Below are 106,592 nucleotides of genomic sequence, written 5' to 3'. Positions count from 1 at the left end.
CTTTCTTTGGGTAAGTACCCAGTAGTGGAATAACTGGACTATAGGGTAGTTCTGTTTTTAACATTCTGAGGAACCTTCACACTGTTTCCCACATTGGCTGCACCAGTGTGCATTCCCACCGAAGTGCACCAGGGTTCCTTTCTCTCTACATCCTCAACTTGTTATTTCTTGCCTTTTTGATTCTGGGCATTCTGCCAGGTGTAAAGTCATATCTTATTATGGTTCTGATTTGCATTTTTCTGATAATTAACAATACTGAGCATCTTTTCACATGTCTGTTGTCCATTTATATTTCTCCTTTAGAAAAATGTCTACTCAGGTCCTCTGGCCATTTATTAATCAGATTATTGGGTTTTTGGTATTGGCTTATATAAATTCTTTATATATTTAGGATATTAACCCCTTACCAGATATATCATTTGCAAGTGTCTTCTGTCATTCAACAGGTTGCCTTTTGTTTTGTTGATGATTTCCTTCACCATCCAGAAGCTTTTGATTTTGGTGTAATCACAGTAATTTAGTTTTGCTTTTGTTTTTTCTTGCCCCAGGAGATACATCTATAAAAATTTTTCTATGGCTGGTATCAAAGACATTACTATCTGAACTCTCTTCTTTTTATTTTTCATGAACATATAATGTAATTATATTTGCTTCGGGGTACAGGTCTGTGAATCATCAGTCTTACACAATTCACAACACTGTCCCCCCGAGGGCTCCAACCCCCCAACCTCCAACGCCACCGCTTAGTCTCTGAACTGATGTCCCTCAGTGGAGCAGACTTATAAAGTTCCAATTTTGTGCTCCACTGCTCTACTGCTTGCTGGGAGCCGGCCCCACCCCTGTGGTCTCTCTTCCAGTATATTGCCTTGGATTCACTTCTCTGCACATCCTTCCAGAAAATGGTCACTTTTCTGTTCCTAGAATTACTGCTCTTCTTCTCCGATCTCCTTTTGAGTTTGTGGGTGTTCAGAATGGTTTGATATCTAGCCGAATTTCTGGGAACCTAAGATATTTAGGTCCCCTACTCCTTTGCCATCTTGCTCTTCTCTTGATGTGTGACATTTTTGTAAGCTTGCCAGTTGTGGACAATGGTTACAACTTTGAAGAAATCGGTGTTCTGTGTAAATAAATAGGAGGTTGATGTGTTTAGGGCAGGGCACAGTCCATTTAAGGCACTGTCCTTACCATCTGTACCAAGATCAGGACCACTGTTGGAAGAACAAGCAGAGACTTGGGGCCCAGGATCTCCTCCAACACCCACAATGACACTGTGTACTTGCAATAGAAAAAAAGGGACAAATGACAAATCAGAAGTAAGACAATGGCTGATGCCAGGAAATCCTGTGAGAAGGGATGGGGAAAGAGAATGTCCGCGGAACATCATTCTGAGACTGTAAAAAAAAATGTGGACAATTAGACAACCTTATTCCACCCAACAGAGCCACCTGAGACTGGGTTTTGCTTTGCTGAAACAAGTAACACTGAGATTAAGATTTAACCGATATTTATACAAATTGACCCAAAGATTCCTTCTCTTTTAAGGGTCACAATGGTGTTCCACATTGGGTAATTCGGAACTCAGCCCCACATCAGGGCCTTGTGTGATGAGGGATGGAACAGCTGTGCAGGGTGATGTCCCAGGCAAAACTGTGGTTTCCGGTGGGGGGAGGATCTGTGGTGTGGAGCAGGGCTCCTGCCAATGCTTTGATGTACATGACCCCACCAGCTCTCCACTGCTGCTGGGCCATCCTGCCCAGGCCACACACTAGACCAGCTTCTGAGTGCATATCCATGTACATGTCCTTACTGGTGAGATGACCTCATGGCTCACCAGACTTCATACCCTTTCCTAAAGACCACCACAGGCCAGGACCCTTCCCTCACAATATACTGTCCCATCCATTTTTCCTCCCCAACTCAAGTGACAGATTGATCAACAGAGTTATGACCACCTGGGCCATTCAGTGTCCCCCAGCCCAGCCCATGTAGGGCCTGAGTTCTTACTCCCATTGTGGTCAAATCCCAATCCAGGATTCTCATTGAGCTAATTGCCTGATCTCATTGGCCACTCTGGCAAGGCATGGTCAACCACCAGACGACGCATAAGACAAAGAGGGAAGAAAGGTTTCTCACAGAAAACTCTGCCTCTCTCTGTGTGAGATGACTTTTTCTTCTGACCTCCTCCAAACCTAAGAGTCTGATCTGACAAAAATTAGGTGAGAAAAGGAAAATAACTGATTTTTTTTCATGGTTCATAATTGTAAGCCTATCTCTATTTGTTATAACCACATGGTTCTGGTAAATAATTCAAATTGTTTAGAAGACTTACACAAATGAAAAATAAAATCCTTCCCTCCCTGAATAGTTCTTAAACACAAGTACTTTCTGGGTCCTCCCTCCTTGCCCTGGTGCTTGCCTTGAGAAGCCAAGCACTTCATGGTTGAGTTCCCAAGGCTCTAAGCCTGTTTTGCCCAGGGTTCTACTTCCTGGGTGTTGAAAGCAAGCCCTCGGTCTGATGCCAACCTGGCACATTTTCTGAGCACACCCTAAAAGCACCTGACAGAGGGACAGCCAGCCAGGGCCAAAGCAGGTTTCGTCATCTAATAACCCCATACATACAACTTGCTGTCTTTCTTGTAATCGTTTTTACACCTTCGTTCTTCCTGATAGTTCTCTTTGGGCCTATTGCCTAGCTACCCAAACTTAGTAGAAATAACTCTGGGTGCCCAAAGAAGGGAGCCTCAGAGAGCCCAAGAGCATCCAGCAACATTCAAGTTCTCTCCCACCACCAGAGAGTCATAGCTTTGGACCGAAAAAACAAGGGCAAGTGAAGACGGTCAGCTCAATATACCCATAGAAGCGGTGCAGGGCTTGGAGGTCCTTGGTCCTCCCTTCCAGAAGATACTGGAAAGGAGATCCTGTTACCAGCTTTGTTCTCCCATTTCAAGAGTTCAGCACTCTAGAATGTGAGAATTTCTTTTCTTGGCAACTAGGACTCTCCCGTTTCAGTTAAAGCCCATTTGTTTTGTTTGTTTAAACAAAGAATTAAAACCTGAGCAGTGGCCCCATAATGACCCTTCCTAACTTGATGTTGATAATTAATCCTCCCTTTGGACTCCAGCTTGGTTTTAAAACATGGGATTGCTGTGTAAGTTTCTATGCACAGAGTTAGAGTGAGAAACTTAAGACAACAAAGTCAGAGATGGTTGCCCCGCGATAGACCCCCTTTCCCTGGATTGCCAGCCTTGAGCAAACTGGGGAGAAAGGGATTTGTTTTTGGTTTTGGTTTTTGTCTTGGGGCACGGGGGGTCGGTTGTTGCTTTTAAGCAAACAAGATTTATTAGCTCATACGTTTGGAAGAACATGTATGAACCCCGGGACTTTCAGACCATCAGTACTTCCCAGATTTCATTGCAGGTTGGCCTCAGGTTCTTCCAAGGGTCTGCGGTTGGCTCAACCTCATCCCAGGCGGCCCACGGGCGGGCATTGAGGTTACTAACCATGCAGCCCCAAGAGAACCACTGGGAGGAGGCAGAAGAGTTTCCTCAAAGGAGTGGGCTGGCATTGCCAGGAGGGGAGGGGCCAGACCCACTTGCAAAGTTTTACTATCTCCCCAGTTTGCAGATAGGGAAAGTGAGGCTCCACAAGTCAGTTACCCCCTGCACCGAGCTCCCACCCTGTGTGCTGCCAGCAGGAATTACATTCCGGCTTTAGGAATGGGAAAAATTAGACCCACAGAGAGGAGGCAGATTTGTCTAAGCTAATAAGCCTCTGAACCCAACCCAGACCCTACAGTCAGGGTCGATGGTCTTTTAAGTAGATTTGGCAGTAGCCTGGTCAGTTTGCAAGACTGAAGATAGGGAGATTAGTCTTTCCTGGTTGCTTAAAAAAAGCCGGGTCTGGATTGGGTGTTCCCATGCCTCGCCCCTCCGCAGCTGTTACCATGCTGAGTCAGCGCATTGTGTTTTTTGTGTCCCCCCCCCCCCCCCCCCCCCCCCGCCATGACCCTTTCCATCCAGTATCGATTGGATCCTCCCCAAAACCTTGCAAGGCTAAGACTTCTTTCTTTCAGATTAGAACGCTATTGGAACTTGATGCCCCTTCTTCTTCTTCTTTTTTTCGGGGGGGGGGGGAATAAAGCTTTTTAACTAAGTAAAGCAAACACTCAGTAAAGGGGGGGAATCTTTCATTTACAGCTCAATGTTTTTTATTTCTGTTCTTACAAATGTTACCTACCTTTCTTTCTTTCTCAGATTTAATTTATTTATTTGACAGTGACACAGCAAGAGAAGGAACACAAGCAGGGGGAGTGGGAGAGGAAGAAGCAGGCTTTTTGCTCAGCAGGTAGCCTGGTGTGAGGCTCGATCCCAGGACCCTGGGATCAAGACCTGAGCTGAAGTCATATGCTTAACCAACTGAGCCACCTAGGCACCCCTCACATTTCTTTAAAAAAAAAAAAAAAAGATTTAATTAATTTATTTAGAGAAAGAGAGAAAGAGCAAGAGAGAGTGAGTGGTGGGGAGGCGGTAGAGGGAGAGGGACAACCAGATTCCCCACTGAGTGTGGAGACTGCTGCGGGTTTCGATCCCACAACCCTGAGATCATAACCTGAGTGGAAACCCAGAGTCAGCTGCTTAACCAACTGAGCCACTCAGGAACCCCACACTTTTTTCCCCCTGCTTTTTAATACAAAGCATTACTGAGGATAGCATAAAGAAAATGTTCAGTAAGTTTTAGTAAGTGCATAAAGTTGTGCAAGTACCCCTCCCTGTAGTTTTAGAATGCTCCCATTCCACACAAACCTCTTTGTTTCAGTCAAAGGCTGCTCCCAGGCCCCCAGCCCCAGGCCGTCTCTGATCTGCTTTCTGTCACAGACCGTTCACTTCTCCAAGATAAAACTTGCATGAACCCACAGTGCCAAGGTAATAAATAACCCTGGGTCATCTTCCTGTGACTTTCTCTTCCGAAACGTCCAGAAAGACTTGCCCTCACAAGTGAGAGGCTGTCCTACCTTGAGCTGGTAGCTCCTTCTCTCAGCAGCTAACGAAAGAAATAAGATATTACAGACTCTGCTAGGCAAAGAGAGAATGTCAAGGTCCTGTGAGGAAATCTCAGAAACTCCTAAGTCTGTTAAGGATGTTGAGGTCTAACCTTCAGAGAATAGGATTTAATGCAGAAGTGAGTTAGAAATCACTTAGCTGTTTTATAAGGCAAGGTGCAAAGGACAGGAATTTGGAGATTGTTCCAGCCCTTGAGCGTGAGTATTCTGGGCCCCCTGATGCAGAGCTTCCCAATCTGCGTGCCCTGATGGGTTACAGAAGCCAGGAATGAATGAGCCAAGCCCCTGGGGCAGTTAGAGCAGTGCCATGATTTACCTCCAGGGCTTACAAATGACCATTTCTTTTCTCTATTAGTCTTGAAAAACTGGTTGGGAAATTGCCCTGGGAAATGCTGATGGTGGACCCTGAACTTCTAGCTTCATGAGTTGAGCCAGCTGTCAACATCACCCCACTTTCCTACCTTGGATTCTGTGTTTGTCACGTCGTCTCCTACAGACCTTTTTTTGTTTTGTTTTCTTTTTTCATCTCCAGGATTGTGGGTGTGTTAGCCAGCTACCAGGAACATTCTGATACTCCAGAATGTGATTTTCTTCTTACAAAGTAACAGGTGTCTCTGATATGTATGTATGTGTGTGTATACACACACACGCGCACACACACACACACACACACACACACACATATATCGCCTTTGTGTGCTTTGTTTCTTATTTTTTTTTAAGATATATTTATTTATTTGAGAGACAGTGTGTGAGCATGAGCAGGGGGAGGGGCAGAGAGAGAGGGAAGAGAGAATCCAAGCAGACTCCATGCTGAGCAGGGAGACCGAAGTGGGGCTTGATCTCACAACCCTGAGATCATGACCTGAACCGAAATCAAGAGTCTGATGCTTAACTGACTGTGCCCCCCACCAGGTGTCCCTCCTTTCTGTGTTTTATTGTGGTAAAATATGCATAAAATTGACCATTGTAACCATTTTAAAGTGTCTGTTTCAACAGCACTAGCTGTATTTGCATTGTCTTGTGACCACCAAACTGAAACTCTATATCCAATAAGTAATAACTTTCTAGTCCTCTCCCCCAGCCCCTGGTAAATACTGTCCTATTTTCTCTCTCCATGAATTTGCCCACTCTAGGTACCTCATACAAGTGGAATCATACAATATTTGTCTTTTTGTGTTTGTTTTCAAGGCTTACCCATGTTATAGCTTATGTCAGAATTTCCTTCTTTTTTATATATGTCTCCTGTATTTTTCATGAAAGGAAGTTTTCCCCCTGTTATAATACCTCTGGAGGCACTTTATTGTATCTTAAGACCGGTAGAGCTGACACACAGACCCAGGGCTGATGATCTTACAAGATGCCGTGATCTTTGACTGAGAATCCAGCTGGGGCCCTGTTCTTTCTGGCTTCTCTGATCACAACACTTTTCCCCTCCACAGTTAGTTCTCAGATTTATGTAAACACTCTCTGCACAATTTATATGTTCTATGTCATATTTAATTGTAAAAACCTTTTTCCCTTCTAAGAATTCAGGTATCCAAACATACGTATGGATATATTAGGGAACAAAAGTCCTTCATGCAGAAACTATACAACATAGAGATTGCTTCAGACATATGTTATGAGTGAAAAGTAACATTTATTAGGAATTTTCTATGGACCAGGCTCTCTTCCAGGTGCTCTACTTCCATTATGATATTTAATCCTTTAACAACGTTCCAAGAGCCATATGATGATTTGAGATTGTACAGAGGAACTCGAGGCTGAGAAGCCAGAGGACAAAGGTTATCAGAGACAGGATTAGGACAAGGGTGAAAAGACTCATGGCAGGCTCAAGGTGCCTTCCTTTTCCCGAGTTGACAGTAAATAATTGTGAAATACAAGGCTTTAAAAAGATCTAGACACTGGTTGAGGAGAGATTATCCCATCTTGTTTCCTGGCCTCTGATAGCCCGAAGGAATCCAGTCTTGGGGGACATCTTTGCTCAGCCCAGGCTCCAGGTAAGACCATTCTGACAAGCCAGGTTTGCCAGGCCAGTGGACCCAGAAGGGACCAGAGAAGCAATTCTCTCTTGGTTCCCTGGGAGTTGTGGGAGATAACTATGGCCATCCTGCTTAAGAAGTTGACGTGGCCCCATTCCCTGGTGGCATCCCATAAGACCTGCCCAGGAGATTGAGGCTGGCTTCCTGGCTGGACTTCTGTGTGAGACAGCGATCATTCCCAGAGGCAACTGACTTACCTTTCTCATCCCCACTTTCTTTATTTTTAAGATTTTATTTATTTATTTGACAGAGATTGGAAGCAGGCTCCCTGCTGAGTAGAGAGCCTGATGTGGGGCTCGATCCCAGGACCCCAGGATCATGACCCAAACCGAAGGCAGAGGCTTTAACCCACTGAGCCACCCAGGCGCCCCTCATCCCCACTTTCTATTAGCACTCCTCGGTGCTTTGAAATTCTCTTCCATAGCCTCTTTTACTTATAATGATGCCAATAATTTAGCGGCTAGTGTCTTTGAGTACGTCCTTCTGTCTAGCTTTGTGCTAGGCAGGTTTTACCTATGACTTAATCTTTACAACCATCCTAATAAGTAGGTCTCAGAGAAGCTAATGGAGTAAGTTGAGTGAGTGAAAGGATTTTCCTCTGCCGTTATAAGACTGGCTGTTGTGAACCTCACTAGCAGAGCAGAGGGTTAGGGGCAGGAAGGACCCGCACTGTTATTAGACTGCATACCAAGGACGATGGTACAGGCCAGAGGACGGTGTGGGAGAACTTTGAAGTCCTGCTTTTAAGCTGAATCACCTCTTCACAGGGCTGAAATGCATACTGAGAAGTAGCCACTATTTCCCAAAAGTCTGAAGGCCTCTGTTGTGCCTTGACATTTGCGGAAGAATTCAATAATCTAGGTACTTTGATTGTTCTTCCTTTCATGACTTTGAGGCTGAATTAAAAACTATAATTTAGTTGCATTTATTATTCCCAGAAAGCATCAAAGAGAATAGCTTTGTGTCGTGATAAAGCATCAGACCAAGGGCAAAACAAACCGAGAAAGGAATGTTGGGATTGGTAGAGATGCTGGAATTCACTGAACCAGAAGATACCTCCAGAGACAGGTCCCCGGAATGGGTGGGACAGCCCCAGTCCCTTTTAGGGAATGGAATTACAGAGGCTTTTTCTTGGGTAAGATTATATTCTATCTGAACAATTTCCAAAATCAAATTTTCTGTTTCATCGGGGCATCTGTGTCAACAAAAGGAAAAAAGATTTGAAATGTGTATCTCTCTGTACTCTAAAGATAGATATGTATTCTCACAAATGAATTGAACAAAACTTAAAAACCAGCTGCTTTCTGCCTCTTACTTCTATGTGTGTGTGTGTGTGTGAATCCAGTGATGTGATTTAGGCACAATGCCTGGCACATAGCAGGCCCACAACACATTGCAGTGTTTCTCTTTCTTTCCAACCCTAGAGAAGTAGAGATTTTTGCTGATGACCCTGAAGCCATTATCTGCCTTCAGGTTTGCCAGATATGAGGTGCCAGGCCTTGATATCTGGAACAGTTTCATTCTGTAGCATTGCTGATCTTGGGCGGGGAAAACTCACTGCTCCCCAAGGCTGGCTCAGGCCCAGGGCACCTGGCTTCTTATGAGCCTCCCTGGGTCTGGCATGACAATTGAACCCGGCTCTCTGTAATTCAAACACAATTGAATTGTTTCTGAATTGCTCTGCAATTGCTCTGAAAAGTAAGATGGTGGGGAAGGGGTTCCTTTGATCTGGAGATGGAAAGATGAGATGAGATGTCCTCATCCTTGAATCCAAATGTCTGCAGGTTAGTAAATGCTCCCACAGCCAGCCCAGCCACTGTAGAAATGCAGATCTTTCCCCTGACAGAAAAGAGATAGCACCCCCAGGCCAACAGTGCTCATAGGTCTTTTGCTAAAAGTAAACAATTAAGACGCACTGTTGGACTGGAACAGCAGCAGAAAACAACAGCCATGAAGCACAGATTCCTGGCACCTCAGCGGCTGTCCCCTGGGGCCTCTGTCCCCCATTCCAGGGTGGAAGGCTCCATCTGTAGAGGGCACCTGTGTCTGAACTACCAGTTCAGCTTATATGGTTTACCCGCACTACTCAGAGTGTGGCCCAGACCAGTAGTATGGACAGCACCTGGAAGTGTGTTAGAAATGCAGTCTTAGGCCCTCCGTCAGGTCCACTGAATGAGAATCTGCATTTTAACCAGATCCCGGGTGATCTGGGTGCCCCCTGACATTTTTGACCTGGCCTTGTATTATCACCTGTCTTTCCAAACAAACACAGTCTTGGCTCCCCGCGGAGAATGCTATCCTCCCCAGGTGTGAGAATGTTCTACTGCCTTTCATCCCTTCCTTGTTGACTACTACCATGGGAGCCATCAAACACTGACTTAATAAGAACAACTTGCTATCTCTTTTCTGTCAGGGGAAAGATCTGCATTTCTACAGTGGCTGGGCTGGCTGTGGGAGCATTTACTAACCTGCAGACATTTGGATTCAAGGATGAGGACATCTCATCTCATCTTTCCATCTCCAGATCAAAGGAACCCCTTCAAGGCCCTGCCTCTAACTCAAACAAAACAGATACAAAAGGCATTCAGAAGCAGTGCTGCTAATTTAGCAAATAAAAATACAAGATGCCTCATTACATTTGCATTTCCGAGAAGCAATGGCAAGTTTTTTGGTACCAGTATGTCCCAAATGTTGCATGTGTCCTGTATTTTATCTGGCACCGCTACTCAGGGGCCAAAGTCCTGGGTTGCTCTGACCACCTCCCACCTCCACCTCTGCCTGTTTTAGGTTTCAGACCCTCAGTTGTTTCCAGTGGTAGTGGCTTTGGTTCATGTTTCAAGCCCAGATCATGGGGTGATTCGTTTCTCCCACTGTGGGTGAGACACAGGTGGTGAAAACAGCACAGATTTTGACATCAAGGCAGCCCCTTAATTCAGCAAGTTTTGTCTTCCTGAGCCTGTCTCCTTGCTGTACAGAGAGTGACTGGGACAGAACACATCTGCTTATCCAACGTCCTTGGCTGTCTTCAGTTATCTCTTGATAACCAGGTTCCTGGCAGGCAAGGCCCAGTTGTCCTTGAGTCTCTACCCTTGTCGAGGATCAACTCCAAGAGCTGGATGTGAACAGCACTACCGATGCAGACCGCGGCCGTCTTCCCATGGTGTGTGTTAGTGGTCTGCCATGAATTCAGTTCTGGTTGGAGCAATTCCTAGGTTGCAAATTTAGCATCAGTTCCTTTGCTCAAGGCGCTTCCAAGCAAAATGCAGTTATTAGATGGTGGTTATGTAGCAACAATAGTGGCTTTTTGTTTAAGAGGAAATGAATTTAACTATCGCCAATGGACAAATTTTCATTTGGGTGGTTTCAATTGCATGTCTAAGGAAAACATGTTTGGAATATTATGTATTCTGTGCATTCCACAAACACCATGTACTTCCCCCCCTCCCCACCTTGAATTTCCACTTTGGTTGGCTCCTTTAAGCCCTTCTGCTGTCACCACTAGAGGTCAGCAGAGGGAAGAAGGTGCCTTCTGGTCAACCCATTGGTCTTTGCCAGCTGGTAGCTTTGAGAGGGGAAGTTGAGTTTCTCTGTTAACTTTTTCTTTTCCAAATGGGGAGAAACAAACCTGAAATTGATGTATCCACATTAGTTTTACTAGCTCTGTTATACAAGCTGTATGTATATTTGATGACAGCTGAATAATCAAAAGTTAAAGAAGTACCAGCTTTATGAAGTGTGTTGCATCTAATGTTTACTTCGATTTTAACATCAAACCAGCAGCAAATTGCAGCCCCAGCTGTTTATGTTGTCCATGCAGTGTGGGCGTCTCACTGCAGTTAAGGAAATAGGATTTCACAATAATAAGAAAGAGAAGTTGGGATCTAGAAGTGCCATGAGCACCAGGTGGTGTATGGAAGTGTTAAATTGCTGTATTGTACACCTAAAACTAATACACCATGCATTTGCATTGCTCATCATGACCAATGACTTCTGTGCCAGCCCCTTTGGCCCTCTGGATGGTTCCAAGTATGTTGGAGGAAGGGGCAGACTCCAACAGTTAATCTCAACCTGGGGGCTGGCTTTTTTTTTTTTTTTTAATTTATTCATTTGACAGAGATCACAAGAGGCAGGCAGTGAGAGGAAGGGAAGCCAGCTCCCTGCTAAGCAGAGAGCCTGATGCGGCCCGATGTGGGGCTTGATCCCAGGACCCTGAGATCATGACCTGAGCTGAAGGAAGAGGCTTTAACCCACTGAGCCACCCAGGCACCCCACCTGGGGACTGGCTTTAACAGAGGCACCAACTTGATCCTTGATGAGTTTCAAATTGTTGGCTTTCAAATTATAACCCTGTAGCGGAAGGAGGATATATTAAAAGAAACACTCTCTTCATTGGGGAGGCTGGTTGGCAGAGTCGGTTAAACGGCTGACTCTTGATTTCCGCTGAGGTCATGCTCTCAGGGTTCTGGGATTGAGTACTGCGTGGAGGTCTGTGCTCAGCACAGAGTCTGCTGGAGGAGTCTCTCTCCCTCTCCCCTCTCCTCCCATGTGCGCATGTGTACTCTCTCTCTCAAATAAATAATCAAATCTGTAAGGTTTTACAGGAGAGCACGACACCAGGCGAGATAGGTGCAAGGCAAGCTTTATTAAAGGCGACCTTGGGGGGCACCTGGGTGGCTCAGTGGTTTAAGCCTCTGTCTTCGGATCAGGTCATGATCTCAGGGTCTTGGGATCGAGCCCCACATTGGGCTCTCCGCTCAACGGAAGCCTGCTTCCCCCTTTCTCTCTGCCTGGCTCTCTGCCTACTTCTGATTTCTCTCTGTCAAATAAATAAAGTCTCAAAAGAAAAAAAAAAACTTTAGCTCTTAAAAAAAAAAAAAGGCGACCTTGAGCGAGGTTCTGGAGAGGAGAGTTGGGGAAGTCACGCTCAGGATGGGGTCGAGTGGGTCTTTTATTTTGGTTAAGACAGAGCATAGGTCCACAGCCATATAAGGTAAGGTATTTGGTGATTGGAGAGTAGGGGGTGTCCTGATGTTCCTGTTTCCTGCATAGGTATCGGTTTATTTATGGTGATGTGTGCTCAGCATACGTCCTTCTGTCGGGAGAGTCATGGGTAAAGGAAGAGGGCAGCCTGGAAGATGACGGCCCGGCGGCCATTTTTATTGTTCCTCCTGCATTCCCAGAGCCGCCCACCCAACAAAATCTTAAAAAAAACAAACAAACAAAAAAAACAACACTCTTCATTGAAATGAATTTGGAATTTGTTGTTCCTGTTGTAAGAGAAAATAAGCTGGCTTTTGAACAGAACAGGCAGACATGATCAAACCAGGCCATTGTTTGCTTTTGCCTTAGGATGTCTCTCTAAAAATGTCCGAGGAAAGTCTCTTTGTCAGTAATTTGATGACCTCCATGGTCATTTTGTAGCTTTTCTACTGGACTAAACTCCTACATTTCTGGAAATGACTAAACATTGAAATCAGGGATTCCAATGACCACGTGTCAGAATCCAGGCATACTAAACATTGATCCAAAACCTTCAGAACCATCCTGAATGAACCTAATTTTCTTAAAGAATTTGTTCCCCATCCCTCCCCCATAGACTGGAAAGTCTGGACCGTCCTAAACCACACTGTATACATGGCACAGTCTTACCATCCGCTGGCTAGAGCTCTCTCCTTGAAGCACATTCAGATTCATAGCATGTCCTCACCTAACCCTCAGGAAACAGGGGCCACCTGGTCCAGGCTCTCATCCAAACTGTCATCTTCTGCACGTGAAAACAAAGACCCAGGGAGGCTAAAGGACCCGCTCTCTGGATAAAGTCCTCAAGAAGAAAGCTGGAATCCCTAAGCGCTGATCTGGTTTCAGTGTCAATGTTTTTATGGTTGGTGGTGTCTTGTAAACGTGTGGTTCATAGGTCAGCAGCACCAGCATCAGGGAGCTTCTTAGAATGCAAATATTTTTATTATTATTTTTAATGTTAGTAAAATACGTATAAAATTTACCATCATACCGATTTCAAAGTGTACAGTCCAGGGCATTAGGCACATTCACATTGTGCAATCGTTACCACCACCCATCTCCAGAACTCTCTTCATCTTGCAACACTGAAACTTCATACCCATCAAACAACTCCCTTTTCCCCTCTCTCCCCGGGCCCATAGCAGCCGCTGTCTCTATGCACCAGACTCCTCTAGGTATGTCGTGTGTGTGCAGTCAGCCAGTCCCTGTCTTTTTGTGGCTGGTCTATTTCACTTAGGGTTCATCCAGATTGTAGCAGGAGTCAGAGCTCTGCGCTGTTCTATTGTATGTACACACTGTATTTTGTTTGTCCATTCATCTCTTGTGGAACCTTGGGTGTTTCTACCTTTTTTGGCTTTTGTGAAGCAAGTTACTATGTGAACATGGCTGTCCAAGTATGTCTTCAAGGCCCTGCTTTAATCCTTTTGAGTTTCTATCCAGAGGTGGGATTGCTGGGTCTCACCTGAGCGCAACTCAATTGGAATCTCTCCTCACGGAGGCCCAGGATCTGTGCTTTCACAAGCTCTCCAGGTGATTGCCTTATACCCCTGAGCTGGAGCACACAAGGCTCTGGAGGGCTCCTGGAGCACACAAGGCTCTGGAGGGCTCCTCGGGGTGGTGGGCTCGCGGGGGGAAGTGTGGGGCTGGCCTTCCTTGGTGAGGAGCTTGGTTGCTCCCCTGCCGTCATGGTGCCACTAGGAACTGACTTTGCTGCTGGTCAGACATGAGGTCTGACTACAGAGTCCTGAGGTAGGTGTCTTTAAGAGGGGACTTTGGAATCCCTCTCCCACCTTGAAGGCTCTAATTCATTGGAAAATAAGATTGCAGAGTAATAGGTGGGGCTTAAAACAACAACAACAACAACAACAAAGAAGAGGTGACAAAAAGAAAAAAAAGCTTGATTACTTTGCTTTTAAGGAAAAAGAAGGAGGAAACTGAATGATAATGAAAGAACTGTAAGGACTGGCTGGAAAAGGGAGCATAGTTAACCTCACCGGAATGCCTGCAGGGAACCTGGGGGGCAATGAATGAAGTGGGCCGGTGGGGGGAGGGTGTGTGTGAGTGACTGAGTGATGGGGAGAGGCGGGGCCCCAGCGGCCACACCAGACCGGTGGGTACGACTCAGCCACTCAGTTCCAGCCCACTGCTGACCTGTCTGAACTTGCACTAATTCCTTCGTTTTTCTGAAATTTTACAAAAGAAGCTTGATATCTGGGTGTGTGTGTGAAACCTCCCCATTTCCACTATTGGCTTCAATGTTTTAAAAATACTGGGCCAGTCAAATAAAAGACTGAGACAGATAGGAGCCCACAGATGGCCATTGAGAGCCCATGATCTTTCGCCATCTTTTCACTGAAACCGTGAGATAAAATAATGTGCTCAAGATAGCAGCCTCCAGTTCCCTTGGATAAACAGTTTAAACTCTCAAAGCCCCAGATTCCTCCTCTGCAGGAGGAGGATAATGGTGCCAGATCAAAGGAAGATTGTAAGGGTCAAAGCAATTAGCACAGTAGTTGCAATACAATGAGTTACTTAGTAAATCATAGCTAGTATAAATATTGTCAACATTCATTCATTTATTCAGTCATTCAGTTAAGAAATAGTTTTTAAGGGATGCCTGGGTGGCTCAGTAGTTAAATGTCTGCCTGCTGCTCAGGTCCTGATCTCAGAGTCCTGGGATCAAGTTCCACATTGGGCTCCTTGATCAACAGTGTGCCTGCTTCTGCCTCTAACTGCTGTTCTCCCTGCTTGTGCTCGCTCTCTTGAGCTCTCCCTCTCTCTCTCTCTGACAAATGAATAAATAAAATCTTTTAAAAAACCGAGTTTTTAAATGCTCTCTGCTCTGCTTGATGTTGGGCTGGACAGACCATGGAGATTAAAGCAGACACAGTCTCTGACGTTATGATTTTTATAGACTAATGGGGAAGACAGTCAAATCATTAAAAATAATAGTAATAACAGTGTGCTAAGTATGATGATGGCGATACAACAGGTTCCTATGGAAGCTGCCAGGGACTGGCAACCCAAATGAGTGGGATCAGGAAGTAGTGCGTCTAAGCTAAAACCTCCAGCCCTATTAGGTCCTTATATACAGGTTTTCAACTGGAGATGAATAGGTCTTTTCTGAGGATTATACCACCGTTGTGTTTTTTTTTTTTAAGATTTTTATTTTATTTTATTTTTTAAATTTATTTGACAGAGAGATTACAAGTAGGCAGAGAGGCAGGCAGAGAGAGTGGGGAAGCAGGCTGGGCTCTCATGACCTGAGCCGAGGGCAGAGGTTTAACCCACTGAGCCACCCAGGCGCCCCACCGTTGTAACTTCTCCTGGCCCCAGAGAGAGACTCCAGTCTTTCATCTTACCAGGGCGGTCCTGCCATTGCCTAAAAGTCCACATGGCCAAATCTTAACACCACAGAACCTATGTCCCCCCCTCAGCTGGCTCTCCTGCCCAACTTTCTTCTAGCAAAATTATTCCATTTATCACCATTATCTTTGACTCCTTCCTCTATCAGCTTGTATGCAACTGGTTCAACAATAACAATGTTTTAGGTAATTGAAAGCTCACTTTATGCCATCATAGAAGGTGGGTGGGGGTTACATAGATCAATAAGATATACACATTAGCTCAACGAGCTAGTATTTGGCAAAGAATCCTTACATCAAGAGGTAACTTCTAAGTCAGCTTGCAAGAGTGTTCTAAAAGCAGGATGATGTGAAAGCATTTAACAATGGGTTCTAGGAAGTCAGCAACTAACCAGAAGGGAACTCAGCCCTGAACAACCACTGTACTGAGTATATATATAACTTGGAATGAGAGTTTAATAAGCATTATTTAGGCCCATCTTAGCTGAAAGGGGGGACTCTCTCAGGTATCTTGGAGGCTCAGCATTAGTTAGCATGAGAATAAAGGAGGGAGAGGATAAGCACTGAACAGATTGACTGGTATATGTAAAAATACTTCTTCGTTTGTATTTGTGCTGCTAGAATGTAGAGTAGGGGACTTAAATCCTGGGGAGCCGCTGAAGGGCCTTAATCAGGAGTGCAGGTAGATCAGCTATGCGTTATAAGGATGGCTTTTGGGCAGAAGGAGGCTAGTGAGGAGGGTGAGGGGTCGCAGGCACATTTGGTTGCCTATCCTACTGGCGTCCAGCGATTTTGTTCTGTCATCACCCTGTCGTGGGCTCAGGGCAAGTGGCCCCTTCTCAGTTCCATCAATGAATTCTGATTAATCGATAGACAATCCTGGTCACGTGTTTACATTGCCATGCAACCTTCACTGAAGACCCAAAAGCAGAAGTCAGCTGAAGAACGGAGTGGCCTAGGGCTGTGGCAGTCATTGTGTGGCCAAAGGCATGACTGTCATGAAACCACCAACATTCTCACAGAGTCCTTGATAAACCTTATTGTGTTGCCGAGTTAATGATCTTGTGAGATGCTTCCAGACTTTTTGTTGAGACAGGGATATTGGCTATTGCTAACATGCTGTGGTTTGAGTTTTCCGCAACTTCAAGCTGAAAGAAAGAACCAGGGGGCAGGGAATCTGTTTAGGGGCTCCTGGAAGGACCTAGATGAGCGATGGTGGGACCAAAAATAAGGCAGAGGGAGGTAAGGACGAAGAAGGAGATGGATTCAAAAATAGGGAGGAAAATCAGCAAACTTGGTAGGTGTTAGCTGTGGGAGTGAGGCAGACATGAGAAGCCCATGACTCCTTGTGAGGCACCAACTCCTTAGATTCTTCCAGCAAAATATTAATTTTGTCCAGATGTGTCTTTTTTTAAAAAAAGATTTTATTTATTTATTAGACAGAGATCATGAGTAGGCAGAGAGGCAGAGAGAGAGAGAGAGACAGAGGAGGAAGAAGGCTCCCTGCTAAGCAGAAAGGCTGATGCTGGGCTCCATCCCAGGACCCTGAGATCATGACCTGAGCTGAAGGCAGAGGCTTAACCCACTGAGCCAGCCAGATGCCCTGTCCAGATGTGTCTTAAGGAAGAGTTAGGGATGACAGCAGATTTCCATTTTAAACCAATTAAAGCTCAATAAATCTACTGAAATCTACTTTGAAGGTCTGGAGTTGCTTCATCTGTGTTTTCATGACATTTTCTTGGCCATATCTAAACATTATTTTATACCGAGTCCTTGGTCAGAAATAAACTCTACAAATATATCACAATTCCTGGGTGAAAATAAGCTCTGATTTATAAAACCTGCTTTAAGAAAAAAAAAAAATTTTGTGATGTCGTTGACATATCGTATTATATTAGTTTCAGGTATACGACATGATTTGGTATTTGTATGCATTGTAAAATGATTGCTGCAATAAGTCTAGTTAATATGTGTCACCACACGGAGCTATAAATAGCTACACATTTTTCTTGCGATGGGAATTTTTAAGATCTAATCTCTTAGGAACTTTCAGATATACAATACAATTTATTAACTATAGACACCATGCTGTACATCACATTCCCACCATTCTTCTGTTTTATAACTGGAAGTTTGTACCTTTTGGCCCCCTTCATCCATTTCACCCACCCTCCACCCCCTGCCTCCGGTAACCACCAATCTGTTCTCTCCATCTCTGAGCTTTCCCCCTAAGATTCCACCTATACGTGAGATTAGACGGTACTTGTCTTTCTCTGTTTGACTTATTTCACTTAGCATAATGCCCTCAAAGTCCATCTATGTTGTTGTAAATGGCAAGGTTTCCTTCTTTTTTTTTTTTTTAAATGGCTGAATAAAAATCTGCTTTAGAAATAGGTTCTAGAACCACATTCTAATTAAAACCTGGGATCTGATGTATTTACAGAGCTAGAGTCCCCAGCGGCTGTCAGCAGACCGCTCCTGAAGGGCCCCCGCCCACGGGTCTGCATATTGACCTCTTAGTGACACCTCCCACAGCTAGGCCTTTTGTTTATCAACCCAAATGATCTCTAGTGTTTTTTAATTTTTATTTATTTATTTATTTTTAAAGATTTTATTTATTTATTTGAGAGAGAATGAGTGAGAGAGAGCATGAGAGAGGAGAAGGTCAGAGGGAGAAGCAGACTCCCCAAGGAGCCGGGAGCCTGATGCAGGACTCGATCCTGGAAGTCCGGGATCATGACCCGAGCCGAAGGCAGTTGCTCAACCAACAGAGCCACCCAGGCGCCCCTCTAGTGTTTTTTAAAATATTTATTTTATTTCATGATAAGTGTACTCTGTGATCTCCACCCTCCTCCTCCTCCTCCTCCTCCCCTTCTTCTTCTACTTCTCCTTCCTCCACCTCTTCTTCTTTTTTTTTAAAGATTTTATTTACTTATTTGACAGAGGGAGTGAGCATAAACAGGGGGAGCAGCAGAGGGAGAGAGAGAAGCAGCGTCTCCATTGAGCAGGGAGCCCAATGCAGGGCTCATCCCAGGACCCTGGGATCATGAGCCCGAAGATAATAGCTTAACCCACTGAGCCACCCAGGCGCCCCCATCCTCTCATATTTTTAACCATAGTGAGGAAGTGGTTGAGTATTCTGATTCTTCTTATTAACTTCCTACAGTACTGCATTACTTTTTCCCTAAATTTCAAACATAGTAGAGGCTTAGTGTGTAAAGCTTGTGAAAAGAAAAAATGTACACACACACTCCCCACGCCCAATTTCACAACTCAAAGATAACCATTGTTAATCATCAAAATGTATATGCCTTCGTATTTTCCACATATGACCTACCACCTAATGGGGTTAAAGGCTAACATTCAGGAAACATTGGGACTGGGCAAAAATATAACGATTAAGACCCATATACAGTGCTTTTTTACTATTAGGCTCTGACCTATGCCCTCCACATTTAATCCTCACAACAGGGTCATGACATAGGTTCCATTTTATAGATGGGGAAACTGAAACACTGAGGGGAAGCAGTTTACCCCAACCCACACAGTAGCGAGAGCCAGAGCCATGATATGAACCCAGGGAGGGAGTCTGGCTCCAAAGGCTGGGCATGTAACCACCACACGAATGCAAAGCTGAGCTCTTAGCAGACCTGGTCTGCGTGACCATGTCAGGAGAAGCTTCTAGCAGGCAGTGGCACTTTAGCTGGCCTGAAATGTGAGCAGCCGGTATCCAGAAGCGGGAGGAAGAAGGCAGGTGGAAGAGAGAATTCTAAGACCAAATGACCTGTGTCAAGGCAGGAAGGTAGGGAGGTGGAAAAGAAGTTCTAAAGGTGAGAGGGGGGATGCCTGGGTGGCTCAGTCAGTTAGGTGTCTGCCTTCGGCTCTGGTCATGATTTCAGGGTCCTGGGATGGAGCCCCGAGTCCGGCTCCTTGCTTGGCGGAGAGCCTGCTTCTCCATCTGCCTGCTGCGCCCCCTACTTGTACTCTGACAGATAAATTTTTGAAAATCTTAAAAATAAAAATAAAATAAAGGTGGGGGGGGGTGAGGAGGGAAAAGTGACCGAAATGAGGCTGAATAAGAGTGGGGAACTCAGGAGGGCTTCATAAACTCTGTGCAAGGGTCTGGAATTCTCCGTGAAGGAAAGGGTGGCTCACTGAAGGAGTTTAAGCCAGAAAATGACAGACTTAATTTGCTTCTTAAAAAGACCCCTTTGATTAAAGCCTCTGCCTTTGGCTCAGGTCATGATCCCAGGGTCTTAGGATCAAGTCCCACATCAGGCTCTCTGCTCAGCAGGGAGCCTGCTTCCACCTCTCTCTCTCTCTGCCTGCCTCTCTGCCTGCTTGTGATCTCTGTCTGTCAAAAAAAAAAAAAAAAAGACCCCTTTGAAGGGACTCTGGGTGGCTCAGTCATTAAGCGGCTGCCTTTGGTTCAGGTCATGATCTCAGGGTCCTAGGATCCAGCCCCGAATGGGGGGATCCTGCTCAGCGGGGAGCCTGCTCCTCCCTCTCCCACTCCCCCTGCTTGTGTTCCCTCTCTCCATGTCTCTTTCTCTCTCTCTCTCTGTCAAATGAATAAATTAAATCTTTACCACCCTGGGGGAAAAAAAAAGACCCCTTTGAGGGATGCCTGAGTGACTCAGTCAGTTAATTGTCTGACTCTTGATTTTGGCTCAGGTCAACATCTCATGGTCACAGGATTGAGCCCTGCATTGGCGGGCTCTGCCCTCACCAAGAAATCTTCTTGAGATTCTTTCTTCCTCTCCCTTTTCCCCTTTGCTCCCCTCAAATAAATAAATCTTAAAAAAAAAAAAAGAGTTTAGAAGATATATATTTATGGATGAAATAAAAAGAAGTCTGGGATTTGCTTGGAAATATTACTGACAATTGTTGAAGCAAGGTGATGGGGTACATTGTATCTATTATATGTTAGAAATTTACCATTAGCAAAAGATAAATTCTGTGTATTTATTAAGTCCCTTCCATGGGCCAGGTACTATAGTTAGCCGCGGACACTTGTAGCCCTGCCCTGAAGGGAGCCCACAGTGAACGGGGGAAAGCAGCTATTAAATACATGGCGTCAAAATAGTGACAGGCTTGTGGACACACAGGTTGGCTAAGAGTAGGGAGGGGAGACTGCTTCCAAGCCCAAGAAGCAACACATGCAAGAGCCCTGGGGCTCGAGAGAAGAATTAAAGTACAGTTAAGAAAAGAAGAGTCTGCAAAGGACCCGGTTAAGGCAGCTGAGGTCCTCCCACCCAGGGCTAGAGCAACTCAGCTAGATTTTCTGTTTGTACAGAATTTGTATTCCAAAGGTATTCGGTATATAGTCCTTCTCACCAATTTAGATTGCTATCTCCCCTATTCTATCATATCTTCTTTGCTGACAGGACCCTCCCATGACACACCCTGCCTTTCCAACACAGGACTTTCTCCGTGGGCCATTAACTTTGCAGCCAAAGTAATGAACCTATAGGCAGTGTACATAGCAGCCTGGTCCCATTGACCTTCTGGGCAGCAAAATAAGCCTGAAACCTCTTATTTGTGCATTCAGGGATTACCTTGAAATGAAACATTATTGATTTGTCTTTTTTTTGTTTTCCTGATCTGGTAGGGGAACCGTGTGGGGCCTGGAGGGCTGTGTGAGGGGCTGTTCCTTAATGGAGAACACCTTTTGGGAGGACCAGCTTGTCTCAAAGCATCTAATACACACATCAGCAGTTAGCACTGATGAGTGAGCTGAGAGGCAGCCTGTACTTTAATCAGGTTATGGTCCTGATCTTACAGATCTTCATAATTTTCTCATGCCTGTTTCACTAGGAAAATATTTCCAAATGTGTTCCTTTGAGTTTTCATTGTGTTTTATGTTTTCATTGCACCTTCTTTGTGTGCTCAGGAGACTGTTCAAGTGTTGTTTATTAGCTCCTCAAGGACAAATCTTAAAAGAAAAATAATCATAGTCAAGAATTTAGAAAGTTGGGGCGCCTGGGTGGCTCAGGGGTTAAAGCCTCTGCCTTTGGCTCAGGTCATGATCTCAGGTCTTTGACTCAGGATGGAGTCCCGCATCGGGCTCTGTGCTCGTTGGGGAGCCTGCCTCCCTCTCTCTCTGCCTGAGTACCTACTTGTGATCTCTCTCTCTCTCTCTGTTAAATAAGTAAATAAAATCTTTAAAAATAAAAAATTAAAAAAAAATTTAGAAAGCAAGAACAGAGAATTTGATAATACAGGAAAGGGCAGAGTGTTACCATTACGGTAATCTGAACATACCCCATTTCCAAGGCCAGCAGGAGTGCGTGAACTTACGCTGAAATTGCTTTTTTCTGTTAGAAATGCTGAATGAGTGTGACTCATGTAGAAGTCAACACACAGTTATACTGGACCCTAACTTGGTACATTACACATCTAGGAAACTCCGTCTGAGTGGTTGCCTGCCCTCTGAACTGGCATCTCCTGTTGGGAAACCGATCATCAATGCCTGCCTGTCAGAGCCAGAATTTACACCCCCATGGCTGATTTCACAGACATTTGCTGGTTGTTCATATGAGTTCCTTTATGAGTCGGTCCCAAGGAGTGTGCTATTTTCCTTCCTCCTTCTCTCACATTTTCTGGTCCTTCTCTGCGGACTCCTCTGCTTCTCCCTTATTCCTCTCCTCTTCCTCCTCCCCCACACCTTTCCCTTCCTGTTCCTTCTCCTCCTCCTTCTTCTTCTCTCTCCCTCCTCCACGCCATCTTCCTCATGCACCTCCTTCTTGTTCAATGTTTCTGGCACCAAAGGACGGGCAAGGTTTTTATGAAGCCAAGACTCAAAATTGCAAGTTAATCTAAATGTCTAGGGCTTTGGGGTTAGTAAGGCAAAGGCATCTAGGTTTACCTCTTGGGCAAAGTTAAGAGCAGTAATGCCCTTTTCTTGAGCTATCATGTTCCCGGGTGCAACAGAGGATTTGCTTCCTTCTGTTTGACTCGGTAAACATTCCCCTGGGCTACCTTGCCAGTGAATTGTACAAATTTTATCGCCTTGTTATGTTTCTGCCATGTGGGAGGGCTCGTTCCACTGCTTTGATAAGTCTGTTTAAACAGCACCATGTGGGTTTCTAATCAGCATCAGGCACTTCGTTACCATGACCCTAGATTATTATTTAATTATCCTATATTGCTGTATTGCAAAATGGGGGCCCCATGAGAGAAATGTCACACACATACAAAAAATGTGGCTCTTGAGATATCCATTCATGCCATGTTATAAGGGGGGTGCTGAACTTTGAGCCACTCCCATACTGAGCAATGGACTATGTTAATGGACTATGATAACTTCTCTGCTTTCTGGAAGCCCACCATTTAGGGAGGGGCACAGAAACTGTAATCTCGGCAGGCTGTGAAAATTCAATAGTTAGGAGTAATAGGGAGATACTAGTCTGAAGGTCAGGAGAAATAGGATCTAGTTCTAGACTTCATCCCTAGCTGGCAAATCACACACTTTCTCTGCCTAACACACTTGGAGGACTAGCTGACTTCTCGGATGCCCTGTGGCTCCATGGCTCGGGAGTCTTGAGGGAGAGAGCCGGAAACATCCATGGAGTACAGAATTAGTCTTTAGAGGGCACATCAAGGCATCAATTAGGATGTAACATAAGGAAAGTCAGTAGGGCCCTGGAAGTATTCCCAGCATTAAAAGAATAAAACAGAAAATAAATAAAACAGGCTTTCTCTTATACAGGAAAGCCTCGGACCATCAGCTGGCTACAAGATGATTTTTCTGACTAGACTTACACCCCTTCAGGGGAGGGAACAAATCAGACTTGTATCCTACTCCTGATTTGCCATTTTGGCTTCATACTTGGGACTGCTCAGTGAGGGTTAGTGGAGGAAGTTTGAAGGAAACTTCTTGAGAAGAGGAAATGTGCTCCATGTCAACCAGGAGCCAGGTGTCCAAGAAGAAAAAGAAATACATAAAGGACCCCTGGAGCACTTAAACTATTTTGGCATATAAAAATTTACATTTCAGGAGCACCTGGGTGGCTCAGTGGGTTAAGCCTCTGCCTTAGACCAGGTCATGATCTCAGGGTCCTGGGATCGAGCCCCTCATTGGGATCTCTGCTCGGTGGGAGCCTGCTTCCCCCCCACCCCTCTCTGCTTGCTTCTCTGCCTACTTGTGACCTCTCTGTCAAATAAATAAATAAAACCTAAAAAAAAAAGGCAATGTTTCACAAGTGACACACAAGTCACACTGTGTCAGAAGCATGCAGAGGGAGAATGAGCATGGACCCCCTCCCCTCCCCTTTAAAAAGATGTACATTTCAGGTCACTTTTCAAAAAAATAGGGCAGTCATGTGAGGATAAGCCGGTTTGTGCTAAAATCTCAACTACCACAAAATCTTGCAAAGATGTTTAAAAATATTTCTTGACCAGAGCTCTGATGACTAAAAATGGGACTGACATCGTCCTGCCCCAAGTCTAGGTACAGGAATCCTTGCTTTGTAATGAATCTTGTGCTTTTGTACTCACATCCCTGACAAGCCCAAGACCACTGCTGATTTTCCCAGTTACTGTGTGAGGAGCTCTCTGGCTTCTCCCAGCTGTGAGCAGCTTGGGATAGAGCCCTGGTTCTCAGCAGGGGGTGATTTTGTTGGGGTTGTCATGATGGAAGAGGGGCACTGTGCTTCTGGGATCTCATGGGTAGAGGCCAGGAACGCTGCTAAGTAAATATCCTCCAGTGCACAAGCCTGCCTCCGATAACAAAGAATTATCCAGCCCCAAATGTCAACAGTCCAGAGAAGCTTTAGAATAGAGCAATGGCTGTCAGATTTCTTTGGCTGTTTCCTGACAAAATATTTCACTTTACAACAATTGAGAGCCCCCAGTCACACGGGGACACTCACATGCAGCATCAGTGTAACTAAAATTAAAGCTTTACCCCACAAATACTTACCCTTAATGCATGGGATACACTCCGATGTCTACTATGAAGTTGCAGGTGAAATCTTAGCAGAATCCATTGTGTTGATTTCACAATCTTTTAATGGGTCACAGCCTATAGTTGGCAAAACACTGGTATAGAGAAGCTCTAAAACTTTGGGGTCAAATAAAAGCAAGTTTAAATGCCAGACTCAACACTTAATTTAGGCTAGTCACTTAACCTTCATAGGTATCAAAATCCCCAAATGTAAATAGAGGATGATAACAGAATCTAGGACCACCTGGGTGGTTCAGTTGTTAAGCACCCGACTATGGCTCAGGTCATGATCTCAGGGTCCTGGGATCAAGCTCCACATCTAGCTCTCTCTTCAGTGGGGAGTTTGCTTGTCCCTCTCCCTCTCTCTTACCTCTCCCCTACTTGTTCTCTCGCTCTCTCTCCCTCAAAATACAAATGAATAAAAAAAAATCTTTAAAAAAAACCTAGAATCTCCCTCAAATAACTTTTATGGAGATGAAATGAAGATAAAAGTGAGAAAATGCCCTTTATGTGGGAGACACTAAACATATGTTAGTTCCTTTACATATACTCTAAAGGTAAGACACTAACATCCTCTTTTTTCTAAATTATAAAATCAAATTTGCCCAGCAGTGGGAAAATACAGAATTTCAACTGGGGGAAAAAAAAAAAAGATTGAGTATCCTTTTCTGTGGAGAGAATTTAGAAGGTTTTGGCAAAAGTCAGGGGAAGACAAAAGACAAAAGTCCCGTTAATGCTTTTGAGCAAGTACAGCATGACAGCCAATGAGTGGAGACTGACTGCTCCCTTGTCCCACTCCCTGTGAGTGAGGTCCTTGGATCTCAGTGTCCCTCACAGGCTTCCAGGGTGAGCACGTGTGTGGGATTAAGGCAGCCCTAGTTACTCCTCAGCTTGAGAAGAAATGGCAACCTGAGCCTGGTTTGGTGCAATTCCATGGTGATGGCCACTGATGGGAGAGAATCTGGGCAATGAAGCCCTTTGTGGGGCTCCTCCAACCCCACTCTGAAGAAGGCAGATACTTCACTCTTCTGTTTGAATGCATATCATAAAGTACAGTTTGCTTCTCTGGTTTCATTTGTTCAGCGGTTATCCATCCATCCATCCATCCATTCATCTTTAGGGAAATCAGGAGATGGCATCATGGTGGGGAAGCCCTTCACTATGTCTACGGATGAGGCAGAATGGAGACCATTGGGTGGCTCCCAGCTACAGCTGGAGTAGAGGTAGGTTCTAAGTGAGGTCATCTTAAGTTGGATATAAAAGTGACTGCTTCAGGGCGCCTGGGTGGCTCAGTGGGTTAAAGCCTCTGCCTTTGGCTCAGGTCATGATCTCAGGGTCCTGGGATCGAGCCCCACATCGGGCTCTCTGCTCAGCGGGGAGCCTGCTTCCCCCTCTCTCTCTGTCTGCCTCTCTGCCTACTTGTGATCTCTGTCTGTCAAATAAATGAATAAAATCTTAAAAAAAAAAAAGTGACTGCTTCAAAGTACTTTTCTCTCATAAACTAAGAGACTTCCATCCTAGATGGCAAGTAAATAGTTTTAACCTTCAACAAAAATATCAGCATATTAAGAAGAAAATGGACTGATTTGATGGAATAAAAATTTAAGTCATCTTGCCCATGAAAGAGCACATAAGCAAAATTTAAAGGAAACCAAAGACACAGCAACTCATCAAATGTGTGGATCTCATGTGGATTTGTATTTCAACGAACTATAAATACATCTGACACATACAAATGTCAGAAACTTGGTATTTGCTTACATATTAGATGGTGTTAAAGAATTATTGTTGATTTCTAGGTATAATTTTAGGTGTCTCATTGTGGTTATTTTCAACACAGTTCTTATGCTTGCAACATATTCATAGCAGTAAGGATAAACTGGAGAGCAGGGAAAGGGACCCCTACATATATAGAAATGTCTCTCAAAACCTTCCTTAATTGCCATGAACACCATGAGATTTGCTACCGGCCCCAAGTTTGGCTGCCCATCATCTGAAAGACCAATACTCAGGAAACAGGTTTTGAATGGAGGGGGGATATGAGCTGTCATCAGAAGGCTAGCCACCTGGCCAGCCACCAACTCAGAGGTTTTTAAAGGGCTTTTTAAAGGAGGGTCGAGCAGTTAATCAGTAAAGGGAGTGAGGAGGCCTGCAACATTCCTTGATTGCATGCAGCCTCCCTGATACAAGTGTTATCTCTGTGCTCAGGGTTGTGCTCAAGGGTCTGGTTGCGAGAGGGTCGGGTTCCTGTTTTGTGCGGTGCAACAGTAACTGTTCTTTCTGCAAATGAGGGCAACGTTTACAGATACACAAAGGAAGGTTACTAAAATCATTTGTGTATCCTAAAAAAGAGAAGAGCATTTGGCTAAAAAAAAAAAAATTGCTAGGTTGATCAGAAAGCTGAGGCTGCTTCAAACAGACTTACTGGCCTCTCTGCATCCCGGGAAAGCTCTGGTCGCTGCCTCCTCAAGGCCAGTGGTCTGTCTGCTAAGGATCCAGGGACTTACGTCAGCAAGTCAGGAGCGTTAGCTGAACGCAGGTTAGCCCTTCAGACTAACCGGAATGATTGTTACGCACTTCCTTCGGAACTTTTTGGAATGGCACCTGGTTGGCAGCCTTGTTGAAGTCTCTTCCAACATCTTCTCAAAGTCTCCATGATTTTATAAATGAATTGACACAAAATTATAAGGGACTGCTTATGTACCTGGTTGGGTCCTTGAGCGGGTACCCATGGATACATACTGGATGGATTCATGACATGGCGGCTAGAAAGTGAGAGTGATTGCTTGGAAAACCAAGGCTCCTGGGGACCTAAATGCCATTCTGCTAAAATGTTACCAGGTGATTCTAGTTTCATTTTTTTTTTCCCCTGGCATCTCAAATATGTTTTCCATCTGAGATGGGTACAACCCCGAAAGCATTTTATTCTGCTCCTTATCTTTTTTCAAGAGACAGAACTCTGATGTTCCAGCAAGTTCCAATGGTGGACATCAGTGAAATGAAGTCGGTGCAGACCAGAGCCGTTTTCAACTACTTGGTCTCTAGATATGATCTCTGTGGGAGAGACCTAAACGAGAGAGCCCTGTGTGGTACATTTTCTGTGCTTTCATCAACAATTAACAGGAGCAATCTAGTTCCTTCCCTGAATGAGCAGGTCTGTACTCACAGGTTTCATGGCCAATAGCAGTGTAGGTCTTGGTGTTATTATAGAGGTCCAGCACAGCCGAGGCATATGAGGGTGAGAAATAGTAAACATGGAGTGGATTCAAGTGAGTATGATTATATAAGGGGGTACAATCTACGGATATAGTACACTGACAGAGTTTCCCAAAATGGATGAACTACGAAGCCAGGAGGATAGTGGAAACCTGACTCCAGGGACTCAGGCCTTGAGGAGCTGGGTACACCCAATAGCTAGAGCCAAACGCAAAACTCTGAGTGTCTAGAGAAGAAGGCTCGGGAAAGGACGAGGAAAGCTAGGGCCTGACTGGCATTCCTTAGGCATTGACCTTCACTTCTTGTGAGCTAACAGTAATGCAGCACCCTGACTCTCAAGGCATTTTATAAAAACTGACGGTGAGGAAGAATTGTACCAGTTGTACCCAAATCTTGGTTTTCCAACAAGACTTCCACTAACCAGGACCTGATCTAGAATTCTCTCTTTAGCAGACCTCCATGGTCATAGTCAACAGCTTGGGCTGTTGAAGGCTCTGAGAGCCACACAGGAAGTTGGAATAGATCTTGCAGAGCACCATGCAGGGGCTTTGATCCAAGAGCAGCACAATGACATCAGTGGGTCAGGAGAGACTCTGGCAACATGGTAGGGAGACATGAGGCCCGTAGCCCTTCAGGAGAATATGGTAGTGTTTCAGAGATGGATGAATGAGATGTATCTGGACAGAGATGGGGGCAGTGGGTGGAGAGGAACAGACAGATGGAGGGATGTCAAGGAAAAATTCGTTGACATACTTGAAGACATGGTTCTCAGACTTGAGAGGAAAGTCGTGCAAACTAAGGAAATAAGGTTCCATCGCTCTACATAGTATGTGTGTTATGTTTTTCTTGAGAGATAAAAGGAGAATATTTCAGGATCAAAGTACCTGAAATTGGACTAAATAAAAACCATGGGCCAAAAAAAAAAAAAAAAAAAAAAAGATTGCAGGAGATACGGGGGTCCATCCATAGAATGAAAGGGTTAACACAGACACAGCCATCTTTATAAGGCATTAGATCATTCTGTCAATCACTGAACCAATGTTAAGTCATTGCTTGTGTGTTGACCCTATTCAAGGAGGAAAGAATTCATAGAAATCAAGAAATACTCTCTCTCCTGACCCTTGTGGTGCTGAGTTTGGGGCACATGCACATGATGAAGACCTGAACAGTCTTCCCATTTGAGCACAGCTCTACTTTGAAATCACAGAGCCCTATGATAAGATAAATGAAAATGGTCTATTACCATATAGCATTTGAAGTTTTATTATTTTCTTTGCCTGATAATTATCCATAGTTCCTTATGTGTACATAGTCTGAAAGGGTGTTTGTCAAAGTTTCCTGAAGTTGGAGGTGCCATGGGGTTTTCTCTTCATGTTATCATTTGCATATTATTGGAAGACTTTAATACATTTCATGAACTTCTCCAACATTTTATTTGGAAAAGTTACATACGTCAGAATAGTTGAAAGAGATGTACAGTGGACATGTGTTTTAAGTATAGCATTTTTACAGTAATGGTTTTTCATCTGTTTGGTCCTGGCAACCAGTTCATGGAAACCTCACAGTCAGTTTCTTCCAAAACTGGCAGAGAGAGTCCGATCAGTCTGAAATTGTTTGTTTAATCTTTTAATTGCCAACCTTGAAAAGGAACATATTAACCAGTTGTTTCATAAGAGGATGACTTGTCATTCCCTTCTAATCTAACATGGGAGCCAAGACCCTGAGCATTGTGGGAGTGACTTCTCCCTCACTGAACTCAACCCTCATCCGAGAGGAGGCGTTACCTACTGTCAAAGAGCTTATAAACGCATGAAGGGTTGGCATGGAGCTGCTGCACCTCCTGGGAGAGACACTTCAGTAAGGTAAGTACTGCTTTCCTACATCTTCAGATGTTGCCTCACACCCTCATCTCTAGATTACCAGAAAACCACTTTAAAATGTGTCTTTAGCACAAAGAAAAGTCTGTTTTATACTCAACATTGTGCCTTCTTGGTGTGTTTAGGGGATAGTTCAAGAGTTGTTTACTCAATGGTTGTTGGATACATCTTTACAAAAATGTAAAAATGAATTCAGAGATTTGAAAACTAGAGCATGAGAATTTCGATAGAAAGATATTCCTGACATAAGGGCAAAAAAGAATGAAACCATTTTGGCAATCAGAGAATATGACCAATGCAAGAGAGACTAGAGGTGTTTGTGGCAGCCTTACTTTCTCTGTAAGAATAGCCGCCCCCACCCCCACCCCCCCACCCCCGCCGCTTATGTGTGGTTTTGCTTACTGTGCTTATCAGTTACCCATGGTAACTAACCACAGCCTGAAAATATTAAGTGCAAAATTCCAGAAAGAAAAACATTCATAAATTACAAATGCCCATCAGTTTTATTATAGCATATCATTATACTTTTTCTATTTTATTACTAGTCATTGTTATTAACCTCCTATCGTGCCTAATTTAGGAATTAAACCTCATCAGAGGTATGTATAGGCAAAAACGTAGTATATGTAGGGTTTGGTACTTTCCTGGTTTCAGGCAACCCCTGGGGGTCTTGGGACATAGCCATGCAGATAAGGAGAACTACTGTAGTCAACACAGAACAGTTGTGAATTATGATACTGCAATGTTATCTAGCCTGTGAAAATTACGATTTGTCATAATAGAAAAAAAATTAGTCTGAATGTCAGCAGCACTAGATTCCAAGTCTCGGCTCTGACTAGCTAGCTGGTGAGGCCCATTGTCTCTTTAGGGTTCAACCAACTCATGGCAACCTAGAGCTGGAGTAAGGTTTCCCAACCTTGGTACTATTGACACTTTAGGCTGGCTTGTTTGCTGCTGTGGGGAGCTGTCCTGCTAATCGTCCTTTAATTGTTGTTTAGTTAAAAAAATGTGTATTATAGACATGTACATTTAGTTTCTTTTAAAGAATGTACTCGACAATAGTCTTAACATACATATTTCCTCGACTTTGGAAACTTTGCACCTTTAAAATATATACAGTGATAGTTCATTTATAAGTTTTATAAGAAATGGTCACTTCATGAATACTGTTGACACAGTTTAGATTCTCATAGTGTCTTTGCATTTCACTCAGTACTTGTAGAAAGAGCACAGTGCAGGAGTGAGGTTCCAACCTAGTGGAGTGACGGACAGCCCGAGGAGAAGAATAAGTCCCAGTGGATAACAGGAGCATGCCTGTATTTTCCCAAATGGCCATGAGCTCTACCCTGGAAAGACTGCATAGATACAGCAGCTAACCACAGTCAGCCGTAAGATATCTCCAACTAAATATCCAACCACTGTGTCTGCTAGGATAACATGGTTGATGAAAACTAGGCAGATAAAATGCAGAATGACTAGTAGTAGATAAAAAGCATTCAGAGGCACATCAAGCATGGCCTCATGCCACATCAGAAACATCTCTGTTCTCTACCCAATTGATGCTGTAACACCCTCCCTTCTGGTTTTGACAATAAGCCATGCTTCCAGACATTGCCAGATGGCCTTCAGGGTGCAGGCGAGCCAAATCACCCCCATTGAAGAATCACTGGCTTACGGGACCTCTCAAACTCCCAAATGCAAGAAGTCCTGATAGGAAGGCTAGGTGGTCAGCAGAGCGTATCTTTCATTTCTAAAAGGCACAGAAATTCACCTAGCTAGAATGCATGAGCCACTGGAGTCAGACCAGAAGGGTCCACGAAGTCGTGCTGGGAGTGTTAATATCCATGGGGGAGGACGGGTTTTGTACAGGCAGGGATGAGAGGTTCAGTGACGTCACTGTGACAATCCAGAAATCCCCGACAGAAGATGCTGAAATGCCAAGGAGGAAAAACACTCTGTGAGGTGCTAATGAGAGCAAGGTTGACAAGGAGGTGGCGTGATCCCAATATGAAGGGAGGCAGAGGAGTGGGGGTGGAAGAGGCACGGGTTTGAGGATATTATGCTGCCCCGGGGGGGTATGATCCTGCCTGGACAGAACGCACAGCATGCTCAGCTTACAGCCTGGCAGCCTTGGCCTTGCTGTGACTTGCTTGGCCATGATTTGGGGGTAGGAACCGATGACACTGGAGTCACCACTGGGTGCTCTGTGAGCTGCCTGTCTACAAAACTTTCCCGGCAGGAACCAGGTCAGGCTCCTACCTTATTGCTGTGCAACAAGGGAGTGTGCCCGATGATGATGCTAGTCAAGCAGTTGGAAGGAGACTTTTTGAGAGCGGGGAGTACAGGACACATCAGCCAGAACCAAAATGTAGGAGAAGGTTCAGTTAAATGTCAGTTACCAGGTAAGGAACAGGATGTCAGAGAGAAGAGATCGTTTTCAGCAAGTGTCGACAGTGAGACTCTGCTCTTGTGCAGTGACCAGCAGTTACACTCACGGAGCTGGGACCCGCACAGGGGAGCCCAGAGACTGGAAAAACTCCAGAGTGCCTGGATCAGGCAGCCAGTGGCAGGGGTGATGGGCCAGAGGTGAGAGACACTGCTGGGTACATGCGGCTGGTGGGCTGAACCAGAAATCTGCTGACGTCTTGAGGCTATGAAAGGCTGTGTTTAATGATGCGCCAGACCTCTCTGAATCTTCGTTAGAGGTCCTACAATACAGGTTAGCACACAGTCCATACCTCCGGTCTCTCCACACAAGCCAGATAAATGATTGTATGACTCTGAAACAACGTCTGGAAATACGTAACATCTGATTCCTACTGGAGCTCCATGGGTCAAGAGCTAGGTAGATGCACACATGGTGGTGGGTAAATAGGCAGAGATGAGAGATGGACAGATAGATGAAGAAAGATGTGTGCTATCCAATGAGCCCAGAGACCCACCTCTGTCCAGGAACAGGGAGCAGGAGGGAACTTGCATTTTCTGATCCCTATTATGAGTTTTAGGTACTTGATCTCACTTAACAGCTTTTTAGGTACATGATCTCACTCAACAGCCTTCAAGAGTAAATGTAACCATCTCTAGAAGAGAAAATGATGGGTGGGGATTTAACAACTGAGTTTATGTACCAGAAGACAGGAGCTGGCATTTGTCTCCAAGGTCCCTTCTCTTTCTCTGATCCTCACATTGTGATTAGGACCACATCCAGAGACATAACTCTTTTCATATACTACTGGAATTATCGTAGGATATTCTCCACTAGAGGAATATAAGCCTACTTAAAAAAAAAGATTTTATTTATTAATTTGACAGAGATCACAAGTAGACAGAGAGACAGGCAGAGAAAGCGAGCGAGAGAGAGAAGCCTGACGCAAGGCTTGATCCCAGAACCCTGGGATCATGACCTGAGCTGAAGGCAGAGGCTTTAACCCACTGAGCCACCCAGAGGCCCTTCAGCCTACTTTTTTATTAAGGTAAAATATACTTATGTAGTGCTCCTTGTACTCCTGGTTCTTCAGGGTGTCAAAGTAAAGCAAGGTGTGTTTTATCAATATTCTTTGCAAGCCCCTATAAATCTGCTAACAAAAAAGGAGCTTGCGAATTCCATGTTTCCCCCTCTGCCTCCTTCACCGGGTAGTTGGATAATGGGCTCTGAATGGGAACAAATCAACAAGGATCTCCAGGAGAAGCATGGAAACTGTCAAAGTGTTCCATGGTTTTAGAAGCCCAGGACCTGAAGTCAGATGAGTTCCGACTAAGCCAATGCTCGTACAGCCTATGAGTTGAAGAAAGCTGCTTTGTCTCTTTGTACTTCAATTTGCTCATCTTTAAAATAGGATGTTTGAAGCTGTTTCCCAGGGTTGTCCTGGGCGGGGGGTGGCCACACTCGCCAGATACCGAGGGCCCATCAGGAACATCCGTGTGTGTCTCTATGGCCAATCATCGAGTCTCTCCAGATCTCCTTTTCTGCTGATCAGGCAAAGTTCTGTGACAACCTTTGCCCCACTTTTGATCAGGCCTCTGGAGACCTCCCATTCAAGAGGGGAACCAAATTGCTTATCTGGGGAGCCTTCTGATAAAATATTATATAAGGTAAACATTGTTTCCTTTTGTATCCTGACCCTCAGTCAGTGGGTAAGGTGGTGTGAGGCCTTTTATCACAACTCTGTGACCAGTGGTTCAAAACACACTCGGTACAAGCCTCATTCTCCTTTGCATCCCGCTGAGTCATAGCACCCCCATTCTTCATGATAAGAAAGTACAATAAACAAATCTCCAATTACAAGACAGATGACTTGGTAAGTATGTTTCCAAACAGTTCTTTACTTACTTTTTTTTTTTTTTAAGAGATTTTGTTTATTTATTTGAGGAATTGGGGGCAGAGGGCAGAGAGGGAGGGAGAAGCAGATTTCCCATGTTGGAGGACCCTGGGATCACGACCTGAGCAGAAGACAGACGCTTAATTGACTGAGCCACCCAGGCACCTCAACAGTTCTTTGCTTCCTAAAGGTTGGAATTACTGAGTGCTACATGAAAAATATGGATATTGAAAGCACTCTGATACCTAAAATTCAAGTCACACACACTTTTTCTGAGATGTATCCATTTGAGGTAGTTTTTTGGAGTAGTATTGTGGGGGCCTGGAGCTGATGGCCAAGAAGGAATTCTTCAGAACTTTTCGGGGCAAAAAAGGTGGTTTTATTAAAGAACAGGGGCAGGACCCATGGATAAGTATGCTGCCCAGGATTGAGTGGAGCAACTGATTATATACTTTGGGTAAGTAAAGATAAGGGAAGTTCCAAAAGGATCCTCCTGTGCTAAAGAAGACACTTGCTATTGTAAAGCTAAGGTGGTTTTCCCCTGTAGTAAAGCCATTATCCTTAAGCCAGCTGGGAGTTTCCTGGAAGAATGTTACATTCTGACCATCTCAAGTATTTGTCAGTGGGCTGCAGGTTATAAGGACATTTAATATTATCTACATTTCCTTCTGCCTTTGTTTCCTACCTCACATTGGGTAAAGAGAAGTATCTTTTTGTCCCAAACTCCGCATCAAAATTTTACAAGAGAATCTTAATATTTTGTAAACAGAGCCTAGGATTTGCACAGAATATGCACCTGTTCCTTTTTAAGACCTGGCTTTAGGACTCCTGATTTTAATGAGTCCTGTGTGTTTCCATTCACATCCATGATAGAACATCCATTGTTTGAGCCACTGGGTTTCATTGGTTCCCTGCTATGTTCACTTCTCATAGGCTGAGATGGACCAAGGACTTTCAAACTTCACTGATGAGGCAGAACCAAAGTATCCCTTACCATTATACAGATCAAAAGAGTGTGCACTCATGTACGTGCTCATACCCACAATAAACACATATTTGAAGCTAAAATGTTTCTGTTTCTACATAAAATACACTCAGATATTTTCTATTTTCTACTTCACCATAGAAATTGGTGGACTTCACAATCCACTAAAGGTTGTATATTTTAAACACCAATATAGAAAATAAAATCTTTGGTTTTGAATGGAAGTGGGTTTGAATCCCAATGCTACCACCTATTTGGGGCAGGTTACTCTAGAAACCTCAGTATCATCAACTTTAAAAAGACAGTAATAGCAGAGCCACCTCAGGCAATTTTTGGAGAATGAAATAAAGACAAATAGCTAAGAATACCCCTTGTATGACAGGCACTTAAGAAATGTGAGTTCTGTTCCATTTACTGTAAGATTAATGCAGTAACATCCCTTTTTCCAGATTATGAAGTGCCACCAAGTAAAGTTAGAATGTAGAATTCCAAACAAAGGAAGGGAATTAGCTTCCTGTGTCTATGAAAAGAACTAAGGTCTTTTGAGCTAGAGTTGAGCCTCAGCCCTTTAAACAAAAGCAGGATAAGAGCCACGAGTGGAGGACTGACTCTGCCTCTCCTTCCCCTTCTTGTTAGGGAAGTCCTCTGGTTTCAGTGTCCCTCAGAGGCTCCCAGCTCTGTCCTCTCTTTTCAGTCCTAGGTGTGGATTTTCATGTCCATCACTAACCAGGGAATAACTATAGACTCTTTTCACCTTTGAGCCTTGTTCTCATTAACTGATATGGGCATGATAACAACCAGTTTCATGGGGCTGTTATGAAAATTAAAGATATAATGTATCCAAAGGCACTAGCCTTGGGTCATGATCATTAGGAGATTTTCAATAAATACCAATTCTCTAATCCTTTCCCCTTTTTCCAATGCCCATACTTATATCCTTATGGTACACTCTCCCTATTAGCCTGCTAAGACAATCCAATTTTACCCAGTGGAGGTATGAGCATCGTTTGGAACAATTTCCCAGGGTTGGCTACTGATAGATGAGAACTTGGGCCATGAAAAACATTCTAAGGACTCTTCCAACTCGAAGGCAGATACTCCTTCCACATTGTTGGTGCTGTTCGGCCATACACCAGAAAGTACATTTTTGCTTCTGTGGTATTGTCCATTTGCTAATCCGTTCATTTGTTTGTTCTTTCATTCATGTTTAGAGAACTTTGGAGTCCACCATGGCAGGGAAGCCCAAACTTCATTACTTCAATGGACGAGGCCGAATGGAGTCCATCCGGTGGCTCTTGGCCGCAGCAGGAGTAGAGGTTAGATCTGAGTCTTGTCATCTTAAGTTGGATCTACAATTGACTCTATCAAAGTACTTTTCTTGCATAAGTTAAGAGAATTTTCTTACTAAATGACCTGTGAAGATATATATATATAAAAAAAGTAGAAATAGGCTAGCAGTTTTGCATTAAAAAATTTGTCAGCTAAGTCTCCGACTCTTGATATCAGCTCAGGTCACGATCTCAGGGTTGTGAGACTGAGTCCCACACTGGGCTCTGCACTGGGCATGGAGCCTGCTTAGGATTCTCTCTTCCTCTGCTTCAGCTGCTTCCCCACCCCCATGCTCCTGCTCTCTCTCTAAAAAAAAAAAAAAGAAAGAAAAAATTGTCAACCATTAAGAGTTGAACAGATTTGGGGCACCTAGGTGGCTCAGTCAGTTAAGGGTCTGCCTTTGGCTCAGGTCATGATCTCAGGTCCTGGAATGGAGCCCTGCATGGGGCTCCCTGCTCAGCGGGAAGTCTGCTTCTCCCTCTCCCTCTGCCCCTCCCCTTGCTCATGCTTTCTCTCTCTCTCAAATAAATAAATGTAATCTTTAAAAAAAAATAGAGATATGAACAGATTTGACCTAATATATTATTAAAATTTCTTCTCATAAAGGATATAAACAATTAAAATAACCTAAGGAAACTAAACACAGTGTGTAGGCCTTATTTGGATTTGCATTTAAGTGAACTACAAAATACCGTTTATGACTTGTGTGCAACAACTAGAAGCATGAGCCTTGATCTTAGATGATTTTAAGGAAGAATTGTTGCTATTATAGTATAATAACAACATATAATATATGCTATATATTATAGATGTGCTAATTCACTGTTTCTGCTTTCCAGTTTGAAGAGAAATTTATTGAAACTCCAGAAGACTGGGATAAGTTAAGGAGTGGTAAGACCAAGTATCTAATTCTTGGGATGAGGGTATCAGGTAGAAGTCATAAGCTGAGTGTGTTGGGAGTTGTGGATGGTGGAAGGGAAGAAAAGTGGCCCCCATGTAAAAGGTGGGGCTCCTTGGGCCAGTCTTTCATCTCACTCAGGGCTAGGAAGGGCTTGAACTCTGAGCATTTGCTAAATGAATCATGCCCCTTGCCCTGCGAATGGCCTCTCTCTGCTCTCTCCAGCTTTTCTGCCTCCCAAGTGAGTTGGGTCAGTTCAGTATTCCACACAATGTGCCCATCCAAGGACCCTTGAACACATGCAGTAGAGTGAAAAAGTAGAAATAGGCTAGCAGTTGCTTTGAGTTCTTTTCTCTGGTGGGGTTGACAAGGTCCTACCAGCAATATTATATTCTCAGAGAATGAGAGGGCATTGCATTGACAGTAGGAAAAGGGAGATGAAGAACAAGGTCCAACACTACAAGCATCAGTGGACTCAGGAAAGCCGGGCACACACTGACCAGTGGGAGAGTTGAAAGAACACCTAAAACATTCTACATAGAAATCTCTTTTAGAATTGGCCTTAATGGCATGAGTTCTAAGAGAGTTCTCATTTGAAAGATAGGCGGTGGCATCCCTGTTGTAGCTTCTCTCAAAATTTCACTCAGTTTCACTCAGTTTTCACTCTGCTTCTTCTTTTCTTCTTTCAAAAGATGGACATCTGATGTTCCAGCAAGTGCCAATGGTGGAAATGGATGGAATGAAGATGGTGCAGACCAGGGCCATTCTCAACTACATTGCCACCAAATACAACCTCTATGGGAAAGACATAAAGGAGAAAGCCCTGTACGTATTTTTTCTGTTCTTTCATGAACAATTAATGTGAAAATTTGGGTTCTTTCTTGGGTAAGCAGGACCGTGTTGGGGAGATTATGGCCAGGAGGAGCACAGGACTTGGTGGTATAGATTGAGGTCTGACGCCACCGAGATCTGTGAGAATAAGGGATCCTACTTGCAGTGGATTCACCAAGTAGGGTTACAGAAAAGGAAGCAGTCCATAGATAGAGAACATATGGGGACAGAGTTTCCCTAATCTGATGAACTATGAGACCAGAAAGATGGTGGACTCATCACCAGGTATCAGGCCTTTTGGAGCTGGATACCAGCCAACAAGTAGAGACAAAGGACAAGGTGTCTGAGTATCTAGCAGATAAGGCAGGGAACAGAAGGATCCTAAAGGTTCATAAATTACAAGAATGCTGAGCAAGAATTTCACTTACCAGCTACTTGATAAGCATGAATGGAGCCTAGTCCTTAAGCTACTAGAGTTACCTTGAGCAGCCAGATTTTAGCCAATACAACCATATCTGTGGGTTCTCTTCTCTGTTGTGATGGGACCACATGATTGAGATTTAAAACCCAGAATGCTCTGTTACCAGTTACTCAAAAAGTTAAACATAGATTGACCATATGCCAGCAACTCCATTGATAGGTATAAAAAGAAGATAATTGAAAATCCATCTACCCTGGAACTTGTGCACAAATGTTTGCAGCAGTGTTGTTCTTACTGTTCAAACAGTGAAACGTTGCAAATGTGCATCAGCTGACTAGTGGTTGGAAGATTGGCCTATCCATCAATGGAATATTATTTGGCCATGAAAAGGAACGAAGTATTGATGCATGGTACTTACTACATGGATGAACCTTATAAACATCATGTTACATACATCAGACACAAAGGCACCTATGGTATGACTCTATTTGTATGAAATATCCACAACACTCAAATCCATAGAAACAAAGTAGTTTAGTGGTTGCCAGGGGCTAGAGGAGGGAAGAAATTGGAATGGCTACCAAAGCATATAGCATTTCTTTTGGGAATATGAAAATACTCTGTAATTAGAGTGGTGATAGTACAGAATTGTGTATCTTCACTATAAAAATCACAAACTTGTACACTTGAGAAGTGTATACATTACGGTATGTGAATTAAGCATTAATAAAGATTTAATTTTAAGAAAAAACTCTTAATAGGAAGCCCAGTTGGGAACAATAAAACCAAATCTCCTAGAATATGTACTGGTTGGAATGTCCAAAGAATTTCACCTTTTTAGGGGCTGAGTTGAGAAATGCAAACAAGGTCAGAGTTGGGCAACTGTATGTGGACAGGGTTATGGGAATTAATTGGAAAACCTGCTGCTATTGGGCACATAAATGGGCTTGGGTAGGGTACTAGGATGAGACAGGAAAGGGATGTGACTGAGGCGTCTGTGCCAGGGACCTTATTAAGAGATCACTTAAGTGGCATGTCTTAGGCGCAAGAGTCACATTACCTTTGTGCCCAGAACAAATCACAGCAGATATGGCAAGCCCCAGGTATGGTCCCAGTGGGTCTGTGCGAGATTGCACCAGTTTCTCTGGGCTCTGGACAAGTCACCAAAGCTCTCTGTCCCCCTCTTTGGTCATGTATATAATGAAAATTTTAGCCATGTATCTACGTCAGTGGTTTGTTCTAGAATGAGATGTTCAAATCAAGTAAAAATCCGAGCTGAATGGGTGGGGTATGAAAATGCATCCAGTGGGAACTGAACTCCTGATGCCTACTCTTGTGTGTTTTTCAACTATAAAATCAAGACAGAAGACGTTTGACAACTTGGTCACTTTGTCTTTCAGGATAGATATGTACACAGAAGGTATAGCCGATTTGAATGAAATGATCATTGTTTTGCCTCTATGCCCACCTGATCAAAAGGAGGCCAAGATTGCCCTGATCAAAGAGAGAACAACAGATCGTTATCTCCCCGTGTTTGAAAAAGTAAGTGGACTGTTGAGCACTTTGGGGCACTGGACTTAGAGGACAAGGAAAGCTAGGACCTGACTGGCATTCCTTAGGCATTGACCTTTGCTTCCAGAGAGCAAATAGTAATGCAGCACCCTGACTCTCAAGGCATTTTATAAAAACCGATGGTGAGGAAGAATTGTGCTAGTTGTACCCAAATTTCAGTTTTCCAGCAAGACTTCTACTAACCAGGACCTGATCTAGAATTCTCTCTTTAGCAGACCTCCATGGTCATAGTCAGAGCTCGGGCTGTCGAGGGCTCTGAGAGCCACACTGTACATTAAAATAGGTCTTGCAGAGCACCATGCAGGGGCTTTGATCCAAGAGCAACACAATGACAGCAGTGGGTCAGGAGAGACTCTGGCAACATGGTAGGGAGACATGAGGCCAGTAGCCCTTCAGGAGAATATGGTAGTGTTTCAGAGAGATGAATGAGATGTATCTGGACAGAGATGGGGGCAGTGGGCGGAGAGGAACAGACAGATGGAGGGATGTCAAGGAAAAATTCGTTGACATACTTGAAGACATGGTTCTCAGACTTGAGAGGAAAGTCGTGCAAACTAAGGAAATAAGGTTCCATCGCTCTACATAGTATGTGTGTTATGTTTTTCTTGGGAGATAAAAGGAGAATATTTCAGGATCAAAGTACCTGAAATTGGACTAAATAAAAACCATAGGCCAAAAAAAAAAAAAAAAAACCAGATTGCAGGAGATACGGGGGTCCATCCATAGAATGAAAGGGTTAACACAGACACAGCCATCTTTATAAGGCATTAGATCATTCTGTCAATCACTGAACCAATGTTAAGTCATTGCTTTTGTGTTGGCCCTATTCAAGGAGGAAAGAATTCATAGAAATCAAGAAATACTCTCTCTCCTGACCCTTGTGGTGCTGAGTTTGGGGCACATGCACATGATGAAGACCTGAACAGTCTTCCCATTTGAGCACAGCTCTACTTTGAAATCACAGAGCCCTATGATAAGATAAATGAAAATGGTCTATTACCATATAGCATTTGAAGTTTTATTATTTTCTTTGCCTGATAATTATCCATAGTTCCTTATGTGTACATAGTCTGAAAGGGTATTTGTCAAAATTTCCTGAAGTTGGAGGTGCCATGGGATTTTCTCTTCATGTTATCATTTGCATATTATTGGAAGACTTTAATACATTTCATGAATTTCCCCAACATTTTATTCAGAAAAGTTGCATATATTGGAATAGTTGAAAGAGACATACAGTGGACACATGTTTTACGGAGGCATTAGCCAGGGCTTCAGCTGAAGGAAAGAACAGCCCAGACCCAGTGTCCCACTGATTCAGGGGCAATATGGAGGGTCTGAAGCCCCCACCCCATCAGTGAGGCAGGAGAGGTGGGGAGGTAGGGTTGGAGAGCAGGGAGGAGCAGAGGGGCCCAACCTGACTGAGCCTGAGCTCATGGTGTGATTTTTTAAATCCTCCAGGTGTTAAAGAGCCATGGACAAGACTACCTTGTTGGCAACAGGCTGAGCAAGGCTGACATTCACCTGGTTGAACTTCTCTACTATGTGGAAGAGATTGACCCCAGCCTTCTAGCCAACTTCCCTCTATTGAAGGTGATCTCTCTCACAGCTTTCAGGAGGGAAGGCTCACACCTCCCACCTCAGGATCTGACATTCGGACGCAAGCCCCATAACTGCCTCTTCTCAATTCCACTATGCCCTCCAGAGTTAGCTCCTAGGAGCTGATTGAAGCACAGAATCTTGTCAAGCCAAGGCCATTTGAGGTGGATGCTTCCCCAAGAGTAGATTGTCTTCACCAGGAGAAGGACCCAGAGCTCAGCATCTATCTTCCCATCCCCATTCCATTATGGTTTCTGTCCTTGTTTTCTCTGGGGTTTCCCTTATCCATGTGTATCCTCTTTCCTTTGTGTGTCTGCCGGAGGAGCTCTTCTTCCTTCTGCTTCCTTCCTTCCACTCCTGCTCCTAATGGCAGACATCATGTTTCTCTGGGCAGAGTCTCCCTCTCTCCCTGTGCCTCTCTCAGTGGGCTGACTGGTTCTGAACGATCTTGTGGTTTACCTTTCTATATTTCCTGTCTTCCATTCTGGGGCAGTTTTCCTATATATTTTATTGTCTGTCAGGAGACTTTATGTGTGTCGTTCCCTGACAGATACATTCCTCTTCTGGCTGTTGCACTAGAGTGATGTATCCACAGGATTTATGCGTAAGGAGGGAGACAGGGAAGCCTTGAAACTGAAACGAGTCTGAAAGAAAGATGCCTTTGGGGCAAATGTCATTGAGCTGTCTTTTCTTCCTCTCACCTTCATGTCTCTCTGGGTGTGGTTCCCAGCCTCACACTGGTACTGATGGAGGAGACTCAGCTGGTCCTTGCAGGAGGGTCTCTGTTCCCTGCCTTGTGCTAATGATGGGGTTGGGCTTTGGCTCCATTCTGAAGCTGTGCCCTTGTGCACTGCAGGCCCTGAAAACCAGAGTCAGCAACCTCCCCACGGTGAAGAAGTTTCTGCAGCCTGGCAGCCAGAGGAAACCTCCCATCAATGAGAAGAGTTTAGAACAAGCCAAGAAGATTTTCAGGATGAAATGAAGCAGGAATGGATGCCCAGCCCACGCAAGACACACCTGCTGAGGTTTTCTAGCCATGAAGTGCGTTACCTCCATGTAATTCCTGGCTATTGTGAGGTTAGGTTACCGATTGCAAAAGCTTAGTGGTAATTTCATTAGAAATTATGCAGATTTAGTTGCAAAACAATTTGTTTTGATCAAATATCAAATCATGATCACCTCCTAGGATGTGTCTCTTGGCCATAAGCATAAATAAAGGGAGAAAAATTTCATGGATTCTTTCTTTGATCTATTAAAAAAAAATAGTCATTTTGTCTATCATGTACCTGTCAAAAAGAGTGAGGTAGAAATTTTCATAGGACATTTTTCTACACAAAAATAGTCTCTTTCTTTTGTATTTTGCTATATTTCTGATGTGCAACCTAAAAGGTTTCTTTCTTTCTCATCTTAACTTGACTATAACTGCAAAGACCCTATTTCCAGGTAAAGTCACATTCACAGGTACCCAAGGTTAAGACTTCAACCTATCCTTTCTGGGGTACACAATTTACTCTGTAACTTCACACTAGGGCATGAGAGCAAACTGAGCATAAACCTAATCAGGACATCTTGGCTTGAATCTGTGAATCTTCATGGTCTGTCATGAGGGGGCAGTTTGGATTTTGTTCCAAGGAAAATAGGGTGTCACTGAAGTGCAGCCATATAGCCCGCTTTCCCAGCCTGATGTACATATAATAAAATCACATCTTTTAAGTATACATCTTTTTTTTTTAAAGGGTTTTACTTTGACAGAGATCACAAGTGTGCAGAGAGGTAGGCAGAGAGAGAGAGAAGCAGACTCCCCACCGAGCAGAGAGCCCAATGCGGGGCTCAATCCCAGAACCCTGGGATCATGACCCGAGCTGAAGACAGAGGCTTTAACCCACTGAGCCACCCAGGCACCCCTTACTTAAATATTCATCTTAAGTCTTTCAAACATCCATCTTGGAAGAGCAAGAACATTCTTCCCCCCCAGCAGTCTCTTTTGCAACAGTAAATCCAACAACCGAGGTGCTTACTCCATTCAAAGTGTCAAATAGACTTGACACTGAGCAAAAGTCCCAGAAGCCTCCTGCTGCCGTATCTGTTCTTTGCTGCCCCTTTTGCCACATGGAGTTCCTGTGTCCCATAGACTGCCCGATCTGAGATGGTTTGGTTGAAACCCTGATTACCATTCGTCCACCCAAGAGAGGGCAGCAGCCTCCTCTTGCTCTGTAGCTCAGAGAGAAGGAAGTGGAGGCCTCCCTGCTGTCACTCAGGCCTGGGACCCCAAACTGTACATGAAGAGATACAGTCCTCTCCCCCCTGCATGTTGCTCTGCAGGAGAGACTAGGATGATGAGTGATGTCTAGCCTTAGTGATCTACTGAGCCTATCATTTGGGATCCCCCAAGAAAGGTAGGATCTAGGGGGCTGAGCCCAGGGCCCTAGCCCTGACTGCCCATTTTCATAGTGTGAACTTCCCCACAGTTGCATAGGGTGGGGCAGACACATATACAGGGCACATGGCTTGTGTTTTTTATGCCTAGTCAGTGTTAGGTCAGTTCAGTCCAAGCAAGATGTGCCAAGTTGTCCTCCCAAAAGGCTCCCATTTCCCTTTGCCTTTACCTATTAGCTCTCCTGCTTTGGACTCCTCAAGGTGTTTATAAGGAGGAGGGACCTTTGTTATCTATTCTTCCAACAATATATTCTTATACCTTTGCTCCAGAACAGAGGTCCTCAACCTCATCACATCTAGCTTTCCATAATTTATAACATATTTGTAATCCCTTTTAATCTTTTAAAAAAAAACTATGTATTTATTTGAGAGAGAGAGAACAAGCAGGGGAAGGAGCAGAGGGAGAGGGAGAAGCAGATTCCCTGCGGAGCAGCAAGTCCAATGTGGGGCTTGATCCCAGGACTCTGGGATCATGACCTGAGCCAACTGAACCACCCAGGCACTTCTTTTTTAATTATGTTGAAGTGGACTCCCAAGATCTACCTCATCATGGCTGGTGTGCTGAGTACCTGAAGAATAAGATACCACCTCATCTCAAAAAGGGGGGCTGAGGAGAGGTTAGTGAAATGCCTATTAATAAAGCTGGAGTCACGTTAAGATACCTGAGGAATGGTGATGCACTTGGGGCTAGCCACGATGAAAGGCTTTGCCTCCCCTATTCTCAGTAGGACAGGGCAGAAAGCAGTAGAGGGACCTAGGAATGTGGTAAGTGTCATGGGTGCAGGAAAGGGCCACCATAACAGAGCAGATGGCACTCGCTGCCAACCCAAACTGCCCAGAACACAGAGACAATTAGTAAAAATCACAAACGACTGGAAACTATCACAATGATTTCTGACTGGCTTGCACTACAGAATGTTTATGCCATATGCAGTTTAGTTAGAAAATACAAATATTATTAATTTTTAGTATATATCCTGACATCATAATTTATATTTACTATATAAATGCCAAGTATTTTGAATATCACTCTTGGATCATCTGTGACATAAAAGGATAAAGATGTTTGTTACAAAATAATTTACATCTGGTATTTGACCCTTAAACCACCCACCATTTCCATGGAGAGATCATACAGATATAATTGAAATGAAAATAGATATTAATTTCCCTGACTGTATTAGGGGAATTGGGTCAAGATTTAAGCTATTATACATGGTAACTTGCCAATTTTCCAAAATCTGCTTAAATAACGAGTATGTATTAGAAACATTTTGCCAACCAGATCTGGTTGGATGAGGCATCTATGAGTCAGCACAAATTTTATCTGTGTTATCTTTGATCTACTTTGCCTCCTCCCTTTCTCTCTAAAATCTTTGCTTACCTCTTCTCTGCACTTACCAGCTATGTTTGAAAATATCTGTCCTTTGGAACTTTGAACAGAATTGTGACATTCTAAGTCAATAGGCCACCTAAGGATACCTAATAGAAAAAAAGTATTTACATTCTAACCTCAGAAATTAATGAAACCTTCTTAAGGATTATGGTTCTAATATGTATACAGTTTTTTAAAATTTTTATTTTTTAAAATTAACATATAATGTATTATTTGCTTCAGGGGTACAGGTCTGTGAATCCTCAGTCTTACACAATTTACAGCACTCACCGTAGCACATAGCCTCTCCAAAGTCCATAACCCAGCCACATAACCCTCCTCTCCCATCTGCCAGCAACCCTCAGTTTGTTTTGTGAGAGTCTCTTTTGTAAGAGTCTCTTATGGTTTGTCTCCCTCCCCAGTCCAATCTTCTTTCATTTTTTTCCCTCACTACCCTCCATGAACCCCCACCCTGCCCTCAAAATCCTCATATCAGAGAGATCATATGATAATTGTCTTTCTCTGATTGACTTCTTTCGCTTAGCATAATACCCTCTAGTTCCATCCATGTCATTGCAAATGGAAAAATTTCTTTTTTTAGTGACTGCATAGTATTCCATATATATACACACCACATCTTCTTTATCCATTCATCTGTTGATGGACATCTAGGTTCTTTCCATAGTTTGGCTATTGTGGACATTGCTGCTATAAACATTTGGGTGCATGTGCCCCTTCAGATCACTACATTAGTATCTTTATGGTAAATACCAAGTAGTGTGATTGCTGGGTTGTAGGGTAGATCTATTTTCAACTTTTTGATGAATCTCCAAACTGTTTTCCAGAGTGGGTGCACCAGCTTGCATTCCCACCAACAGGGTAGGAGTATTCCCCTTCCTCTCATCCTCACCAACATCTGTTGTTTCCTGATGTGTTAATTTTAGCCATTCTGACTGGTGTGAGGTCGTATCTCACTGTGGTTTTGATTTGTATTTCTCTGATGCTGACTGATATTGAGCACTTTTTTATGTCTCTGTTGGCTGTTTGGAAGTCTTCTTTGCAGAAATGTCTGTTCATGTCCACTGCCCATTTCTTAATTGGATTGTTTGTTCTTTGGGTGCTGAGTTTGATAAGTTCTTTATACATTTTGGATACTAGCCCTTTTAAAAAAAATATTTATTTATTTGACAGACAGAGCTCACAAGGAGGCAGAGAGGCAGGCAGAGAGAGAGAGGAGGAAGCAGGCTCCCCGCTGAGCAGAGAGCCCGATGCGGGGCTTGATCCCAGGACCCCGGGATCATGACCTGAGCTGAAGGCAGAGGCTTTAACCTGCTGAGCCACCCAGGTGCCCCAAGGATACTAGCCCTTTATCTGAAATGTCATTTTGAATATCTCCTCCCATTCTGTCAGTTGTCTTTTGGTTTTGTTGACTGTTTCCTTTGCTGTGCAAAAGCTTTTGATCTTGATGAAGTCCCAATAATTTATTTTTGCCCTTGCTTCCCTTGCTTTTCATGATGTTTTTAGGAAGAATTTGCTGCGGCTGAGGTCAAAGAGGTTGATGCCTGTGTTCTCCTCAAGGATTTTGATGGATTCCTGTCTCACAGGAATGAGGTCTTTCATTCATTTTGAATCTAGTTTTGTGGGTGGTATAAGGAAATAGTCTAGTTTCATCCTTCTGCAAGGGGCTGTCCAATTTTCCCTACATGATTTTTTGAACAGACTTTTTTTCCATTGGACATTCTTTCCTGCTTTGTCAAAGTTTAGTTGACCATAGAGTTGAGGGTCCATTTCTGGGCTCTCTATTCTGTTTCATTGATCTATATATCTGTTTTTGTGCCAGTATCATACTGTCTTGATGATTATAGCTTTGTAATAGAGCTTAAAGTCTGGAATTGTGAAGGTGCCAACTTTGGTTTTTTTCTTTTCCAACATTCCTCTGGCCATTCAGGGTCTTTCAGGTTCCATATAAATTTTAGGATTATTTGTTCCATTTCTTTTAAAGAAATTGATGGTATTTTGATAAGGATTGCATTGAATGTGTAGATTGCTTTAGGTAGCATAGACATTTTCACAATATTTGTTCCTCCAATCCATGAGCATGGAATGCTTTTCCATTTCTTTGTGTCTTCCTCAATTTCTTTTGTGAGTACTTTATAGTTTTCTGAGAACAGATTCTTTGCCTCTTTGGTTAGGTTTATTCCCAGGTATCTTATGGTTTTGGGTGCAATTAAATGAGATTGACTCCTTAATTTCTCTTTCTTCTGTCTTGCTGTTGGTATATAGAAATGCAACTGATTTCTGTGCATTAATTTTATATCCTGACACTTTCCTGAATTCCTGTATGAGGTCTAGCAGTTTTGGAGTGGAATCTTTTGGATTATCCACATAAAGTATCATATCACCTGCAAAGAGTGAGAGTCTCAATTCTTCTTTGCTGATTCGGATGCCTTTTAGTTATTTATTTTTTGTTGTCTGACTGCTGAGGCTAGGACTTCTAGTCCTATGTTGAATAACAGTGGTGATAGTGGACATCCCTGCCATGTTCCTGACCTTAGGGAGAAAGCTTTCAGTTTTTCCCCATTGAGAATGATATTCGCTGTGGGTTTTTCATAGATGACATTGAGGTATGTGTCCTTTTGTGAAGAGTTTTGATCAAGAAAGGATGCTGTACTTTGTCAAATGCTTTTTCAGCATCTATTGAGAGTATCATTTGGTCCTTGTTCTTTCTTTTATTAATAACTGTATTCCATTGATTGACTTGCAGATGTTGAACCAAACTTGCAGCCCAAAAATAAATCCCTCTTGGTCGTGATGAATAACCCTTTTAATGTACTGTTGGATCCTATTGGCTGGTATTTTGGTGAGAATTTTTGCATCTGTGTTCCCCAAGGATATTGATAGTCTATAATTCTCCTTTTTGATGGGATCTTTGTCTGGTTTTGGCATCAAGGTAATGCTGGTTTCATAAAATGAGTTTGGAAGTTTTCCTTCCATTCCTATTTTTTGGAACAGTTTCAGGAGAATAGATATTAATTCTTCTTTAAATGTTTGGTATAATTCCCCTGGGAAACCATCTGGCCCTGGGCTCTTGTTTTTTTGGGAGATTTTTGATGACTGCTTCAATCTCCTTAGTGGTTACGGGTCTGTTCAGGTTCTCTATTTCTTCCTGGTTCAGTTTTGATAGTTTGTATGTCTCTAGTAATGCATCCATTTCTTCCAGATTGTCAAATTTGCTGGTATATAGTTGTTTATAATATGTTCTTATTATTGTTTGTATTTCTTTGGTGTTGGTTGTGATCTCTCCTCTTTTGTTCATGAGTTTATTAATTTGGGTCTTTTTCTTTCCTTTTGGATTAGTCTGGCCAGGGGTTTATCAAGCTTATTAATTTTTTCAAAGAACCAGCTTCTAGTTTTGTTGATCTGTTTCACTGTTCCTTTGGTTTCTATTTCATTGATTTCTGCTCTCATATTTATTAGTTCTCTTCTCCTTCTGGGTTTGGGCTTTCTTTGCTGTTCTTTCTCCAGCTCCTTTAGGTGTTGGGTTAGGTTGTGTACTTGAGACCTTTTTTGTTTCTTGTGGAAGTTTTGTGTTGCTATGTACTTTCCTCTCAGGACTGCCTTTGCTGCGTTCCACAGATTTTGGATAGTTCTGTTTTCATTTTCATTTGTTTCGATGAATTTTTAAATTCTTCTTTAATTTCTTGGTTGACCCATGCATTCTTGAGTAGGATGCTCTTTAGCCTCCATGTATTTGAGTTCTTTCCATCTTTCCTCTTGTGGTTGAGTTCTAGTTTCAAAGCACTGTGGTCTGAAAATATGCAGGGAATGATCCCAATCTTTGGTACTGGTTGAGATATGATTTGTGACTCAGGATGTGATCTATTCTGGAGAATGTCCCATGTACACTAGAGAAGAATGCATATTCTGTTGCACTGGAGTTTTTGTTTCCTGAACACTTTCCATAGTGCTTTGGAGGACAGGAATGAAAATGTCAGCCTCCCAATTTCTGGCCTGGAGGGGCCAAGATCTCAGGGTCCCTCAGAGCTCAATCACTCCTGTCTCCCTGGTCTCCAGCTGTACTCTGAGCTCACCCAGCCTGTGACCAAGCATTTCTCTCTCTGGTGCATGGCATCTTTTAAAGTCTCCAAACCCAGCAGATTCCTGCCACGTGCTCCCACGCTGATCCTCCTGAAGTAGGAAGGAGGGGGTCTCTCCAGATCTGGCACATGTGGGGTCCCTGCCTGAAGAGCAGTTGCCCGAATATGCCTTAGATCACGGTTTAAGGTAATCCTGAGCAGAGAGGTCACTCCTTGATTCTGTCTCTGTAGCTGGCTTCCCTGCTCTGATACCTGTGAGTTCGGCCACCCCTGGTCTTTCTGTGACCCTGTTGGTCCTGAGACCACACTGTCCCTGTGAGGGCTACACACCCTGCTTAGCCTCTGGAGCAATGTCCCTCAGTGGAGCAGACTTCTAGAAGTTCTGATTTTATGCTCGGTTGCTCTGCCGCTTGCCGGGAGCTGGCCCTTCCCTCCAAGTCTATCTTCCCGTCGCCTTGGATTCACTTCTCTGCACATTCTATCTTCCAGAAAGTCGTCACTTTTCTGTTCCTAGAATTACTGTTCTTCTTCTCTTCTATCTCCTATTGAGTTTGTAGGTGTTCAGAATGATTTGATAACTACGTAGCATAACCCCTTGGACCTGATGATATTAGGTCTCCTACTCCTCTGTCATCTTGCTCCTCCATAATATTTAAATAGTTTTATTCTTTGTTTTATTCAGTAAATGTCTACTGAGCACATATTTTGTTCTCTGAATTTTTCTGACCACAGAGGATGACATGGTACATATAATAACATTTTCCTGCTCAGACAATGAGGAAACAAACAGATCAATGAAAAAATTATTATGATTAGTGATGAGTACTAGGAGGAAAATAAAACAGAGGAGGGTAGTGGGGAGTTTTTAAGATTCCAGTGGGGAAGTGGTTAACTTAAAATGAGTGGTCAGAAGACTAAGTCCTAAACAACCCAAAGAAGGCAGGCATAAGAAGATCCAAGGCAATAGGATGTTAACCAGAGCTACCAGTGAGGACAGGGTCTTGGTCAAGAACAACTTTGGGGGTGTTTCAGGCACAGTATGTAGGTAGGTGCTATGGGAGCATGGTGAGAAAGTACAGGAAGATGAGGTCAGCCGTTCCTACCTCAGTGCTTAATGACTTAAAGCAACAAACATTTACTCTCTAGCACACTTTCTGAGCATCAGGAGCTTAGGATCAACTTAGGAAGGTGTTTCTTGGTCAGGATGTCTCAGGAAGTTGTATGTCAAGTCGTCAGCAGGGACTGCAGTCATCTGAAGGCTTGACTGAGGATGGGCAATGTGCTTCCAAGATGGTTTCCTTATGTGGCTGTTGGCAATGAGCCTCAGTTCCTTGTCATATCTGCTTCTCTGTAGGGCTGCTTGAGTATCTTCATGTTAGATCAGCTAAGTTCCCCCACCCCAAGCAATCCAAGGGAGAACAAAATGGAAATAGCAATGTCCTTTATGATATATCATCTAGGGCCTTACTTCTGATGACAATGATAGACTGGAGACACAGCTAGGTTGAGAAAGCAGTTGGAGGGGAAATGGGAAGCAGAGTGGGAGCCAGACAAGGATTCTGAGGAGGTGGTGTCTGTGAAGTTGGGAAGAAGCAGGAAACTGTGGCATCATGAAGGAGAGGAGCATGAGGACTGCAGAGTGAACAGTGATTCTGGGGACAGGAGGCCATTGCTGGCCTTGATGATAGCAGTGGAGTGTGGGACAGAAGTCTGACCAGAGTGGGTTGAGGAGGAAATGGGAAGTGAGAAGTAGAGACAGCAGCTACTGACCACCCTTTTGGGAAGTTTTGTTAGAAGAAAAGGCAGATGTACAGAAAAGAAGACTTTATATGAGAACTAAAAAGAAAGGGAATGTCAAATAGGTTGGGCTTGGTTTCATTTGAGATCATGGGAAGTCGCCTGAGAGCAGTGAGTCTGTGTACTACAGTGACAGAGTTTCCTAGAGGCACTGAGGTTGTTGGCACCAGGAAGGCCCCATTGCTCTAGAAAGTGTGCCATCTCATTTTCAGTCATGGCCTCAGAGTCAGACTGACTTCTCAGAGTAGGTCTAGCCTCTTTGCTAGAGACTGTTTGCTGGAACAGATAAACTACATTTTCTTAAAAATCTTAAATCTGTGTTGGAGAACTGCCAAAAGGGAAACTAGAAATTTCTGACTGAAAGGCCAAGTGGGAAAGTTTGCCACACTTCCCCTCAACACCTTCCAGTTCATTCTTCTTATTTATTCCTCCTTCATTTCTTCATCTTTGTCCATCAGTCCTGTATTCCTTTCCCATTACCCCTTTCTATGCTAAAGATTGGAGTGATGCTCCCACAAGCCAAGGAAAGCCACAGATTGCCAGTAGCCCCCAGAAGCTAGGGGACAGGCATGGAACAGATTCTTCCTCACAACTCTCACAAGGAACCAACCTGTTGATACCTTGGCTTCAGACTTTTGGCCTCCAGTGTGAGAGAATAAATTTCTGCTCTGTGAGCCACCCAGTTTGTGGTCATTGGTTGTAATGGCCACAGGAAACGAATATGGCTACTTTGCCATAAACAAGAAAGAAAACACATTAACAACAGATATGAGTCGCAAAATAATGATGCTGACTGAAAGAAGCCAGACAAAACAGAGCACTTGTTGTATGCCTCTATTTATATGAAATTCTAGAAAACACAAGCTGACTTTGCATGACAAGAAGCAGACCGGTGGGGTATGGGGAGAGGCAGGGAGAGGTGATCACGATGGGGCTTCGGACATATTGTGTTCATTCTACTGCTTGTGGTGATGCTTTCACAGGGGTCTACATATGTCAAGCTTATCCAATTGTACACTTAAGTGAGGTGTACTTTATTACAGATCAGTTATGCCACCAAATAATGGTAATAATAGTAATGGAGGCAAATAAAGCCCCAGAAATCTGTCCCATAGAGAGTCATTCTGGACAATTTGCTTGCCAAGCTGCCTTGTCTGTCTCCCTTGCCTCTGGAATATCACCTGATTACAAGACTTAGGTCTCTCCTGTCCTAACATCCTTAGTCACCTATATGTCCACATCTCCACCCCTCAAAAACAAAACAAAACAAAAAAGACCAACAAACACTGCAAAACAAATCAAAACAGTCCTTTATCTCTGGCTGGTTTTCCCATTGACTATTTCCTTCCCTCTTTCCTGTCACTTCCAAAGACCCAGGTGTCTACATTCTGGTTATACTTTCTCCTGCCAAAGGCCAAAGTCTTTTTTTTTTTTTTTTAAGATTTTATTTATTTATTTGACAGAGAGAGAGATCACAAGTAGGCAGAGAGACAGGCAGAGAGAGAGGGGGAAGCAGGCTCCCTGCTGAGCAGAGAGCCAGATGCAGGGCTTGATCCCAGGACCCTGAGATCATGACCTGAGCCGAAGGCAGAGGCTTAACCCACTGAGCCACTCAGGGGCCCCAACAGTCAAAGTCTTGAATTTTTGTTTCATAACCAATGAACTAACCACCATCTTTGTCCTATTGATTCAAAGATCTCTTTGCCATTACATCTTCATTGACCTCTTCACTGTAAACCCAAGCCCACCCTCCATTTCCATCAGCAACTTTCTGCCAGAGCCCCTGCTCCACCCTCCACTAAACTTTCATGCTCACAGAATCCGGGGCTCCCTTTGCTTAGCTGAGTGACTTATAAGCCTTTCTTGCCAATATGCTGTCACACCCATTACACCCCATCCTGCTTCATTTCAAAAGGACAGAATTTTCACAAAATGAATAACAAGTTATCAGTGACAGCCCTCTCTCTTTCAGAGCTCAAGCTTGTGAAAGATGCTCCAAAAATGTTCCGGAGTCTGATGTCAGGCACTGAATGCAACATTTGACAGGGCAAGTTGGACAAGCATCAAGAAAGACATGACTACTGTCCCACGCTCTCCAAACTCCTTTCCTTCTTATCTTGGAATGTTCCCTCCACTGCTGTCTGCCAGTCTATCAGTGCCTTTTCCATCATGACACCTTCACTGATGAACTAAAAAAATACTAGACATTCCCACCAGCACTTGTGGATATGAATGTTTCTTTCCATTCTGTTCCCATGTCCTCAGGTTATAGTTGCCTCACCACCTAAGACTGGGGAAGGTGTGCAAGGGAGTGATAGAAACAGTAGGAAGGTGGCTATTAAGGGTGGGCTCCATGCATGGAGATGGGGAAGCATGGAAGCTGATTGAAATTCTGTTGTTAAACCTCCTGACCCTGTTATACTACCTCAAGACCTACCCATACTTTTCTGAGGTTGCCCTAAATACTGGTTGTTCCAGTGTCATTGTGAGAAAATGAGGAAGGAAGAATCAAGTATCAAAATTTGGCAGCCATCTTACCCTCAAGACATCTAATCTCCTTATTTTAGATGAATAATGGCAGGGGTCCAGAGAGGTTGGGATTTGTCTAGGGCCACAGAGCTGGTCAATGGTAGGTTCAGCCTAAAGGCCAGATCTCCTGGCACAGGCCAAGGCCTCTCCCAGTTACTCACTGACTCAGGAAGTATCTTTTGAATCCTAATATGAGATTTTTGCAAGGGTGAAGAGACATGGGGATGAGCAAGATGGACAAAGGCCTTTGACCTCCAAGAATTTCCATTTTAGTGAGAGACAATAGACCACAGACAAACAAACAATCAAACAAATAATTATTACAGTTATAGTCTCTGATAGGGATACGAAGAAAATTAAACAGGGACTACAACAGAGAGTAGCTGGGGTAGGGGGCAGGGAAGGGGCGAGCTCTGCTTTATATTTTCCCAGTATTATAGAGGTAGAATTTACAAATAAAACTGTAAGACATCTAAAGTTTATAATGTGATGTTTGATATTCATAAACATTGGAAGAGGATTTTCCCCATCAAGTTAATCAATATATTTGTCACCTCACATATTTACCTTTGTTCGTTTTTTGTGAAAACATTTAAGTTCTACTTTCTTAGCAAAGTTTCATCTACACAATAGCGTTCTCACTATAATCGCCAAGTTATACATTGGATCCTCATTGGATACCTTTACACTTATAGGTAAAGTCTTGTACACCTTTACCGACAAGGGTTCTACTTTACATGGATGGTGAAGGAAGTCCACCCTAGGGAAATGACCTTTAAGATGAAACATGTAAAGTGAGAAGAAACCAGGCAGGCAAGGAGATGGGCAAGAGGGTTCCAGACCAAGGGGCACCTGATGGCTTAGTTGGTTAAGCATCTGACTCTTGATTACAGTTCAGGTCATGATCTCAGGGTCATGGGATCGAGCCCCAGGGTCACTCTCTCCACCTCTGCTTCTCCTCCTCATTTGCCTTCTCACTCTCTCTCTCAAAAATAAAAAAAAATTAAGGGTTCCAGATCAAGGAACCAGCATCCTCAAGGCCTTCAAGTAGGAAAGTGTGCAGTGTCTTGTGTACCCCAAGTCAGAAGAGGCTGGGCTGGAAAGTGGGGGATGGCAGCGTGGCCTGGGATGGGGCAGCAGATGGCGGATGACACGCTCTTTCCAGTCCTGTCAAGGAATTTGGATTTTATCCTAGATGAAATGGGAATTCAATGCCTGGCTGTTTCCCATAAGATGTTGCCCAGATGATACAGTATTTTGGGAGGAATAACTTCACATTATAGATATTTGAAGACATAACTTGAACTATAGAGGCAAATCTCATATGCTTTTGCACCAAAAATGGGATGACAAGAAAACGGAAAACCAGTCACAGTGTGTGGATTTGCCAGACTAAATTAAACTGCCTTTCTGGAGTTTCATGGAGAAGTACGTTGATTTGTAAAACTTGCAAAAAACTGAGTTATGATGTAATGGCGTGAAAAGTACGCAGCCAGCTAACAATTCTAATTGAGACTACTGTTTGCTGGGTGTAACTCCCTAGGAGGGAAGAGTGAATCAACACATTTTAACAGAATCATTTAAATACACCAGGAAGCTTCCTGCTTAAACCTACTAAATCATTTCAAAACCAAAAGGAGCTCCGTAATAGTGGGAATAATTGCTTCTGATATTGTTTTGTAAATGAGTACTATCATGCTGAGCTTTCTCGAAACTTCTGGCACATGATTGTCTTTGTGTTTGCACACTCACACATACACTCCACGCGCATACACATACCTGAGGAAAACATGTCCTGGGTGCTGCTGGGCTGAATCGTACCTAATTCCATGTTTTAAGGTTGTTGGACAATTTGAAAACATGAGATGACTATATAATAAGTCATTGGGATTCCTTGAAAAAATCATTGATTTTGCTGAAATGTTTTCCAATATAGTTTAAATAAATTGACTTGTTTGCTTCTCTGGCTATCATCTGATTAGTATAACAAGCCTCCTTTTCCACCATTTGTAACAATTTAGTTCCTAAACAAGCAATGTGAAACACAGATTTTTCCAGAACAGACCAGTGTGTGCCAGGAAAGTATCTCTATGGGAGCGAAACAAACTTCACTTTATGTCATCAGCATAAAGATGAAGGACAGAAAGATTTTCTAGAGACCAGAAAATATGCATTCAATATCCAAGGACACATGAAAATGTACTGTGCACCAGGTTCTGGTTAGACTTTTACAGAGGGGAACATCCTTATTCTTTCTCTTAGGTTATTCAGGAATCAATGTTACTGAAAATCTGGTTTCCATAGACTAGACATGAGGGGGCACAATGCCAAGATTATTGGAGATAAAATTCCAGAATGCTAGACTGAGGGTCAAGGAAAGAGACATGTAGTTACTGGTCTGTTTAATTCCTTTAATCTTACACCCTTGAAACAATGGATTATTACCTTCGATTGTTTTTTTAAAGTTTCAGATGCCCGCTTGAAATTTGTGAGATTATCTACTTAGCAGGCTTACCTGCCTAATGGAGTTCTTCTAGCTAGAATGAAATAAATGCACCATAATTGCTTCTAATCCCCTTTTATTTTCTCCAAACAGGCGGGGAAGCACTAGTGTGAGTGCTCTTAGAGTCTGTTTTTGAGCCTTCTTATGATTTCCCATGACCTCCATAAGGAGCAGATTTAGAAGTAGTTACAAAAGGAAAGACAGCTGGAAAAAGTTGATGAAAGGTGCTGTTTTGCTTGGAAATGTATTTGGGGTATTTGTAGGAGGAAAGTCAGTACTTTCTCTTATGCAAACGAGGTCAGTTGTTAAAATCCAGGAAGTGTGCAATTATGCTACAGTGTGTTTACTCTGGGTATAAGTCTTACTTATACTTATACTTACTTATACTTATAGCAGATCCATTTTTTTTCTGTTTATAATGAAGTTACAGCTTTAATGAAAAGCCCAAATTATAATTTGAATGGTTTAAAATGGATGAACCATATTGATTTAGTTATATTTGCTGAATACTCTTTTTAATCTCTCACCTCAAATTAATATGCACATTTGGAAAGACTGGACTGGGGGCTTACCATTGTAGGTTACATATCTGGGGGCTCTCCCAGCCATCGTCCTGGCCCATCCCTGCTTTCTTTTTTCTAAGGTGTGCCTCTATTAAGGCTCAGATAAGCTGCCCCCAGGTCAAGTACTCATGAATGTCACAGTCCCCCACTGGGGAACAGGCAGGCAGGTGAGTTGGGGGCAGAGGCCTTCCACATCCCCCAAAAGTAGGGTGGGGGGAGGAGCAGGGTAACAAGGGAGCCCTGTGCTGGTTCTAGTCAACTGCTGGGGAGTGGCGGTGACCCCAGTAATCCCAGGTGCAGAATGCTGGGGATGCCCCCACCTGAGCGAAACCAAGGCTCTGTGTGCCCAAGTAGGGTCCAGGGAAAGCAGAGGCGACAAGAGCTCATGCCCCAGGCTGGTGGCTCTCCTGGGAACCACCCCCAAGGGTGAATGCTTATGGTGGGGAGGGTCTGGACAGGGTCCCCTTGGCAGATTTGCTGTGAGTCGGGGTGCAGGCTCTGTGAATGGCAAGAGAAGTTCTGGGTGGCTCAGGTCCTCCCCTGCTCAGGCTCCAGGCTGTGCTTGTCAGAGTCTCCCCAGCACATGACCTAAGGCTGCTCAATTGCCTCCACTCTGTGGGAAGCAGCCCAGAGCTGATGGGACCAGAGACCAGCAACCACGATATCTAGCCATGAGTCCTCACAAGGGCCTCCCCAGGCTCCATGCACTCAGCCCCTCTCAGGCAGCTCCCCAAGACAGCATGAGGATTAGAAGCCCATTGTCTTGGGGGAGGCACCTGCCTTCTTCCACATCTGCACCGCATCTGCTGTGGGCGAGACCAGATGGGAAGGTGGGTCAGCTCCTAAGCACCCTGGGCCTCAGGCTTTTCAGAGGGAACTTCTTGGAGTGGATACTGTGGGGGTGGAGAGCCATGTGAGCTAGTTCACGAATTCAAGAGTACAAAACGTTTTCTTTTATTTCTATAACTGAGTTTAATTTCTATTTTGAGCCCCATTCTACCAGGGGTACAGACTAAATCTAGGCTGAGCATTTATTCAACCCACACATTCATCCCTGAAGCTGGAATGAACACTGTTCCAACTCTCCTTGTGATTCAGAAGCCACCCCAGGGCCTTTAAAGCTTCAGTCCATTATGAATAAGGTCAGCTTTTGCTGAGCAATTAAAAATGCTTTTATGATGGAAAATTTCATATATTTATGAAGATGGATGGATAGTATACGCAACCCATATACCCACCACCCAGCTGTAGCAGTTAGCAACAAAAAGTCTCTCGTGTTATACTTAGGCTCCCACTCATGAACCTTGACAACTGGGTTAAAACTGGAAGTAAATCCCAATATCATACTATTTCATCCATAAATCCTTTGACATAAGTCTCTGAAAGATATGGATTGGGGAGGGGGGCTGAGAATAGCATTCATTTATTATTTCCTAGTTCCTTTAGGTAAGGAATCAGCTTTAGGTTAATTGGATCTTCTGTTCAGCGTCTCTCAAGATAGGGATTCCTTCTGAAAAACGTTGATAATATCATCATAATACCTAAAAAATTAAAAGTAATTCCCTTATGTTAAATATTCTTGGTTCAGTTTCTCCAATCATCTCATCTACTTTTAAAATAATTGCTCTATTAAAATCAGAATCCAAAAAAAGTTTTTGTACATTGCATATGTTTAAAGAATCTCTTAAATCTCTCGAACCTATAGATTTCCACTGCTTCTCTGATTTTCATGCAATTAAAAAAAACTCCTTATCACCACAATCTAAGAGTAGAGAATTCTTTGTGAACGTGTTGGTCACTTGGCGTGCGGAACAGTGCTTCTCAAACTTGAATGTGCATGGAAATCCCTGGGGCCCTTAAGACGTGTGTTCTAGAGGGATGGGAGTCGAGCCTCTGAGGCCTGTATGTCTAACAACTTCCCGGGTGATCTGTATGCTGCTAGCGCAGGGACCGCTCTCTGAACCTCAAGCCTGTTGAGCTCCACGCTACAGATTTTGCTGAATTTGGTTGCATCCCTGAAGTGTTCACCCTTGTCCTGCATTTCCCATAAATTGGCATCTTGAAGCTTGACTGAATTCCTCTGGTCAGTTGTTTTGGCAAGAATCCTTCACAGGCAGTGCTGTCCACTTTCTACTACATGGCATTGGGAGGACTGTCATGTCTGGCTGCCCCACTTCTAGTGATGTCAGGTGTGTAGAGTGGTGGGCCTGACCTTTCCATTCTTGCGATCTCTATCAGTGGTTTTAGTAGCTGTTGATAGAACCATCGTCCAGATTAGTGGTTCTTAAAGCTGTCTGCATGTCACTTAGAAAGATTCTAAAAAACACTGATGTCAGAGTCCTTTTCCAAATCAGTGAGGGACCCAGGCAGGGTGGGGGGGGGGTGAGGGAAGAGGGAGAGAGAGAATATGCGTGTGTACTTGTGCACCTGCATGTGTTTTAAGCCCCTAACCAGGTGATTCTAATAGGTTCCACATAGGGGGCTGAAAAGCAATAGGTCTAGGTCACATTTTTTTTTCATTCTGGTTTCCAACCTATCAATCTATCCCTTTTCCTTCACTTATTTTGCTGAGCTCTTAATGGGTAGACCTGCTCTTTTAAAGACTGAGCCAGGTGACATGTTGCAAAATAAATCAGGCTTCACTCCTAGCATGAAGCCACTCCCGCCTCTCCACATAGCCTCTCGTGCTCCCAGGGACCCACCTCTCCAGGGACCTTATGCTACTTTTGAATGTCCAGAGCTTGTCTCCCCACCAAGGCCACCCCCTCATGTCCCACAAGCCTCACAGGTGATCTTGGGGGGGTGACGTGGATGGGCTTTTAATTTCTCTACTACTTCACCTTTTTTAAGTGAGCGATGGTTTTGCTTCTAAAAGAAAGAGGAAAAAGAAAGTGTGAAAAGACCCACTGTGCCTAACTCTGCACTTTTGCCTTAAATCCTAATGAGTCATTGAAATCCTCTCGAATCCTGTCTCCAGGCTCCAGAGGACACCTGAATTAAAGTCCCAAGATTAATTTGGAAAGTGAAAAGCATTAGCCTCCCCTAATCTTACCCAGTTTTGCCAGTCTGGGCTGTACTGGCAAGAGGAGGGAGGAGGATCTGTCTAGATAAAAAGGAAAAGGATTGGAAAGCTAGAAGGTCGTCACATGCTACAGGAGGAAAAGCTGGTCAGAGTCTTCTTTTTGAATTCTTTCTATCTGGCTTCCTCACTTGTCCTCTCTCTATATTAAAAATGTATTGGTTATTCCATTCGGTGTTGAGAACACCAACGTGTGACGATAAACTCCGTTCGTGAGACGGAACACAGAACACGGGCAGCCTTGGGGATGAGGAACAGCTGTGATTTGGGGCACAAGTCCAAAGCATGACTTCACACTGCTCTGTCCGGTTGCATTTCTCCCTGCTCTCTGGCTGTCTGTGCAGAAGTGTCTTCATCAGTCTCTCTCTGTCGATTTGCAGGAAGCCTTAAGCATACTTCAATGGCCGAGGACGAATGGAGTCCATCCGGTGGCTCTTGGCCGCAGCAGGAGTAGAGGTAAGATGCTGGGTTTATTCGTATTATTTTCATCATGGGGTTGTTGAGCACTTCCTTGGGGAGCAGGTGTAAGAAACGCCTATGATTCCTGACCAAAAAGCCAATTTTGCCACCTGCCCTTGAGATACTAGGCTGTGAGTGAATGAGTTAGTTCTTTTAAGTAAGCACCCAGATATCATGGAAACTGGTTGTTGGGACTGAGCGGACCCACGATGAAGTAATCATCACGAATAAAGAAAGGAAGGGAGAGAGGAAGGAGTCATGGAAGGAAGGAAGGGACTCGTTCTAGCAAACAGCCTCTTTTCATTTCATCCTGTCCGCCAAGTGTTGGATTTATGTAACTACATTTGTCTCGTGAATATTGAGAAACAGGTAGTTTTCTTTAAAGATTTTTATTTATTTATTTATTTGACAGAGAGAAATCACAAGTAGATGGAGAGGCAGGCAGAGAGAGAGAGAGGGAAGCAGGCTCTCCACTGAGCAGAGAGCCCGATGTGGGACTCGATCCCAGGACTCTGAGATCATGACCTGAGCCGAAGGCAGCGGCTTAACCCACTGAGCCACCCAGGCGCCCAGTAGTTTTCTTTAAACACACAGAAGGGTCTCAGAGATACTGATGTAAGAACATATCATTCATTACCAAAAATATAACCATCCTATATTTTAATGAATTTTAAAAAGTCTATTATTGGGGTGCCTGGGTGGCTCAGTGGGTTAAGCCTCTGCCTTCGGCTCAGGTCATGATCTCAGGATCCTGGGGTTGAGCCCTGGGATTGAGCCCGCATCAGACTCTCTGCTCAGCAGGGAGCCTGCTTCCCCCCACTCTCTCTCTGCCTACTTGTGATTTCTATCTGTGTGTCAAATAAATAAAATCTTTTTAAAAAATTCTATTCTCAACGTACTTTAAAGCTGCTATTGAAGTTTATACTGACCTTTCAAAGATAAATATTTGTATCTGTATATACATTCACTGTGAATATAAAGCAATTAGCCTCTTCTGTAACCCACACAGAATTTTTTTTTTCTAGTCACTCCTAAGTGGTCTCTTAGATCCAAAGACGAAAGAACAGGGAGTTTTATTCACACTCAGTGGTTTAACGTGCAAATAGCATGTAATCCCATTCACTTGGTACTTGTTAGGATGCTCTGTGTTCTGTTTGGGCCCTGACAGCAGACATCATATTCATTTGTTCACTAGGAGTGCAGATACCGTATATGAATGCAGCTTAGGACACAGTTTATTATTTAAATATTTTATGAAACATACCTTTTATGGTATCTGGTGGTACAGAGGATTAAAGACATTTTAGGAGAAGAGAACAGATGTTTTATTCTAGAATCTGAAGAAACCCATGAAGCTGCTTCCCAGGAAAAAGCCCCATGTACCTATAATTGTAGGGACTCCAAGAAGCCACAAAATACACAACTGTATCCTAGGCCCCCAGGTTAAGCATTTCTGCTATAAGAAAGCAGCAAATCCTTGTGAAAAGTTCATTATCACTTTTTTCAAAAATTCTTGTGTTAGGAATTTTCTTAAACTTTAAATTAAAACTTGAAAATATGTAAAGTATAAAGAATGTTATAATAAACAAACAAACATGATGCCACTATGTGGAATGAGAAATTATTGTTATTTTGTCATATTTGCCTTTAGTCTTTTTTTTTTTTTTGGTTAAAGATTTTTATTTATTTAACAGAGAGAGAGACAGGGAGAGAGGGATACACAAGCAGGGGGAGTTGGAGAGGGAGAAGCAGGCTTCCCACCTATCAGGGAGCCTGATGTGGGGCTCCATTCCAGGACCCTGGGATCATGACCTGAGCCAAAGGCAGATGCTTAATGACTGAGCCACCCAGGTGCCCATTGCCTTCAGTCTTAAAAGAAAGGGGGGGGGTGGGTTTAATATATTCATATACTCTTAACAGATAAAGCTGAAATTTGTTCATTCATTCATTCATTTTTTTTAAAGATTTTATTTATTCATTGGACAGAGATCACAAGCAGGCAGAGAGGCAGGCAGAGAGAGAGGAGGAAGCAGGCCCCCCGCTGGGCAGAGAGCCCAATGTGGTGCTCGCTCCCAAGACCCTGAGATCATGACTTGAGCTGAAGACAGAGGCTTTAACCCACTGAGCCACCCAGGCGCCCCCTGATAAAACTAAAATTCAGTCCAGCCATCACACCCATGTCCACTTAAATAACCCCTATCCAGTTAGTCCAGCCTTTATATTTTTACATTTATGTGTGTCCTCACCAAACACTGGCTTCTGTGCCTTTTGAAAGAATTTATGTGTTTCCCTTTGTGACTCATTCTGTCTTTTCCTCCTTGCACTCAATATTATGTCTTTGAGATCCATCCATACTGAGATGGATAAAAGACAGAGGAACAAATGATGGCAGCGGGGAATAAGGGTCATTCCTTGATAATTATTTTATAAATCCCAATTTTTATGTATTGTTGCATTAACATTAGATCTGGATAAAATATTGCAAAGCACACAGGAGACAATGTGAACTCAAAACCCACCTGTCAAAAACATTCTAATTTCTCCAGAGGGGGCACTATTTTTTAGTATATAATAATAAAAAAAAAATTTGAACTTGTCGTTTCTTCAAAACGATAAAAGGACAATTCTTTCTGAGCCATATGAAGGTCCTTCCTGGATCTTCTGACTCCTCAAAGTTTTTATATTCAGTGTTGGTATTGTAGCTGGTCATAATTAGAAGAAAATCCTATAGTCAATATTGACCTTCCGTGCCTGACTTTTCCTTTTGATGTGAGTCATGGCAAATTTTCAAAAGTGAACTCCACATGCTCTTGCATACACAACTTTGTTAAAATGGCCCTGCTTCATTTATTCTTAGAGCCCAGGGCCTCTCTTACAGTAAGTCTTCCAGCAAAAGATATCCCTAAGAAAGACACACCCTTAAAAACAAAAACATTCAGGCGGGAAACCTTTGCTGTGTGATCTGGTCAAACTCAGTCTAAACCTACCAGAAAATTCCCCAGTTGGTATGTGGTCTGTGGGGGTTTGCTGTATCCCATGCCGGTCCATGGCCACACTCAGACTATGAGTTCCTGGGTGCGGCCCTCTCTGCAGCCTGCTCTCAGGGATTGACCTGGTAATGAAGGAGCAGGAGGCTGGCTGAGGACAAAGCAAAAGCTGGCGCCTTGCACCCCCCCTTCACCCGCTCCCCTCCATAGGTGTGGCATTCCTCAGGCACCCCTGACTGCCATAAAACGATAAATAGTTAACTTGCTGAGATCACAGTCCTGCAAGGTAGGAGTCTCCCTTGATTTGCAAATGTCCTTGAGATTTACAACAAAAAAGTTACCTTATCAATAGCCCTAATGTCCAGGTTCGAACCTGCAATAAACGACCCTTGCTGCTTGGCTTTGACTCACGTCTATGGTGGTCTTTTAAGGTGGGGGTAATATTCAGTTGGCATTTCAGTAACGCCTCGCTTGGAATTGGAGTTTGGGCTCCAAGCCCTGCTCTTTTATAGCTTGGCCAAAGCAGAGGGTAAAAGTCAGATGGAGCACCTGACATGAGGTATTCGAGGAGAAATTGAAATCATAAAGGTATACTTTCCCCCCTATCACACTATATGAAAGTCATAAGTAATATTCAAATTTAGGAAAAATGCTTTTTGGGAAGGTTTTACACCCTTGTTATCCCTATCTGTATTTTCATATTTGATGTCAACTTTGGAGTGATTTCTTCCTATAAAGATTATCGAAATACAAATTACACAGTTAGCAAAATGATGCTATCTAAAATGTAATGGGTTTAGGGGGAAGGGATTCTAGCCCTGGTTCTTCCACCTTTTAGCTGAGGGACTTTAGGGAAGTCACTTAACCTCTCTGGGCTTCATAAGCATCACGCGAAGGCTTGGAAAAGAAGAGCACCAAGAGTTATAGTTAATGCTGGTCTTCAAGGTTTAGGAATGAGGGTGATATGATATCTTGGTTTAATTTTAAATATCCAGGAACACCACCAGGGAACCACATTATTAATATCTTTTCATCATTCCAAATTATAAATCTAAAATTTAAAAATTATTTTCGTGACAATGGGGGTAGAATAGAATCTTTGGGGGAAGAAACTGTTTTCCAAGTACATGTTGGGTTTTCCATCTCTAATAATGATGACAGAAAAAATACAGAAAACTCGTTGCATTTAAATTTTCTATTAAAATTATACTGTACAAAATGTACATGTCCAATCTATGGATGTGTTTTAGAGATTGATTTTAAAGTATCCAGAAGTTAACTAGTAATAATCTAACAAAACAGACATCTAAGACAAGATGTTGAAAGCAACAAGATATAAACTACACCTTGATTAGTGTTTCCTTAATGCCATAAAGTGTATTTTGAATTTACTCAGTACTATTGTTCCATTGCCACCATGTATTTCCTGAGATTTGCAGCAATTTTGTTTTTCTGTGTCTAAGCCTCTTGGGCTTAAAAAGAGAATATAGAATAGAATGATGAAACTAACATTTGCTTGTTCTCGAACCCTGGAAATGAGGGACAACAAACACCACCCAAGGGAAAGTTCTGAGGCAAACAGTAACAACGTTCAATATTGAGCCAAACGTGAGAGTTAGTCTTCCTTAGATAAGATCTCTTTTAGCCATCATGACAACATCATGCGTAGGTGAAATGCCAATAGAGTATTACCCCCACCTTAAAAGACCACCAGAGACGTGAGTCAAAGCCAATCAGCAAGGGTCGTTTATTGCAGGTTCGAACCTGGACCTCTACGCCGCTCGTTGCCGATAACGCCGAGAGGTCCAGAGCTGGGTTGGTGCAGGGTTTTTATAGACAAGTACAAACAAGTTTCGGGTGGGGCTGAGCTGATTGATTGACAGTTTGAACAGGCATACTTGGCATCAGTGAATTGGGTCAGGGGACCCCGCGCGAAAGCAGACAAAGCAATCTTACAGAAGCAGAACTGGCCGGTTAGCCCACGCATGCGAAAAAAGCACTATCAGGATATTGAAGGCCTGGTTACTATCAAGTAAAGACAATTGGGAGTCTACTGGTGGAATGTTACATTCCTGCTATCAAGCATCCTTGTTAGTGAGAATTAGGTTTAGAAGAAATTTAACTTTATTTACTTTTCCTTCTACCTCCGCCTCCTTCGGTTTTTTATGGAGGGGAGGGTGACATTAGGGCTATCGATAAGGTAACTTCTTTGTTGTAATCTCAAGGACATTTGCAAACCAAGGGAGACTCCTGTCTTGCAGGATTGTGATCTCAGCAAGTTAACTATTTATCGTTTTATGGCAGTCAGGGGTGCCTGAGGAATGCTACACATATGGAGGGGAGCGGGTGAAGGGGGGGGTGCAAGGCGCCAGCTTTTGCTTTGTCCTCAGCCAGCCTCCTGCTCCTTCATTGGTAGTAGCTTCATTTTCACACATTAGGAAACTGAAATTAGAAGAGAGTAACTTATCTGAGCCAATGAAGGGGAGTAGTAGCCCGCTTTCAGATTGCGATCTGGGAAGTCTACCTGAAAGGCTCCGGCCACACAACAGGGGGTATCAGTATTACTCAGTCACCTGAATTCAGTAAACCCTTTGCTTTGGTTTTATATAAAAACGTCCTTAGGTCCATCGAACCTGGAAAAGGCCAGTATGCATTCAATAATTACTTGAAACATTGGTTTCCTTGGTGGTTAGACCTTTTATTTTTACTCAACTCTTTTTCCATGATATCAAAAGTAAGAATAACAATAAAAATGATAGTAGCAACATATTCTTATGTTCTTTCTTTCGTTCTTTAGTTTGAAGAAGAACTTTTTGAAACACGTGAAGAATTTGAGAGATTAATCCAAGGTGAGGAAAAAAAAGGCTTGCATGTTAGCTACATTGACCAAGGATGAGATCTCTGAGAGGTGTGCGCGCGTGCGCGCGCGCACACACACACACACACACACACACACATGCGTACACATATTCTAAGAGTGGAGAAAATTAGGTAGACAATATCTATGATATCTGTCAGGAAGGCAGCACTTAGGTCTTGCAACAAACCAATGGGTGGGCACAGCAGGGGGAGCCCTGCCCCCGAGCTAAATTGTAATAATTTCAGCACCATCTCCTTGTTTCCTCAGCCCTAGGGATGATACTTTCTGCAGCTGTCACCTTCATGATACTGTATCATCCCTTTGTTGCTTCTCAGATCTCCAGGACCTAGTCATTGTCTTTGTACCTCGGTATGCTTCAAGTAACTTCTGCCTCCCCCTGAGTCCTGGCTGATGTAATTCAAGGGCAGGAAATGTCCTGACAGTGAAACCGGGAGGCAATTGCAGAAAAACCAGGATGTTTTTGCCATGGATTCAGTCCAGAAAGCTGGTTCAACTTAAGGAAAAATGGGAAAAGTGCCATCTTTACTGTTACCTTTCTGAGGAAGCGTCAGACAGACTGACAGACAGAGGGAAGGAAGGATGGGGCAGAGAGAGTGGGATTCTTTTAAATTAAACCACTGCCCTCTCAAGGTGCCATTGTTGTGTAATGCAAGGATTCCCTGGAAGATGAACAAGAAAGCCCAAAACAAAGAGCTGTCTTTCTGATGGGAGGCCGCGTGAAGGAGTGCTTTGAATTCCAGGTTGAGGTTAAATATTATTGTCTCCTAAGCTAAGAGGAGTAATGGAAAGGCTTAAGCTGGTGTTATGACTCCAGGCAGTGCATGTGGGTAGATAAGAAGGGCCCATCTGCTCAGCATCACTCATCATCTGGAAATGCAAATCAAAACCACAATGAGGGGTCACCTCACACCTGTCAGAATGGCTAAAACCAGTACCATGAGAAACGACAAGTGTTGGTGAGGATGTGGAGAAAAAGGAACCCTTGTGCACTGTTGCGGGGAATGCAAGCTGGTGCAGCCACTGTGGAAAACAGCCTGGAGATTCCTCAAAAAGTTAAAAATAGAGATACCCTCTGATTGAGGAATCCCACTCTTTGGGTATTGACTTAAAGAATATGAAAACAGTAATCTGAAGAGATATATGCACGCTGTGTTTATCACAGCACTATTCGCAATAGCCAAATGTTGGCAGCAGTCCAAGTGTCCACCAGTAGGTGAATAGATAAAGAAGATGTGGTATCTGTATACCATGGAATATTACTCAGCCAAAAAAGGAATGAAATCTTGTCATTTGCAATGACATGGACCGACCTAGAAGGTACAATGCTAAGCAAAACAAGCCAGCCAGAGAAAGACAAATACGAAATGACTTCGCTCCTATGTGAAATTCAAGAAACAAGAACAATGAGCAATGAAAACAAGAGACTAGCCAAAACAAAAACAAAAAACCAAAACCAAACCCAAACCAAAACAACAACAACAAAACCAAACACAACCCCCCCCCCCACCGACTCTTAACTATAGAGAACAAAGTGGGAGGAGGTTGGGGGGGTGAGTGAAATAGGTGAAGGGGGTTAAGAGCACACTCACCGCGGTGAGCGTGGAGGAATGCACAGAATTGGTGAATCCCTATAGTGTATGCCTGGAACTAATAGAACACCATATGTTAACTGTCCTGGAATTAAATTTAAAAGCTTAATTAAAAAAAAAAAAAAGGACATGGAGCACTGGGTGTAGGGCATAAACAATGAATTTTGGAACACACACACAAAAAACTAAATTAAATTAAATTAATTTTTTAAAAAAAGAGAGAGAGCCCTGTGAGGGTTGAGTTAACGGCTAGGACATTATTAACAATGGTTTGGAGGGAAAGAGTCTCACCAGCTGTGTGGCCGCAAGAATGAAGAATAAGTGATGAGAAAGGGACATTCTTGACCAGAGAGAAAGCTTCTGTCTCTGCACTTTGTTGTATCTCCTAGAGGACTCAGCCACAAGTCTTGCCTTCTACATGTCTTTCTGTGAATAAATGCATACATATTTCTCCTTTTGGAGTAGTCGCTAACATATCTTAATCCTATTCAATTACGTAGTCTCATCTGTAGCACCTTAAGAGTTAAAGAAGACTCCGTTGCTACCATCAGGGACAGTAAAGAGCCCAACTTTTCCTTTGTACCTTTAAAGGTGGAACCCTGATATATGAACAAGTGCCCATGGTCCAAATCGATGGAATGAATTTGGTAGAAACCAGAGCTATCCTACGATACCTAGCTGCAAAATACAACTTGTATGGAAGGAACCTACAGGAACAAGCCTGGTGACAACAACTACTTCTTACTTAAAATGAAGTTTTTTAAAAAAAAAAGGAAATTCTAACGTTTAGTCATGTTAGCAATCCTATGTAGTTCTTGGTGGAATGAAAATTCTTTTCTTGTTTTATAACTTCTTATTATGGAAAAATCTAAAACATCAAAGGAGAGAGAATGGTGAAATAAACCGTATAAACACATTTGCTTTAAACAATTATCGATCCATGGCCAATTACCCAGTTTATTTCATTTTCTGATTCTGTATTGAGAACAAAGCAAGGACAAAAACTAGTGAAAGAAATCTGCCTCTTCCTGTTGCAATCTCTATTCCTCTCCACTAGGTGGGAATAAAGCACAGGGTAAATCACAAGAACAAACTCAAAATTTGGAGTGGGACGTTGGGAAACTGATTCAGGAAGTAGCCTTTGGAAACCACCTCTTTAGTCTCTGGTTCACCAGATAGGCTCCCCCCCAACCCACCCGCCCCCCAGTGTCCCACACATTCTTAATTTTCACATGTACACACTTGTCCCTTTGCAATGGGCAGACCTGTCTACAAACTAGCAAACAGTCTTGTCTTAACTGAATTTTTAAAAACAGCAACACTCAATTACAAATTATTGCACAGAATTAGAAAACTATTCGTTGTTAAACAACAAATAGTCCATTTTTACCAAAGGGGGTGTGTTTTAAATAAATATCTCATGGTTTTAAAGAATATATATATTTTCAGAAACTTCATTTTAAAATGCTTAAAGCAGTAAAATTTTTGGAATAGATCTCGTATTTTTAAATCTTAACATAAGCTTTCTCTTGCTTTCCAACCGAATCTAATTGCCAAATTTCTGCTGATTGCATCTAGCAGTGTAGTTTAACCCATTCTTCCGTCTCTGTGTTTCCTGTCATTTGGTTGTTAGATATAGAGGTTTTTTTTTTTTTTTTAAAGATTTTATTTATTTATTTGACAGAGAGAGATCACAAGTAGGCAGAGAGGCAGGCAGAGAGAGAGGAGGAAGCAGGCACCCTGCTGAGCAGAGAGCCCAATGTGGGACTCGATCCCAGGACTCTGAGATCATGACCTGAGCCGAAGGCAGCGGCTTAACCCACTGAGCCACCCAGGCGCCCCTATAGAGGTTTTATCAGACTCAAGTTCTAGTGGTTTTTGCAGCACTATTTCATAGGTATTGGTGCATTCCCCAGTCAGGAAGCAAAAAATGTCTGCTTGTCCTTTCTTTATGATAGTAACAGCCATTGGTATTCAGCGATATCATTCCTTCTGCATTTATTATCTGGGATACTTCTATAAAGAAAAACTTTCCTTCATCTACCATCTGGTTATCTGGAATACAATTTCCTCTAGGAAAGACATGGTAGACTTTTGTTTACCAATTTTCCAGATGAGTTGGCTCATCTGTGTCCTACCAATTAATTATTGTTATTGTTCTAGTGTCACTATGGGCTCTTCATTTTATGTATCTTTGATGCATTTCAGTTCACTTCAGTTGTTACTCTTATTTATGCTCAAATTGTTCTGCCCTTGGCCAGTGGGAGTGAAGTTGCTCCTGGAATGTTTGACCTTACTCTAGTGGTCTCTGATACTCCTTATTACCTCCTGGATAACCCAGATTAACCTGCTACATCTCTTTCTTTCTTTCTTTCTTTTTAAAAAAAATTAATTATTTGACAGAGGGAGAGAGAGCTTACAAGTAGGTAGAGAGGCAGGAGGAAGAGGGCTCCCTGCCGAGCAGAGAGCCCTATGTGGGCCCGATCTGAGGACCCTGAGATCATGACCTGAGCTATTTGCTGCAGACACCACATCTGAGGGTTCTGTGAGCTGACAGGAATCAGCTAGATGGCACCCTTTCAGGGTCTCTCAGGCGGTTCTTCTCTCAGATGTCTGGCGCCTGGGTTGGGAGAGCTGGAACAAATGGGCCTGGCAGGGTATGTCTCCTCCTCCACATGACTTCTCCGTGAAGCCAGCTTGAGCTCCTTCGATGAGGTGGCTGACTTCCCTCAGAGTGAAATTTTGGAGACTACCAGGTGGAAGCTTAAGGCGTCTTATGACCTAGTCTTGGAAGTCTCAGAAATTACTTCCCTACATTTTGTTGGTCAAGTATGTCCCCGAGGCCCATTCAGATTCAAAGAGAGAATGAGACTTATTCTCAATAGCAGAAGTAGCAAAGAATTTGAGGCTCTTTCAAGATACTCATTGCTATTCTAGGTTAAAGTTAAAAGAACTATGGATCCAAAAGATTAGGAGACTCACTTTGGACCAGGACAGTGGTTTCCCAGTGCCCAGACCAGTAGTCTTTTCACTATGCCACGGTACCTTGTCTAACATGAAATCTATTTTTCGATTCATTCTGGCACAGATTTGTGAGTGGTGACAAGGGGGAACTTGTCCAGTCAGTCCTGTGCTTTCTTGAATTGTTCTACTAAGTTTGAGAACCTTCAATCCAGACAGAGAAGTTGTTGGCAGCACAGAGGTCCCTGGTGATCTCTTCCCCAACATTTATAGACAGGGGCCATTTCACTGTTATTATAACTTTTAAATAGCCAAATATGATCTTTGCCTCATTTATGACTTTAGGATTATTTTAATACTTTGTGTGTGTTTTAATTAGCACTTACTTCACACAGTTGATCTTCAAACAGACATAATTGCTCCCACACTTTAGTCCTATTATTTTTCTATTTCTCAGATTGATCTTACGATCTCAGAGGAAGAGCAGGCAGGCAGAAATACTTGATTTTAACTCATGGGGCACTGAGATACCAGCCATGAGGCAGGAGGCACTCCGGCATTCGTTAACTTGTTTCTTTGGCTATGGAAATGATGGCTCCTTTATCTGCAACTCTTTTGAATTATGGACCCTTCTGTAGGACTGACATGTATGTAGAGGGCTTGAGGGACCTGAGCAACATGATTCTGTTCTTTCCACTCTCCCTGCCTGGAGAAAAGGAGATGAATCTTGACTACATCCTTGAAAAAGCCACTACAAGATTCTTCCCTGTCTATGAGAAGGTAAGTGACAAACTTCTGTCTTGCCCTGTGACTTGGATCAAGGGGGAGAAAAAGCAATAAACTCCGAGTAGAGAACTTCAACAACCTCAAAGTAAAGAACTTCAGTGGATGAAAGATCCCAAAAACACTTTGTGAAAGCAAACCTCCTCCCTCCGTCGCAGTTACAAAACAAGTCTGCCCTTCTTCCTTGCACCCCAGTCTTCTACATTTTGCTTTTTTTTTCTAAAAGATGTCATGGATAACTTCAGCAAAATTTGTGGTTCTAGTGCTGACAGAATTTCAGTTGCTTGATTTAATTTTGGAGTAAAAACTGAGTCTTATCAGATGATTCTATGGGGGAAAAAAACCCCACACTAATTAGAGAGGGGGAGTGAGGGGAAAGAATGGATATTATTTATAAGATACACTTCATAGTACCAAGGCTCAGGGGACTTTATAAGGCTTATCAGAATTCTACACAATACTGAAAATGTTAAGAAAACAATTTTTCCCCAAATAGTACTACTTTTCATTGTCTCTGCATTTTTTTGAAGATTTTATTTATTTATTTGACAAACAGAGATCACAAGTAGGCAGAGAGGCAGGCAGAAAGAGAGGAGGAAGCAGGTTCCCCGCTGAGCAGAGAGTCTGATGTGGGGCTCGATCCCAGCACCCTGAGATCATGACCCACACTGAAGGCAGAGGCTTTAGCCCACTGAGCCACCCAGACACCACTTAAGTGATTTTTATCTTATTGTTTTACCAGTATTGACAATGGAATGAATGTTTAACATCACTATTCCCAAGGGCTTAAGTTTTTGTTGTGAGATACTTTGAAGTACAGAGAGTTCTCTTGTGGCTAAAAACAGTTCTCATTATCATCATGCTGACCCAGATGACCCTCTTCCCTCTGCTACAGGTAGTGCTACCCAAATAACTCCCAAGAACTGCAGGAAGGGTGAATTTGTATCATTCACTTATCCCTTCATTCAGCCATTCATTATGACTGAAGAACCCACTAACTGCTTTATGCCAAGACCTGCCCGAAAGATACAAAGATGCCCTCAAGGAACACACCTAATGGGTGAGACAAGCACATAGATAACCTCAATATAAGGTAGCAAGTTTAAAAATAAAGTGGAATAGGAAAGCTGAAGAGGGTCATCTGGTATTTTTATGTAGTCTGCCTCATTTGGATACAACATGGTCTTCTATTGTTTAAAAATTCCATGATTATATAAAATTCCATGTGTTGTGTTCAGAATAATCTTATTTTAAATGCTGAAAATCATAAACAGCTGAAATATTCAGTACTTGAAAAGGGTCCACATAAATGAAGACACATCCATTGGGTAGAATTTTATGCAACCACCTAAAGGTGTATTTTCCAAGATTACAGAATGACATGGAAAAATCCTCATGACATAAGGACTTCTATTTATTAGTTATACATTAGGATACTCTGGAATATTTACTTTTATGAATAATGTTACAACAGCACCTTCATAGGTATACATTTTTCCACATTTAAGATGGTATCATTAGGATGCAGTCTGAAAAATGGGGCCAGGTGATTACAGTCTATGAACATTTTTGTGGTTCTTGAGAAATATTGCTAACTTGGTTTGTATGAGGGTAGCATTGCTTCACAAAGCCACACGATGTATGAAAACTCCATTTTATCCCCTGCTCCTACCAGCTATAAGGAATATAATTTTTACACACTTTCTGTCACATGCAAAAATATGCATCATTTATATTTTGTCTGTTTTGCCATATTCTCTTCTCATGGATAGCATTACTTCTGCATTTTAGGAATTCAAGGCCAGAATCAGCTGCATTCCCACAATTCACAAATTTCTGCAGCCTGGGAGCCAAAGGAAGCCTCCACTAGATGAAGTTTCCACTGAGACCGTGAAGAACATCTTCAAATTTGAACGCGGCATTTTTCTTAAAAACATGGGCACTATAGTAGCCGAGTATTAGCAAGCAAAGAGTTCTCAAGAACTCGTATATGTTTCACTTTGCTTTCACAGAAGTGCCTAGAGCGACACCATCAGGCCACTTTAATAAAGTAATAAACAAAAGGAAATAAACTACCATATACTTTGTAAATCAGACAACTCTTTTCCATAAAACAATAGAACGCCAATAAATCAGAATCATCCAAAGAAAGATTCTTCTGCATTCTACTTTTTTGCAAAAGAGTAAAATCGTAAATAAGTCAATAGATCTCAAGGGCTTCTTTAAAAAAACAAAACACCCCACAAATACAAATATTGTCACTCACTTCCATATCCTTTTGGAATAAGCCCAGAACAAGGCATAGCTTCAAGCTAGTTTTTTTTTTTTTTAGATTTTATTTATCTTTTTTTTTTTTTAAAGATTTTATTTATTAGCAGTTGAGAGAAAGAGAAAGAGAGAAAACATGAATTGGGGGGAGAGGCAGAAGCAGGAGAAGCAGGCTCCCTGCTGAGCAGCCCCTGTGGGACTCTGTCCCAGGACCCTGAGATCATGACCTCAGCCAAAATCAGATGCTTAACCCACTGAGCCACCCAGGCACCCCTAGTTTCTAACTTTCAATCACTAAAGTATTTTACAGATATGGCATATATTTTTATAATCAATTTCACATTTAGTTGCTACTTTTATACTTTTTTCAAACTATAGTCATAGTCTGTCTGGGGTTTCTATTTGGTTAAACTGGTAGGTTCGTTCTTTCTTCCTTCCTTCCCTTAATTGAATTACCTATCACTGGAAGCCTAATGCCTTCCTTGAAAGTCCGCTGGGAAAGGGAACTGAACACAACAGTACCAGTTGGGGCTCCACCCACCACTTCATATAAAGAATGGGTTTGTAATCCCACACTGTGGGGTAGAGGCAACTGGATCAAAATGGCAGCTTTTTAGAGCTTTAAGGGATCTCATCAAACCGTTTACTCCCAATTCCTCCTTAACGATGAGAAACCTCCTTAACGATGAGAAACTGAGACTCAGAGACAGTAAACCACCTTCCAAAGAACCTATAACCAGTCAGTGGGAGAAATGGGCTCGAAGTCAGGTCTCTTGACGTTTAGTCTGGGGTGTAAAAGTAAATGCTGTGGACAGTGTCCTAACTCTACCTAAAAATGAAGTGGTGATTTGGGAAAAAATGGACAAAATCATTTTTGTTTCAGAATTCTTACTGTTCCAGCAGGGAGAACACCTGCTGTGGAGGAAGAGCTCCCAGTCTCTTTCTTGAAAAATCGAACATCTAAATGTTGAACATGATTCGAGTATAGAGAGAAGACACTAAAATGAGAGAAACGGGTTTTTTTTTTTTTAAGATTTTATTTATTTATTTGACAGAGAGAGATCACAAATAGGCAGAGAGGCAGGCAGAGAGAGAGAGGAGGAAGCAGGCCCCTGCTGAGAGAGCCCGATGTGGGACTCAATCCCAGGACCCTGAGATCCTGACCTGAGCCGAAGGCAGCGGCTTAACCCACTGAGCCACCCAGGCGCCCCGAGAGAAATGGGTTTAAAGCAGAATGCATTTTATTTGAATACTGAATAGATTGTTAGTACGTAGACAGTGCTGAGAATGGAGTTTTTTTAAAGGGGAAAATAAAACTGGCAGCAATAAAATTAAAATGCAAGAACTATAATTTCTAATATAACACAAAGGACAAGCAGTTACATCAGCACCTTTTGTGAAGGTCACTTCTGGCATTCCATTATCTGAGAACTTACAGTTTCATTTAAACTTCAGAGGAGTATTTGGAATTGTCAAAAAACAAAACAAAACAAAACAAACCCTTACAGATATAAAAGTAGACACAGTAACTGAAAGCATGTATAACGATTTATTGAATATCTTTAACAAGACCATTATCTGACAAGTAGAAAACAGTTGAGTTTTCAGTTTTTAAAAAAATCCCTCAAACTGGTGTTCATTTTGGAACATTTCTGTTGTTTGTAACATAAAACAAGACACGTAATATTCCACCTTGAAGTTTATCTTTTAAATCCAAAGTGTATACTCTGCCCGTTACAGTAGAATCATACGAATTTAGTCTTCAGTTCCTCTGGATTCTCAGAGTAGCAGTAAGATAAGTCTTAGAATCATCATGAGGCTGGATTAAAACAAAAGGCAAAGAGCGGGTCACGCTTATGTGGCATAAGACAGTTCGTATGTTCACCTAACCGGTACTGTTACTAAACTTTGGCTTCCAAGATGCTCACTTCTCCTGGAGCAGGGGTGATCTCCGTAATTATCCCTGTACTGGAACTTCCCAGACCTGACTGAATTAGCCACTTAAAAATGCTGATTGACTGAGCAAAATCAGAACTCATGATTCTGAAAACCCGAGATGAACCTTTGTAAGAGAAAGGTTTGGAGAGGAACACAAACCTTTCATAAGCTAGTAAGGGCAAGTGGCTTAAAAATAAGAAGCAAGGAGCAATTCTGGGGTGATATTATTATAATCTCAGCTACTTTCCACTGACTGGGGTCTTGTTCTTCTTGACCCATAAAGCCTACCTCTGATTCTTTCTATCACCAAGATCATTTTTAAAACACAGCCGTAACTGGAAAACAGTCCTTTGTAGTCACAGTCCTCGCTGACCCTCATGCCCCTTGCCACCAAGTCATAAACATGATACACAGCCATGAGAAAATTCTAAAGAAAAGTAGAATGGAGAAATTTACTCATTGCATTATCAACCAGTGATAAACACTATTAAAGGTTTGAAGCATCTCTTTCCTATCTTGGTTTTTTATACACAAACTTCTAAGATCGCACTCAGATTTGGTTGTTTATTTGTTTTTATCTCCCACTATATCATTAAGAGGTTCTAATGTCACTAAGTGGTTTTTGAAAATGTGTCATGTAATTGCTGTTCAATATTTCATTAAGTGGACAAAAGCCTTATTGAAACATTTCCTTATTGATGAGTTTTAATTTTTCAGTTTACCATGTGTTCCATTAGAAATAAAGTTGCAATAAACATCAGCCTTTCTATACATTTCATTATTTCTTTGGAATACATTTCAAAAAGTAAAAATGTGTAGCAAAAGAAGTAAACAACTTTAAGGCTTTCAACATATAAAGGCTGCCTCCAGGAAGAATTGAAAATGTCACTATAAATTTGTAGGTGGTAATATGCTTAATCTCATGGATAGAATTACTGGGATCAAATTAAGAAATTGGAGGCTCCCTCTTTATTTATTTATTTTTTTAAATATTAACTGTCCTCTCTTGAAAACTCAAAGAAGTGTAGCAGGCTATCACTTTGTCTAATGCTCTAAGAGAGACTGAGTATCAGATTTAAATGAATACATTTACTGTTTCAGATGAGTAAATCTTGAGGAAAAAAGGCTGAATTCAGTTCTTTATTCTAAAAAACGTGAGTACATGCAGTCACATACTATAGCAACACCCCATGTACTCCCCATAATGTTCCTGGGGACATCAATACCAAAGACGGACTGCAGGCATGATACTTTAAGGTTTTATAGTCATGCTTACTCTAACAAAAATCACATTGACCTTTTCAAGTTAAAACTGACTCTTGCCAAAAAGTCCACATTAAATGATGACAGAAGAAAAAGTACAGAAAAATAGTGTTTCTTACCTTAAACCTGCAACCAGTCCAGCTGGCATGATTTTCTTAGATCTCTTATACCTCACACCCATTATGGTGGCCAGGAAGAAAGCTGTAACTAAAAACCCAACCAATGCATGAACCAGAGTTTCAAACACATTATCAATGCTTGCTCATGCAAAAAAAAAAAAAAAAAAAAAAAAAAAAAAGAGAGAGAGAGAGAGAGAGAGACATTGTTTCAGCTTTCTAATACAATAGCTATTATGTATAAGTATTAAACTGCTATCTTCTTAAAAAGATAAAATGCTCTCTTAAAAGACTTTATAAACTAGCTTATCAAAAAGGTTTCTGAGTAAGCAACATGTTAAAATCCATTCCCGAAATATCTCCAGAAGAAAAAGTCTTTTTCTAACTTAATTTTCTGTTTGTAGAAACGCCTGGAAGGCTAGGACTGTGTCTTCTTCAGCTTTCTTCACAAACTCTGGGGAGTCTGTCTGGACCCACAGGAGACATCCAATAAATGCTCATTTAAGTGAAAGTAAAGAAAATAATCAGAGTCTTTAAGTAAGACCTGATGAGTAAAAAAATACTAGGAAAAAAGGCCGATTGATTGTAATTTGCAGTACTGCATTCTGGGAAATGGATGCCTGGAGGCTAAGTAAGAACAGTCTGGGCAATAATATTACACTCAGAAGCGTCCCGCCAGCCTTTGAGGAGCTGACCCAGTACGGAGAGAGAATGTTTTAGGGAATAGAGGCGGATGCCGACATCGCAATTTCAGAACAGCTTTCAACGAAAAATCACTTGCTGATATAAAGAACAAAATGACGGACAATAAACACACGTGAACTACTTAAATGCATGTGAGTAAAAAACCCAAATATCCACATCTTGCTGTTTTGTTTCTTCTTTTGACACAATTTCATTATTAAAAACTATCCTTAGCTCCTATTTCAAACAAGTCAAGGGAAAAAAATACAACACAAAGTCTCTTGCTCTCCCTTGAAGACGGAACTGGTATAATTTGTCTTTATTTGTCCTGTCTTCCATACCACCAGGACACTCTGAATAATAATCAAATTAAACGGAAACAATTTCCAAACCTTCACGGGATCTCAAGTTAGATTAAAGAGAACCAAGCATCCTGGGCCTAAACACACAGGTTTCCATTTTTACTATGGACATTCCCCTGCTAAGCCAGACAAGGGAAGAAGCTTAAAAAAGGTCAGCCTTGGTTTTCTAGATCGAGTCCTAGGGTAAAACAGGATCTAAAAGCTGCTTGTGAATTAAATAAAATAATGCGAGGCTGTCTTATTTGGTATTTTAATAGCAACACAAAAACTATGCTAATAGGTACTTAAGGGTATTAGCAGAAATTCTGGACATAATTCTTTTATTTTTCTAGTAATAAGTTTCATAGAAACATGCTTCTGTGTCTGAAGGCCTGGGAGCAATATCCTTGTTTCTGAGTGGGTCACTCTAGAAAGGAACAAGAATTCTGTTCAGTCTCCACACATGCGTATCTACTTACCACATGACTACGTTTTCCAGTATACCTAGTACAGAGTATCAAAAAAGTCACTCCCAAGGTTCGACCCTTCAAAACTGGAAAAAATGTCTTACTTACACAGTGATAGTTTGACATCTCGCTTGTCATTGGAGACACGGTAGGCTCCATAGCCAGCCAAAAATCCAACAAAAAGACCAGCGATCAAAGATGGAACACCACCTGGGGGAAAAAAAGGGGCTCAGAGAGAGAATCCCCAAATGAAAGGAATTCCTTCCTTTCTTTCAAGAATGATACATGCACCTTCAAATGCGTATCTAGGTGGGCACTGTAGCTCGACAAAGCCAAATTATATATCCGCTTCTTCATGGACTGCTTCTAATATGACTGGTCCCTGCTGAACCCAAAATGCAAGGCAGAGGAACCCCGAATACATGGCAGTGCCAGGGTTAGATACGGCTTGAGTGAATATGAAAGCCTGCCTGGTGGTGGCGGTTCTGACTTTGATTGCATGACCTAGACAATCGGTTGACTTCTTTATACCTCTCTCTGTCCTTCTCTTCCCCCTCTTCTCCCTGCCTCCCTCTTTTTACTCAGGCTGTGATAATAATGGGATGCAATGGTATTTAAGCTCATAGAGGTAGAAAGAGAAGTCCCATGCAAAGCAAGCAATGGTTCTGTCCTGAATAATTAACAAAGCTTCCAGCCTCGGGATGTCAGGACTCAGGGATGAATGGGGACTGTACTGAGAGATGGGAAGAGCCAGTAGCCTCCCACCCAGTGCTCTCCTGCCCTCAGTCCATTCATCCCCTGCCCCAGGGCACGGTGACCAACACTGAGCACTTTCAGCCCACCGGCAACGGGCCTCCTGCCAGGGACACTGTGCACAAAACAGACAGACACACACACAGTCGGTGCTTTGTGGAGCTCACTCTATTTAGAATCTATCAGATTGGAATCCCTCAGGGTAGGGCCTAGGCATCCCTATGTTTTAAATATCTATAGGAAATTCAGATGGTAACCAGGGTTAAAAACCATTGCAGCAGTGTGCGCGCGCACACACACAGCAGCATCCTGAATGAGAAGACACACAAGCTAGGTTCTAGTCCTAATTCTTCCATTTGTTGCCTGAAGGACTTTGGCTAAGGCACTTAGTCTCTGAGTTTTGTCAGTTGCAAAACAGTGTTGGTAATACCATCCACGTCAAATACACAAAGGCTTAGAATGTTACAGTTGGACAGAACGTCAAATTCCTCGTTGTTCCTCCTTCCCCCCAAATCTATTCTGCAAACACGGCAACACGGTCTTCTAAAATCATACGTCCAGATTGGTCACTCCGCTAATTAAAAACTGTCTGTGCTTCCTACTGCACTTAGAGAAAAACCCAAGTCGACTCGATTACGGGAGCCTTGGCCTTCGATCAGATCCCTTAAGTCTTTATTCTTCATGGCTTCTAGACATGCTGTTCCCTGCCTGGACTGCTCTTCCCTGCCCTGTCTGCCTGGCCAACTGCAGCGCACCTGTCTCTGTAACGGTCAGCTCCTAGAGACATCTTCTCTGACACACCACTCTGAACAAGGGGCCCCATCAGAGTCTCCGACGATTCGCCATCCTGTATTTGCGCACCTGTCCACGTATTTAAGGTCAGCCCCCCAACTTGCTTCCAAGCACCATCTCTTTTTGCTCACTGCTGTTTTCCAGGGCCTGACCCAGTGCTGGGTACTTGGCAGCACTTGATAAATGCTGACAAAATGCAGGCCCGGGCCCTCCCTGTTAAATGGGTCATGTTTAGCAGAAGACAGCAGATTAGAAAACAGTCAAGGGAATTGAAGCATTTTCTGGAACGCATGACTAGGTCACCTTAATTAAGGTGTCTTCTCACTTAGAGACCTTGGACTCTCTTCTGTACACCCTGATGAGTTCTGCAATGCTGGGACCCTCCCCACCTGAAGTATGTGCAGGCAGGGGAAGCAGCTGCACCCGAGTCTCGCAGAGGTCAGACAGCAAACAGTGAGGATGGGCAGGCTCTAGGTTTAAGAAGGCTATGGCTCGTGGAAGGGAGCCAGATCCTGCAAAAAAGCTCAGTCTATAGTGGGGCTACCAAAAAAGAAAAAAGAAGTGCCAAGCTGTGCCCCGCAACCCCTCCTTCAAGTGCCAACCTGGCTGGGGCAGTCTCAAGGAGTTTCAACGGAGTTGGGAGGTGCACAAGAGGGCCTCTCTCCCTCAGAGCAAGACACCTGCTCTCCTGCTACCATCTTTTTCTCCAGAGGGGCTGCTGTGCCCTGACCTTGAACTGGAGTAGAAGGTAGGTAGCCAGGTTCAGCCCTGGTGCAGGAGAAGGCCAAGAGAGCTTTCTGCCCATCTTGGGCTTTGGGCACTGGCTACCTGGCTCAGAAAAAGCCTCAAAATCATAGTGTCTACTTGGGTATGCACTTTCCTGGGGACCTGTGTGGGAGAGGGGTGAACTCAGAACTTGGTGCCGCTGTGCTGCCTCTCTCCCCCTTGCCTGCTCCCAGCAAGAGAAGAAATCTATCAGCCCCTCACTCTGACCCAACTATGTCCGGCACTTGGTCTTGTACAGGATTCAGATATACTTGTCCTCTTACCAAACACCATCCTGACATCACATCTTCAACCTACTCAACACTGTTCTCAGTAACTGTCCCGTGAAGGGTCTCCAGGCCGAACTCTAGGGGATTCATGTCTAGGGAAGTTTTAAGTAAAAACATAAAGAACTGATTCACTTTATACAAAAGCTCTAAAGCACTGGGGCCACAAGCAGCTAAGAATATAGAATACAAAACCAGAAAAAGGTATTTTGCCTCACTGGCCCACAGACTCTCCCCCTGGCATGGAGTAGCAGCAGAAACAAGAATATCAAGACCTTCTTCCAGCCAGGCACTATGTGAAATGTGTTACATGCATTATCTTATTTAAACCTAACTGATCAACATACAAATGAGGAATTGGAGCCCAGAAGTTAGAACAACTCACATGAGTACCCGAGCTAGTAAGGAGTAATGTCAAGAGCAGAATTTAGGAAAGCCTGATGCTGTGGCTTGTGCTCTTAACCCACATTACACAGGAGTGCGCTTTTTTGCAAACACATGCCCCCAGGGGCTTCCAGGATCACACAGTTGGGGGCTCTTGTAGGAGGCCAAGGGACCATATTGTGCAGCTAAGCCATCATATAGTTTGGTGCCATCAAAATATATGATGGCACCAAACTATATGATGGCACGTTGGTGCCTTCCATCGAGTACATATGCTACACCCATTGAGAGAGAACATAGGAGCAACAAACAAAAGTCCAAGTGAATTAGAGGTTCTCAGGAATCTTAGAAAATACTCTGTTTTAACCATAAGAGACTCTTAATCTCACAAAACAAACTGAGGGTTGTGAGGGAAGGTGGGGGGCGGATTATGGACATCTGGGAAGGTATGTGCTATGGTGAGTGCTGTGAAGTATGTAAACCTGGTGATTCACAGACCTGTACCCCTGGGGATAATAATACATTATATGTTTATAAAAATAGAAAATTATAAAAACAAAAGTAAAAGAAGTAAATATTGTAGAATGAAAAAAAAAAAAAAAAACCTCTGTTTTAACCTGCCACCCCTCAGTCCCTACAGAGACCTGTGTTTCTGGCCTTCTTAGCAATTGCTAAATAAGGGGTCCCTCTAATACCTATGTAGACCTGGCTTTTTCGCTCAAGTTGCAGCCTACCAATGTCACAAATAGAACCTTTCATTTTTTTGCATGAAAACTTATCAACTTTTTTTTTTCTCTCCCCTCTTTTGGATATAGATGAAGAGACAACCTCTGAGAGGATATCTAAGTATTTAACAAATTTTCCTTTGCAAAACACAATTATCAACATAATTCAGTTTTTGATACTAGGAATATGTAAACAAATGAAAATCCTCATTTGATAATGAGCGAGTAGCCCTGAGGAGGTTGAGTCAATTAATTACACAGTTAATAATGACAGGTGAAGAGAAACCCAGACAGCTGGGTTGGGTTGCTCTGTCACACCCAGCCCCCTGCCCTCTACAACTCCCTTCCATGCACGACATGCTGGTCCTCGGTTGCCTCTAGGACCTCTTCACCTTCCTGTCTTATTTACAAACCCTCAGATGATCCTCCCCCCCCCCACCAGTGTTCCAAGACTCACTGTTTATACACCACACCCAATGCTCCATGCAATACGTGCCCTCCATAACACCCACACCAGGATCACCCAACCCCCCCCCCCCCCCAAAACCTTCAGATTGTTTCTCAGAATCCACAGTCTCTCATGGTTCTTCTTCCCCTCCAGTTTCCCCCAACTTACTTCTCCTCTCTTTCTCCCATGTCCTCCATGTTATTCCTTATACTCCACAAATAAGCAAAACCATATGGTAACTGACTCTCTCTCTGCTTGATGTATTTCACTCAGCATAATCTTCTCCAGTCCCGTCCATGTTGATACAAAAGTTGGGTATTCATCCTTTCTGATGGAGGTATCGTACTCCATTGTATATATGGACCACATCTTCTTTATCCATTTGTCTGCTGAAGGGCATCTGGGCTCTTTCCACAGCTTAGTGACTGTGGCCATTGCTGCTATGAACACTGGGGTACAGATGGCCCTTCTTTTCACTACATCTGTATCTTTGGGATAAATACCCAGCAGTGCAATTGCAGGGTCATAGGGTAGCTCTATTTTTAATTTTTTAAGGAATCTCCATACTGTTTTCCAAAGTGGCTGCACCAACTTGAAACCCTCACATGATCTTAGCACAACCAGCAATCCCCTACCAAGGCCCTTGGATGAGAAATAGAGTTAAGGCTTACCTCTCCGCTTATATCCCAAAATGCTTCCAAACGTCACAAGGGCCGCATAACCAAAACCGATCAGGTCCATTGGCAAGGTTGCAATTCTACCGCTGGATGAAGGGACAAGTTTTACAAAATAAAAAGAACTGGGGATGGGGGGAGCATAGGTAATACAAAAATGGCATGTATTCCACGGAGTTACAGAGATTAATTTCAAGCTCAACCAGAAACATGCATGCTTAATCAATGGCAAATCACTGATGAATATAACGAAGCCCCTGGCAAAAAATCACGTGAGTGACGAGAATATCCTATGTGTCTCATAGCAGCAGTTGAAACATACACCTAGGGGTGAGAAGTTCCATGAAAATCCTACCCAGGAATCGGTAAGATGCAGGAGAAAGTGTGCTGGCGACAGGCTGGAGACATGGGTACTGGTCAGCAGCAGGCTGTTGGGCCTTGACTCATGCCCCATCCCTGACACTGACTCCCCCGCAAAGTGAGGGGAGTAGATGAGATGAACCCTAAAGTTCCTTGTAGCTTTCTAATTCTTTTAATTTCTGATTCCCAGTGCCGCTTCTATATCTATATGCAAATAAAACTCATGTCTCTCAGATCTGTAAAGTTCTGGATCAGTCACCTCTGTTGGTCTCGTAGCTTCAAGTTGTGACCACACTGCATGCCTTCCGTCTTCAGCCCTGTCAGCTTCTCATGGTCCGTCTGACCTACTGTTGTTCCCAAAGACTTAATCGAATTCCACAGTGTATGCTGGGCTCCAAGCCTGCTGCCACTGGCTGCTAGCTATGTAACATTGTGTGTGGTCCCTAATCTCTCTGCAACTCGGTCTCTCCATCTGTAAAATACGGATAATGATAAAATTACCTCACAGGTTGTGGTGATTAAATGAGGTAATACTGAAGAGTGCTTACAACAGGGCCTACACGTACTGGACACTCATCAAATACTAGCTGCTTGAATAATGATTGTTCTTCTCTTTCACCCTATACCCATTTTTAAGCTTGACATGTGTGAGGCCATAACTGTGCCAGCTTGCTGAGGAAACAACAGAGATGGAGTGAATTTATGACTCAGGCACTCAGTGAATCAAACCATAATGTTATAGCTTATGCCCAACTCCATTTAACAACTATTTATTGAATGTCTTCTTTTTTAGGAAAATATTTTTTTTTAATTTCTTTGACACAGAGAGAGAGCACAAGTGGGGCAGTGGCAGGGAGAAGCAGGCTGCCTGCTCAGCAGGAAGCCCGAAGTGGGGCTTGATCCCAGGATCCCGGGATCATGACCTAAGCAGAAGGCAGATGCTTAACCAACGAAGCCACTCAGACGCCCCTGCATGTCTTCTTTGTGCAAGGCAGCAGGAAGGCATGGAAAGCCCTTGGACTTGGCTCTGGCCTTTTAGTACAGCACAGCAGAGGAGGAAGACGTGTGGATGAGCCCTATGAGGAGATGCATGGGCACGATATCAAGAAGTGGAGCCTATGGTGACTTGTGAGCCTAAAGGAGGATTCCTAGAGCAGACAGGGTCCGGGCTGGGATCTTGGGGAGAGGAGGAGTAAGCCGAGCGAAGAGGGTGGCAGGGAAGGATGTGCTCTGGGCAGCAGGGAGAACGTGTGCAAAAGCCCAGTAGCATGAGAAAGCATGGCCTGTTCTCAAAATGGACAGGCGTGCAGGGCAGCTATGAAGACATGGGCCTGGGGAAAAAGACAGGGCCAGGACACTTCTAAGTGCCGTAAAGGGAGGCTGGGTTCTGTCTCAAGGGCAGTAGGGATGACAGAGGGGAGTCTCTCCACCAGATTTAATTCCAGCCAGTGCTTCCTCGCAGTGGGTAGCGGGAGATGGGACGAAGTGAAGCAGGAAGCTGAGCTAAGCCAGAGCTGGTGGTGGCCTGGCCTGGAGCAACGGCAGGGAGGGTGGGTCAGCTCTGAGAGACGTTCAGGAAACAGAATCAATAAGCCTGGATGTGGGGAGTCCAGGGGAGGGATGAGTCAGAGATGACTCACGTCTAGTCTCTGGATTGGCGCACCAGGAAGGAGAGGTGGGAGGCGGGGGGCGGGGGGGCCTTGATGCTCCTCCAGGAGATAGGGAGCCCTGGACCAGCAGGCATGTGGTAGCAGGTGGAGGGAGGAATCCAGGAATGGTGGGACCTATCTGAGACATAGCCTAAGATGCCTGACACACAGTGAGGAAAATACCTCTACACACAGATGGAAGCTTAGGAGATCACTCCTCATCAGGTAGTAATTTGGGAACCTAATTTTCTGCTTAAACCGGCCACCTGATGTAAAAGGCCGATTCTTCTCTGTCCTCTGAGCTCCCAGTCTCCTTCTGACGCTCTCCTGGGGCCCCGCCCCTTCTCCCTGGCATGGAGTTACTTACATTGAGCTCCCCTCCCGACCTCCCTTCTCAGCCTAGCTCCTCCGGGGCTAAGCTCAAGTTCTGTTCACCTTTGTCCTCCCCACATCACCAAGCTCACCGCCACGCACAAGGCAGGGTGTGCAGAAATACTTGCTGAATGAACCAGAGGAACAACTTTTGCCTGAGGGAAGACATTCTGTAACTGGTCAACCCTCAGTATAGCTCTACTGCCAGGCAACGGTCTGTTCCCTTAATCTCCTTACTGAGCTGAGTATTCTAAGGAGGCAAAATACACACACCTATTCCCAATCCTTGCAAGAAGTTTCTGAATACAGAGAGAAATTGCAGACAAAAAGCAAACATCCCTCTTGCTCCCTGTCCATGGCAGGACCATATGACCAGAACCACACAGGGAAGTGATGGAAGTAGGAGCTGATGGGCGCCTTGCTTCACAGGCTCTCACTGAAAATACTACCTCAGTACTTGGAGAGGCCAGAAAGCGTCTTGGGTGCAATGCAGCAAAAATGATTTACTGCACCGCGTATGAAACCAGGTGACAGGGCCCTGCCTTGCCCCTAGCCCTCCAAAATTTGGGGGACCCACTAAGAGATTTTCTGTAAGCTACTGTATAAAAAACTACCTACCTTTGTACTCCTTGGGGGCTCGAAAGACCATCTTCGAATGAAGTCTGGGTGGTACTAGCAAGGTTAAACTGCCAAGCGTTTTTGCCATGGTCAGAGAACCCCATCCCTTCCCCGCCTCTCCCCAGCTCCAGGAAGGTCGGAAGGAGGACAGGTGGGAGATTCAGGGCCGCGGAAGGAAGACATTCCGGGAATTCCCAGAAGACGGAGAGAAGCGACGCTTGGAAGAAGCAGCCGCCATCCCCTGCAAAATCCTCCCCAGGTCATTAGCATCTTTGCTCAGATCTGTGCCTTTACAAGAAAATTCAGGAGAGAAGTTCTCGACTGCGAGGTATACAGCTCACCTGCAGCCCCGAGCCCTCCCCGCGGCTCAAAAGAGAAAAATCGGGAGCCAGCCTCGGGCCAGCCTCGTACCTGGTGTCCGGAAGCGGTCCCCGCCGCCAGCACCTCCCGATTCTGCGCGCTACCTCCCCGCACTGGCAGAGCCTGCTGGTTCCGGGCGGTGTCGGTCCCGCGGCGCGCATGCGCCACGGCTTGCCCTCGCCTCCGCCGGGCGTGCCCTGCACAGGCTGCGGACCCCGAGGCCAGTCGGCTCCTCCGCTGCTCGCTCTTTCTGCCCAGCTTTCCGCTCTGGCTCTACAGCCGTGCTGGGGTCTGCTGCCTCCTGCCGAACCCGGCCGGACGGGGAAGCCCCCGCAGAGAATAGGTCTGGGTGTAGCCGGCATCCTAGTAGGCGGAGTTTTAACCTTGAGGTTCGTTCACCACTCAGAAGACAGCAATCAGGCCTTTTAGATTCTTGCCGGCGACTGTCCCCATTTTCAGTGCGGGGAGCTAAGGTTCAGACAGATGGGGTGACTGAGTTGTCCACGGTCTCAGGTCCTAAGTGGGGTACAAAGGTTAGAGCCAAAGTTTGGTTTCTAAGCCGGAGCTCTCTTCATTATATCACACACATTATATCACTCCCTTCATTATATTTCCACTCCAGAGGTGGAGGGGAGCTCAGGATCCCGGTGGTTTTATACTCCACGCCCAGGATTTGCTGGGCCTAATTAAGGGAAGGGAAAGGTAGAGACTGACAGACGTGCAATGCACTTTAAGTCATGGCTAGTCTCAGGATCTATGATCCCGGAAATGAATTCAGTGGATTTGGAATTGTTCCTCCTGGCAACAAATGCTCATTTCACGCCAGTTTTGCCTTCCAAACCACATACTATAACTCTAACCAGACTCCTTACCCATCCTTACCCTAGCCTCCCCCAACCCTCTCTCCAGACTTCCAGGACTTGCCCTATCCAGAATAAAAGTAAAACCCCGCTTGGAATGCTTCCCTTACCTTTACCTGATAGGACCTCCAGTAAATAACTTGCCCCTGACTTCAGACGTCAGTGCCTGGATTTATAAGATGCTGCTCAGAGATCCCTTTGACCCTGTCACTGAGGTATGGGAAGCTGGAAACAGTCCCATGATATTCCTACTCAAGGCATTTTCACCTAAACTTAAAAGAATAACTTTCTATGATGGGAAATTCCATATTCTTGGACACGTGGGTTCACAAACGTTCTTAGGCAAAGAGGTCACTGTCCTTTCAATTCATATGCCAGCTAATAATAAGGTTAGAACGCAAGGCAAGGGTACCACCAAGCATATTTCTCTCTACCTATTTGTCAAGCTGTCTATTCATGATCCCAGCAGAGACAGATGGCCCTATGATGAGCCATCAGCTGCCTTTGGCAATCTGGAAAAACACAAGAACAATCAACAGGATTTCCAAGGAAGCCAATTTTATTGAAATACAGTTATGAAATTATTAAAAATTTATATCTGCGATCTAATAAATGTGCTTCTTTATCATATTACAGGATCTCAGAGTGGGGATTATAATACCGTAGTTCCCAAACGGTGTTGCACCTAAACAATATTTTCGGGTATCTGAAACATGCAAACATCTGCTCGTGATGACAGAGTCACAGGTACTGATACTGTGGTGGTTTGTGGCCTATGAAACAAATGCTAGACTTTAGAGGTTAGTGAGGATAAAAATTTATTTTCTCCATCCATGTTCTCAGATCTCCTGATTTCCATCCTCAGGCCCCTTTGGATTTGCAGAACTCCCAATGTATAGTAACACAGGCTTTCCTAAGTGGTGTATGGGTGGGACTGGAAAAGAGGAGAGTACAGTTGAGAGCCTGACTGACTGACAGACTGGCCGCTTGCTCAGGCAGGACCTCACAGGATGTTTAGCCCTCAATGAGTGCTCTGTGGATCCCGAGCCTAATCCTCATTTTCAAACAATGTTCCCAAACTCAGTCTGTATCAGCTCTTCTGTGGGCACCCTGGGTTTGGGAGATTAATTCATAAAAACCAAAGTCACAGGGCACCTTCAAGTTCAGGTCGTGATCCTGGGATCCTAGGATCTAGACCTGTGCTGGGGTCTCTGCTCAGTGGGAAATTTCCTTCTTCCTCTGCCCCTCCCCTGCTCATGTTCTCTCTGTCTCTCCTAAATAGATAAATAAAATTAAAAAAAATTTTATTTGACAGAGAGAGGGGGAACACAAGCAAGGGGAGGGGCAGAGGGACAGGGAGAAGCAGGCTCCCCCTGAGGAGGGAGCCTTATGCAAGGCTTGATCCTAGACCCTGGGATCATGACCCGAGCCAAAGGTAGACGTTTAACTGAATAAGCCACCCAGGTGCCCCAAGATAAAGAAAACCTTAAAAAAAAAAAAAATAGAAGTCACAAGAGACTTACTGATTTTTAAGCAAATACAAAAATTCTGCTTCAGGTCCGTGATTCTTCTCTTCTTCTAGATACCACAGGATTACTGATCATTTAGGGCTCTTCTCATCAGTAAAAGAATTTTTTAAAAATATTTATTTATTTGAGAGAGAGAGAGGGCAGAAGTGGGAAGAGGGTCAGAAGGAGAAGGAGAAGCAGACTCTTCACTGAGCAGGGAGCCCTATGTAGGTCTCAGTCCCAGGACCCTGGGATCATGACTGGAGCCAAAGGCAGACACTTAACGACTGAGCCACCCAGGAGTCCCAGTAAAAGAAATTTTGAACAAGCATCCCAATATATGTATATTATTTCTAAATTAGACACCTACTGCTGTGCTAATATGCTGTGCATATTTTTAAATACAAATATATAAATCAACATAAGATACATAATGCAAGACTTTAAAAGGAGAACATGAATAGGATGAAACAGAGATTTCCTATGTTTAATTAAAAATGACATATTTCTGTCCCATGGTACAGTAGACTATTTTTATTCTTTCTGTCTTCTTTCCCAATAATACTTTTCTGAACTGTTTGCAGCCTTAAGGACATCCTTCTTTTTTTTCATGTAGTGGTAAAACTGAATACTGTCAAATGTAAAATTCACTCTGACCTGCAGCTCTGCTCTCCTCAAGCCCACGGGACACAGATTCCTTGCATCAGCCCAGTGTGATGACGTTAGGCTAAATACCCTCTCAATAAAAGTGTGTGAGCATGGAATAGTTAGGATTTTACTTACTAGCAACAGCAGGTTTTTAAATTTGTAGGTGTTTGCTTTCATTTCTCCAAAAAGGTCCACCCAATTTGTGTCCACAGGCTTGTTAAGGTCAGCAGTTTGTTAATCAGGTCCTTTGTATCTGTAAATTCATCATATAGGCTTTCATTTTTTAAAAAGATAAATTTATTTGAGAGAGAGCGCAAGTGTGCACATGAGCAGGGGGAGAGGGAGAGGGAGAGAGAGAGAAATTCAAGCAGACTCCCTGTTGAGTACAGAGCCCAGCACAGAGGCCAGTGTCACAACCCTGAGATCATGACCTGAGCCGATTGGATCAGTTGGATCCGTAACCAACCGAACCTCCCAGGCACCCCAATGTCCATCATTTTTAAGCACTCTGAAGCACACTGGAAGCCATCATAAGGTAAACATCTCCTTTTCAGGGAAAATGGTTTTGAGGCATAGAGATAATTTGAACTGGTAAAATTGAAGTTGGGTTCCAAATAAGCTACTGTCTTAGTAAAGAAATTAAGAAAGTCCTGTTTAACTTGATTACCCTTTTCTGGAGACTTTTTTTTTTTTTTAAAGTTCTGAAGCAGTCTTATTTCCAAAAAATGAATAATTTTTATGCTGTATGAATTTTTGTCTCAACTTATACATAACATTAGACAGTTCAGGTGCGGTCTGTTGATCCTTTTCTAGGCTTCCTATAGCCTCTTCAAAGACCATCAGTTGTGGAGACACAGCATATAAATTTCCATTTTACTATACCCCTCTTATCCATTTTCATCTTCAATATATTCCAAATCAAAGAAGAACAGTCTTCTTGTCCCAAATGTTGAAACTATGATTTTATGGTAGGCCGACACTTTACAATCTTTTCTGTGACTGGGAGCAATGAGGTCCATTTTGTAGGCACATATCTAACAAGGCTATCTTCTTCCACTTCTTTAAAGTCAAAAATCTCATTAAGAGCTTCTGGACATTTTGACAAAACTGAAAAGTGACCAAAAACTTTCCTTATGAAAGTCTCAATACCATATATAAACAAATCACAACCCTTCCCTCTTTTTTTTTTTTTTTTTTAAAGATTTCATTTATGTGAGAGAGAGAGAGAAAGAAGGAGCAGGGGTAGGGGAGAGGAAGAGAGACAAGCAGACTTCCTGCTGAGCAGGGAGCCTGATGTGGGGGTTCCATCACAGGACTCTGAGCTGAAGGCAGATGCTTAACTGACTGAGCCATCCAGGCATCCCAAACCACAACCCTTTTTAGGAGTGTCATATATAAGATGTGCAGGGTATTGAATAGGTAAGATCTTTTCATTTTCTCTGGTGAGACACTTATAGACTGAGTGGGATTTGCCCAAATTTACATGGGCACTTTCTGACGAATGTGGAGATAGATGAGCTAAGTCTAGTTTGTATTTGGGCAAAATATCAACAAGTCTTCTGCTTTGTGATTCCAGCAGTTCCATTAAAATCCTCTAGAAATCGAGAAGGTAATCTGAAATCCTATTTTTCAAGTCAAGGGACCTAAGAACTAGAGGGAACATTTTTTTGTTGCCATGGTTCAGAGCATAGACTGTAGAAAGCATGATGGCTGGTGAGAAAGGACCAAACCAGCTGTACACTGTAAGGGGCCAACAGCTCTGCTATCAGAGTTTCTCCTTTTGATCGCCCACAGGGTATTTTAGTTGCAATTCCTAAGTCAAGAAAAGTAACTTCTTCAGATGCACAGAGCAGTCAAGGGAACCACAGGATGATACCCGTTGGTTTATGTGGTATCCCCAAGCTCATTCAACAGCTGCTATTTTTGACTGAACATTGATCATCTTCTTGGGGGAATAAAAATACTTTTGATGGGTTTAGAGTCACTTGCCTATCTCATTCTGGACTGGTGAGATTCAGTCTCCACATGTTTTTTCACATCCCCTTCTCCACTATGCCCAATCCCAAAGTCTTTCCTGCATATTGTGCAGTATTCTCTGTTTTGGTTATCTACCTCCCTGATCCAGTTCTAGATCTCTTTCCATTTGTCACTAAAATAACACGGCCCACTTAGTCTTCTTTCTAGATGAAGGGATCATGCTTGTGTTGGTGGTATAATTGTTCTCATTTTCATTAACTGACTTCTTAGAAAACAATATGCACAAGTTTAAAAATTTAAACTAGCCTGTCCTGATACACATCACAACAGTACATCCACAGGGAAAGTCGAGGACAGACTGTAATCTTCCTAATTATGACACACTGAAGTCACTCTCCAGCAAGCAACCGTGGATGGGTCAATTGTTAGTGTCAACTGCAAACTGTGGGTGACAACATCAGTGGTCAGGGAGGAAGTGGGCAACTATATTCATTTGACACTTAAGACAATGTTGCTCTCAGCCCCTCTTTTAGGGTCACTGTATGGGCTTTGTTCATTTCCTCCAGTCTTCCACACTCATCACCCAGACCAGGACTTTTCATACTCCAGGGAAGGTCTCCCAGGACATGATACTTTCAGTGTGAAATTGGGATGATCGCTTCCCTTACTGGGTCTCCAGTAATCCAAAGGCTACCTCTCCAGAGGTGCGAAGGCAGGCCCAAGGAGCCAGAGACTCCTCACCTTGCTTCCACTGATGGAGTGAAACTTCTCTAGAATATTTCTGAAGTTTCTCTTCCTTAAAGGTGATGAAAACAGAACCTTGTCTTTTGTTGGACTCTGGATCCAATGAGAACTCAGTGGCCTTGGTGCCCTGGGTGGCTCAGTTGGTTAAGCATCTGACTCTTGGTTTTGGCTAAGGTTGTGATCTCGTGGGTCCTGAGATGGAGCTCCTCATTGGGCCCTGTGCTCAGTGGGAAATCTGCTTAAGAACTCTCTCCTTTTGCCTGCCCCCCATCTCTAAAATAAATATGTGTTTTTTAAAGTCCCTAAAAACAAAACAACAACAACAAAACACACATACAACTCAATGGCCTTGATCTGGAAACCCGGCAAAGCTCAGGGCTGGTGACTTCTCTAGCTTAGGACCTAAAGGGAACTCATAGGAGATAAGACACACCAATGCCAGAGGAGGAGAAAGAAGCCTTGCTTCTTTCCCCCAATCAGGGAAACAAGTAAGGTAGGTAGGAAGGAAGGAAGGAAAGACGGAAGGGAGGAGGTTGATCAAATTGTCCAGGTTTGCCCAGGACTAAGGGAATGGGGAACTTGCAGTGCTAAGTGAGGGATTTCCCTGTTGAGGGAATTACTAAGACTGGAGACTCTGGGGTTTCCTGGGATGTGGGACTTTCAGTGCTAAAACCCAGACAATGACTTCTGAGACGGGAATCAGACAGATGCCGGTTCAAATTCTCACTGGCAGTTGCTAGCAGTATTACCCTGCGCTACTCCCATTCCTTTGAGCCACAAGACTCCACCACTGGTTCACAAAACATGTCATCTCTTCCAAACACACCACACACTACCTAAACCTACTACTACCTACACTACTCCCCCATTTTCTCTAAACCTGAAATCCAGCTGGTTTATCTAAACACATAAATCAGACCTTAGTCCAGTGGAGTCTCTGTGCTTGCTGCATGCCTTCTTCTTGTCCTGGTAGTCTCAACCTAAGACTTGTTTCCTCCAGAGGTAAAGCAGCAGGATTTCAGAGCACAGGCTGTAGCTGGGCTGCTGGGCACTGTGAATCTTCACTGTGCCAACCCTCTATACATTGTGCAATGTGTTTTACTTCCAAATCTTCTTAGGGCCTTAATCTCTTCCTTTGTAAAATGGCACTTAAATAATGCCTATTTTACAGCATATGTGGTTTCTGTCCTTTCTTTTCTTTTTAAGATTTTATTTATCTATTTGACAGAGAGAGACACAGCCAGAGAGGGAACAAGCAGGGAAAGTGGGAGAGGGAGAAGCAGGCTCCCCCTGAGCAGGGAGCCCGATGCGGGGCTCCATTCCATGACCCCAGGATCATGACCTGAGCTGAAGGCAGACCCTTGATGACTGAGCCACCCAGGCGCCCCAACCCATATACTTCTTCTTATTCTCCCTGAAATCTGTACAGAAACAAGTCCCTAAATTCTGCTTCCCTCAGAACCTTGGCTATAGATAGCTCAGACACAGTGATTGTGATACAGGAGTGCTATCCTTTCAGAGATCAAATCCCGTGCACAAGGGCCTTTGAAGGACTACATAGCTTACGTTCTCCATGCTCGCTGCATCTCTAAAGCGGCCCCACCCTCCTGATCTTCCAGTGTTGGGGTCCATTTTTATAGTATGGTCAACAACCTCTTCACATTTGGCCAAACAGTCTTTTGAGTCCTTTTTGCTGGTGTCCAGCTCAGGCCATTAACAATTTTCTGAAATGGTAGGGCAAGACACAGGGCAACAAGAAGTCTTACAAGGAAACCATGAACTTGGAATGTCTTCAAGAAATCCGTGAGCTAAGGAAGAACTAGACCTCCCAAAGCTTTCGTTGGAAGGATTACAAATAAATCCACCCCCCAGAGCGAAGGTGTACACCTACCCATCCTATCTGTAAACATTCTACCTTTGACAGATGTTAACGAATCTACACTACCTCCTTACTGAGATCCCAACTCCACACTGACACTAACGAAACTGAAGACCAGGGCACCCCGGGACTGGGAAGGGGGAAAGAAAGGGCAACCCGGCCGGGGTGTAGGCCCTGGGCACTCATCACAACTGGAAGTTAGTTTGGTCTTTAAAAACCCTCTTCTCAAAGTGCAATCATCTATCTCTGTCTTCCCTCTGTGCCCAGAGGTGGCTCTCAAGAAACTTGGCCATCCCGGGAAAGAGACTGCGGTCGTACAGGATGGAGAGAGGGAGGATGCAGGCCCCGGCCTGGTACGCGGAGGGGTCCAGACCCTGGATCGGCCCGGGTCGGAGCGCACACTTGACTCCCGGCCACCTACCCTCTCCGCCAGGCGGCTGCGGGACGCACCGAAGTCCATTCAACAACTCCCGCCAACACCAGGGCACCTAACCTCGCGTCCTCCTGGTTCTTGCCCGGCTCATCCCGGGCCATCATCTGGTCGGGCTGGACGCGGTCCTGGCTTCGCCGGGCGGGCCCCGGCTCCCCGCTGGAAACTCACTTTGGCGGGTGGCCTCTTCTCGGTTCTCCGCCCTGCCGGGGGTTCCCGTGGGCGGCGCGCCCTCGCTTGCTTCGGACACCCTGGACGGACCGCTCGCCGCGGGGGACGCCGCGCAGCCGGCTCGCTCGCCCTCCCTCAGCCGCCGTCACGGTGGCGGGGCGGGAGCCTCCGTCTGACTCGGCGACGCTCCAGTTGGGAGAACCCGGGGCGGGGCATGGAGGGCGTCGGCGGGGGCAGCGGGGGCGGGGTGCGTGGGATGTGTGGGGGGGCGGGCCCACCTCTCCCACAGCGCCTGCTCATTGGCTGAACCCGCCCGACAGTCCAGCGCCGGCGTCCCATTGGCCTCAACCGCGCGCGCTCGGAATCCGAGGCAAATTGTGGTCGCAGAGGGCTGCAGAGCCAGGCCGGGGCACAGCGCCACGAGGTCCAGCCGCGCGACTGCTCATCTGTCCCGGGCCGCCAGCGCCTCGAGGTCCAGCCCCGCGACTGCTCGTCTGCCCCGGGCCGCGGAAAGGCCGGAGGCGCACCCTCCGCCCGCTGCATCGCGGCCTTGTTCCCGCGCGCCGGTCTCCGGGCTCCACGATAGTGAAAACAGCCTAGAGTAAGACGGCAAATCCAGTTTAATTCCCTGAAACAAGGCCCCGACCTGCCAGTTCAAGGAAGGCCCAAGACTGAGAAAAGTGCAATTAATCAAAAATCGTTTTTTGCCAAGGCAAAGCAAACAACTGGAATCCAAGTGTGGGAATTTAAGAAAAGATAAAACGTGAGTCTAATTTCAAATTTGTACCGGTGTCTGTGTAGACCCGGATAGAGAGGCAACATTCACGACCAAAGATCAATCAGGCTCTTCTTATTTAATGGTCTTTCCTGTGAAGAGGCAGCAGGGGGCGCTAGACGCTCTAGTTTCATCGAACTTTAGCCTGGTCAGTTTTTCCCGAACATCAAATAGTTCGCTCTTAGAAAACAATCTGAGGGTTTTGAAGGGGCGGGGGGGTGGGAGGTTGGGGTACCAGGTGGTACGGGGTACGGGGTACCAGAGGGCACGGATTGCACGGAGCACTGGGTGTGGTGCAAAAATGATGAATACTGTTATGCTGAAAATAAATAATAAATTAAAAAAAAAGAAAACAGGGATGGTTATGAAACTTGACGGTAAATGGGGAAAACAGGGCGATGGGCTACGTGGAAGGCGAAAAAGATACGCGATTTCGGCGCTACAGCCCATTGGCTCAGGAGCAGTTTCCTTAATGCCCTTGATGTGTGGGGAGGGGAGGTCCATTACAGGATTTAGGGGGAATTTTGAGGTGGGCTCCAAAAGAGAGGCAGGCAGTGCAGAGTGACTACAGGGCATCCGCCAACTTCCTGTTCTGAGCCTACCATTTGGACCCATTTTGAACCTTTGCCAAGGACACGGGATTTGCCGTGCGAAAAACGGGACTGAGGGCTTTCCCATAAACAATAACAACTAATATTTAAAGAGTACCTGCTTGTGTGCCAGCCACCTTCTACTTTACGGTATCAACTTTGTTTAACCTTCACTAAGACCCTCTGAGGTAGTACTATGACATCCCCATTTTACTGAGGAAACTGAGGAAACTCGCCAAAGGTCATGTAAACAACTGAGCAGTGTCAGATCCAGGTTTCAGAAAAGGAGATGCATGCAGGCTCTGTGGTCTTTCTGCCCGGGGTTCGAGTCTGGACTCCCGCTGTGTGTATTATTAATGCAGGAAAGCACATAACATTATGACTAGCACCTAGGAAATACTCAAGTATTTGCTATTATTATTAAAAGAGTGGTTCTTGTTTTCCAAGAGCTTAAAAATATACTTTAAGAGATTGCTAAGGTTCCTAAAGCAGAGGCACCTGTTGAATGGATGAATGGGACAGATAATGGATGCATGTGAAGTGTTAGAGGAGGGAACAGTGGTGAAATAGTGGTCAGGTCTGGGTCACAGGTTGCTGGGGAGAGTAACTGCTTAAAGTTCTACCCAAACAACCCAAGCATCAGCCTCTGATCCTCACCCACTTGAGCTAATTATTACATCCTTTGTTTTTGATGATCATATGGGTGTGTGTGTGTGTGTGCATGTTTAAAAGTACAATCAAGGGGTGCCTGGGTGGCTCATTGGGTTAGAGCCCTGCATCAGGCTCTCTGCTCAGCGGGGAGCCTGCTTCCCCGCCCCCCTGCCTGCCTCTCTGCCTACTTGTGATTTCTCTCTGTCAAATAAAATCTTTAGGGTGCCTGGGTGGCTCAGTGGGTTAAGCCGCTGCCTTCGGCTCAGGTCATGATCTCAGGGTCCTGGGATCGAGTCCCACATCGGGCTCTCTGCTCAGCAGGGAGCCTGCTTCCTCCTCTCTCTCTGCCTGCCTCTCTGCCTATTGTGATCTCTGTCAAATAAATAAATAAAATCTTAAAAAAAAAATAAAATCTTGAAAAAAATACAATCAGTTTTTACTAGTCATGAAACCTCTCTTAAGGAATGCTGTGATACCTGCTTTTTTCTGCTGGAGGAAGCGTTTATTAATTTTGCAAATGGTTATCTGTTTGATGTCAAGCCGTGGAGTCAGACTCAAACAGGTGCCGAGTCCAAGACTGACTCTGGTGTGGGGGTGAGGAGTGGGAAGGGATATTATCTTAACTGAAACATGAAGTCTGAGAGGGAGCCAGTGGGCAAGGAGTCAGAAGAACCACACTGGGGGCAGCAGGAATGGTCTGAGCAAAGACCAGAGTGGGGCCGGGGGAGTGGGCTCTGTGCCTTGTGATCTGTGCCTTCTGAGAGCCAAGAGAGGGTACTTAGTTGGGGCTGGAGAATTGTGAATTAGAAGCAGAGTGAACTGGTCCAACAACAAGCCCTATTCTCAAAGAACCAGGGCTGAGCATGGTTTCCTGCCTCTGAGTCTTCTATTTAAATCATCTGGACTGTGCAGCCTGCAGATGTTGCTGTGTGGAAATCTCATGGGGTGAGAGGTCATCTTTGCGCACAGCTTGGTTTTCATTGGTTGTCCTCAGCTGACTTTAATGCTCTGTCTCTGCGTACACTTAAATCCGGAATTTGTCTCGAATGAAATGACTCCTCACAGTTCAGTGCTTTGCTGAACTGTAAAATAATTATGTTTGCGTCTGTGGTAAAATGGATTTACATACATTCACTAGCATACATGCCTAACTTGATTTTAGCCAAAAGAGATTTCTTGGAAATAAAACAAGGCAAAAATTAAAGATAGCTCCATTTTTCCTGTTTTGTGGGTCTCTGTGGAGCTACTATTGTGCTTGTGATACTCAGAGTGGAAAAATCAAACAGAAAATTGGATCCTTGAGAAAGAGGACTTGATGTACAGGGTTAATCCATTTGGCTTCTTCAGATCTTTTTGAGTAAACAGTGCTTAATGGAATAAAAATAGCATCTTTGAGGAAAAGCAGGTTATCTTATCTGATAAGGCTGCTTTTTCTCATTACATTAATGTTGCTTTGATAACACATTTTAAAGTGTTTTTTTATTGAAAAGGAAAAGTCCCAAGAGAAAGTGTAGACTGAAAAATAGGGCATGATAATACTTGAAAACCTACAACTGAAGAACATTCTAAAAGTCCTCTCAGCAGGGCAGTGGGGCTGACTGTTAAGGTGAAACTGGGTCCAAATTTAATGAGAGGGAAGATTCCATCCCTCTCTCTCTCCTTATGGTTGGGTCTCAGAGGCTAATTGCTATGGCAAGTTTAGGTATTATTTCCCAACAAATTTCTTGGAAAGAAGGACAATGACTATTAGAAAAGCTAAAATTGAAATCAGGTGTGGATAGAGTGTTAATTTAATTTTTTAAATAAAATCTTTTAAAAAAAGATTTTATGTATTTATTTGACAGAGGAGAGAGATCACAAGCAGGCAGAGAGGCAGGCAGAGAGAAAGAGAGGGAGAAGCAGGCTCCTCACCCAGCAGAGAGAATGTGGGGCTCGATGTGGGGCTCGATCCCAAGATCCTGAGATCATGACCTGAGCCGAACGCAGTGGCTCAACCCTCTGAGCCACCCAGCTGCCTCTAGAGTGTTACTTTTAAAACAACAACACACCTGTAATACTGTGGCCAGGCTCTGGAACACTTAGTAGGATTTGTATATCTCATCCGCTCAGGTGACATTTAATGAAGCTCTTTTTTTTTTTTTTTTTTTAGATTTTTTCTTTATTTATCTGACAGAGATCACAAGTAGGCAGAGAGGCAGGCAGAGAGAGAGGAGGAAGCAGGCTCCCTGCAGAGCAGAGAGCCCGATGTGGGGCTCCATCCCAGGACCCTGGGATCATGACCTGAGCCAAAGGCAGAGGCTTAACCCACTGAGCCACCCAGGTGCCCCTAATGAAGTTCTTTTTTAAAGGTTTTATTTTATTTTTGAGAGAGAGAGAGAGTGCGGGCACGAGCAGGGTGGAGGGTCAGAGGGAGAAGCAGATTCCCCGCTGACTGGGGAGCCTGATATGGGGCCATCCTGGGATTCCAGGATTATGACCTGAGTGGAAGGCAGACACTTAACAGACTGAGCCACCCACGTGCCCTAAGAGATTTAATGAAGATTATCAGGATAAAGGTGGAGAGGAAGAAATTGCGTTGTTCATGAAATGACACTTATAAAAGTTTTTGGTAAATTATTCCCATTAGTTAATAAGGTTGGCTTTTAGGTTTAAGTTCAGTTAGTGAAGTTTGTAGGTCAGGAGCTTGCCAGATGAATAAGAAATGTCTAAGGCTCTCCCACACACTGACTGAGCCTATGGACAAAATGTTATAGGATGTTTCTGGGTCATTCCCTTTTGCAAAGATGTATCTACAGACAGAAATTTAACAAAACTTTTTCCCTCCCTTTTCCTTAAATATACCCTGGGAGGCTTCTGAGATGTTTAATTTAGTGATTCCCAAATCTGCTGCCCACTGGGACCACCTGAGTATTTTAAAAACTACCAATGCCTGGCTCCCACCTCCAGCTATTGTAATTTACCTGGGATAAGCTGCAGAATGGGGAATGTTTCTAAAAATCTGTTTTAAAAATCTTATCTTTTTATAATTGTAGATATGTATGCATTGGTAAGAAATAATATAGAGAGATTCCTTTTTTTTTTTTTACCCAGTTTCCCCTTAGGGGACCATCTTCCATAACTGTAGTAGTAGAATATCACAACTAGGTATTGATATCGATATAGTCAAGATACAGAACATGTTCATCACCACAAGGGGCCCCTCCTCTCATGCTGGCCGTTTATAATCAAACCCACTTCCCTGCCCACTCCAACTCCTCATAACTTCTAGCAACCATTCAATCTGTACTCCATTTCTATAATTTTGCCATTTCAAGAATATTATATGAATGGAATCCTATGGTTTGTATCCTTTGGAGATTAATTTTTTTCACTCAGTCTAATTATCTGAAGATTGATCCTGGTTGTTGCCTGTATCAATGGTTAGGTTAGTTCCTTTTTATTCCTAAGTAGTAGTACCTGGTATGGATATACCACAGTTTGTTAACCATCAGGATGGCTTTCAGGTTTTGATTATTAGAAATAAGCTGATCTGAGAATTCACTATTATTATTATGTAAGCATATATTGTCATTTCTCTGGGATAAACATCCAGGAATAGAATTGTTGGGTTGTATGGCAAGGGCATGTTTACCTTAAAAAAAAAACCACTTTTTTTGGAACGGCTGTGCCATTTTACATTCCTACCATCGGCATATGAACGATCCAGTTTCTCTGCATCCCTGTGAGCATTTGACAGTCATTCCTTCATATGTTAGCTCTTCAGAGAGATGTGCAGTGATAGCACACTGTAGTTTTAACTTGCATTGCCCTACAGGTGAATGATGTTAGATATCTTTCATGAGTTTATTTGCCACCATTTGGCAAAATGTCTTTTCATGTCTTTCACCCATTTTCTACTTGGATTACTTTTTTTTTTTTTGACTGTTGCATTTTGGGAATTTCTAATATGTTCTAGAGACTCGTTCTTTGTCACGTATGTGGTTTGCAAATCTTTTCTCCCACTCTGTAAAGAACGTGTCTTTTCATGCCTCCAGTAGAGTCACAGAGCAAAAGTTTTAAATTTTGATGCCGTCCGATTGATCAGTTTTTCCTTTTATGGATTGTTCTTCACATTGATCAAGGACCGTCCAGCATTATGAACCAAGCAGAACTTGCATTGAAGAAAATAGAGTGCCTCACTACAGAAACATTTCATGTTAAAATTTCCATCCAGATAAGGATGTTCATTTCTGTTCTCTCGTTTCGCTGTATTGACTTTCTTTTTTTGAAAGATTTTATTTATTTATTTGACACAGAAATCACAAGTAGGCAGAGAGGCAGGCAGAGAGAGAGGAGGAAGCAAGCTCCCTGCTGAGCAGAGAGGCTTGAGGTCCTGGGGCTTGATCCCAGGACCCTGAGATCATGACTGAGCCGAAGGCAGAGGCTTTAACCCACTGAGCCATCCAGGCTGCCCTGTACTGACTTTTTAAGAGATGTTCATAGTTTCAGAGAAACCACATGGACATAAAGGTAGACTTACAGCTTCCAAAGATTTGAACTGCAAAACTGCTACTGCTCAAAGAAAGAGCTCTTGGTGTGGTACATAAACAATGAATCTTGGAACACTGAAAAAAATAAAATTAAGATGTTTAAAAAAAAAAAAAGAAAGAGCTCTCTACTTGTGGGCACATGGAATTGATTAATATAAGGATAATTTCTGGACTGTCATGCACAGACCATACAACTTCACCAAAAAATAGTTCATTGTTTAGGGAAAAAAAAGATTTATTGCCATGATGAGAAGAGGCCAGGAACAGGCTCACATGGCCCAAGAATTACTACTCATTCATTTAAAGAGTAAAGTGAGGCAATTAAGCACAGTCCATGGGGATTATGAATTAAGGGCAGTGACTTTCTTAGAATGTAGGGTGAGGAAGAATGTTTGTATAGTCAGAGCAGTGAATTTCCAGTTACTGGAAGTTTTCAACCAGACCCTGGACCACCACATACCAGGGCCATTGGAAAGGTGAATCAGGTACTAGGAAGTTACAGTAGTGAGTTTTGAGAGCCTATCCAAACCTGAGTGTCTCTGGCATCATGACCCTTCTCCAAGGTAAGATACAGAAGTGTCCTAGAGATGTAGAACATAGGCAGGACTGATCCCAAGAAATTTGGGCAAAGATGGTTGGAGGAGGACCTTCTCTAGATAAAGTTAGATTTATGGAGCTGAGAAAGACTTTGGAGAGAGGTTTATCACGCTCTTGGTAAAGAGATGGAGAACTTGTATTAGGCTGGAATATGAAATCCCAGTGGCTTTACACAAGAAAAGCTTATTGTTCTCTTGTGCAAACTCCTTCCTGAATGTTCTTGAAGTGACTCTTCTCCAAGTGATGACCCAGGGACCCACGTTCCTTCCATCTTGTTGCATGTCCCTCGAGCACATGGCTTCTAGGATCTACATGAAAGGGCGGGAGAGGAAAGGCAGGCAAGGCTCCTGGGTGCTTGAGACATCTGAGCCCTGAGTGTTTCATGCATCACTTTCACTCACACTCATTAGGCAGAATTGGTCACAGCCAACTTAATTTCAAGGGAGGCTGGGAAACAGAAGACCAGACTGGTCATCGATGCACACTGATATTTTCAGCCACAAGAAGCCAAGACCCAGAGGATACCATGATTTCCACGATTTCATTATGACCACTGTGTTATGTCGTGTTAATGTGTTTGTGGTGCCAGAACTGAAATCAGGTGGGATGACCGATAAGGTTAACTGTGATAGATGATGGTATTTGAACCCCTCCATGGCCTGGGCCTGGGCATTCCACTATCCAGCTAGTGTCCCATCAAAACAGAACTATTTGTAGCCCCCATGCCCACCTGGTCTGCTCTCTGTTCTCTTGCTGCCCCTTTCATAGATGTGAATACTTCCTCTTTTGTGGGGGGACATCGTAGAGGGAGAGAGAGAATCCTAAGCAGACTCCACACCCAGTGAGGAGCCTGATGACCCTGAGATCACAACCCAAGTTGAAATCAAGAGTCTAACTGACTGAGCCACCCAGGCGCCCTGTGAATACTTTCTGCTTCACCTGACTCCTTCTTGTCTACTTATTCTCTCAGACTTAACTACAATGTCTGTCCTTACAGGAAGCTGATCCCAATTTCCTGATTCTGCTCCCCAGATACTGTGCTCCCACATTGTCCTATCCGTATTTCTCACAGCATCAGTTCTAAAGGTTATGTCATTATCCATTTATGATTCAGTCTCCTGCACTACTCTGTACTTGTAAGCAACTCTACTTATTAGAGTTGAGATTTTCCTAGTTCTTAGCATGCTGAATAATTTTGGGTTGTATCCTAGACAGTTGGAAGATTATGTTATGATACTCTGGGTCTTGTTTAAATCCGATGGAATGCTGACTTTTGTTTTGTTTTGTTTTGTTTTAGCAGGCGATCGACCCAGTTGGTTTTAGGCTGCAGGCTCTGAGCAGCCTCCTGTGGGTTGTGGTTTTAAAGTCCGCTGTTTTCAAAGCCTTTTGCAGGGCAACTGGGATCAATTTGATGTGTACGCCACCTAGTGGCCAGTCCGACCCCAGGGCTATGATCTCTCCAATGGTTCATTCTCAATCTAGGATACACTTCCTGGTCAGATTCGTGCCTGCACAGCCTGGGAATAAGCCCAGGTTGTTAAAACAGTTTGACCAGTGCCTCCCAGCTGCCTCCTCTCTGAGATTTCCCCGGTGCTTTCTGGTTCTCTAAAGTGTCCCTTTTTGGTCCTCATCTGCTGTGCATTTCCAATGAACTATGCCCGTATCTGGGGGATGTTATTCTTGTTCAGCAGAAATGGGATGGACCTCCCGCACTGCACTGTGCCAGTTTTTTTTTTTTTTTTAATTTGGATAGTAAGATCAATGAACCACACATCCACAAGTAAGTATGGAAAGGTTTATTACTTACTTCATGGAACTTTCTGGAGAGAGCAAAGAGGGCTCCCAAGCTGGTCTGAAAATGGCTTGAAAGAGCCAGGAATGGGGATGGGCTTGGGCGATTTCCCTACATGCAGGCTGGAGCTCCATGGTGTGGACTTCCCCCTGGTGGCAAAGGAGCAACTGAGCCTTCTTATCAGCTTTGTCCAGATGTGGGACAGAAAGGGAAGGAGGAGTGGTGAGGCTTGAGAGCTGTCTGCAATCAAACATTGAAAATCGAGTCAGACTCTTCATTACAGTGGCCAAGAGGTGGGAAGACAGAGATGGGGGGGACAAAAAGCGGCAGGCATATGTGCTCCTCTCACTGTTCTTAGGATCAGAGAGGATGTTCCTTCCATCCCTCAGAGTTTTAGGGACCTGGGGTCCCTGGAGGGGTTTGAAAGATTAACCCTGGGGGGTTTGAAAGATTAAGGAAAAGAAAAAGGAAAATGGGAAATTTCCTCCATTGTCTCTGAATATGGGGAGATCCTTTTCCTGCTGCCCATATCAAAAGAGCAGGGCCTTTCTTGAAGTTCTCTCTGTCCTTGTCAATGCTCCCTTCCAGGTTTTAGGCTGCCTTGAATCCAGGGCATGGGACCAGGGGGAGAAAAGTGGTGAGCTTACCACCACCTTAGTGGTCCTTCAAATTTCCATTTTTTCCCCAAGCCACCTGCTACTATTTACTTCTCTTAGTAAATACCTGCTCCTTATATTCTGTCCAGGCTGTGTAACTGCATTCAGTGGGAGAGACAATGTGAGTTAGTCCAGCTTAATCCATTTTACATGGAACCCTGAAATTTATCTTACACCATTTTGTTCACCCCACGCCTAGTACAGTGCTTTATACATGAAAGGGACTTAACAGATGGTCATTGAATGAACAAAGTGAATGAGTGAACAAATTGAAGTCGTATGATTTACTTACAAATAATACAGAAATTCACATTTCCAAAGAAAAATTTCTGATATCCATGCCATGGCCAATGTTCCTCGATGCTCTTGCTGGGAGAGTATGGCATCCTTTACAGAGAGGATTTAGCCTCAGTTCATAAAAAAGAATTTTTTTTCTTATTTTTAAAAATATTTTATTTATTTGAGAGCAAGACAGTGAGAGGGAGAGAGCGTAAGCGGAGAGGAGGGGCAGAGGGAGAGGGAGAAACAGACTCCCCACTGAGCAGGGAGCCTGAATTTGGGCTCAATCCCAGGACCCTGAGATCATGACCTGAGCCAAAGGCAGACACTTAACCAATTGAGCCACCCAGGTGTCCCCCCAAAATAATTTTTCTTGTTGAATTTTTGAATGAGTCATGTATTTTTAAAAACCCAAAATTGCTATGTCTCTGGAAAGGCTTTTGATTGTATAGGTTTGAGAATGTACTTTCTTAAATTCTGTTCCTCCCTTGCCTATTCCAGAATTAAAATAAAATAATGCAAACTGGCCAAATACCTCCTTTAGTGGCACTTCTTAAGTTTGAGTTCCCACGCAAACAGGCGGCACTCTATGTTTAAAAAGAACTCTGTGGAGCTCTGCTGTTCATTCTTCTTCTAAATAGTCTGCATGTGAATTATGGGATCCATTTACACTCAGAAGGCTAGAAACCCCCAAGTATTTGAATGGCAGGCTCTTTAATCTTAAGCTGCTGTGACCCCCCACCACCCTGCCCCCCCGTGACAGGACTCGACCAGTGTGTCCAACATGAAATCAACTCCAGCTCATCTTTTCCATTGTTGAATTCGCCTTTGACAGGGACCCCAGGAGTCAATGGGACCTCTGTGTGTGGATGGGATTCCCAGGAGAGTCAGGAAGTGGCTGATGATTCATGATGGAAAACATCCCAAAGGGGCTCTGCTTCCCTTTTAATTTTGTGTCAGTGGGGGAAGTTTTGGAAACCGATGCTGATGAGGACAGAATTCTCATTGGGAGCTAAACAGGATCCCTAACAGAAAAGAAACACAAGCTTCTGAGAACCAGGTCCAATTCTCTTGTCACGGAGGCCCCACCAGTGAAGAACAGCCCACCAAAGAGGGTGTGCATCCTTTAAATGTGTCGGCGACTTGACCCCCTCTGCAGAACCCTTTTTCCCCGATTCCATAGGAACAAATCAGTTATCTGCTCTGAGTGATTAAATGCCGTTTCTCTCAGCGTCTGATTTTTTCTGCTCCCTTTTTGTTCTCTCTGGGTGCCTTGGCTTTTTCTGTCCTGGTTTATCCCAGGTATGAATTGCACCCATATTGGGAATTCTCTCTTATGGAAGAATTGGCACCAAGTGGACAAGTTAAAACCTTCCAAATAGAATCTTTAAAAATAAACAAATAATGGGAGTATCTGGCTGGCTCAGTCAGTTGAGCATATGACTCTTGGTCCTGGGTTGTGAGTTCAAGCCCTACATCAGGTGTAGAGATTACTTAAAAATAAAATCTTCCCTTTTTTTTTTTTAAGACTTTATTTATTTGACAGGGAGAGAGAGAGCATGGGGGTGGGGGAGGCAGGAACTGCAGGCAGAGGGAGAAGCAGGCTCCCCACTAAGCAAGGAGCCCAACGTGGGACTCTATCCCAGGACCCTGGCATTATGACCTGAGCCGAAGGCAGTTGCTTAACCAACTGAGCCACCCAGGTGCCCCAAAATAAAAATCTA

The 106,592-nt window shown here is 43.7% G+C and overlaps 2 protein-coding genes and 1 non-coding gene across 6 annotated transcripts; 2 read left to right on the top strand and 1 right to left on the bottom strand.

Annotated features, from left to right (window-relative positions):
• The first annotated feature begins 29,371 nt into the window (after positions 1-29,371).
• Positions 29,372-42,715, top strand: LOC101693435 (glutathione S-transferase A2). The gene is made up of 7 exons (XM_004771867.3): positions 29,372-29,513; positions 36,044-36,148; positions 37,001-37,052; positions 37,752-37,884; positions 39,712-39,853; positions 41,342-41,473; positions 42,336-42,715. Exons 2-7 carry the CDS (start codon positions 36,062-36,064, stop codon positions 42,459-42,461), a joined length of 672 nt encoding a protein of 223 aa, XP_004771924.1. The 5' UTR covers positions 29,372-29,513; positions 36,044-36,061; the 3' UTR covers positions 42,462-42,715.
• Positions 42,716-59,863: 17,148 nt separating this feature from the next.
• Positions 59,864-73,665, top strand: LOC101693728. 2 transcript variants are annotated; one of them, XR_006604136.1, is made up of 5 exons: positions 59,864-59,946; positions 60,239-60,314; positions 66,102-66,153; positions 71,374-71,515; positions 73,310-73,665. It is a non-coding gene; the product is annotated as an uncharacterized LOC101693728 (transcript). The 2 variants fall into 2 exon arrangements; XR_006604135.1 differs by lacking the exon at positions 59,864-59,946 and having other exon boundaries at positions 60,010-60,314.
• A 1,651-nt stretch (positions 73,666-75,316) lies between these two features.
• Positions 75,317-95,155, bottom strand: TMEM14A (transmembrane protein 14A). Of its 3 annotated transcripts, XR_006604119.1 has the most exons (8): positions 94,820-95,155; positions 89,934-90,051; positions 86,834-87,298; positions 83,421-83,512; positions 78,704-78,805; positions 77,107-77,194; positions 76,013-76,151; positions 75,317-75,605 (listed from the first exon to the last, which is right to left on the bottom strand). XR_006604119.1 is itself a non-coding variant. In XM_045071153.1 (5 exons), the coding sequence occupies exons 1-5, from the start codon at positions 87,142-87,144 to the stop codon at positions 75,566-75,568; spliced, it is 633 nt and encodes a 210-aa protein (XP_044927088.1). In that variant the 5' UTR covers positions 87,145-87,286; the 3' UTR covers positions 75,317-75,565. The 3 variants fall into 3 exon arrangements, 1 of the variants encoding a protein (XP_044927088.1); XR_006604120.1 differs by lacking the exon at positions 94,820-95,155 and having other exon boundaries at positions 89,934-90,056; XM_045071153.1 differs by lacking the exons at positions 76,013-76,151; positions 89,934-90,051; positions 94,820-95,155 and having other exon boundaries at positions 86,834-87,286.
• Positions 95,156-106,592: the final 11,437 nt, after the last annotated feature.

Source organism: Mustela putorius, unplaced genomic scaffold, assembly GCF_011764305.1.
Source record: "Mustela putorius furo isolate JIRA1106 unplaced genomic scaffold, ASM1176430v1.1 tig00003983_pilon_pilon_pilon, whole genome shotgun sequence".
Classification (NCBI taxonomy): domain Eukaryota; kingdom Metazoa; phylum Chordata; class Mammalia; order Carnivora; family Mustelidae; genus Mustela; species Mustela putorius.
This window is presented reverse-complemented; position numbering and strand designations above follow the sequence as displayed.

What these genes read in the sequence shown, in the direction of transcription:
- LOC101693435 (XM_004771867.3), top strand. Translation starts at nt 36,062, where the DNA reads ATGGCAGGGAAGCCCAAACTTCATTACTTCAATGGACGAGGCCGAATG. An exon ending in CTGGGATAAGTTAAGGAGTG is followed by an intron (nt 37,053 to 37,751) that starts GTAAGACCAAGT and finishes TTCTTTCAAAAG; the next exon opens with ATGGACATCTGATGTTCCAG. An exon ending in ATCTCCCCGTGTTTGAAAAA is followed by an intron (nt 39,854 to 41,341) that starts GTAAGTGGACTG and finishes TAAATCCTCCAG; the next exon opens with GTGTTAAAGAGCCATGGACA.
- TMEM14A (XM_045071153.1), bottom strand. Translation starts at nt 87,144, where the DNA reads ATGCCGGCTACACCCAGACCTATTCTCTGCGGGGGCTTCCCCGTCCGG. An exon ending in GGACCGCTTCCGGACACCAG is followed by an intron (nt 83,513 to 86,833) that starts GTACGAGGCTGG and finishes CCCTTCATCCAG; the next exon opens with CGGTAGAATTGCAACCTTGC. An exon ending in AGATGTCAAACTATCACTGT is followed by an intron (nt 77,195 to 78,703) that starts GTAAGTAAGACA and finishes TTGGGTTTTTAG; the next exon opens with TTACAGCTTTCTTCCTGGCC.